The sequence below is a fragment of the Cornus florida genome, unplaced genomic scaffold (assembly GCF_030987335.1).
Source record: "Cornus florida cultivar Cherokee Brave unplaced genomic scaffold, ASM3098733v1 CherokeeBrave_3.0.0_Hap2_Chr10, whole genome shotgun sequence".
Taxonomy (NCBI): domain Eukaryota; kingdom Viridiplantae; phylum Streptophyta; class Magnoliopsida; order Cornales; family Cornaceae; genus Cornus; species Cornus florida.
Window position 1 is genome coordinate 99,622,848 of NW_026775580.1, and position 137,731 is coordinate 99,760,578.

General features: G+C 34.5%; 10 protein-coding genes and 1 pseudogene across 10 annotated transcripts; 5 read left to right on the forward strand and 6 right to left on the reverse strand.

Moving 5' to 3' along the window:
- The first annotated feature begins 5,507 nt into the window (after positions 1–5,507).
- On the forward strand, positions 5,508–24,473 carry LOC132276321 (amine oxidase [copper-containing] zeta, peroxisomal-like). The gene is made up of 12 exons (XM_059777696.1): positions 5,508–5,953; positions 7,399–7,508; positions 7,591–7,896; positions 8,267–8,379; positions 8,483–8,813; positions 8,908–9,123; positions 9,236–9,472; positions 9,780–9,965; positions 11,838–11,978; positions 22,751–23,019; positions 23,607–23,688; positions 24,102–24,473. Exons 1-12 carry the CDS (start codon positions 5,770–5,772, stop codon positions 24,222–24,224), a joined length of 2,298 nt encoding a protein of 765 aa, XP_059633679.1. The 5' UTR covers positions 5,508–5,769; the 3' UTR covers positions 24,225–24,473.
- A 1,553-nt stretch (positions 24,474–26,026) lies between these two features.
- LOC132276323 (cyclin-dependent protein kinase inhibitor SMR8-like) lies at positions 26,027–27,457 on the reverse strand. The gene has a single exon (XM_059777698.1). It carries the CDS (start codon positions 26,531–26,533, stop codon positions 26,198–26,200), a length of 336 nt encoding a protein of 111 aa, XP_059633681.1. The 5' UTR covers positions 26,534–27,457; the 3' UTR covers positions 26,027–26,197.
- A 3,471-nt stretch (positions 27,458–30,928) lies between these two features.
- On the reverse strand, positions 30,929–37,844 carry LOC132276322 (glutamate--glyoxylate aminotransferase 2). The gene is made up of 14 exons (XM_059777697.1): positions 37,590–37,844; positions 36,446–36,648; positions 35,349–35,414; positions 35,088–35,205; positions 34,315–34,396; positions 34,117–34,204; positions 33,769–33,927; positions 33,197–33,370; positions 32,971–33,102; positions 32,462–32,527; positions 32,240–32,304; positions 31,724–31,815; positions 31,491–31,647; positions 30,929–31,205 (listed from the first exon to the last, which is right to left on the reverse strand). The coding sequence occupies exons 2-14, from the start codon at positions 36,560–36,562 to the stop codon at positions 31,076–31,078; spliced, it is 1,446 nt and encodes a 481-aa protein (XP_059633680.1). The 5' UTR covers positions 36,563–36,648; positions 37,590–37,844; the 3' UTR covers positions 30,929–31,075.
- Positions 37,845–39,301: 1,457 nt separating this feature from the next.
- On the reverse strand, positions 39,302–45,993 carry LOC132276325 (uncharacterized). The gene is made up of 10 exons (XM_059777699.1): positions 45,423–45,993; positions 43,582–44,064; positions 43,325–43,482; positions 42,884–42,967; positions 42,733–42,785; positions 41,856–41,937; positions 41,049–41,156; positions 40,759–40,882; positions 40,487–40,572; positions 39,302–39,787 (listed from the first exon to the last, which is right to left on the reverse strand). Exons 1-10 carry the CDS (start codon positions 45,793–45,795, stop codon positions 39,566–39,568), a joined length of 1,773 nt encoding a protein of 590 aa, XP_059633682.1. The 5' UTR covers positions 45,796–45,993; the 3' UTR covers positions 39,302–39,565.
- Positions 45,994–53,162: 7,169 nt separating this feature from the next.
- LOC132279427 (protein POOR HOMOLOGOUS SYNAPSIS 1) lies at positions 53,163–57,298 on the forward strand. Its single transcript, XM_059781403.1, has 8 exons — positions 53,163–53,475; positions 54,154–54,270; positions 55,711–55,776; positions 55,912–56,015; positions 56,152–56,366; positions 56,455–56,507; positions 56,676–56,703; positions 57,042–57,298. The coding sequence occupies exons 1-8, from the start codon at positions 53,218–53,220 to the stop codon at positions 57,098–57,100; spliced, it is 900 nt and encodes a 299-aa protein (XP_059637386.1). The 5' UTR covers positions 53,163–53,217; the 3' UTR covers positions 57,101–57,298.
- A 603-nt stretch (positions 57,299–57,901) lies between these two features.
- Positions 57,902–58,908, forward strand: LOC132278229 (lysM domain receptor-like kinase 4). Its single transcript, XM_059780035.1, has one exon. The coding sequence runs from the start codon at positions 57,902–57,904 to the stop codon at positions 58,562–58,564; it is 663 nt and encodes a 220-aa protein (XP_059636018.1). The 3' UTR covers positions 58,565–58,908.
- A 4,002-nt stretch (positions 58,909–62,910) lies between these two features.
- LOC132278230 (lysM domain receptor-like kinase 3) lies at positions 62,911–67,947 on the forward strand. Its single transcript, XM_059780036.1, has 10 exons — positions 62,911–63,577; positions 64,095–64,301; positions 64,428–64,567; positions 64,681–64,770; positions 64,869–64,974; positions 65,564–65,715; positions 66,202–66,299; positions 66,471–66,609; positions 67,034–67,132; positions 67,783–67,947. Exons 1-10 carry the CDS (start codon positions 62,911–62,913, stop codon positions 67,945–67,947), a joined length of 1,863 nt encoding a protein of 620 aa, XP_059636019.1.
- Positions 67,948–70,798: 2,851 nt separating this feature from the next.
- LOC132278231 (L-tryptophan--pyruvate aminotransferase 1-like) lies at positions 70,799–75,869 on the reverse strand (annotated as a pseudogene).
- Positions 75,870–82,373: 6,504 nt separating this feature from the next.
- Positions 82,374–85,207, forward strand: LOC132278232 (L-tryptophan--pyruvate aminotransferase 1-like). The gene is made up of 5 exons (XM_059780037.1): positions 82,374–82,495; positions 83,172–83,475; positions 84,210–84,496; positions 84,605–84,906; positions 85,002–85,207. Exons 1-5 carry the CDS (start codon positions 82,374–82,376, stop codon positions 85,205–85,207), a joined length of 1,221 nt encoding a protein of 406 aa, XP_059636020.1.
- Positions 85,208–89,365: 4,158 nt separating this feature from the next.
- On the reverse strand, positions 89,366–92,236 carry LOC132278233 (L-tryptophan--pyruvate aminotransferase 1-like). The gene is made up of 5 exons (XM_059780038.1): positions 92,115–92,236; positions 91,207–91,510; positions 90,062–90,342; positions 89,678–89,979; positions 89,366–89,571 (listed from the first exon to the last, which is right to left on the reverse strand). Exons 1-5 carry the CDS (start codon positions 92,234–92,236, stop codon positions 89,366–89,368), a joined length of 1,215 nt encoding a protein of 404 aa, XP_059636021.1.
- A 25,685-nt stretch (positions 92,237–117,921) lies between these two features.
- Positions 117,922–122,766, reverse strand: LOC132276328 (protein neprosin-like). Its single transcript, XM_059777710.1, has 7 exons — positions 121,984–122,766; positions 121,763–121,849; positions 121,428–121,640; positions 120,753–120,917; positions 120,337–120,390; positions 120,099–120,245; positions 117,922–118,542 (listed from the first exon to the last, which is right to left on the reverse strand). The coding sequence occupies exons 1-7, from the start codon at positions 122,359–122,361 to the stop codon at positions 118,165–118,167; spliced, it is 1,422 nt and encodes a 473-aa protein (XP_059633693.1). The 5' UTR covers positions 122,362–122,766; the 3' UTR covers positions 117,922–118,164.
- Between the last annotated feature and the right edge of the window lie 14,965 nt (positions 122,767–137,731).

Sequence of the window (137,731 nt, forward strand, 5' to 3'; positions counted from 1 at the left end):
TCACCCATCACACAAATTTAAAACCCAACTCCACGACCACTCGATGACGGCAGACGGCTCAGCCGGTGGAGGGCTCAACCGTGAGAGAAACTGTGTCATGGAATCAGAGGGCAAGAATCGAGATTGGGGGTTTGAGAGATACTGTGTGTGTGAGATAGAGAGAAAATTGGGTTTAATTTACGGATTCGGGGTTTGAGGGTGTGGAAGAAGAAAAGGGCGATGGGGCAGTTTAGTTTGTGTGTGTATGTGTGTGTGAGACGGAGATGAGATGAGATGAAAGCAGTTGAAAGAGAGAGATGAGATGAGAGGGTAGTTTGGTCATTTTAAGGGAGGATTAAAAAATATGTTAGGGCATATTAGATATTTCATGTCACTTAAGGCTGTGTTTGGCTCCGTTTTTTTTAAAATAGGGTGTCATTGTTCAAGTTTGCAAATTTGGAGATGTCTTTGTCTAAAAAATGACTAAATTGTATATAACTGTTAATATGACAAACTTTAAAAGGTGTTGTAATTAACTCTATGTTTTTTTTTTTTTTTTTTCACGCTGGATACTAACTGCCCTTGCAAAGAGTGAAAAAACATCGATGCAAATAAAATGGACCCTGGTATCAAATATAGGTCAGGGACCAAGATGCGGTTACAATTTAGCCACAAATACACAAGTTAAGGTTTGAGATCTGGACCTTTGGACCATTCACAACTGATAAAGACTCTACGTATTAAAAGAACGAAAATGTATCATTCAAAGATGGTCTTTGTGACTGTTTTTTAACTATTAAAATTTATTTTTTATTTTGAGAAATTGCATTTAAATATATTTGATGATCATTAAAAGTAAATTTAGTTCTAGTTTTAAAAGTAAATTTGAAGCTTTCAAAATTGCGTTTTGAATAAAAGTTGAATATTTTAATTAACTCTTTTTCATTAAATAATTTTATCTTTTATAAAATTAGCAATAATAGAAGTATTTTAAAAAATATTGTTATCAATTATAATGTGTCACCAAAGACCTAAATGCTTTTTTTTATTAGTAATAGAAGTATTTTTAAAAATATTGTTATCAAATAATTTTAAAAATAATTTAATTGTGAAAAATATTTATTATAATGTGTCATCAAACACAATGGAGAATATAAGTGTCATAAGCTAATCCGAACTCAACCCGAGTTTAGTTTGTTTCGTACGATTTTGGACAACTATTCTTATAATTAAGGTTAATTAAGGGTTGAACTTGACTTGAGGTTCCAATAACCCAAATCCAACTTATCCGATCTAATTTTATTTTTTATTTAAAAATATTATATATACACACTCAATTATTTCAATTGTGAAAAGATTGAGATTGTTCATCTTTAAATATTTACATTAATTATGCCTAATGGTAGATGATATGCATTGGAAGCACATAAAGAATGAGAAGGTAATTTACAAGTTTCATTAAGTCATTATGGTAGATGATGTGATATGATAAAGTAATGTGATAATTTGAATCCTATCTGTGAGTTGTAAGTCCAAATTCAACCCAAACTAAAATAAGAATGATCTGGTGTCCGATTGGTTAACTCAAGTTGAAGGCCAAACTGGAGTTGGGTTAGAGTTGAATATTTAACATATATCGGGTTAGCCGGAATTATACCTCTAACCTATCCAAATCGTACCCCTAATTTTTGAGGTCTGAAGGGTTCAACATAATTAATCTCGCTTCAATGCAATAATATATTTTTTCAATTATTTAATATATTAAAAAAATTTATTATTAACTAATACTTTATCTCTTACCTTTTGCTTGAAATAAAATAACTAATTGTCATTGGTATTGTGGAGGGAAAAATTCGTCCAGTCATGAGATGACACGCGTTCGACCACGGCCCACAGCCCACAGACCACAGGAATAAACCGAATGCTGAAGATTGGGCCGAACACAACACCCATGCCCAAGGTCGGTTTAGCCGTACAACCCAAACTTCAAGACAAGCCCAAGTCCAATCCGAAAATATAGAAAATGGGCCCAAACTTCTACTCAAAGAAATAGAACCTAATGAAGGGATATATAGATATAAAAAGGAACATCTGGTAACAATTGAGCGAGGTAAGAGAGAGGGAAATCCAACTTCGTTCCACTAGCCAACTTAATGGAATATATCAGTGCATTAAAAAAAGGAAAAATTATAAGTCCTACTTTTCCATATTAATAAATTTCTCAAATTTCTAATTTTATCATTTATAATTTGTAATTTTATATTTTAATTTATTTAATATTACTTTTCTCTATTAGTTTCATTTATTTTCAATAGTTAAGACATCTCCAACCATTGTGTATATATTTTTTTGGCAAAAGTGCAAAAAAAACCCTGAACTATTCAGTTTTTTGCAAATACCCCCCTAAAGTACCAAAGTGTGCAAATACCCTCCTGAGACTCACCAGACGGCATATGTTGATTTGAAATGACCGAAATAACCTTACTTATTACATTATATAAAATAAAAAAAACCTAATTATAAAATACCAATTATACCCCACTAACTTAAGTTTATGTTAGAGAGAGAGAAAGAAGTACAGAAAGTTAGAGAGAGATGGAGGCACAAACGGGGGAACTGGGTCTACCGTGATAACAGATCCACAATGGACTGTGAGAGGATCGACAACCAGAGAGGATTCCGACGACGACGAAGCAACAAGGAACAAAAGATATGTTCTCGGAGTGACTGAACGATAAGGACGGTTTGTTGTGGATGCTGCTAGAGTTAAATTACTATTCAGGAAACGACGGCGATTCGATGAGGATGGTATGCCGGTGGTGGTCTCGCTGGATGATAAGATGGTTCGTCGTCGTCTTGGAACAAATTGTGGGTACTGAGTTGGATAGAGAGCGAGGAGTGAATGAGTCAACGACTTAACCGGGACCATTAACAGACCCTTCCAATGCCGCCGGTGATGAGGTTAAAGTAGAGGAAAAGATTGAGGCGGCGATGAAAGACGAAGGCGACGAAGTGGGACGACGGCGAGAGAGAATTCCGGCGAGCAATGGCTGGTTTTCTACAGATATATATATATATATATATATATATATATATATATATATATATATATATATCACCATTACCACCACTTCTACCACCTTCATCACCATCCATTTTGACCCATGACAAAGCCAATCACACCCATCACTGAATGAACAGTGATGCATTGCATTATATGTCTGAATTTTGATAATTAAATTTCATTCATACACACACACAAATTTGAATTTTTAAACCTTAAGCCCTAACAAAACAAAACCAATCTCACACCTTTAATCAACAACAATCTCATGAAATTTTACAGATTATTCAGCTATATTTCCATTGCATTTCTTTGTTTTGTCTCTGTTTCCATCGCCAAAGACGATGTGAAGTGCTTGCAAGGTGTGAAGAACTCTCTCACTGACCCTCATGGCAAGCTCAATTCGTGGATTTTCACCAACAATTCAATCCGCTTTCTGTGTGAATTCGTCGGAGTTTCATGCTGGAACGATTTTGAAAATCATTCTTCAGCCTCGGGTTTCGCGGTATGCATCTCATCGGCGAAATTCCGGAGTCTCTACACTACTGTCATAACTTCCAATCTCTCGATCTCTTTGGTAACGATCTCACCGCCGGTTCAAATTATCAAATTTGGAAAGAAGTTTCTGTTGCAAATAATGATCTTTCCAGCACAATTCCGATGAATTTTAAAGATTTTGATACGAGGGATTTTGCTAGGACTAGTGGACTTTGTGGGAATCCAATTGGGGAGAGCGGTGGTTTGAGTAATAAGAATCTTGCAATTAGAATTGCAGTGGGTGTTTTTGGTGCCGGGGTGTGGATGTTGTTAGGGTTTGGGTTGGGGCAGTGGTGCTTTAAGAAGTTGGATTGGAGGAGCCAAGAGTGGTTACTATTGGATTGAAAGAAGGGATGAGGATATAGTTGGATTGAGAAATTGAGGGCTCACAAGCTTGTTCAGGTTTCGTTGTTCCAGAAACCGCTTGTGAAACTTAAGCTGGCGGATTTAATGGCTGCCACCAACAATTTCAGATTGTCCTCTCTGTCTTCGTCGTCTAGAGAGTTTTCATGATAATCTCTTCCTCCTCCTCCGCCACCGCCACCGCCACCACTTAAATTCATCAATGCTCGTGTCTTCGAATCCTTCCCGGACTCCTTCATCGGAAGCTTCCATTGCTTGCTTCTTCGGACGTGCGAATCGTACTGTTGATCACCGATGTCCCCTAATCGGAGATGCTCGGCCTTCGCTGTCATTTCATATCAACGTTCTCTTATGAAGTCACCATCAAATTAGTTCCGCTGTTAATCTGACCCTCCGGTGGCTATAGAAGATCCTCCATCCGATTCTTACACTGTCCGGGGAATGATATTGATATATATATATATGTGTGTGTGTGTGTGTGTGTTTAAGTGAAAAAAAGAAAATATAACGATGAGGTCAAGGAATGGCTTTTTTGGTACTCTTCTTAACATCATCCAATGGGGGTATAATTGGTATTTTATAATTAGGCTTTTTTTTTTATATATATATATAATATAATAAGTAGGGTTATTTTGGTCATTTTAAATCAACATACGCCCGAAAAGTTGATATGGTGAGTCTCAGGGGGGTATTTGCACACTTTGGTACTTAGGGGGGTATTTGTCAAAAACTGAATAGTTCAGGGGGGTTTTTTGCACTTTTGCCTATTTTTTTTTGTATAAATTTGATGTGTCATAATAAATTTACACATAAATTTTGGATTATTTATCTTTAGGTCCAGCAGTTGTGTTTATACCCTTTGTGTAAAAACATATCCCCCAATAACAACCAACCATTGTCATGCGTGGACTCCACATAATTTTTACAAAACCAACCTAATATATGATTGATTTGTTAATGGAATGAGAAAGAGGGAGGAAAAATGAAATATGCTAATGTGGCTATGTAAAAAGGTTGTGTAAAATACACAATAATTTTATACATTACTGATGTGGCAGTGTATCTTAACATATTGTTGGAGAAAAAAAAAATTACACATTATACGTGATAGTGTATATTTTACACAAAAAAATTGCTTTAACAGATTGCTGGATGCTCTAAGAAAATCTTAAGTTTGAACAATTAAACAATATTTGGACAAAAATTATAATTGCAAAAAATTATTTCTAAGTGAAGAAGAGAATACTTGGAAGATTGAGTGTTTTAAAACTAATGTGGAAAAAGTTTTCAAAATAGAACTTTAATTGTCTCATTGTAAACGTTTAAGGAAAAAAATACCAATAGAGAGATAATACCAGCTTGAAAACACAAAGTGGGCCTTTGATCAACTAAGGCCCACTTTATGTAGGGTTGATCCAACACCGCCGAACAGGAACATTATAGTGGGCTTTTGTGTCTTCCAATTGTCATCTAACCATTCACAACTGTCCGAATTAGTTGGATGGAATTAATAGATGGTCTGTTGCAGAGGATAATATCCATGTCACTCCTTTCGATCTACTCTATATACACTGTTTTAGTCCAGTTTCCAAACCCAATTTCAGACAGCCGACACTCCCGTCAACAACGGCCTTTTAGTTCAGCTCCGTTCTCGCTACTTTTTCTCTCTGGTTTCTCGGGAAATTTTACCGAGAAAGTGAGGGAAAGGTAGTTTGGGTATTGAATTGAGGAAATGAGAAGTTTGATTGGAGAGATCGTTTTATATCAGAGGAGTATATCGTCAAAAGGTACTAGGGCTATTTCAGTGAACTCGCGAGCCCACTGCAATGGCCACAACTGTGGAAAAAGCAATGCCTCTGTCCCGTAAAGCTGCTCAAGATTGGACCGTTTCGGTCTCGAATCCCGCCGACGATCAGAATCAGATCCACAGAGCTTCCATGGCCACCTTGATTCGCCCCGTTGATCCTCTTCCTCAGCCTTCTACTACCACTACTTCTACTCCTGCAAAAGGTATATTTTGCTCTGTATATATATATATATATATACCTATACATGATTGATCTTGATAACAGTCGACTCTACAGTCTTCACATGTGGCTGGTTGCTGAGAAAAATGGAGGAAAAGAAGAGAAAGACAGAAATAATTCTTAGTTTTATTGTTTAATTTTTGGTCTAAGTATGAAATGCTCAACCATTGATAAATTTAGCCAATAGTTGTCTGTTTAGGTAGATAATTGGTAGATTATTTAATTTTTCCGTTTCAATTTTGAATGCTTTAGTATGCATGCAATCTGGAACTGAGATATTGTCCTTACAGTTCATAGAGGAGACAGAACATCTGGGAGGAACAAACTAGTAGTATGAAATTAAGATTTAAAAGATTGTAAAGTAATTGTAATGATTTTTCTTTACAATGCAAATGTTAATGTGCATTCTTAAAATCTTATTACGAGGATACTCACACTTATCTTGCATCCTTATAAATGTTAAATTTAGAGGATGATGTTGTAGTCTTACAATCCAATGGTAATACAGGTGCGAGCTTAACGAGAGTATCCTCATTAACATTTTTTCTTATTCTTAACAAAACCTAAAAAAAATACAGAATGTGTAACCTACAAAAGAAGATGAGAATACAACTTAAATAAATAGAGTTTAGAAAATTATTTGAGGGGGAAAAAAATACAGGGGAGAACATGCTGACAGTTGATACATGTGAGTGCTCCAGCCAATGAACGTGCGGAGTGGAACACTACTGACAGCAAGAGAGAGAAAGAAGAAGGGATGCTTGGCACTTGGCATGGTCATTCCTTGGTTGCTCTCTCTATTTCTGTTTTCCTTCCTTTATGAACTCCCTATATATGTAATCTAGATTTTATTTCCCTGATCTTTAGGTTGAATTTTTCTCCTTTTTTACCTTAACTAAGAATTTGAAAAAGTAACAATGATGGTGATTTAACTAAGCTTGCGCCTTTATAACGGTTTGATTGCGAGACTGTGAGGTCAGCCTCTTGAACAACTGTTAGGATGTGATCTCAGTGAGAGCACTCTCATAATTGACATGCTATTAAGAATATATATAAAGACATATTGTAAAAAATATACAATTGATTTATACTTTTTAAAATTTGTTTACATAATACTATTTGGCCTTTCCAATTAAAAAGGTTTTGTTTTTTAATTCATCTTTCTTTCTACTTATATATATATATATGTATATCTAATTTTTGCTTCATACAGCGTGTTATCTTTTGTCCCTATTCATATATTTTTATTTTTGTAAATTCTTATTTCCAATCACATGCAGATGCATAATGTGACTTCCCTGTTCTTTGATATTCCAATATCTGACCTTTATTGTTTACTTCCTACCTGCTTTCCCTTTTAATTATCTAAGATATTGGATTGCTTCAGTTGCAACCATGATTACTGAATCTGTTTCTTTGCATGCACAGGGATCCCAATCATGTTGAGGGTTCAAACCTGCCACCCTTTGGACCCTTTAACCGCTGCTGAAATCTCAGTGGCTGTGGCCACTGTCAGGGCTGCTGGAGCAACTCCTGAGGTTGTTATTTACATTACACTTCTGTTTATCTTGAAATAGGTTTCAATTATGATATAACATGGAATTTGTTCTACATGTTTAGGTGAGAGATAGCATGCGATTCATTGAGGTGGTTTTGTTGGAACCAGAAAAGAATGTGGTTGCATTAGCTGATGCATATTTTTTCCCTCCTTTCCAACCATCATTATTACCCCGAACGAAAGGTGGACCTGTAATTCCCAGTAAACTTCCTCCAAGGAAAGCTAGACTTGTTGTTTACAATAAAAAGTCAAATGAGACGAGCATATGGGTTGTTGAACTATCAGAAGTTCATGCTGCAACTCGTGGTGGTCATCACAGGGGCAAAGTCGTTTCATCCAAAGTTGTGCCAGACGTACAGCCTCCCATGGTATGTAGTTTCATTTTCTGAACATTACTTGAAGTTCTTCATTTTTTGATTGATCAATTTTAATATTCTAACAATACCTTAACTGAAAACAGTAACACCTCATTAAGTGAAAGGTAACTCTACTGTTTACATTACTTAACTAGTTAGTTGTACTTAGTTGTGAGTTTTTACAACAAATTTAGAAGAAATAGTGCTATAATGAAAATTAATTTTATTTGCTTTTGACCTATCTATAGATTTTGAAATTGGTTCACTCATGAAGACATGAACATGCACATGCATGTACACGCACTAATCCACCCTAAAAAATCCCTTACTGGAGCCTGTTTGGTAATCAGAAAGCTGTTAACACTATGTCTTCTTCTCACAGGATGCGGTGGAATATGCTGAATGTGAAGCTGTTGTAAAGGACTTCCCCCCATTCCGGGAGGCAATGAAGAAGAGGGGTATTGAGGATATGGATCTTGTGATGGTAGATCCCTGGTTAGTTACTGGATCATATTTCTTTTACAATATCCTATGGCAATCTATTCTTTATGAATGTTTTGCACTTCTTTATGCTTTGGGATGGGAACTCTTTTTACAGGTGTGTTGGCTATCACAGTGAAGCTGATGCACCTAATCGCAGACTCGCTAAACCGCTTATCTTCTGTAGAATCGAGACTGACTTCCCTATGGAAAATGGTTATGCTCGTCCGGTTGAAGGAATTTATGTACTAGTCGATATGCAAAATATGGTTGTGGTTGAGTTTGAAGATCGTAAACTTGTTCCTCTACCACCAGCCGATCCCTTAAGAAATTATTCTTCTGGTGAAACACGGGGAGGTGTTGATCGAAGTGATGTGAAACCTTTACATATTATTCAGCCTGAAGGTCCAAGCTTTCGTGTTGATGGGCACTTTGTTCAATGGCAAAAGGTGCTTGATTATTTTTGTAATTAGATTTGCTGATTTTTCACTATTTTTAACATTTATATTAATTATTTTTTCATTCTCAATTGCTATTTGGCAGTGGAATTTTCGTATTGGTTTTACTCCCAGGGAGGGTTTGGTTATTTATTCTGTTGCATATGTTGATGGTAGCCGAGGTCGCAGACCTGTGGCCCACAGGTTAAGCTTTGTTGAGATGGTGAACCCTTATGGAGATCCAAATGATCCACACTACAGGAAGAATGCCTTTGATGCAGGGGAAGATGGGCTTGGCAAAAATGCTCATTCTCTTAAAAAGGTCGGAGAACTTTGTATTTTGCTTAGTTTGTTCTTTTATGTATTTGTTTTTTGTAGGATTTTGTTTGGGTTCAAATGAAAAGATTCTGCTTGCCATAACTTAAGCATTGCAGGGTTGTGATTGTTTGGGCTATATCAAGTACTTTGATGCACACTTTACGAATTTCACTGGAGGTGTAGAAACGATTGAAAATTGTGTTTGCTTGCATGAGGAGGATCATGGAATCTTATGGAAGCATCAAGACTGGAGGACAGGTTTAGCCGAAGTACGGAGGTCAAGACGATTAACCGTGTCCTTTATATGTACTGTGGCTAATTATGAGTATGGATTCTTCTGGCATTTTTATCAGGCAAGTAAGTGACTACCTTGTTTTCATCTGTGAATGAGTATGCTTTTATTGCTTCAACTGGAAGGATTACTCTGTCTGTAATCCCGCAGGTTTCCCCCCTCATATTTGACAAGCTTAATAGGCACTTCCTTGAGGCTTAGTTGTCATCTTAACAAGTAAATTGGCTTATTATATTCCCATGGGCACATTTGCGGTTTTTATTTTTCGAATTTGCTATGTTTTGATGCTCCTGCTGTATTTAGACTTTCTGCTGTGATTTTATTATCTTCAATAGTAGTTATACTATAACTACTATTTCCTGTTACAGGATGGAAAAATTGAAGCTGAGGTTAAACTCACAGGAATTCTCAGCTTAGGAGCTCTGCAACCTGGGGAAGTCCGGAAATATGGTACAACTATTGCACCTGGATTATATGCACCCGTCAATCAACACTTCTTTGTTGCTCGTATGGACATGGCAGTTGATTGTAAGCCCGGTGAAGCACATAATCAGGTTAACTTTCTGAGTTATATAGATATTTCTTTTGCTGTTCAGTCTTTCAGTTGCTAATGGTTGGTCTTAACATTTATAGCATGCTTATTATTATTATTTTTATTTTTTTATATGGTATTATAATCACCTTTTGCTGTCATTTCCTGGAAACATTGATTTACATTTTATAGTAGTGTCTGCTGCTGCTTCTTTATCATCGTCATCATATTTTATTTTTTTTCTTTCTTTTTCCATGGATGAGAAACCCATCTCTTATTTGATCTGTTCTTTTTTGTTTTTAATTCTTTTCTTTGTAAACATATTCTGTTATAGTGAGTATTTTCTTGACTGGATCTTTAATGCACGGCAAAAGAATATGCCTTGCCTTGTGTTTTATTTGGTCACTGGTGTTATTAATACTTCAACATGGTCTAACAGAGCTAAATAATGAGCTGGTGGTGGGTATGCTTGCGGAGTATTAAATACTATTATTCTATAATCAATTGTTTAAAGAACCCCTGGACACTTATACCTGGAACATGGAGGATGGGTTCACTATTAACCTCATCGTATTATCCTTTATTCTATTTAACAGATAGTTGGATACTGAGAAGTTCAGTGGCAATCTTGCAAGTTATTCCAGAATCTCCATCCCTCTATTAGTCAATGTAACATCAGGAACCTCATGGTTGTTCCCTTGTGATTAATGAGACAGGCAACCAGCTGATTTTTCTCTTTTTTGAATAACATAGTTGCTAGTTGATCTTGCTGCTTAGTTTTGTAGGATCGGTCACAGATCACATTTAAGTGTGCCACCATCTTTTGTAACTAAAAACCTGTAATTTATCCCACCATTTCCTCATCTCTTTTTTGTTATCTATAAGACGTGGTTTTGTAATATTCTTCTGGCATATAATCAAGGTCAAACCATAGTGTTGTCACAAATTCAGTGACTATGACATGTTATAGAATGTTTGTGGATCATGTCTGCCACATCCTCTAAATTATATGTTAAATTAACCTCAATATCTCATGTAGGTTTTGACTTTTGATAGGATTCTGTCATCAACTATGCTGCAATTTCTAGATGTTCTCTGGAATTAGTTTGGAGTTTGTCTTAGAGGTCTTGTTAACTCATTCTTGCACCAGAACTTGTTCTGTCTGGATGTATGGTTACGTCCTTTTAATGGACTTGTCATGATCAAACTGGTATGGAGTCACACTTGGGTGACTTGTGCCTCTTGTGCTGGGTGCCTTCAAGTGTTCTATGGTTCATTTGAGATTGATGGCTCAAATATGGCCGAGGCTGTTGCTTATCCAAGAGATAAAGGTGGTTGAAGCTTTCTTGGGTGACTTGTGATGATCAAACTGGTATGGAGTCACACTTGGGTGACTTGTGCCTCTTGTGCTGGGTGCCTTCAAGTGTTCTATGGTTCATTTGAGATTGATGGCTCAAATATGGCCGAGGCTGTTGCTTATCCAAGAGATAAAGGTGGTTGAAGCTTTCTTGCAAACTTGGTTATAAGGAAAAACAGCATGATGCAATGGGGTTTATCCAGTCAAACTTTTGCAGTTCTTGGAGGGTTGTCCCATGCTATTTATGAGATTTGGAGCTCCTCAGTCTATATGAGCTTGTTGTGTAGTAGGCTTCCAGATTCACGTCTCTCGATGAAAAAGAAAAAAAATAAAAAAAAGGAGTGGTGAAATATTTGGTGCTGATTTTCTGCATTACTGAATCTAGGCTTTTTTCTTTATTGATACAATAGCAACAGTGGCCTTTTTTGGAATACCTTTTTACCTTTGCATAATATACTTATTTCTTTACACGGATAGTCATCACTCAAATATGATGTTGATGTTCCTAAATATGTGAGCATTGCTTCTTGTTTTTAGGTTGTTGAGGTGAATGTTAAAGTCGAAGAACCAGGAGAAAACAATGTTCACAACAATGCATTCTATGCTGAAGAGAAGTTGCTCAGATCCGAACTAGAAGCAATACGTGATTGTAATCCTGTATCTGCCCGACATTGGATTGTAAGATTCCTTGAAGTTATTGAAGTTTATCCACTTTTTCTTTTTTTGTCCCCATAATCTCTCTCTCACTCGGTGTGTATGAGTTCTTGTGTTGATGTTTGGTTGTTAATTAAACTCTCTTATTACATTATTGGCTTGAATTTTTAGTAAAGTCGTTATCCAATATTGGTTCTGCTTATGTAGGATGTTTGGAGGCTAACACTAGATCAATACCTAATATTTATAGGATATGCTTACCTACCCACCGGTGAGTAGGTGCTCCCAGGACCAATCACAAATGCACAAATATCATTTAATTACAAATAAGGAAAGTAATAAGTAAGAAAAATGAACTCGGATCAACCCGCATTCTTTCAGGTAAATCAGGTTCTGTTTCACCCATGCACATCCTCTCTGTCCATATTTATATTAAGGCTTATTAGTACTATTTTACATAAAATATTGGCCACTCAACTCATACCCTCACGGTTTCGAACCCGAGCTTTTACCAAGGGAAGAAGTCACTAGTTTCACATTGACAAAACTAAATATTTTATTATTATTGTTATTATGATTATTTTTTACTAGATGGTTATCCCCACCCTTTTGGTGGGACTATTCTCTTGTGGACATGTGGTCACCATAAATTAAGTATATAATGTCACTATTTCATATGGAGGACACCAAATGACCCGGGCTTGGTATGATCTGTATTGCAAAGGATGGGTTGGGTATGGATAGATAGGATGGAGCAAGTTCACGCTGGATGGGCCCAGATCCATAAAGTTATTGCAGAAGCCTATATTAAAATGAGAGAAGTTGAGTCCAGGCAAAAGGGAGCAGATAAGGCCCAGGCTAGAGGAGGTTATAACCGTCTATAAATAAGGGAAATCGAGAGGGAAAAGGGGTTAGAAAGATTGGGAGTGAAAAATTTCTCTTTGTGTAATTGGGGGAAATTCTTTGTACTTTCAATTGGCGCCGTCTGTGGGAAGAACAGGAAGGATTGATTGATGTTGTTCCAGATCGATTCGATTCAAAGCACTCTGCGAGGAAGACGATTAATCTGCGAAAGCTGAATCAACATTGGCAATAATACGATTTGTCTCGATGAGTCCAGGCTCCGGTTGATTTCGCGAAGTTGGCGTCCGATCCAAGCAGATCAGATCTGTACTTGATCCAGCGAACTGCACAATTGCAATCTGTTGTGATTACTGAATCCGTCCAGTAGCGGACTGAATTCAGCAAGTGTGAGTTCAGATCTGGTGTATGCGCATTAGCGGAACTCCGATCTGGTCAAGAAATCTGCAGTTGATGACTTTGCTCCGATCTGGAATGATGATTGGAGAGGCGAACTCAAATCCTTTGGAGAACGGCCGGTAGACGAAGCTGGATGAGATGATGAACATGAACGACGCTTTGAGGAAAGAAAATGCAGAGCTACGAGCTGGAATGGAGCGTCGTGAGGCTCTTGCAATTCCGAGGCCACCTCCTGAGGGAGAGGGAGCTTTACCGTCCCAAGCTGATCGTCAAGGTGATCCAGAAGGTGTCAATCGTGTTGATCCACGTCGTGATGAAGTTATAATCGGTGATCTGCTTCCGAATGTCCGTCGAGTAGATGATCGAGAAGGATTTATTCATCTGGAACCACATCGCGAACGGATTATGAGGGAGGAAGCACCGGCATATGAACATAGGGTTGCGTCACCATGGCGAAGTGAGTTTGCGGAGGACAAGTCGTTTGATCTGCCTTACCGACCTTCACTAGCAACATTTGATTACCACAGTTTAGAAAGGAGATCTGCTGATCGGGGGTTTCCGTCACGGTTTTCAAGGGAAAACGAAGCGTTGCACTCATCAGCAAGAACGGTTGCATCTCGGTTCACTGATGAAATTCTGAACGCGCCGAATCCGAAGAAGTTCTCCATGCCGGTTTTCATTTTGTTTGACGGAACAACCGATCCGGTCGATCACATCTACCATATTCAGTTGAAAATGGCTCTGAATACTAACAATGATCCTTTGATGTGCAAATGCTTCCCTACGAGCTTGGCTAAACCAGCTCTCAATTGGTTCAAGAATCTGGCTCAGGGCTCAGTCGCCAGTTTCCAGGACTTATGTGATAAGTTCATAAAGCCAGTACTACGGGAATAAACGTCCGGCTAAGGATGTATCAAGCCTTTTCACAATGAAGCAGCATGAGGATGAATGGCTCCAAGCTTTTCTCACCCGGTTCAACCTTGTTAAAAGTATGGTAATGGAGTGTCATCCGTCCACAGCAGTCCAAGCATTTAAACTCGCAATGAATCGGGGGACGCCGTTCCACACCAGCTTGGTGGTTAATACGCCAAAGACCATGGACGAGCTGAACGAGAGAGGTGACGGTTTTGTTCGTCTTGAGGAGGAAGAGGCAGCTAATTCGAGGAAGACGTCAATTATTTCGACGGAAGAGAAGTCCAAAGCCAAGATCTGGCAAAAACAAGCTCAGCCGCAACGTCACACCTCATGGAAGGCGGAGAAAAGGCCCAGGGAGGAGGAATCAGTAACTCCACTCGAGTCACCTTAGCAAGGCTATACCAAGAGAACAAAGATAAGTTTCGTCCTCCTTTGCCAATCAGGCAACCTCTTGAACAGAGGGATCAAACTAAACATTGTGCTTTCCATAGTGATTTTGGACATCAGACTAACGAATGTAGGAACCTAAGGAGGCAGGTAGAGATGCTAATCGCAAAGGGGGAATTTGCAAGCTATGTTCAAGGTCCGGCGCAAGAGCAGAACCGCCTGACTGAGCAGATCAAGCGGAACCAGAGGCCAAACCCACACAACTCCCAGCCTGTTCGGATTATAAATGCAATTCATGGCCGCCCTGAACAAACGACGGAGTCAGAAGAATTGCTCAGAACACGGTTACGCCAGGCCCAGTTGAAAAGGAGGATTGGCAGTGTGCATGCTTTGCACCTGCAGAACGCGTCCACATCGATAAAGTTTGATAGAACGGACCTGCTACGTGTTCAGATTCCTCATGAAGATCCATTAGTAGTCAGTCTGACGGTTGCAGAATGCCTTGTGCGAAGAGTTCTGATTGATCCAGGCAGTAGTGCGAATGTCATGCCCAGTATGACGTTCGACCGACTTGAGATCGAACCCGAAAAACTCAAACCCACAGGAAATCCGTTGCTCGGATTTGATGGGAAGCGAGTGGAACCCATTGGAATGGTGGAATTGACAGTACAAGCTGCTGAGCGAGTTTTGACTGAAAGTTTTGTGGTCGTGGAAATTCATCCATCCTACAACCTCTTGATGGACAGAGGATGGATTCACTGGGTTCAGGGCGTTCCATCAACCTTGCATCAAGTGATGCGATGCTTGGGTCCAGATGGGACCAAGGTGATAGACATACATGGGGACCAGGTTGCAGCTAAAGAATGTTATTCAGTGACTTTGAAATCTGCTGGAAAAGGGAAAAATCCCATCCGTTCTGCCAGTCCAAAATAGCAATTACAGAAACCTCCTCCCAACAAAGAGGGAGAGGAGGAGCCACCAGTTCTGACCACAGAACCCCTTCATGAAGTGAAGATTGACCATGAGAAGTCGGACCGAACAACGAGAGTGGGAACCAGACTTACTGAAGAGGAAAAACTAGAGTTGACTGATTTCTTGACTCGGAATGCAGATGTATTCGCATGGAGCCATTCAGATATGCCAGGGATAAATCTTCTGTATCCTGCCATTCCCTCAATGTAGACCCGAATGCAAAGCCAGTAAAGCAGAAACAGAGAAGATTTGCTCCAGAACGAAATCAGATTATAGCTGAGGAGATTGATCGGCTGCTTGAAGCCGGATTCATCCGAGAAGTTCAGTACCCGGCCTGGCTCTCCAATGTTGTTGTAGTGCAAAAAAAGAATGGGAAATGGCGAGTGTGTATCGACTTCACTAATCTGAATAAAGCTTGCCCAAAGGATAGTTTCCCATTGCTAAGGATTGATCAAATGGTAGATGCCACCACAGGATACGAGCGATTAACCTTCCTGGATGCTTATTCCGGATATAATCAAATTCCCATAGATCCAGTTGACGAAGAGAAAACTTCATTTGTTACTGAACGAGGGACTTATTGCTACAAAGTCATGCCGTTCGGATTAAAAAACGCTGGAGCTACTTATCAGAGGCTGATCAACAAGATTTTTAAGGGCCAAATGGGAAGCACTGTCGAGGCTTATATTGATGATATGGTGGTCAAGAGTAAGAAGAAGAGCGATCATTTAGCGCACCTGCAGGATGTGTTCGATGTGTTGCGCCAGTATGGGATGAAGCTTAATCCGGCCAAATGTTCATTCGGCGTAAGCTCCGGTCAATTTCTGGGATATGTGGTCAATCATAGAGGAATTGAGGCCAGCCCAGCGCAGGTAGAAGCCCTGATCAGAAATGCAGAGCCAAAGACAATTAAGGAGGTGCAAGCACTCACAGGTCGAATAGCTGCACTGAGCCGATTTATTTCCAAGCTTTCGGACAGCTGTAAACCTTTCTTTGATACAATTCGAGGGCACGGAAGGCAAACCTGGGGGGATGAACAACGACAGGCGCTAACCAGCCTGAAAGAATACATGCGCAACCCTCCAGTTCTGTCTGCTCCCGAGCCGAATGAGAAGCTCTTTCTGGATCTTGGGGTATCCAGTATAGCGACTAGTGCCGTTCTGATCCGTTGCAAAGAAGGAAAGCAATTCCCGGTGTTCTATGTTAGCAAAACAATGTCTGAGCCGGAAAGAAGGTATTCAAGGGCCGAACGAATGATCTTGTCGCTGGTCAATGCAAAAAGGAAGCTTAGACATTATTTCGAATCTCATCCGATCGTCGTTTTAACAACTTTCCCTTTGAGAATGATCCTGCACAAACCGGACCTATCGGGGAGAATGACCAAGTGGGCCATTGAATTGAGTTCATTTGATATTGCGTACGAGCCCAGGACGGCAATCAAAGGTCAAGCGGTGGCGGATTTCCTACTTGAATGTGATGCTGAAGATTTGGTGGAGGATTATAATTGTTTCTTGTGGAAGCTCTTCGTGGATGGCTCTTCGAATCAAATGGGGGCAGGGATTGGAATCCAATTGCGAACACTAGAAGGAACTACGCTGAGCCAAGCGATAAGACTTGAGTTCAACGCAACCAACAATGAGGCAGAATACGAGGCGTTGATAGCTGGGCTGAAGTTGGCTAAAGAACTGAAGATCAAGAATCTGATTGCTTATAGTGATTCACAACTAGTGATTCGGCAAGTCACTGGGGAATATGGGGCCAAGGATAAGACCATGGAAGCATACTGAACTGCGGTTCTGCGTGAGGCGAAAGGCTTTGATCAGATCAGGTTCATCCAATTGCCGAGAAAGTATAACGAAGATGCCGACCGCTTGGCTTGTAGTGCATCCAGTTCTGGAGAGATTTTGGCTAGGGTCATCCCGGTTGACGTGCTGGTCCAACCTTCCATTTTTGATGAGCTGCCAAATCCGAGCGCTCAACATGTTAATGTTATACCATATGAGCCGAGCTGGATTGTTCCGATCATGGCTTTCATACATAATGGTGCACTCCCCAAGCAGAAGGACGAGGCAAGAAAAATTAGGTCCAACTCGGCAAAGTATGCCATTGTGCGTGATCAGTTGTATAGACGCTCCTTCTCAGGTCCATATTTGAAGTGTGCTACCCCAACAGAAGTTAGACAAATTATGCGAACCATTCATGAGGGAGTATGCGGAAATCATTCAGGAGGAAGATCTTTAGCACACAAAGCAATGACACAAGGGTACTTCTGGCCAAACATGGCACGAGATGCAGAAGAATTCTCTAGAAGATGCGATAAATGCTAGAGGTTCGGGTCATTGATACATCAACCACCTGAAGACCTGTACGTAATGGCCACCTCATGGCCTTTCGCGCAGTGGGGGATGGATGTGGTTGGCCCTTTGCTGACTGCAAGATCGCAGAATAAGTACGTTCTGTTAGTAACTGATTACTTCACCAAATGGGTAGAAGCAGAGCTGTACCTTAGTGTCACCCAAACGTAAGTAAGACGCTTCATCTGGATTAATATTATCTGTCGTTTTGGCGTACCAAGGTCAATCGTGATGGACAATGGGACCAACCTCGATAGCAAGCAAGTGAAAGAGCTGCTGGAAGAATATGGAATCAACCAGAAGTTAGCAGCAGTCAGTCATCCCCAGGCTAATGGTCAAGCTGAAATCATAAACAGGATAATATTTGCTTGCATTAAGAAAAAGTTAGAAAATGAAAAAGGAAAATGGTTAGATGAGCTTCCGAACGTCTTGTGAGCTTACAGAACAACCCCAAGACGGCCGACCGGAGAGAGCCCATTCGCTATGGCATACGGCACCGAGGCGGTGATACCAGTTGAGCATTTGGTTCTAACTGTAAGGAGCTTGGCGTGTGATCAAGAACAAAATGATAGAATGCTAAGGTTTAACCTCGATTTGCTGGAGGAAAAAAGGGATACGGCTGCAATAAGGCTTGCCTCTTATCATCAGACGCTTGTGAATAGCCATAACAAGAAGGTAAGGCACAGAGACTTCGCTCTTGGCGTTCTGGTTCTGAAAAGGAAGGTGGGGATAGGCAAAAAGATGTTCTCCCCATGGGAAGGTCCATACAGAATAGCAGAGGTCATAGAGAAGGGGGCGTACGTCCTAGAAACTATGGCAGGAAGGATGGTCAATAAGCCATAGAATGCTACGTCCCTGAAAAGGTACTACCAGTAAAAGTAAAGTTTAATTTCAAACAATATGCGCGCTTTAAATTGCATACTTGCAAGTGTACGAAATTCCCAAGCTTTATAAGAAGTCTTTTCTTTGCTCAAGAATTAATTGACATCCTTCCCATTCAGCAAAGTTAGTGGCAGCTGGCAATTTAAGCCGAACGCCAAATACTTGCTCAAAAACAAAAATAAAGCCAAGTGGCAAGTGGCGTTTAAGCCGAGTGTCAGGCATTCAGCAAAGTTAGTGGTAGCTGGCAATTTAAGTCGAACGCCAAATACTTGCTCAAAAACAAAAATAAAGCTAAGTGGCAAGTGGCGTTCAAGCCGAGCGCCAGACATTCAGCAAAGTTAGTGGCAGCTAGCACTTTAAGCCGAACGCCAAACACTTGCTCAAAAACAAAAATAAAGCCAAGTGGCAAGTGGCGTTCACGCCGAGCGCTAGACATTTAGCAAAGTTAGTGGCAGCTGGCACTTTAAGCCGAACACCAAACACTTGCTCAGTGGCAGTTAGCACTTCGAGCCGAACGCCAAACACTTGCTTAAAAATAAAAATAAAGCCAAGTGGCAATAGGCGTTCAAGCCGAGCGCCTGGCAGTCAACAAAGATAGTGGAAGCTGGCACTGCGAGCCGAACGCCGAACACTTACTCAAAATAAAGTAAAGCCGCTCAAAATAAAATAAAGCCAGAATGGTGACAAAGCCGAACACCAAACACTTGTGAAAATACACAGCAAAGCTGAAAATGGAAAACTTGAAGGATGGAAGTCATGCTGAGCAAAAGCATTGTCATTCATTACAAAAAGGTCCTAAGGTACATAGCTTGATACATGAAGATATTAAAAATAAAAAAAAATAAAAAAAAAACTGCTACAGGACGTCAGTTCTGATGATCTTTTCCAGGCTGTGACCTGTCGTTCTCCCCACCATCATCCTCTGGACCATTGAGGTCTTTTCCATTCTCAGCTGCCCTATCATCCTTATTCAGGGGATGAAAGGGTGAAGCGAGCAAGGAGAACTTTCATACCCCCTTCGACTTTGCCAATCATGTTCAGCAAGGAAGACCGTTCGTTTAAGAGTTTCTCCTGTGAGTTCGCATGAGACAACCATTCAGCAATGAATGAGCGCTGAAGGTCTCCCTTCTCAGCTTTGAGAGAGTCCCTTTTTGTCAGAGCAACACTCTTCTCAGTTTTCAAGACATCAACCTCATCCTGAAGAGAATCCCGTTCGGTCTTCAGGGTATCCCATTCAACTCTGAGGGAATCCCTCTCCTTTGCCAGACCCTCCTTCTCTGCCTTTAAGTCAGCAACCCCCTTCTCTGACTCGCTCAGCTTAGACTCCAGCTAAGCAACTTTGGCCTTAAGGAGATTCTCTGCTTCAACAGACCTTTTAAGGCCCATAGAGAGGGATTTAAGCTTTTTGTTCAGAGTTTCAATGGTTTTTTGGAAAGTGAACATCCCGAATAGAGTCTGCATGAAGGAAGGGAAATTCAGGTCAGACTAACTACTAAAGAGTTATAGCAGAAAAGAAACGCATTTCAATAAAAAAAAGAGTCACCTCCATAGCAGCAGCTGGGAACCGCTGGAACATCTCACCAAAGGATAGCTTGTTCTGAATCTCAAGGTCCTTGGGGGTCCAGAAACCCTTGTAGAAAGCAAAAGAGGTGAGGGGGTCCTTATATATTGAGTCAGTGGGGCCAATGGTCGATCCATCTTCACAGCTGAGCAAAGGTCGCCATGGAAGAACGGATGGAGTCGGACCAGAGGTTCTGGCCGATTCGCCTTCTGGAATGAAGAACCAGGCAGGGGGCAATGGTTCAGTAACCCTGAAGGAAGCCATCCTGATCCTCCGGGCTGGTGGGATATCACTCCAGTCATGACCGCCCTCAAGCATTGGCCTTTTTCCTAAACTTTTTTCTGACAGACCAGCATTAGCTGGCCCTCCATTGTCTTGAGAATTTTCAGCATCCTGAGTGCTCTCTGAGGAAGTATCAGACGAGATGTTGGAAGGCATAATGATGGGAGCAGCAGGACGGATCTCAGCAGTATGGTCCACAATAGGGTTCTCAGCATGAGTGAGCTCAGAAGGCTCAACAGCAGAACGATTTGTGACTCGAGTCACAGTTAGAACAATCACAACTTGCTCTGGGGCAGAGACAGCAAGGGAAGACGATGTGGAAGCAGGTGTAGATGATGATGTGGAAGCAGGTGTAGATGATGATGTGGGAGCAGAACGCCTCCTCCTGCTGAAAGATGGGATCTGAATGTTCTCCATTGTGGACCCTAAAAGAGAGATGTCAGAGAGATTGTCAGATGTAAGCAAATCAGTAGCTGAAGGGACATTGTTCAGCACTCTTTCTTGCAAGATGTCTAGCCTAGCCCTGCAGACGCTATAAACCAATTCATCATGGGGAATTTGAAGGCATCTACAAAGAAAAGTGCAAAAACGGGGAAGACAACTTTCACAGTGGCATTCAGTAGGATGTGTTTTCAGCTTTTTGTAGCCAGAGACAGAGCATGTTCCAAAGGAATAAGGGATAGAGAAGGATTGGCCGAGTGGAGTCTGCCAATTCCCACTAACCACAATTAAGTTTCGTTTCCAACCTTTTTCAAATGAGTTCTTATCAGTGCAGATCGACCGTTTGTCAATAGGGAAGAAGTGATAGTACAAATCATTTTGTGAAATCTTATTAATCAGATAGCAGAGGAGAAGGTTAATAATGTCAAGATTGAGACCCCTGTCACGATTCAAGGACTGAAATTACCCTATGAAAGTTAGGGTTAACTTGCAGGGGGCAGAGCCCCAATTTGTTGAAAGCATAACAAAAGAATGGGTGTAGGGGGAACCTAATGACGTTCAAGTGAACGGCGGAGAATAAAACTTCCCCAGGAAGGAGACCCTCACCAGATCTCCTGTCTAAGTTTATTGGATAGACTCTGAGAGAAACATCGTGAGGAATGCAATTCTTGGATCGAATGGCGTTCAGATTAGGGGGAGCCATAGAGAAGGGGAGGAGTCCTGGGCAGTAAATGTGTCTTTTTTAAAGAGAGATTTAAAAAAAAAAAACTGACCTTGAAAGTTTGTGATGAACGCAGCAACGGCACAGTAGCTAAAAATCGAAAAAGGATCGCCGAAATGTGCAGGAAGGCAGCGGAGAGTAGAAGCGAGATATAAGAAGAAGGGTGAAGGTTGAAAGAACGGAATTTTTAAAGAGGAGAAGTAAAGGCGACATGGAACTCAAAAGGTCAAGGCAAAAAGTGGCGCTGCAGATCTCGAAGCTTGGGTTTTTGTGCCAGCCGTTCGATTCCTCGTGTCATTGCTCCGAGCCGTCAGACCAAGATCGTGTCTTTTCAATAATCTCACCCTCATTAATGAGGGGAGAGATTATTGGGGCAGATGAGGACACCAAAATGACTCGGGTTTGGTATGATCCGTATTGCAAAGGACGGGTCGGGTATGGATAGACAGGATGGAGCAAGTTCACACTGGATGGGCCCAGATCCATAAAGTTATTGCAGAAGCCCATATTAAAATGAGAGAAGTTGAGTCCAGGCAAAAGGGAGCAGATAAGGCCCAGGCCAGAGGAGGTTGTAACCGTCTATAAATAAGGGAAATGGAGGGGGAAAAAGGGGTTTAGAAAGATTGGGAGTGAAAAATTTCTCTCTGTGTAATTGGGGGAAATTCTTTGTACTTTCACATATATATAGGACAAACAAATAATTTTAATGATAAAGTATAAAAGTAGTTGGATATATAGGAAAGTAGTAGCTTTAGTTTGGAACTCAGGTGCTGTAATGTTCACTTGTAGTGATCCATTGTTTGTGCTATGAAAGTCAATTTTCAATTTCCTGCTTGATTGGTATTTACATATTTGCAACTGGAATGAAGGTGTTCGTGAATTTCTCAGTTGATAATTTGCTTCATATGGTGCTTACTGAGTGCTTTTCACCCCTAGTATTTATGGTTCAAAATGGATAAAATTCCTTCCTTCAAACAACATGTTAATTGCATGGTTTGCTCGTGCCTTTTTCGTATTTCAGATCAGAAACACAAGAAATGTCAACCGGACTGGGAAGTTAACTGGTTACAAGCTAGTACCCGGATCAAATTGTTTACCATTAGCTGGTGCCGAGGCAAAATTTTTGAGGAGAGCTGCTTTTCTGAAGCATAATCTTTGGGTCACACCTTATGCACGTGATGAGCTGTATCCTGGAGGAGAGTTTCCTAATCAAAATCCACGTGTTGGAGAGGGATTGCCTACTTGGGTTAAGCAGAACCGATCATTGGAAGAAACCGACGTAGTTCTTTGGTCAGTCTATTCTTTCCTGTACATAATAAACCTATGGTACTTTTTCCTATGTTTGCACCATTTTTGGTCATTATTATCTCTTAATAACAACTGGCTTCATTAAATACATTCAGCTACCAAGAAAAACATTAGAATGTATTTTAGTTCCTAGGTGATAAAATCATGTCTTCCATCTTTAAAGTGATGTAATAATAGAACTCCACACCCATGACAATTGCTGCTAGTTACCAACAGGCTAGTGGCCAAGCGGTATCAAACTCCTACTTCTCAAAGAGAGGTTAGGAGTTCGAGTCTCAGTGGAGGCATGTGTGTGTGAGTACCAACTAGGAAAAAAAATAAAATAAAATAAAAATTGCTGCTAGTTCATCAATTCCTTACAAGTTGGAACAAGAAGCAATACATTTTTACCTCTACATGTAGCGCACACAATTTTATTTTTTTGTAAAAAATTAACTAAAAGAAATAAATAAAAGATCAAAAAATGAAACAAGAAAGGAAGCTTTTATGTTACTGAGTTGTACAAAATTATAGGGTTCATATGAAGTAAATTTTCTATGAATTCTAATTTTGTTGTCAAATGATTACAGGTATGTATTTGGAGTGACACACATTCCTCGACTGGAAGACTGGCCTGTCATGCCAGTGAAACGCCTTGGTTTCATGCTCATGGTATTCCACTATCATCATTTTAACATAAATTCTTGGGCATACTTGATCATTTTCTTCATGATTGGTCGCATCTTTCATCATTATAATACTTATTATATAGCACTTATGGACAACCTAACGAGCATCAACTATTTAGACCTGACAGTCCCATGTTGATCCCTGACTTGATCCCTATTAATGGATTCTGGGAGAGGAGACTGCATATAGGCCTTTACATTTGAAATTATTATATGCATGAAGTTGTTGTCTTCAAACTTCAATTTACTTTCTTTTCTCACACTTGGCAGTCTTTTAACTTCTACGGCTCTACACCATACCAAACTGTCCTCAACATCTATGCTAATGCAGATAGTATTTAAAGTAACTGAAAAGAATCAGTGAGTCCTGTTTTACTTTTTCTGTTTGTGGTGCAGCCGCATGGATTTTTTAATTGCTCACCAGCCGTGGACGTCCCTCCGAGCTCATGTGACTCCGATATGAAGGAGAATGAAGTGGCGACAAAATCAATCCAGAATGGGCTGCTTGCAAAGCTTTAGAATTAAGTGCAGGTTTCAGTCAGGCCATGGCCGTGTCTCACTGAGCTATTGTGTTGTAGCTTTAAAAGAAATTCTGGTCTTGAATTTGTGGTTGTGTTTTAGAAAGTTCAAATAGTCAATCCACTATGTCAGTTCAAGCACACTACTACTTGGAACAATGTATTGCAATGACTGTTTTGTAACAATAATTTGATGGGTCTATTGGTAATTTGGACTCTTTAATTCGATGGCCGTGTAATTTCTCATCAATTTCATTTGCCTTTACTTCTGATTCTAATTAAGCAACCATTTTTGGTCTAATTATTTACGGAGTAACAGTGAATTTCTAATGAAATTGAGAATACCTGCAAGTACTACATTATTTGTTGCCAACTTGCCATCAAGTACATAGTACATTTTTAGCGGATATTATGGGAAATTGAGAATAAATAAATAATTATTACAGTGGCCTATGAAAATTCCTGGGTTCGGATCGATATAAAACATAATGAGCGGAAACACAAAATTTAATAAAGATGTTTGAATTCTGGAACACAATTCAATCTCAAAAAAATAAAGAATAAAAAAAAATATAAAGTTTGAGGAAAAATTGCGAAGCACATGTGCCCTTCAGACTCCAATAATTGAAACAAAAGTAAAAGACTTGGTATAAAATGACAACATGACCCACTACATGCCAAGTACCACTTGCAGATTTGTTAGAGACGTGTAGTAACATAATTGCCTCTCAAAAGGTTCCGATCCCAAGAGAGCTTTGTTTACAGTCCAAAAGGAACCTAGATTAGTTGAACATACCCATGTCATTCTTTTTTTAAATGCTTTGTTTGATCATCCACATTCCAACTCATAAACAAATGGGGTTTTCCAAACCTTTTTTTGGATAGACATTCTATCCACCAATCAAATTTAAACTATAGTCTAAGCATATATATATATATATAGTATGAGTGACTTTGTTACAAAAATGGTCTAAAAAGTGGGGCTTGAAAGCATATGACATGGTTCCAATCACCTCACATAGGATTCTAATCATCCCTCCAACCATATGTGTTTTGTCATGTTTAGCCATTACTCATCACAATAGGCATTACAAAGAAAGAACCTTCCCACCATTATAAGGTGTACCATGTGTGAGTGGAGAGTCATTGTGTGTGGGACACAAAAAAAGGCTGAATAGGGGGATAATGACAGAGCATAAAGAGTACAAAGGAGAGAGGGGGCTTGACTATTGAGGTTTATGAGGGGGATGTGTCATCAGTCAATCTGCTTCGAATCATCCGTGCACCATCTCATCTCATCTCATCTCATGCCATGGATATCATTTTTAACCCATTTACTCTCTTTAATTTCCTACTTTTTCCTATTCAACTACATTCCGCTTGCATGTATGTGATGTAAGATAGACAAAGTAAAAGTAGAAATTAAAAGCCCACGTATCATAACACTTGCTTAGGTCAAATAAGGTTCTTTTTTATATACTATTCTCTAATATATATATATATATATGTATATAGTGAGAATGTTTTGGAAGTAAGAAAAATATATACTTTTCTGTCAAAAAAAAAAAAAAAAATAGTTTTATGCATAGTTCCTGAAATATTACATTCACATTTGGAGACAGTTCTCCAAATATAACACACTCTTTGGATAACACTCTTCTGGACGGAGAGAATATATTTCATTTTTTGCCATTTAAAAAAAGAAAAAAAAAAGAAAAAAAAAAAAAAAACTGAAACAAGTCCGTAATCTTGCCTCAATGAAGCTAGAGAGATGTTAAAAGAAAATCAACAAACCAATTAAGCTAAATTGCTATTTTATTTAATGATTCATAAAAGCCATGTACATAAATTTCTGGCTAACTACAAAGAGCTAGTCTAAAAGGAGATGCTGCTGATACACAACAGAAAGAGAGAAGGGGGGAGACCTAGAGAGAGAGATCTAGAGAGAGAGAGAGGGACTGCCAACAGTATGGATCAGGCCCTCTCAACATGCCGTAAGATGAACACCGTTTCTAGGTCTGGTGGAGTAAAGAACTCCTTCACCCCAGTACTGTAATGACACCTCGAGGAAGGTTTTCGCTTCCTGGGCGCCGGCGGACACGGCAGTCTGGCCGGAATCCTGGATTCTACGGCCGTCGGTGTGGTGGAACACTCTTCGTCTTCCTTAACGTCCCGTTCTCTGTCCACTACTGGCTTCGTAAAAATTGGCTTCAATGGAGTCCGTAATGGAATTCCAGCTATAACCCATTTCTTTCCACCCTCTGAATGATCTACACAACCATCCATCTGAGACTTTTCTGGAAACCCCATATTAAATTAGATGATCAGACTGTTTTTAATGAAGTTATATATAAAAATGGAAGGAAGAAAGGAAAAAGGAAAAATAAAAGATGGGTTTTGTAAAGAAATGAGAATAAAGACGTAGAATCTAAAGAAACCAGTAGGAAAATGTTGGGAGTGAGAGTGAGAAAAGGTTGAAGGGAAGTGAAAAGGGTGTTTGTTTGTGGGAATGAAACCTCTTTTAAGAAGCTTGGAGGCGAGGAGACATCAGACGCCGTGACAAAGTAATAAAAGGACTTTAAATGAAGGAAAGAAGTGTAATCTTCAATTTTAATACATGCTCTCCTTTCTTTCGTTATACTGCAGTACCACCGAGTGTGTGTGTGTGTGTGTGTGTGTGTGTGAGAGAGAGAGAGAGAGAGAGAGAGAGAAAGAACCCGAGGAAGGGGTGACCTAAGCAAATGAGCTTAATAAAGAAAGAATGGGTACAGTACATAACAAGATAGATAGGATGCCCGTGAAATCTGCTGACCGCGGGCAGAGTGAAGAAGGAAAAGGATTGACTTGGATTTTGGCGCCAATGGTTTTTAGCTTTCTTTTCAGCCGTCAAAGCATATATTTTAATTTCCATTTTTGCCCTCCTTGACTTGAGCACCAAGTGCAATCTTGGAGACAGTGGATAATTTAAATGTTAGGTTAATTACATCCACACCTTTTAAGAATTGCCGCAACCAGATCAGATGAAAGATAACTATGTTTTTTTTAACAATAACACCCGATTTTGCATCCAAACAAAATCTAAAAAGGAGTAAAATATCGGCATTACCCTTTAATATTTTATTCATTTTTAATCTAAAATATCAGAATCATTAAATTACCGAAATGCCCCTTTTTTAGGAAAAATAAAACTTAACTCACCTACCAACTTTCTCTCTCTAACATCAGTATCCTCCAACCCACCATCGCCCCAACCGCCACCGCCCCAAGCTCCACCCACAACCACCACCTCCAACACCGCTCACCCGGTTCTTTATTTTTCTCTTTCTCCACTCACTACGGGGTGGAAACCCAGTTGCGGATTCTCAACTGTCGGATCCCAATTTCTCCTTGGTTAACATTACGTCGTTTCTCACTGCCGATTTCACTCCATCCGATCCAGAAGAGCCCAACAAGGGTAACAACCCAGTTCTGTGTGTGTCTATATATATATATATATTTATTCACAAGAAGGAGCTTAGAGGATTTGCGGCGGCGAGAGGTGATGCACAAGAGGAGTAAGGACGGTTGTTTGCTTAGATCCGACGAATATTCCGATCACCACCCATAGTCTTGTCTGAGCTCGAAGATTGATTTTGGCTTGGAGAGTTCACTGTTCACAAACGCTGCATCATCATGCTCGCCGAATCCGTGGAATCCATCGAACATATTTTCTTATTCCCAATCGATCAAGACTCTCAAAATCCGGCCTGCCGACAATTGGGTTTTCATGGCCATCTTCATCCCTCACTCTCCGGAGTTGACTAACCATCACCGCCCCTGGGTATATATAGAAGTAGGGGATGATATATATAGTACACGTATATAATATATATCTCATAGGTAGTTCGGAAAATTAAAATTAGTGAGAAGGTTAAATTGGTAATTTTAACATTATAATGGTTCAATTGACTTGGTCATTTTATCAGAGTGTTGCCTCCGTCAAACTCGGAAAATTTGAAGGGATGTTATTGTTTAAAAATAATAGTTATCTTTCATCAATTGTTAGTAGGACAAATTTCAGGAAGTGTGAATGTAATTAATTTTTAAATGTCAGATACTTTTAGGTTATTTGTTTCCAATCTAATTTAAAATATTCAAAAACTCTTTAAAAATATATATAGGTGATGAAAATATTTAAAAATTGCAAAATACTACTCACCTATATATTTTCGTCAACAAAATTCACACGTGACTATTTTAATCTCACATATACTTAAGATATTTTTGTCAAAATAATCAATCTATATGTGGTGTGTTACACAAGTATTGCATATACTACTTTAATACTAAAATTTCAAATTTCAATTAATGGAGGAAGGTATTTTGTGACTTTTTATAAATTGAGAGTGTTTTTAATAAAATTAATTAATACTAATAGTAGAGAGAAGTATTTTTGTAACTTTTTTATAATACAGATTGGTTTAGTGTAATATGTCTAAACTCTTCAAAGAAAAGTTAACTCATAATAGTATTTATATTATTTTCAAGATTATTGATAGACTGGTGTTAAAAATGTTTAGAAAGTGTTGAAGAATTGTCCAGAATGTGTCAGTTAAGTATCCAAAACAATAAAATTAATTTTTACTTATGCATACATATACGAAATGTTGGACACATATTCAATGAGTGTTCAAGAAATATCGGTTTCCGGCATGAATATGACACTGATAGGATTCCTGCATAGAAATGTCATGCCTTTTAGCAAATAGGACAATGTTATAGAACAATATTATACCAATTTGTAAACTTTGAATACAACTCACAGACTGTGTGGTAGTTAGTACTAGAGCCTTTTTGAGTATTGAGTTATGACACAATAAAACCATATTTTAAAAGGTTTGTCGGGTCTATTTCATTACTCATTAAAAATAAATTATTATTATTATAATTCGTTGTATTATTTGATACGCGATCTTTTTTCAAGTCTGATAAGTAATTCGTATTAGTTAATTAATACTAATTTTGTTCGAATCTATTACATCACAAAACTACTAACTATAATTATTAATTCCTTCGTTCCATAAAAGGTGTCGTTTTTGGAGAACTGTGAAACTCACAAATTGATCTGACAATTTCTTAAAAGCGACACTTCTTTTTTTGAATAGTATATTGTTCCGGACTACATAAAACCAGGGCCAAGAAGAAGCTACGGGACAGTTCACAAGAATCAGAGGCGTTATTGGTTGTTTGACTTAATCTTCTACCTCCAGAGCCTCGGTAAAGGTCATCAACACTCACCACCTTTACATCACTGGCCCAATTAAATAAAGAAAAAATTGCAATTTTAATGGTTAGAGCAAAAAAACGGGTTGCTCCATAATGAACGCTTCTGGATTTCTCTGAGATCCTACTACCATCACATCTATTGGGTCAAAGTACTGGACAGGCACGAGAGCCAAGTCAGATCACCTTTAAAACAAACAATATTTACTTTTTTTCTTTTTTTCTTTTTTTTAATTATCATTTTCATCTTTGATTTTCATTTCATTTTATTTTATTTATTGGTTTCCTTGTGGAAAAAGAGACTGGGAGAGAATCAATCAATATAATTATTCTGAACCACACCATTTTGAGGTTTTTTTTTTATTTTTTTTATTTTTTAAATTATCATTTTCATCTTTGATTTTCATTTTATTTTATTTTATTTTATTTATTGGTTTCCTTGTGGAAAAAAAGACTGGGAGAGAATCAATCAATGTAATTATTCTGAACCACACCATTTTGAGGTGGGACTAACTAATTAATATTTTCATACCTGCAATTACCTAACCTAATCCTTTTCATATCTAAATAGGGTTCAAATATAAGGACTTTTGTACTACATTAATTGAAGATTGTGTTCAGTCCTCGTAATTCTCCTCTCTTTTTCTTTATTTTTTAATCAAAATACTTGACAGAAAATCCCCACATTTTATTGGACCAAAATTTGAAGTGTACAAATTTTGTTTTAAAAATTCTAAGCATAATATTTGTAATTTACCTAATTCACGTTTGACATGTCAAAACATTGACGGACAACAAATTGTTATATTTGAGTTCAAAGAGTGAATTTGCAAATCTCTTGCAATATATTATCTTTCCAAGTTCAAACACATTACTATAAAACATCAAAGCCCCCGATTGAAAGTACACTTCTGCAATAGCAATATTGATGGAGGCAATATGACCTCCACTGGTCATACCATCATATATACATATATATATATATATATATATATATATATATATAGATAGACATTTTTTATTATGCATAAACAAAGATCAGAGAATTTGAAGGTTGTTTCTTAGATGCTGCATTTATCAATAAAATAGTCTAAGAGAGAGGAGTTTGTGCCTTTTCAACATATAATATGCTCACATTCACAAGAACCCACAATATTCTGTCTGTCACTAAAGACAGTACAATGTACAAGCTACACTTAAAATCAAAACAGAAGTTGGCGAATTTTTTTTTTTTTTAAGGATTTCACACTCCACTTGATTTTTTTTAGTATAAGAAATGACTTATTTACCCTTTAAAAGTAGATATTGATGGTGCAATTTTTTTATTTTTTATTTTTATTTTTTTGTCAAAAAAAAAGTAAAATGTTTAAGAACAAAAATAGCGTGTGAAAATCATTTCCCATAATTAAAAATTTGTAAGCAGTAATGTGATAACATAAGAAGGAAAAAGAAGTGCAGGTACGATTGATTGTCAATAAGAAACTGGAAAACCAAATGTATGGGGGAGAGAGAGAATGTCAGAGCATACATACATTACACAGCATGCACTTGGTTAAGAGGATTATACAGATAATGCAATTAAAGCATCCCTCACATTCTGGAATAGCCTCTGTAGTCTTCATATTGCTCCATAAACTCATCATTGAACTCCTTGAAACTCGCCATGATTGCCGGCATGTCTTCCTCCGCCGGTAAAATGGTAGTCCTCAAGTGGAAGACCCTGTACAGAAAGGGAAACCCATTAGGTATTGAAGCTGTAATCGAACTAAAACATAGAAACTACACTTTCCCACCACAAAAGATTAGGCATGCGTTACCGTTCAGAAACACACAGTTTGGTACTTGTAACTATTGAGCAGAGAAGACAAGTTTATGTATGACTTCCATATTATGAAAAAAGAGTAACAAAAAATTAACTATAGCGTCTATTGAGGTTGAAGCACTGTGAGAAACTCAACAAGAAAATGGTATCTCAAATCTTGAACAGAAACAGATCAGTATTTACCCTTCTTTTTGTCCAAATCCTGAACCTGGCACTGTGGAAATGCCCGTGGCTTCCAATAGTTTCAGACAATAGAAAACATCGGGAACTTTTCCAGCTCTTTTTGCAGTTTCTATCGCTCTTGGTGGCAAGCGTATTTGAGGGAAAGAATACATGGCGCCTGAAATCATTTCTCAAATATGAGAATAAATTTCATAAAATGCAAAAAACAAAATAATTCATTTAAGATGGTTTACCTTCAGTGAAATTGCAAACCACATTTCTACAACTATTGAATCCATCAGTCATTATTTGTGCTCTCTTCCTCAGTGACTCCAGAATACCTTTGCTGCATTCATGAGTAACAGAAAATCATTATTCACTACTCAAAAAGAACCATCTCAGGCTACTAACTACAATTCAGCACCCTAAAGTTCAAATTATTTAACAAAAGTAAGTTCCCAACCTTACAACAGAAAAAGAAAAAGGCCAAAAAACAACTCTTAAATAAATGAGCACGCATTCTATAGATTTGTTTTTTCAAAAAGATCCATGTCTTTTTGTTTGTCTTGTTCAGTTTCTCGGTTTGCAATTGTCTTTCTTACACCAAAAAAACAAAAATTGGCCAAACTTTTCTAATTTATTAGGATCTCTTTAAAATTGGTAGCATAAAATGTATTTACATAGAAAAATCATGGAAAAACACATTCAGGAAACATAAAGGTTTCTTCGATGATGAACAACTTTTATGAGGTTGTTAACTGCGGACGTACCTCTCTCTAACAAACCTCTCATATGAGATATCTCCAGGTTTAGGTGGATTGACCATTAGTCCCATCTGTATAAAACAACAGAATAAGTACTTCTCACACTCTGATATAACTGGAACTATCCAACAAACAAAATATTTCAACATATAATACTCAACAGCTAATGACGTAATGATAACACGTTTAAATACTCATCTAATTCTGAACAATCTGATTTCAACTTACAAATATCTGTCCGGGGACGTTTGGACTGAGCGATACTGATGCAACCTTATAGATTTCATCAACAGTCTGCAACATCAAACGTGGAAAAAAATCTGTTAATGTGTGTGTTTTGTTCAAATTGAAAAGCTCTATGAAAATACATCCATATTCCCATGGAATGAAGATAAATAGTATTTCATTGTTTGTCTACATAAATAGCATGAAACAGCTTTCAGTTTTCACACTGCGACTGAGAAACCTGAATTGTTTCATCACATCACGTCATCTTAATATAAACATATTTTTTTATAAAAAAAGTCATACTATGATCTACAATTTACATAAAATTTCCATTTCAAGCGTAATTCTATGTTGCATTAAACTGAAGATCTTACTTGAGTTGATAACCTGAAGAACACCAGTTAATTATCATGAAGTACTTTGAAAAAATTGGAAATTATGAATACGAGCCTTTCGCACAATTGAAGGGGGACATGAAAGAGCATTAAACAGATTGCAAGAAGGCAAACCTTAGGAGGGATGTTAGTCATCTCAAAATATCCGCCTCGCTGTCCACATTCACCCCAGTATCCTTTGGACACAGTGTGAAAAGAAACAAGCTGGACCTCCTTGCTAATGGGTGGGCCCATGTCCATTAAAACCTTCAGTGTTGGACAAAAATAGAATATCAGGTTATGTTAAGCTTCAGAAGGAAATTCAGGGACACTTCTAATTTAACAGCATGAGAATATATACCTTTCTAGAGCTAAGAAAGGGACGCTCATCCTGGTAAATGTTCTGCTGATAAACTTCATCCCCAAGCAAGACTAAGTTTTCTTGGAAACAGAATTGTAAAATTTCTTTCAAATTAGCTTCACTAAGACACTGTCCAGTAGGGTTTCCAGGGTTTATAATCACCATTGCTCGTACCTACTCATACATGATATGTAAAAGTTCTGGTGGAATTAAAAAACTAACAGAAACAACAGTCCAGATTCAGTAATAAACGCATATAAAAAAAACCAAGATATAACAAAATACAACTCAAGTAAACAAATTCTAGATTTTATAGCTTTACAAGATAAATGTACGAAAATTTGTGGGTACAATGATAAATTGTGCCATGGAATCAAACAAGAAAACATATTTTCTCTAGGATCCAATGATAAGTAAGAGGCAACGAAAGCCACCTTTTCACAGACACAGTTAAGTCAAACTAAGGCTGCTACCTTCTATTCATCCATTCATCTAGTTTCTTAGATTGATCATAATTCCATGTTAGATTTTCATGTTTTTCATCATACAAGAAAAAGCGATGGCATACATACAGTTATTCCTCTAGAGCGAGCATTTGCAACTGACTGACGGAGGTTCTTAATATCAAGACCCCAATTTGCCGTCTCTTCAAGGTAATATGGAACAAGAGAACCACCAAACAAAGCTATTGCAGCTGAGTAAAGCGGATATTGTGGAACTGGAACCAAAACCTGGCAACCCATAAGTTGGAGGCAGCATTAGGAAGACAATATACCAAAGTAACCCAATCACATGGAGTGGGGATGTGGGGACGAGGATCGGGATTAAAAAAAATAAAATAAAATAAAATAAAGAAGAAGAAAAAGAAAAAAGGAAGACATATCATTTTGTCCCAAATTCCTTTCAGGAAGATTAATTACCCCATCCCCTTCACCGCGGATAATAGTGTTCAAGATCTGCATTACTCCTTTGCTGGCACCATCCGTGAGAAATATAAGCTCTGGATCACTGTCATTGGTGCAAAAAGCAATAAATTCATCCACTCAATCACCAAAGTTCAAATACTCCATTGTTAATAAGAAGTCAGACTTTTATAACGCAAAATCAAGATTTATCACCTAGGATACCCGTCGCGCCTCCCAATGAACTCAGCCACTTCCTCCCTTATTGCAGGAAGGCCTCGTGAGTCACTATAAGCACCTAATTGAATATCAAGAAGAATGTTATTTCGTATGTAGTTCACTTCCAACCAACTTCTCACTTCTAACCAAATGTAAGGGAAAAGTAAATAACTTTTATCAGCTGTGCTAAATGGAGGAAAATGCCTGGAGCAAAGAATTGCGTGCTCCAGCTAAGTGAAGCTACAATAAGGATATTGGCAAGGACAAGTGTAAGAAGTAGAAGAGATATATGAAAACAGAACATCTACAGAAGGGCAAGAGTAACGCTGATTATTGACAAGATAAGGAAATAGTGTCCACAGAGATGGCACGATGATGTTAGTTGGTGATTAAAAGATAAAAGTGTAAAAGGAGGAAAGAAAGCCATAGAGAGCAAAGACTTAATGCAGAGCTTAAAGAGGGAAACGAAAGAAAGAAGGAGATGATGATGATAATTTTGATGAAAGAGAAGAATTTCAACTAATCACGATGCTAAGTGGACTTTTGTTGCTAATCTCGAAATGTATTATTCAACTCCTCCAACCAAAACACAATAAGAGGAGTAGAAGGTAACAAAAATGAAAGTAATACAAAAAGCATGTATGAAAACAGAAAGAAAGAGAGTTAAAATTATAAGGAGAAGGTTAAATCTTTAAAGCTAGTATTGCATAAATTCATAGCCAATTGTTTTTTGGAACAAAAAAAGTGAAACAACTTTTTGGAGAAGATACCTAGACCACCCGAAGTTATTGAAATATAATGTTTAGCTCTTGCAATCGCATCTGCAGGGAACATGAGTCCTACATTAGGATCATCTAGAAGAAATGGAGCTTGGCATAGAGCAACCACCTGCAATACAGTATTTTTTTGGTTTAAGAGAAGCAATATAGATAAGCATTACATGAACAATGACAAATTTGACTTAATAATATGATAAAATATTCCATCAAAAGAGGAACCGTAGACTTAGAAATATTGCAAATTTGACAAACCTGGCGAGGGAAAGTTAGTGGCTTCTGTCCTAGGGCATGAGGGTTGCCAACGTTTGTGAAAATGATCTGCACATTATAAATGGATTAGTGCAATGTATGAACATACAGCAAAGAGGAATAGCATGCAATATGGAGAATATGTTGAATTAATCAATATACTTAAAAAGGAGTATAAATTTACCCATGCCCTTTAGAAATTCTACAAGGACAAAAATACCACAAATGGAAACGACTGGTTTAGTGCCAAATTATGACGAGATTACAAGATCCACAAGATATTACCAATTTACCATAGACACAGCGACATAGCACTAATTTGGGTGGTATATTTTTTTTTTCTTCTTTTTTCTTTTTGTTGCAATTCTTGGTCGCTATATTAAAATTATATGGAAATGCATGTCAAGTTTATTTTAGACTCTAATTTGGAAGTGCATGAAATGGTCTAAGAAAAAATTGTGCATGAGGCCTAATGCAGATATTTTATTATGACTCGAAGTGAGAAATTAAAGCCGGTGTATACATTTCATCTTAGAAGAGAAGTCAGTAGTCACTCACCCATGATGTGCCATAATTTTTCTTGGGATGCCTTGGTTCTTTACAAACTTACAAGCATATAGAAAAAAAAATAAAAAATTTGAAGGAGAGTATCATGACAAAGAATCATATCCTAACAAAGTAAAAGCTAGTTTTGCCTAGATAATATCATGACAATGAATCACATTCTAACCAAGTAAAAGCTAGTTTTGCCTAGATACACTTTGGGTATTGGACAACTCACTAAAAAGCAACCAAGACCATTTCATGAACTTTCATGGGATAATGAAAAGTAAATAACCTCAGATATATAACTGTCAAGTTTTGCCAAGGCATGAAATTCAAATAAATAAGGTCTAAAGCAGTTCCTAGAGGGGAAAAATAGAACAAAAATTATAGCAAGAAGCTCCGCTGCTACAAATCCTTGAGAAGCTATTAAGATTGTGTTCGCTACATAAGAGAAGAAAAAATGGAACATAAAAACCGGTGGTCCTGACCCAGGAAAAATACAGACGTCACACATGTCAGATATACACCAGTAAACAAAAAAAAAAAACATGTACCTTCTTCCCTTCCTTCTGAAGCTCAGAAGCTCGAAGGTACAACTCGCCTCTGACAGCATATTGAACCTTCTTAACATTTTCATTCAATGTCTCGTAGTCAAGAGCCTTAGGTGACATGATGGGATTGATACTGTCCAACCGATACCACCAAATGCTGTATGAGTGGCAGGAGGCAAAACTTCAACCTACACTCAGTTCACAACCTGAGAATTTTCCCACAGATCAGATAAAATCACTAAAAGGTGAAGATAGAAAATATCAAAAGCATAACAAAATCAGAGTAACTGTTGCATAATCATTTGGATTCATATTGAAGTACAGAATGTTATAGCCCTACAAGGTTACATCACAAAATCATTTAACTGAAATTGAAATATGAATTTGCCTAATCTATTATTCTATAATCCAACTTTTAAAATCCCATATCTTACAACGGCTTATATCATCAACCATAGTCGGACACGATTCGAACCATAATTTTTCAAAGAGAATGATTTTGATATGAACTATTGCGAGCTTATAATGTTAAGATGCCAGCATAAAAAAGTAATTATAATCACCGAAAGCTGATTGCTTAATTAGAATCAACTAGAATTAGATCCAACTAGAATTAGATCAAAACATAGTAAAAATAAATGATAATAGCAATACTTCTGCGGAATTGAAGAAATTTGTGAAAGCCAAAATAAAAGCAAACAAAAGAACATAACAACAGCAGATATCAATCAATGCATGCGACGCCAGAAACATCTAAATCCTAATTCCGACTCCGAACCCCAAACAGATAATTGTGACAAATATTAAGCAAGAAATTACCAAACAGAGTGCTCTTTTGCGATAATTCACTGAAACAATAAAAACCTATTTAACAACTAAACATCTATTGTACTAAAACCTTGAAAGAACCAACGAGGTAAATGATCGATTGTCTCCGCTCAGAGAATGATACTCAAAATGGAATCATTCTACAACCCATTTGAGATTTTACACAAATTCACAAGATCATAACAAGAACAGAAAATTTTCAAGACAAAAAATCTATGGCAAATGGTACAAAGACATTAACACCATTTAGCAGCTTCCAATTTCCCAAAAAAAAAAATAGAGTCTGATTGAGATGGGTAATCTACAATTGAAATGATACCTTTGAAGGTCGCCTAAAATTCCATGAGGAAGGTTTTGCTTTGGTGGTTCCGAATGCGAAGTGAATATAAGAGCTGGAAGATTTGTGTACGTATCTCACAAAACTAAAGAGCCTTTTTTGTCTTGGCAATTGAGGAATATTATAATATATGGCATTACATGAAAATTCAATGGCAACACCACAACCACTGAAAAGTAGTAGATGGATTATTGGACTTTACCCTATTAAGGGTTTGAGATAAAGCTCATGCAGGAAGTGTGGTGTAGCTTCAAGCTATGAGCTCTTGGAAGATAGTATTGAACTTTTGAGGCTCTCCTCTACCTTAGTTCCTTTCATAGGGTCACTATTATTTTTGTTGCTCTCTGGTCGCGAAGAGAGAGGGTAGTCAAGAAGAAGGGTAATGCGGTCATTTGAGTCATAATTAGCTCAAATTTTCTCTGATTATCACGAATAGGGCAGCCAAATGAAAAGGGTAATCTAGTCATTTATGCTATTATTAACACATTTGTCCATGGTTGTGACACGTGTCACGAAGACCGAAGGTCATACTCTTACTTTATTTGTAACTTTAAGAATAATTTTATGAAAAAAAAAAAAAAAATTATATAAAAAAACACATGCTTGACTTTGTTTTCTAAAAACTCAATTAGAAAATGGCTTGTTTTCACATAACTGTCTTTTATTATTTTTTAAAAATTATTTTCTATTCTTTGAATTCTTGAGAACTATTTTCTGAATTATAAACCAAAGAGACCCAAATCTCTAATCATTTTGTTAGTCATGAAGAGGGCTGCCAAAGCAAAAGGGTAATCCCATCATTTATGCCATAATCAACCCAATTACTAGTAATAATTTATCTTTCCTGGTCATGTAGGATAATAATCTACAAGAAAAAAGGTGGGCTGGGGGCTGAATCTAGACCACTTTTATTTTTTCTACCCATCTTTAACAAAATGTGGCCTGCATAGCTAAGCCAACATTTTCAAGCATGTAAATTTGGTTTACAAAATATATATATATATATATATGGAATAGTTTGATTGTGACTGCGTGTTTTAAATAGTACCAAATCCATATAAACTCTTTAATCTTCCTTAATATTATGTAAATCACTAGGGTTGATAGATATACACCTTATCTGCTAACAAGAGAGAACCCATTATTTAAAATTGAGTCTACGTATGTGAATTGTGGGGGAGAATTGACCTCCACCACATATTTATTAATTCTTTCATGTGAATAACTGAAAGAATTAATAAATATCATATTAAGTAATGCTTTTCATTATTCTTAGTAAAGCTTAGAATACTGTGAGTAGGATCGCAACTGAAAGGAACTGTGCTTCAACTCTTTTTTCTAGGTTCAAATTGGATTTGACTTGAGTTTGTATAACATCAAAAAAGATGAACTCGAGCCTGGGTTCAATTGTTCATGACCGGGTTCGACTCAACCGAGTCAACAGACTCAACATACATGATAGTGTGCAAAGTCGGAGAAAATTTCACTACTACAATCCCTCGTCCGCGTCTTCAATACACCTGATTTGACCCAGGTTCACACCTTTGAACCGTGAAGTCTTTGAGCATAAAAGGGTTATAATAGTCAACACAAGATACTGGTTTATTCTTTGTATTTGTTATACACACGCATCCACTGAAATAGAATCAACAGTAAAATTCCTAAAATTCCTAGGATTTTATTGATGCAAAAGCTCTAGAATTTACATATCAGGAGACATATACCATTTGCTACTATGTAATCAAAATTCTTCTGATGTAGGGGGTTACATTTATCACAGTGTTGTGTACAAGTAATGAAAAAAGAAAGAAAAAAATCGCAAACAGCTTAATTTCCAGAAAAAACTGCAAAGATCCTACTCCCCCTTTGTTTACCAATTCATGTAAATAAAAAAATTTACCCCTCTACAAAATGAAGGCACAAAAGGGAGCAAGCACCATCCAAAACCGAGAATGTTTTCACTTCACTTTGTGAGACATCTTTATGTAATTAAGGAGCCTTGTTAAGGCTTTACCACTGTCAATGGCCTCTCTCGCTCTATCCATGGCTGAGGATATATCTCGGGCACCATCACATCCCAGCAAGTGATCAACCATTCCAGCATTTAAGACTACTCGATCATAAGCTGGGCCTTTTTCGCCATGTAGAGCTGCTAACCCCAGCTCTATATTCCTTGAAACCTGATTTAAGGTATAATTTGAGAAAGAAACACATGGTGGATCAAAAACAAAGAAGCCTCCATCTTCTCGGGAGTAAACTGAACCAATCATATAACCAAAAAGAAAAATACGAGGGAAAAGTTTTCTAATTTATGTAGATCCTAAAACTAGATTAAAATTGTAAGAATCCAGTGTCTGCAACTCCATTTTTTTTTTCCTCTCTCCCATACCCAAGGAAATAATTATTTATAAATTTAAAAAAGAAAGAAAAAGAACTAGAATCTCAAAAAGATTTACTCAAAAGCAGATATTTAAAATGAATATGATTTTTAGTTCGGTGCTAGCATTTTATTATGGTCCGGATCGTAACTATGCCTAATGATTTGAAAGTTGTAACAAGTTACTCCGCAAAATACTCTCATTTGAACTTCAGAAATCATTTGATCATACAATTTGACAAATTCCTGACAAGATTCAGTTTCTGGAATTATCTAGTGGAATTTCAAACCAATTTTTTTGTTGCAAGTACATCTATTCAGTTGATAACCAATTTTGAAATAGTTGGCGATAACACAGCAGCAGAGGAATATTACTTTGAGCAGTTTGCTCCTGGGCATGCTGTGGGTTTCATATTTGCATCAAAAGCAAGCTAGGGGTTATTGGTAAGTTAAGCAAATATGAGAAAAGAAAACAATTTCCTTGTGGAATTAATTCCCTTACCGATCTATCAGTTCTTGGAGTATCAGTGGGTTCAAAGCCATAGTCCTTCGCATTAACCTCAAAGTTGAAACTTTCCCGTGACACACCTGCAACATAAAAAGTTAAGACATTTTAATTTTAATGCAATGATCCATGAAGCTCAGTCATCTGGTGTGATGCATCTAGTGGAAATAGGACCATAAGCTATATCTAGAGTAATTACAGAAACAGATCCCGATTCATAAACAGTTCAAAGGGGAATAAAGAAAAATAAGATCAGAAAAATTACAAACCATCTGCTTCACAAGCAGGCAATGCATTCAGTGAACGGAACCCTGAACAGTAATTCACAGGGAGTCCTTTTGATGCGCTTGTTGACCGCAATCTTGTCGTCATTGAAAGGGCACCTTCCTCACCCTACACTATCAGCACCAGTTAGATTATTATATATACATATATTTAAAAAGGAATTTCATGAAATGATATTCTGAATTCTAATCAACCATATTCTTCTCAGCAGAAAGGAATTATCAATCATGATATCTTGATACTGATCAGTAACAAAATGCTAGAAGTGAAGTACCTTTACCACCAAACCTGATTGAACACCTCTTCTTCTCATTAGCATTAACAGTGGTTCCTCGAAACCTTCATGATAAAATCCAGCAACAATTGCTTCCCTCCCGCTAGCCTATTTTTCATAATGTTTATGCAATGCAATTTTTGAGATGTAAAGAGATAGAGAATAAGGTTACAAATAAAGTTACAATGTTATACAGGAGTGTTCATAAGAATACAAAAATACAATGTACAAAGATGAATAAAATATGCCCTAAAGAGGGCTGACAGCTAAAAGAGGGAAAAGACAGCACTACCCTCAAAAATAAAATAATTCTCTAACATAAGTAATACTCTAACAACTATGAGTTAAGTTGGAGTGTTGATTGACTCTTAGGACAGCAATTAAAAAAGAACTTATACTCATCAAAGCTAGAAGGAGTCATGCACATTTACATTTGAACATATTTTGGTGGTAAACCAAATTATTTCTTTTGAAGTAGCTTTACTAATTGGATAATAAGTTTACAACAAAGAGCTGAGGAGCATCACTCCCCAATGGTATAACCTCCCTAAACTAGGAGGGGAGGGGTTCGAGCCCGGGTGTGGGCAAAAGTGTGTGTGAGTACTTACCTATCCCAATAAAAAAAATTTATAAAAATAAATAAAAATAAAAAAACCTGAGGAGCATCACTAGATTCACTAAATGTTGTTCTTATGTAGAGCTACATTTCTCTGCATCTGTTCATCAAGTTTCATTTGAATTAGTGTTTTTTCAAAAGTAGAAGGAAAAAGATGCTCAGAACACTAATTCAGAAACAATGCAACTTACCCTCACAAACTGCTGAACCTTCTCCGTTGTTGCCAGTGGTGGACGTTTCTTTATATGTTCCCTCAATCCAATTAATGAATATCTGGAAAACCCACAAAACTAGTGTTACCAGATTTATTAAATTCTAAATTCTGAGAAGTGCATATGACAGATTACACCCTGTGTGCATCACACAGGAGGAATAGCACTGGTGATGCTGATTTTGTATTCACGGCCAACTGTATCCTAAGACAAGGGGTAGAACAAGACATCTGCCTTTACAAAGGAGAAAAGGAGGGTAAATACTGATCCATTCTAAACTAAAGTTGAAGATGGAATCAAACATTGCCATCTTCAACCGAAGCAGACTCTAGGATAGAATACATATTGAGGATTATATACTATGGAACCCATCAAGAAAATAGATAAAAATAATAAATAAAATGTACTTTTTGTTGCAGGAAAGAAAGAAAGAAAGAAAGTAAAAAAGAAAAAGAATAAAAAGGAGATCATCTTTCCTTAATTCATATTTATTCAACTTGGGGTGGATTTGTGAAAAAAATGCTAATCCAAACCTCAATCAAATGGTTCAAAATGTTGAAGTTATCAAGTTAAACATAACAACATTCAGACTTCATAAATATAGGAATCCGCATCTGATAAGATCCTAGCTCCCATTTCAGAAGTCAAATATCAATTCTTTGAAACCAGTAAACATCAATATATATAAGCTTTTTTCAATATACAGCTATTGGTTAAATTATTGTTTCTGTAAATAATTCTATTCCTGAACTTCCCTGAGTTATTAAAGAAGCGCTTGAAGTAAAAAGATGTCTATACATATATGAAAAGAAAATACAAATGGTGGAAAGATAAATATCAGCTTAGATTTGCTTACAGAGATGGTTGAACTTCACGTTGACTTACATAAGCAAAACCAACTTCCTCATCCTGAAGTAACAGTTTGGAAAAGTCAAACACTACAAGAAAATAATTGAGAAGAAGTGTAACGATGGCACTAAAAAAGACAACTGGATAACCACAAAGACCTCAAGAAGTTTTTTCGCCTGCAATGGTGATAAGTGTGTATTTGCTCCCATGAACTTCAGCATTTGTTCTTCAGTTATTCCACCCTGAAAACAGAAGCCATTTCAATTTGTAAAACTCACAGGTATGATTGAAATTATTTTCTTTTTCAATGCCTCAAACACAACAAATAGGATTAGATAATATATAACGGTGCAGATATTTACAAGGATGTATTTTGCATACAAACAAATCTTCCTCTGGATGCAACAATTGCAAGGGTAGAAAGAAAATTAAGTTGATGCTTTCATAAGGCTGATGCCACTTTCAAAAGAAAATTTTCCTTTGGATGAACAAATGCATTACTGGCAATATCAGCATGCTGATTCAAAATAACATTTTGGGATAAACATTATAAGAAAATGATGCGCAGGTTACAATGGAAAAGTAAGCTGACTAATAACCTTTGGCGGCATCCATTCCACCCCATGAAGCAAGCAAGATTCACCATAACAGGACCTGACTGCAGCAACAAACAGAGTGCTCCTGAAGTAACGTGTGTTTCCATCATAAGGTTCACCATAATGAGTCAATGACTTGACATCAGCAACTGGTGGGGGACCTGATGATCAATAGATATATAAGTAGACTGGGGATAAAACAATCAACACTGATTTGAAATACTCAAACTATCAATTGATTAATGGATTGAGGTTATTACCAAGTTCATCATCAAATGCAAGGCAATAGGCTTTTAGTTCCCGGTCTGTTTCCCTGTTCATACGCTGGCCTATAAAAAATGCTGAAAGCAGAGACTCACTTAAATCATCTGATTGCATGTCCACCAATTTCACAGGGAGAACATCTCTTAAAACACCTTGAACCTCCTGATATCCAAGATGACCCCCTGCCAAAACTTCCCTAAGGGCACCTACCAATCTCATTTCAGTAGTGCCATTTCCAACAAATTGGGGCCCTATGGAACTTCCAACTCCCATTATTGAGCCTTCTGGGTCAGCTATGAAGATTATATCTGGGGGAAGGGCTCGAACTAAAAGTGGCCAATATGTGTTCATTGCAAGCCTTTCCCCTTCACTCCATTGGGTTGCTTCTGGAAAGGCATTTGCACGAATTGTCATGGCAGCAAAAAAAGCCCCAAGTTGCGCTTTTGAAACTGCTTCCTCATCTTTGAGTTCTCCTTTGGCTGACAGGAAACAAAATTTAGTTAAAAACAAAAAAAAACAGCCCTTGCTAACTAATTGCTGTCACGAGGTGACTGAATTTAATAAGCTACAGCTATATACGGAATCCTACATTTTTTTTTTCACTTTTCAGCGATCAGCAGTATCACAGTTAAAAATAATGATACAAGTTCAGGCAGCCAAGCATGTGACGTGAGCTCAACTTTGACTACAACCAATTCGTGCATAATAATGCCAAAAGTTAAATGTATATCTAGTCCACCCGTTTCATAATCCTGCGCTGGTGGGGTCCAATTTGCTTAATCACATTTTTAGCAGCATCAAATGTTCATCGATTGCAAAGAAGTAGATATATAAACAAAATAAAAATCTAAAAAACATTAAAAGGTTAATAAACTAGTTTGTGATCTAGATGGGATTCCACGATATGATTGGCATGCATAGAAATTACTTTGGTGCCAGCATGGTGGGTGAATTTAAGAAAGCCATACTTTTTCTATCTATACTTTCTATAAAGACCACACCTAAGGACATATGCAGAACCACATTGGAAGGTGACTTATCTAAAGTGATGAACTTATGGTACAATACTTAAGCACGACCGTCAGGTTTCCATAGTGCAGTAAGGCAGAAAGTAGAAAGAGTATCAAGTCAAAGAGTCTTTATTGGGTAGCATTTCATGTTTTATGTTTCCTACTTTGAAAATATACTTTATTACTTTGTGATTATTATTGTTTTCCTTCAAATTGATTTGCTTTTCAAAATTTTCTACAACAGTTACTTTTAGAAGTGCATACGAACGGGCTGTAGGTAACCAATACAATTTGACGTTTTGGAATTTCAGGGAATTAGTAACAACAAATATGACAAAACTTCCTTAAAGAAAATGGTATAAATATAACAACCATTTCAATAATAAAAGAAGCATTCAGAGGAAGATCTTTGAGTATAGCATTTGAAGTTTTCAAGATTGGGAATAAACTTCCTTTGAAATATTTGGTATACTTTTGGAATTCCATGTCATGATTCGGGAATTGTTCCTACTTCCTTGGACATTCGTCAATTATTAGGTGTATGATTTAAGCTATTTGGATCAACTTGCTAAAAATATAGAAAATTTCAGAGATTTTAATTTAATGAACAGATTAGCCCAATTAAGAAACTAACCCATTATTATAAACATCAGCGATTTTTAACCCGAATTTTGCATTCTATCCAAAATTGTTCTCATGAAATGAGTCAAACAGCGCACAAACCCATAATAAATAGACACACAAAAAATACATACATAATAAATATCTGAAGTAAGATGTAAAGAGCGAAGAAAAATGGAAAAAAGGAATAGAAGTAAAGGATGAACCTGATCTCAAAATTGTTTCAAAAACCTTAAAAGCCTGTTCTTCTGAGAGAGGCCTCGTCTGAGTAGGGCCAGTACAGACTCTAGCCTGAGCTTCTAACACCGTCTGATTAGGTTTCGTATAGTTGGAGCTCCGATAAGATGACGATATCGCCGGATTTCGAAAATCAGATTCCGGAAGCCCTAGCTGATCAATCGTCGCCGAATCCAAAACTGCTTTCACAGTCAACCGACCTTTTCGTCGAATCCAACGGCCTCCATCATTCGCAGAGAACTGAAGCGAGGCTCGGATCTTGGATGGCGTGAAGGCTCGAGGTTTGACGGTGATCGGAGAGAAGGCGGAGATCGTAGGGTCGGGATTGAGCAGAGCTTTCATACCTGGTTATTCGTCTGCGTTGGAGAGTGAACCAAAGAAATGAAAGCGTTAGTGCGAGCTCCTTTTCAGTCTTTAGCTTTTGTAATTAACAAGATTTGAATGATAATTTATCAAATCAACCAACAGAATATGCGGGAATTGGAACATCAATAAAGGGGAAACCATTTTTTAATAACCTGTAAAATTTGAATTGAAATATTCACTACGAGTTCGTATTACTATTAATATTATTTGTCTGAATTCGGAAGGGAAAAATAAAGTCGGACAAGATTATATATATATATATATATATATATAGTATACAGTATACACCCTCATAAAAGAGTCGTGAGCTTCACAACTCAAATGTATACCGATTTGAAATCAGACAAAAATTGATGGTGTGATGAACATGCAACTGTCAAACTGATCAAATTGAAGAAAACTGTTTTTCAATATTCAAATTACCAAACTGAAGTGCAATTGATTTATAGTAAATAATCAAAATTTAAAAAGTAAAAAGTGTTTTACGATGATCAATATATAGTAGCAATTTTCTAATTTTATAATCTAATTTTATAGTATTAAAAAGTCAAATTTTAATACTCTAGTCACGAACTCCCAGCGCCATCTGAACTTCTCGCCTGGAAGTTCAGTTTACCTTCCCATCTAATGTCAATCCAATGTATTTAGTCGTTGATGGGAAAACCAACTGAACAGTCCCATTGCATAATGGCGTTAAACACTAGACTATTAAAAACTTGTTAAGTTCATTAAATATGTATGTAGTGTTTGGGATTTTTTTGAAATTAAAATAGAACACAAATTTTAAATTAAATGTACTTCAATTTTAATTCCAACACACTGATTCAATATTTCAAACCAAAAGGCTTACTAATGAAAACTTTTAAATATACCTCACAAAATTAGGTGATGAATTTGAAGACAATTTCATTTTCTTTTGGGACTTCAGAAGGAAAACAGAAACTATGGCCATACTTGGAATGAATTTATGAAAACTGTTCTCAAGAACAGATCTCAAGAACAATTTTCAAAGAACAATTTTTAGTTTTTTCAGATTTCAAGCCTACTTAGTTAAGAAAATTTATAAAACAGTTTCCGAAAAACAAAAAGTTATAAAACTGCTTGGTTGTATGAGTTTTTGAAACTAATTTTCTGAACTAAGAAAATAAATAAAAATATTGTACATCACTCTTTTATTTCTTTAAATGAAGATATTAACTATTAATCTATATATATATATATATATATATATATATATATATATATATATATTAAATAAGTGTTGGATGTGAATTCATTTTAGCAAGTATACTTAATAAAAGTTGCACAAATACAATGTATCAAATTTAATTAAAATTTGACTAAATTGAAACACAATAAAAGAGTTACATTAATTATGTCATATGCACTTTTAGTTGTACAAACATTAATTTTAGTCATATATAACCAAAACAAAATATTAGAGAATTACACAAATAGGTAATCAAAGCAAAACATTGAAGAATTATTAAAAAAAAAAAAAAAAAAAAACTTCATCTAGCATTGCCTCTGAATGATGCCTACATTTGATTTGTCAGATAAGTTCTAAGGGCTCCCATTTGTGCTGCACCATCAAACAAGCAGCATTGTCATTCAATAATTCCTGAACATACTCATGACCTGTTAACCCCGAAGTTCTTTTTGATACCTTGGATTTAAAGGAATCTTCATACTCTTGCATCAAATTCAAATATATATAATCGACAAGGTCATCAAAATCTTCATCTGAATCACTAAACGATGAAGATGACGTGTCACTCCAATCTATGTCCATCTTAATTTTCCAAGAACCTAGACAAAACAAAGTTGATGTGCTATAATTAAACTAAAAAATTGAAGAACAATTTTTTTTAACTACCAAAACAGAAAACTGTTTTTTGTAAACCCTTTTTCAGCAATAAAAGGAAATTTTATAACGTTCATTTATTTATTAGATGTTAACTAGTGTTACCATTCATTTTAACAACAAAATCACCATCTTATGACATTTTTACTTATACAATATTAGTGATATATGTGATACCCCTTGATTCTAGAGCCACGGGTGATCAAGTCCGGGCACAGATCCGAAGGATACCAGATAATCAATACATAAACAAGCAGGAATAAAACTGAATTAAGAATAAAATAATGATATGATGAAAAGAATTCTAATTGTAAAACCTCCTCCAAAAATAAAAGTTTTAATATAAACTAACTTTCCAATCCGTACAACTCGGGAATCCAACTAGTGGACCCCTAATAATCTCAACTGATAAAACTTTACAGAATAAAATCCAAAACTAAAACCAGAAAGAAAAATCCTATTTAGTCGGAAGAGTGAGTGACTGTATCTGCATCACCACGATCAAACCCCAAGCCTGGTACTCACGAACACCTGAAAAATAAAGGTGGGTCAGGCCCACATGCAAGTTCCATCCTACTACAATCCGTACATAAACCCGATACGCAGATACATCCTAGATAGCTCAACAATAGTTACAATAGTCCATAGATATATAAATACACACTATAGGATGCTCACTAGCCTATAACATAGTTCAGCCTGGGTAGAAGGTGACCTATAAAACACGCTTTTCAGCGGCCAAGTACCTAGACCTACCAGGGAACATTTGCTATATCTAGCTACTCAACCTTTGCGATATACGCACCCTAACCGTGATCAGGAGACTCAAGCTCGTATCACAGTACCATAAATATATATATAAATTCCTTCCTAATGCCGAAAGATAAAACAAGCATCCATTATGTCGTTCAACTGTTTTAGTTGACAGGACATGTATTCATGTAGGAGTTAACTATTTTAGTTAATCCATTCCGTATGTAAGAAGGGGTAGGACTAAGCTTTTTGATCTAATCCATCCCTGATATGTCACCGTCCCATACCGGTACATATAATGCAAATGATCCATAAACGATGCACATTCATTAGAACATCAAATAAATCCAGAAACCAGCATAATAGAAAACAGATATTATTAAGATCCTATTATGCATCCAGTCTATGATTATAATCCTTAATCCTCCAAATAAATTGTTAAAGTATTGATAAACAATTTATATTATCCACATCCATACAATTGATAAAACAGAAGTTAAACAGTTCATCAATTAACATCCATAACCTGTTATAATGATCAGCCAGAAATATGAACTAAATACATTATACTAGATATCCCAAACCATCCTCTCATACTATATTATTTAAATTGCCAAAACAAAGACAAGTAATGAAATCCTCCACAATCCTTAACAGCATGAAAGTTAGCATTTACACCACATGACGTCCCTTTGATCCTCCACTCCAAAACCTGTGCCTGATATAATATGACACTCTGAATTCCAAACTGCTCATTATATGAAACCCCAACTGTATTCCCATACTAGTCCATTTAGTTCGCTAAACCAAAACTAGCAACTAAAATTCCTACCACTCCTCACAGCATTCCATTTAATATCTAAGTTAATACTGTCTATGCCCATATCCTACACCGAACTTTCTGGCCTCCATTAAAGTATATAAATAATTTATATAACATCCCAAAAGTAATTCGATACCAGTCAGTTTAAGTTATTAAAACAAACTTATTAACTTAAACATTCATCCTTCCTTGACAGTATGTCTATTCCACGTTTCTGTTTCCTGATGCCCCTTAAGATTAGCACCCTAGCATAAACCAACTATTTAAGGGTCTTAATAGGTTAATTTTAACATATTTGAAACCCCCTTTAATTTTCAGTATTTGCGTTTAACCCCAGAACTCCGAAAAAATTACAGAAAACACCCCATAGGGGGTTTTTTCCCATGGGAGCCGGCTCCCCTTTATTGGAGCCGGCTCCTAGGCTTCTAGAGCCGGCTCCCCCTCATGGAGAGCCGGCTCTCTCTTCATGGGAGCCGGCTCCTACCATTTAGGAGCCGGCTCTCACCCCTGAGAGCCCCTCTCTGCTTCACTGCTTCGTCTTTGCTTCCGGTAGAAGTTCCAACTGTCTGTCCTAAGTTTCTTAAGGATTTTAAGAGTTCAATTTAAGCCCTAATACTCCTAGAAACTCCTTTGATTTCCCTAAGAATAGTTTGGCAAAAATCTAATTTGAAGACAAAAACAGTTTATGCAAACAACCAATTCAGTTATTCTTCGCTTCCGGCGAAGTCCAGTGTCATATCCCAAACTTTTGTAGCATTCTTTGGATTCTATTTAAGTTCTTATAGTCCTAGAACCTCTCATACTCCAGTGTAAATCAAACGACAGAAATTAAACTCACAACAGAATAGTTTAAGCAACAACGGGTTTAAACTTTAAAAACACAGAACAGATTTCAAAAATCATCTAGCAATGCATAAAATCCGTTTTTAATAGTTTAATTAAGTTCCTGGAGTCTATACAAGATGCACAGAACACAAGTTTATGGGGAAAGAGATAGTCTGAAACTTGCCTTTAGGTTTCGGTTTGAAACCTTTCAACACCGTTGCTAACTTCTCCGACGAACTGTAAACTACCGGCAACTCTCCTACTGCTCCAGTTCTATCTCAGCATCAACCTCTTCCTTCCTCTATGGTACACCTTTAGTCCATAGCTGAAAGCTTAATTGATTCTCTCTGTGTCCCTCTGTGTTTTTCCCTTCAAACCTCTCTGTTTCTCTCTTCTCTAGTTTCCCTCTGTTTACTTCTCCAGATTATTATGTGAAAAGGGTGTCTTGCAGACAAATATTTTTCTATATATATAGACTCATGCAAAAAAAAAACCCTAATCCTAATTCCAGCCCAAGTATAAGTCGGCCAACCAAAATACTTAACACCAAAACCCTAAACGTAAATATAGCTACAACCATATAACTTAAATCAAATAAGTTACACAAACCATTTAAAAACACGTAATAATAAAAAAATACAAATTAATCAAATAAATAAAATAAATCCCAATTGCACGTAATTAAGTTAAAATAAATAAATAACATAAAACAAATACACAATACCAATTTTAAACAAGTAAAACAATTAACCACTTAGCCAGATAATCATATTTAAATGCACACAAAACAAATAATCAATTTATCAATTTAAAATGCACATAAATAATTAATTAAATTTCCATTATATCTTTTTTAAAATTAGGGGTATTACAATATATAATTAAATTTTTTAAGTAATTAAATTTTTAATTACACATATATATATATTGACTAACACTAAATTAATTACTTAAAAATTTTAATTAAAGACATTTATGGACTAATAGAGAATATGAATTTAAATCTATTCATGAGGAAGTAGAAAAATCTCCATAACTCAATAATAATAATAATAATAATAAAGGAAAAAAAATAATAATAATAACAAAAAGCTCCATAATATCTTCTTTTACTAAGAAAAAAAATTTAGATATCAAACTTGTGTATATAATTCAGAAGCACCTGTTTTAATATATTCAATAATTTTAAGCAACATTAAATAATACATGACATTAAATATGTACATAAATGGATCCGCAAATACTGTAATTAAAAGGCCTAGCATTAAAAAAGATAAATCAGCAATCGCTGATATCCTAAACCTAACCCTAATCCCAACTCGATGCGTTAGCGAAAGCAAAGTTGGGTTTTCAGGAGACAGTATGATCATCGAAGAGTTGAAGCCGACAACAAATCTAGGGCTTGGAAGATCATATTCAGAAGCAAATTGGGTCTTGAAGATTTTCTTGGCTTGAGATGAAATTTAGAAACAGATTTGATCTTTAAGATGTTTTTGGCTTATTCGCAGATCACTACCTTTCTAGCGTTCTTCGCCACACAGATCACTACGGAAAAGATGATTGCTACGATAACAGAGTAATTTCAGGGTGGTTGCTTTGACTGAATCTTCTCTATCTGCAGAAATTGAAAAATTTGGCGACATGGCAGAAGGGGAAGAGTTCAGCTATAAATAGAGAGAGAAAAAGGGGGAAAGGAGAGAGATATAAACGAGGAAGAGGAACGCCTTTTTTTATTTAGTGAATCTGTTCTCCGTGTTTTCAATAAATGAGTTTGGTTTTGTGAGAATTCTGAGAACAACTTTTTTTTGTTCTCTAAAAACCATAACTCTGTTAACTCTGTTTTTGAAAAACTGTTAAAACTGTTCTTGAAAAGCAGTTCCAAGCAGTGTGTAAATTGATTTTCTGAATTTTGGAAACTCGCAGAACAAAAAAACTGTTCTGGAAAAACAGTTCAAGCAGAGCCTATTATTTCCTTTCTTTAGATAGGGAGCAACAAAATGGTCCAATTATTTAGTTGGAGCATTCATCCTCATCACTAAGTTAAAAAATAAATAAAGATTTTTTTATGACTAATTCCTCCCTTGTTTCGATATAAAATATTTTTTTTAAATTTTTTTTAAGTAAAATATTTTTATTTTATTTTTATTTTTCAATGCTTGGCAAAATTTCTAAGTTGATGTCTAGTCCATGGAGTTGTACGTGTAAAATAATTTCCAAAATTTGATGGTGAGAGATTTTTGTTAAGTTTTAATAATATATTTTACTTAAATTTTTGAAGAAATTTTTTTTTTCTCCTTTAAAGATTATAATGTTATATTAGAAAATTAGAAGTGTCGGGACTCGAAACTGAACTTCCAAAACAACCAGGAGCAATCCAATCAAATGGGGAATGTGTATAAATGTGTGGGTATACAGCACTACCTAATAATTTAAATTTTTAGATGATTGGGTAAGCGTTACAGTTGATATTAGAGCCAAACTTAGCCATTGATCTAGTATCACACCAAGCACTCGCCCCGGAAGCGTCCGAGTGTGTCATCCGAATAGACAAGGTGACCCAACCACAACAATAGCGTTGTAAGTGAATGAGTATATGGGCAAGTGCTCACCCCATTGCACCTTGGCTATCAAAGTGTTGGTAAATTTTTGACAACCAAACACAAAATATGTGTATATGTGTGTGTGTATGTGTGTGTATATATATATATATATATATTTAAAAAAAGTTACATTCAAACAAACGGAGATTTTAAGAAATTTGTTTTAATTTTATAATGTATTAATGTTTAATAAACTTGGTGCATTACTTTATAAATGATGTTATTGCCTGCTGACCAATTATGTCCGATTAATACGTCTACAGATGTTAGAATAATATTACTATGACTTGAATTTACACATTTTTCAGCTGAGAAATCCTCAATTTCTGTAGAATTATCTCTTTTATTGCTTACAAGATTTACAGTATTTTAATTAACTAAAAAAATCGCCATCTTAACATATACTGTGGATAAATATAAAATAAAGTGCATAACACGTGAGTGGGGAGGGTGTCGTCCCTCACTCTCTCTAACTGCTTATAAATAAGGCAGTGAAAAAAAACTTCCCAAATCCAGGTGCATTGAGTTTGAAAATGGCGGGAGCTCTGGTACCAATATCGAGCGGCGAACGGCGGGAATGGGAGGTGCAATACTCTCGCTTCTTCAACCCTCCTTCTCTCTCCTCCTCCTCCTCTACTTGTTCCTCTCTCTCTCTTCTCTCCAATGGCAAACGAAATCGCTCGAGAGGCACCTGGATCTCTTCATCCTCTTCCACCGCCTCTCTCAAACTACTCGCCGATCGGTCCACTTCCAATCTCATCCTCATCGTCACTTTCCGAGAAAAAATATGTGTGAGTCAACGAAGTTTCTCTACAATACTATTACTATTCGAATATCCAAATCCTGTGATGTATTATCTGTACATAAATTGGATTTATATAGCACGATTTTCGCATTTCCGTATTTTGTGTTTGCATAACTGTATATGTGAATTGCATCTTATTCAGGCTCGATCTCGTGATTTCTTCAATGTTTGATGGTTGCGTGTTGATTTCCGTGTGTTATTGAATTATATTCTCAGAAGTAACTTTTGATTAGGTTTAATTTAAGGACTGTGACTTCACGATTATCTTAGTTCTTGTTTATGATTCATTTAAGGACCGATTTCTTCATGATCATCAGCTGTTGTTCAGATTGAAATTATTCAGCATAATCTTCAAATTTCTTTTTCCGTGTTTGTATATACGAATTGCGTTTTATTCAGGCTAGATCTTATGCTTTTTTAAAAATTGATGGTTGTGTGTTGATTTCCGTATGTTATTGAATCATCTTCCCAACGTTTACTTTTGATTATCTTTAGTTTAAGGACCGAGACTTCGTGATTTCGTTTCGTTCTTGTTGAGTTGAGGCATTTGTTCAATTGATAATTGAGATTTGAGATGCTACTTACTGTGTGCATTGCTGGAAGTGCATGTTTACTTCTGAAATTATTAGTATGCATTTGTCATATACATTTTAATATGTTGCAGGAAAGGCACTACATTTCCAAGCTGCATTTCTCCTGGCCTCAGGTGTGCTGTTTATATGGATTTCCAGCCAGAGGTAGCAGAGCTATTTTTGTCACCTATAATGATGGTGTAGGCCAGGCAAGCTGTTCAACACTCCTATGGATGCCAAAATAATTAGATTGGTTTTTGATGAGCCCTCTTATACCCTATGTTTTTTCTTGAATTGATGGAGAACTAATCCAATAAAAGATTTTTTAAGAAAAAAAATATAAGGGCTAGAGAAATTTATTTCCTTAATGCCGATTTAATTCCTTAAGCAACTGTAATATACCATTATGATAAATGGAACCTTAATAGAAGTGTCATGAATTTTTTCCCCAGGGACTCTCTTCTGCCAAAAAAGTCTAAGCTAACGTGGAAATGATTTACATTGATATAAAGTTATGTAATACACTTCAGGGAGTGAGTTTGAGATCTTTAAAGGATCCTTATTGTTCCCGCTATATATGTCGTCTCACAGAGTCATGGATGTCCTTCAAAGTGGGGTCAGGGTATTAACTTGCTAGCATAAGTGAGTCTGTATCAACATCAAAACAGTCCTTGTAATAGTTGGAAACTTATAACTCTTGTGTCTATGCTTTAGTCTTCATATCAGGAGATCTACCTGCCTTGGATCTGCTTGATATCTATGTGGAGCTAGCTGCTCATATTTATTTGATGAATAATCTTTGAAACTGCTTCCTATCAGTACTTGGACAGTAAATTGTAAATCATTAGATATGCAGTGTCTGCTATTTGTAGTGTGATTTATTTTTATAGCCCTATCCAGTGAGTTTTGGTTTTGAGATTTTTTAATTTTGCAGTAAATGCATCAAATACTAAACACAGATTAGCAGATGAAAATAAATTTGGACTGCACAAAAGTAATTCACACAACATAGAATATATATCTTTCTCCAAAAATGTGATCGAATGTTATACACTTTCTGTTTGGGCCAAAATTCAGAAGTGAGGGAAGAATCAATCTTTTTATTGACATAAAGTTATTCCTCACAGTTAAAATCTCGTGTTAGTTGTACAGAAGATTGTGGACTTGCACCTTATCTGCTATTGTAATATGCAAGTGCTCTTCATTTTGATGTCATTATTGAAATTGAAGTTGTTTCTATAGGAGCTTGATATGCATTGTTGAGCTCATTCTCTAACAGCTTAAGTTTGTAGAGCATTTGGTAGTCTAACATAGTGTTAAAGTTTTGGTTCTAGGGGATCTTTGGTTCAAGTCTCCATTTCTGCACACTTCAGTGTACAAGTTTGCACTCATTCTGATATTGATTTAGCATGTTTGCCTCACCACATGCAAGATGTGAGGGAGAGTGTTGGAGGTTTGGAGCTTGATCAGCATTTTTAGGCCCATTCTCTAATAGCTTAAGCTTTTGGAGCAATTGGCAGTCAACATTTTCAATAATGTCCAGTTCCTTTTTTTTTTTTTTTTTCTTTCTGTAAATCATGAAGTTTGATTATACATATATATTTTCATCCATTGCTGCAACCTCAGTAAATCCTTTTGCTTGTTTGCAGATCCAGAAGTTTGCTATACGGTTTTTGTCAATACACGAATCAGAAAAATTTGTGAATTCTTTGAAGGTGAAAACATGACAATCTAGATCTCTATAATGGGTTGAATGATATCATCTGAAAACTAATTTTTCCATTGGCTACCCTTGGCAAATTGTCCCTTTTCTTTTGTAACAATGATGCTTTGTTTTGTTCCTTTCCCAGGAGATCTTGGAGGATGAAAGGGTTGGTGGGCTTCCATCTGGTGGCATTGAATATGAAATTTCATCTCAATCTGAGTTTGTCCCTTCTAATGAACCCGCACATAGGTGAAAATGGAGACATTCTATTATTTAACTGCAGTTCTCTCCTTAGCAGCATATATAAAGAACCAGAATGATTATGAATTAAATTACGAATAAAAAACCAAAAGGAAATTCTAACTGAGACATATGGTGTTTGCAGATCTAGGGAGGATTGGAATTTTAAGAATTCTCTTGACACTTCTACCCATGAGATGCCACCAGGCTTGAACTGTGGAGTTGCCCAAGACTCAAATTCCCAGGAAACCAAACCTAATAGGGATGCTGAGCGCATTTTTTCTGCCTTGCCTCCCAGCTTCATGTCATTATTGAGCAACTGTCACACTGAGAGCAACTGTCACACTGAGCTCAAACAAGGTAGATTTATTGGCCCAGTTATGACTTGGTCTTGTCTTCTCGGTTCTGCTCCATTGATTGACTCTTTTCCTGATAAATATTTATGCAGTTGCAGCACAACCAACTATAACTGGGGAAGTTGATCTCAAATACCAAATCATGGTACCGTGTCAAATCCTCTGATCTTGTTTTATTGATCAAAATTTTATAAGTGGTTATATGGTGCTTGTTTCTATTGACGTTGTTTCAAACTGCGTTTAGTTAATAGTAGAACACTAGAAACTATTTTCTTAAGGATCTTATTTATTTATTTTATCTTTTTATTTTCAGAAATATATGGAAGATTCCTCTTTCCTAGGTAAGCATAGTCCTAATGCCCTTAATATGCAGCTTTAGAAGTTTTAAAGCTGGTGTCCCTTTTACTTGCTTATGTTGTTCCTTATATGCAAAAGAGATAAATGTATGTACTGTCATTTAATCTTATTGGCCTCTTAAGTTATTCCTTATTGTTAGGATGCATTTTCCAATTCACGGACTCATAGACAGAAGCATACATGCACATAAGATGCTGATAGACCAAATTTTCAGATCTGCTAATATCTGATTATTGATCAAACCTTTCAGCTTTCTGTAAAGCATTTTATCAGTTTTATCATTCAAGCTGCTGATTTTTCAAAAATTTCCTGTCATTACCAGATATGCTGAGCAACGTAGAAAAAGTTATCAGTGATATTGGAGGTGATTTGACACTCTAATTGTGGGTCACTTGGCATCCGTGAGCTCGTGATCTTATTGACAAGTAACACCAGCTATGTTCATTATAGAATGATACCCCTTTTTTCCCCCTATTTTTTGTAATTGCTGTTGTAGGATTCATGACAAGAGTTTTGATTCCAAAATGCATTATATAAACATAAACTCTGTTCTCCACAAGACTTGGTGTGTATGATATTTCTTTGCCAGTTGCTCCTCCCTTGCCTTTTGTTATTGGTTATATTTTGGTCAGATGAATTCAATTGGAAACAAGTAGAGAAAAGGAAAAGATTATAATCAAGCCTGACCAGACTAGGGGTTGCCCAAGGCCTAGACTCGCCTGATTTCCTGTTGTGTAACCAATTTATGTTTTGTCCACGCGGGATGCTAAAAAAAACTGGTAACAACCTAACCTAGCCTTGGACAGTATTCTAGGTTATATCTGTCACCATACAAGTATATCATAAAACTTAATCTGATTGCATTTTCATTGCATCAAAACTTCATCTGGCCTAGTTAATTGGTGTCCAGGACAAGAGATAGAATCTCAATTACTAAATTGTAAACATCGAAACAACTCTATATTTGGATGGGACCTTGCTAAATTTCAAATGCTGCGCCATAGGGAGAAACTTTGTTTACTACAAAATGATACTAAAAAACAAGCACTTCTCAACTTACTTGACGGAAGTTTCCACAGGAATGAAAGTTAATCTACACCCATAACCTAAAAGCCCATCCTTTCTTTCCTGAATTCCTTGATTTCATTTCTTCACCTTTCTTTTCTTCACATGAGAAACTCCATGTCCAAATCCATGTCTCCAAACAATCTCCTTTCCCTTCTCTTCCTCCTCCTCCCTACTTGGACAACTCTTTTCGTCACAACTTTTGCCTATGATGTCTCTATTAATTCAACTCTTATGTTCCCTTTTAATTGCTCTGTAATTGTCAAGACATGTAACTCTTTACTCTACCACAACAATGGTCTTCAAGAAGAACAAATTGCCTCCTATTACTCTGTCAACACTTCACAAATCAAGCCCATTAGCCATGGCAACAAACAAGACTACTTAGTATCAGTACCTTGTTCTTGCAAAGACGTCAATGGCACCGTCGCCTACTTCTACGATACACTCTATAAAGTGCAGCCAAACGACACGTTTTTCAATGTTTCGAATCAGATTTACAGTGGGCAAGCTTGGAATGATGGAGGAGAACAACATTTTGTTGCAGGAGAAGAATTTCCAATGCATCTACTGTGTGGTTGCGTGGGAAGTGAGTCGCAAATTGTGGTGACATACACAGTTCAGCAAGGTGACACATTAGTAGGTATTTCTACTCAGCTTTCTGCTAAAATAAGTGATATAGAGAACATGAACAGAAATCTGATTCAGAATCCAGGTTTTATAGATGTTGGGTGGGTGTTGTTTGTGCCAATGGAGAATAATGGAACTACAGTCCCATAGAGAGAGCTCAGCAATGTTTTTCTGAGAATTATACTCGTCTCACTTCAACAAATGAATAATCTTCTTTTTTTTTTTTTTTTTTTTTGAAACGTAATAAAGCCAAATGTTAAATGTTTGAACTTAGTAGAAGTTCTTGCTGATGAACTTTTGGACTACCAACAAATTGTTTTTTTTTTTTTTTTTTGGTTTGTTTGTTTTGTTTCTGTAAATGTACTTGTTGCAAATTGTCTCAGATTGTATTACCATTTGACAAGGTTGATAGATACCCTTCGATTAGAACAAAAATACTGATGATAAACTTGACAAAAACTTCACAAGGTTGATCTAAATGGTTAATTATGGAAGTTGCCAATCATATAATTAAGAGATATATGTTGTCTTATCAAACTTGTAAATTTATTTTATATAGAATAATGCCACATATTTTTTAATACTAGTAACTTTTTTGTGACATAATATATATATATAAATAATTATTATTCTCATGCTCAACTTTAGATCATAAACTGTTTAAATAAAAATAAAAATAATAATGATTAAGGAATGGGTCATTCCAGTCCTCACTCCTCACTTGAATGGAGTTTTCGGCCAACGTAGTACTACTCAATAACAATATAATCTTTTAAGGTCCATTGAAACGAGTTGGTTGTCTTTTTCTCTTTTAGTAATAAAGGAATTATATGGGAAGGGAAATGATTTTCCTTTGGATGTAATTTTTTTTTTATATAGTACTATATTTTTCATATGTGGATAATCAAAGCAAAATTGAGTGAGTGGGCTTAAATTGTTCATTTTAAAATTTCATGATCGGATTTGAATGGAATAGGATTTTAATTAAAGAATGTTACAGTATTTAAATTTTACCGTTTGTTTCCTACATCACAACGGAACCCTATATAGTACCCCGTACTACAGTAAGAAAATAAAGTAAAAGTTCCAAAAGAGAGATTTTTACTCACTCACTCACTCTCTGAGAGGCAGTTGCTTCAGAGTTCTCCAACAAAATTATCGAGTGACATTTTTTTTATTTGCTTCTGCCACTCTGAAAGCCCGCACAAATCCCATGTAAAACGTTATTAAAGTACAGTTAATTTTATGAAATAATTAAATATATTATTATGGGCTAAAACAACACATTACATGCTTACCTGACACATTATATTTTATGTAATACTAAATAAAACTCACACAATCACTTATGCTTATACCAAAAAGTAAAATAAAACTCGTACAGTTGCTTCGGAGTTCTCCAACAAAATTATCGACATAATATATATATATATATATATATATATATATATATATATATATAAATAATAATTATTCTCATGCTCCACCTAGATTATAAACTGTTTAAATAAAAAAACAATAATAATGATTAAGGAATGGGAGGGTCCTCACTTGAATGGATTTTTCAACCAGCATATTACTACTCAATAACAATATAACTTCCTAAGGTCTATTAAAGGGAGTTGGTTGTCTTCCCTCTCCTAGTAATAAAGGAATTATATGGAAAGGGAAATGATTTTCCTTTGGATTCTATTTTTATTTATTTAGTATTATATTTTTTATATGGGGATATTCAAAGCAAAATTGAGTCTAAGCGATCTTAAATTGTTCATTTTAAAATTTGTAGTCAAATGATCGGATTTGAATGGAATAGGATTTTATTTAAAGAATGTTATTTAAATTTTACCATTTGTTTCCTACATCACAACGGAACTCTTATGTAATACTACCGTAAGAAAATAAAATAAAAGTTCCAAAAGATAGATTTTCACTCACTCTCACGCACACAGTTGCTTCAGAGTTCTCCTCCAACAAAATTATGGAGTGACATTTTTATTATTTGCTTCTGCCACTCCGAAATTCCTCACAAATCCCGTGTGATGAGTATAAAACTTTATTAATTAATAAAAAGTAAAGTTAATTTTATGAAATAATTAAATATATTATTTTGTGCTGAAACAACACATTCTTACGAGACACATTATATTTTATGTAATACTAAATAAAACGCACACAATCACTTATGCTTATACCAAAAGGCTAAATAAAACTCATACAGGCATAACAAATAAATGGAAGTTTTATTTAATTTTTTAGTTAGCCGTTTCAAGAACATATAATAAATTTTTTAGGCCACCTTTTTTATAACCCTGTTTTTCTCCGGTACTCATGTGCAACATTTTTTAAAAAACAGAGCTTTATAATTTATAACTTTAAGACATTGAGGATAAATTAGGTATAATAAAAAAAATAGTGTATTAATTTTTAAATTGGAACAATTATTTTGAAACAAATAAATTTTTTTATGAGAACCAAATCATTAAAATTATTATTATTATTAAATAGTTAAACTCACTTATTTAATTATTGAATTTCACTTTAAATATATACTTAATCACTTTTTCATCTGAATTCAATATGAATTACTGTTATTAAAACCATATAATATAAATATGAGAAATGCTAGGAGGGGATATAGCTCCATTGAAAATTGAAACCACTTGAAACCACAGTAGTAACAATATCATTCCTCCAACTTTTAACTAAAAAAAAAAAATCATTCCTCAAACATTTGATAGAGCCATGCTATATACGCCAAGGGAGTGCACCAGATTGAGCAGCCGAAGATCACTGGATCCACTGAAATGGGACCCATGTGTGCCGAATTGAGATGCTCGGCCCATGAATTACACTCTCTCCGATATGAGCTCAAATCATCTGTTGTGCGATTCCCATGCTGTTTCTTACAGTGAGCGGTAAGTGACATTGGTTTGGTCATGTTTTATTCCACCTAATAGACACTAAGACTGTGTTTGGCAATTGCACCACTAACATTTCACCACTATTTATAAATAACATTACAAAAGTCTAAAAGTAATATTACATAGTATAAAAAGTAATATCACCACCATTTCCTAAGTAATGTCACATACAAACCTAACTGAATTCACCACCATTTATAAGTAACATTTTATCATCATTTATAAGTATCTTCACCCTTAAATTAAGGTATGCACATAAATGGTGATATTACTTTTAAACTCCTGTGATGTTACATTTTAGATCATGTGCCACCATTTATAAGTATCTTTATCCTTAAATTAAGGTATGCACATAAATGGTGATATACTTTTAAACTCCTGTTATATTACTTTTTAGATCCTGTAATGTTACTTATAAATGGTGGTGAGATGTTACTTATAAATGGTGGTGTAATTGCTAAACACGATCTCAATTGTCAAATAGTGGTGAATGACGTGGCCAAACAAAAACCACATAAAAACTTACAGCAGGGACAATATGGAAATCTACAGCAGAGGATTTGCGGCCCCAATTTGACATAGGTTTCCACTTCAAAGGATCCATCGACCTTAAGACGCTTAACCGAGAATTTGGTGTACTCTTTCGGTTTAAAAATCATTTTTCTATTTAACATGAGTCCCACTTCAACGACAGCCCGTGAATACAGTCACTCCCTTGATTTAGAAATCAATTTCCTGTTTGACATATAACAGAAGAGAATGGTTTCAATGACTACGACGACGACAAGCAAGCAAAACACACTCTTTTGTAGTTTAAAATTGGTGAAACATGAAAAGCCATTTAAAAAGGGCTCAAGCAGACAACCATGAGTTTCAAGCACAAAAGACAGACCCTTCTCGACGAAATTCTCCGTCCTCCAATGCTTACAAGATTGATGACTTGACAGCTTATACGAGTCTCACCAGATGTGGCCACACAATGCCTTTGTTAAAGCTATCACTGGCATAAGATGCACTCATACAATCGCAAAAATTTTCAAGATTGCCCTTTGACACCTCTTACAGTAAAATCTGTGACGACCACGACGACAACAACAACGACAACGACAAAAACAAAATAAATAAATAAATAATATCTAATGCATATTTCAACCTAGCCCAGCCTTGAACAGGTATGAATTCATCTGGCCTAATTGATTCTGTTATTGGTGTGACCAACTTTTGGTATCCCGGGCAAAAAATAAATCTCAATTACTAAATTGTAGACATCGAAAGACACTATTTTTGGATTACGACCTTGCTAAATTGCAAATGCTGCACTCAGGGAGAAACTTTGTTTACTACAAAATGATATTAAAAAGCAAGGACTTCTCAACTTTCTTTATTATAAAGAACTTGACGGCAGTTTCCATATGAATGAAGTCAAATCTAGACCAATAATCTAAATGTCCATCCTGTAAACCAACAAACATGCAAGCCACAAAGAGAACAACGAGAAAGACGGTCTTTTTGAATTCCTTGATTTCATTTCTTCTCCTTTCTTTTCTTCACATCACAAACTTCATGCCCAAATCTATGGCTCCAAACCATCTCCTTTCCCTTCTCTTCCTCCTCCTCCCTACTTCGACGACTCTTTTCATAACAACTTTTGGCCAGGATGTATCCGTTAATTCAACTCATATGTTCCCTTTTAAATGCTCTAACAATATCAAGACATGTAGCTCTATACTCTACCACAGCAACGGTCTTCAAGAAGAACAAATCGCCTACTATTACTCTGTCAGCACTTCACAAATCACGCCCATTAGCCATGGCAACAAAAAAGACTACCTAGTAACAGTACCTTGTTCTTGCAAACAAGTCAATGGCACTCTTGCCTACTTCTATGATACATTCTATAAAGTGCAGCCAAACGACATATTTTATAATGTTTCGCGTCAGATTTATAGTGGGCAAGCTTGGATGGTTGGAGGGGAAGAAAGTAGTTTTGTTGCAGGAGACGAATTTCCAATGCATCTACTGTGTGGTTGTGTGGAAAGCGACACACACATTGTGGTGACATACGCAGTTCAGCAAGGTGACACATTAGCAGATATTTCTACTCTGCTATCTGCTAAAATTAGTGATATAGAAAGCATGAACAGAAATCTGACTCAAAATCCAAGTTTTATAGATGTTGGTTGGGTGTTTTTTGTGCCAGCCGAGAAGAATGGAGTTATAGCCCCAGAAGCCCCAAAGAAAGGTTAGTAATGTTTTTCTGAGAATCTACAGTTGCACTTCAATTAATGATTCCTTTGTTTCTTGAAACCTAATAAACCCAAATGCTAATATTTAACTAAGTAGATGTTTATGCTGATGAATTGTTTGGACTTTCCACAAATAGTTTTTTTTTGTTTTTTTTTTTTTTTTTTTTTTTTTTTTTGTTTCTCTAAATGTACTTGATAGTTTATTGCAAATTATCTCTTTCCCTCTACCACAGTTCTATGACAAGATTTTTGCATTTACAATGCCACATTTTTCTTTCTTATATATATATATATATATTGTTATTCACTTTCAAAATATCTGGTTTCATATTGTGGCATTTGATTCTATATCTGTCATGCCTGCCATATTTAGTGATCGACACTTAATACTCCTTCAATGATATCCAAGGATACTGACCTGCTCCTCACTGTCAAAAAACTTGCAAGACGACATATTTTTTCAGCATAGAAGTTTACTAGCTTCCTTACCTTGTTTTTTCTGTATTGCAACAGGAATGGACCACAAGTGGACAATCATCATTGGCGTATTATCAGCTCTTACATTACTTTCAATGTGCACATTTGTAATCATCCTTCTTAGGAGAAAAAGAACTAGGAAACACAACCAGGAAGATCAAAGGGCTGCTGTGTCCAACAGCATGAGTGCCAACAAATCTTTCTCCTTGCAGAAACAATTCGTGCATAAGGAAAATATGGAAGGTCAAATAAACTCAACTGCTCTGTTTCTTGTGTGCCTAATAATAATTATAATCAGTACACTACTTGTGTGTGTGTGTGAGACAGAGAGGAGAAGTAAACTCATTCAAAACGAATTCACGTGTACAGATGTCACACTCTTTGAATCAGAAAGACCAGTAATATATAGTCTCGAAGAAATTGAAGAGTCCACAAGCAACTTCAGCGAAACTAGAAAAATTGGAGAGGGTGGATATGGTAGTGTATATTTTGGAGTAATAAGGGACCAGGTATGGTGTGACATGTCTCTTGTAGTTCTCTGTTTATCTCATCGATCGTGCTAGGCATCACCTTGTGTCCCACACTATTTGAAGTTGACATCACAAATCTAACTGGTATTCAGGAGGTTGCAATAAAGAAGATGAGATCAAACATGTCCAAGGAGTTCTTTGCGGAGCTCAAGGTCTTGTGCAAGATACATCACATCAATGTGGTAAGAAATCATCTCTAGAAAGTGAAAATAAAAATAAAAAAAATCACATGATGTTGAGGCTATGCACAAGCTTTTCACTTACTGGATATAATTTATAGATGGAACTACTGGGGTATGCCAGCGGGGACGACCACCTCTACTTAGTTTATGAGTTCATTCAGAATGGATCTCTCAGTGATCATCTTCATGACCCTTTACTAAAAGGTATTTAAATTATAGGTGTAATTATTATCATTGTCACAACATGCATGTTTAAAGGTTAAAGGAAAGAGAACAGAAGACTCGGAAAGACAATGTGCTTCACACAATCTAAAAGACTGTCATGTCAAATTAGAGTGGGTCAGTACGTTCTCCATTCTTCTTCATAAAGAGCTAAAGTCTAATAGAAATATCAAAGAATGGACTGAGATTCACTCCTCATCAAATCGAGGTCTCATACTTTGACTTCAGATTAAACTTGGGTCACTCAGGGAAGTTATTTGTGGAAAATGTATAATGACAAACATAGCAGACAAGTTACTGAAGATAAGATTATGATTGCAAAATTGGAATAAATTTGTAAAATTAGATTCTAGTACAGAGAAGTTTACATATATCTCAAATAACCATAAAGTCCTATTCAATAAAAAAATCATGATGTAAAGGAGCAACCTTATCTCAATTTTTTTCCAAACCTCCTATTCTTGATGTCTTCAAGAGAAGATTTGACTTGCTTTTGTACTTCAATGCTTGGAAATTAAGTCAAAACTAAACAGAAAGAGAAAGGCCCTTACATTAATAGGTATTTAACCAGGTCATCAACCACTCTCTTGGACTGCAAGAGCACAAATTGCACTGGATGCCGCAAAGGGTATTGAATACATTCACGATCACACAAAAGCCCGGTATGTGCACCGTGATATAAAGACAAGTAACATCCTGCTAGATGAAGGGCTCAGAGCAAAGGTACCATTATCACAACTCATTTCAAATTCAGGATAGTACTCTTTATATGTCATGCAGTTTAATTTATTTATTATTGAATCCTGGTTCATAAATTAGAACAATATCTAGTATTCTCTCTGTCATATAAATGGATGGAACGTTACAAATCAACCATCTATGATTCAACAGCATAAGGCTTTCTACGTTTTATCATATTTGTTCCACTAAATCCTTATAGAGCATAAGTTATGTCATTGCACTAAAGACATAAGATTCCGGGTTCCTACACTAAAGGTGAAAACAAGTTTTCCCAATCTTAGCTGTTATTCTTTAATTCAAGAGAAAATTATTTGAAAAGCTAAATAAACGCACAACTTGCTTCAATTGTTATGCTCAGAGTTCTGCAGCCGAAATTTTACTCTTTCTACTAAGAATGAAGTTAAATCTGTCCACTTTCTCTTAGGTTTTATTTTATTGCACTATCTTAAAAAAAATCCATTTCTATAGGTTGCAGATTTCGGATTGGCAAAGCTTGTTGGGCGAACCAATGAAGACGATTACATAGCAACTCGCCTTGTTGGAACACCAGGATACCTTCCCCCTGAGTAAGTTTTATGTTGTTGTGATATACAGTCATTCACTAACTGTAGGTGCATGAGGGAGTGAAGTGGGGATAGTACCACGAATGTCAACTAAATATGTTTCACATTTGGTGACACTATTCTTCACTAGACTGATTAAATGTGATTTTGACATTCTAGACATTTTTTTAACAGGTCTGTCAAGGAGCTGCAGGTGACAACTAAAACAGATGTTTTTGCATTTGGAGTAGTTCTAGCAGAGCTCATAACTGGTCAACGTGCACTCATCCGTGACAAAGGGGAGCCCAACAAAATGAAGGCACTCATCACAGTTGTAAGTCATTTAGTACAAAATAAAAAGGCAACTATGTTGAGTCAAGGTTAAAAACAGAATTTTGAAGCATGATTAATTATTCAAAATTGCATTCCCTTTAACAAAGAGTACTTTAGCTGAATCACGCTCCAGTATAACTTGCCAACCTACTAGATTTTGGCTAAATCATATAAAAAATATCTAAACATATGGACACAGTTACATATTTTGTGTTTATATATGTTGATATGATTATTTTATTTTTGTATGCAAATATGCATGCTATTAATCAGAGATTTTTTTTTTTTACTGATTTATGCATAAAAATAGAAGAATTATTCTCTTACGCATCTTTCTCATTTGTGTTCACTGAATGCACGGATGCCAGTCAAAATAAATCTTCATTATACTAAGCCAGCTCAGTTTTATTACATCACATGCTCAGGTAAATAAGTTATTCCAAGAAGAAGATCCAGAGACTGCATTGGAATCCATTATAGATGGCAATCTTAAGGGAAACTTTCCAATGGAGGGTGTGTACAAGGTTAGAATCATTATGTATTATTACTGTCTATATGCATATCAATAATTATTCTATCTTTTATGTATGCATAGAGGGGATATAAAATTAAACCTGAGTCAGGGTGCATAATAGGGGTCAATCTGTGCTACATCTATCAAATTTTGAACCAGGTCTCAGTACTTGATCCACATTGTGTGATAAGGCATGACACTTTTGGCTGCTATGTTCTCTAATTGAGACCACATATATGAAACAGAGGCAAACAAACGACATTTTTCTCAAGAATTCATTTTAACAGTGTTAAATAAAGTTACTTGTATATCCATAAACATCATGAAAACTGCATATATCACAATATAAAGATTATGACTTATAAAATTCAATAGATTTTCAGGGGAAAAAAAAGCCATAGACCACTGAATGCATATCAGTATGCTTTTGAAACCAATAAATGAGCTTGGAACCACGACAAGGAAAAATAGTCAAATGACATGCGTGTACAATAACATAAATGAACTGTGTTTCGAATGGCATTAGTAAAAGCGTGGTATGTAAACAAACTTTGTTCCTGTGGCACAAGTGCAACAAAAGGAGAACTGGTACTACCCATCATAACATTCTGTGAATGAGGCTGACACGTTCATCCATCTCTTCCAATCTCATTGTTGCAGATGGCAGAAATTGCCGAGTGGTGTCTAAGTGAAGATGCAGTCAATAGACCAGAGATGCAAGAGATAGTTGTGGCATTATCTCAAATCATGATTTCCTCAATAGAGTGGGAAGCATCATTAGGAGGGAACAGCCAGGTATTCAGCGGGGTTTTCAGCGGAAGATGAAAACTTTAGCAAATGTTTTGATTGATGACTCTAATTTCTATGCCATGTTTGATAACATGATGGTCTATTGCTAATGTAGAATTTCATTTTAAAGACTATCAATGGCTCTAGAAAATTGAAAGAGATAAAAAGATGTAATTAGTATTTTATGCTCTTGATAAGACAAAGATAGTTTGAATTTCAATTTATGCTTTTGACGAGAAAAAAATATGTAAGGCTTGTAAGCAATGTAAAGATGGATAGTATCAACAAGATTACCTACTCAAAACATGCTCATGAATCAATAGTAATGTTGTAAACTAGCAGAACTACATTGTGAAACACACACATTCTGGGCTATAGCCGTCATTTTATTTTGGTTATATCGTAGTTCTTTATGTGCCAAAAAATTACGCATGGACGCAGGGCTCTAATAAAGAATTGTAATAGAATAAAACCATGGACTAAATGGGTGGGTAGTTTACCTTTTTTTTTTTTTTTCAGAAAAGGTAAATGTTGATGTATTATGTATATATAGATATATATGTATGTAGATATATATGTGAATATAAATAATTACATGACTATCAAAGATTCTTGAACCAGCATGTAAAAAAAATAAAAATAATGTAATCATCATCAAATGAAATAATTGGAATCCCCAATTAAATTGGAATCTTGCCCTTACCACTCCAGTGTCCCCTACCAAGCCCATGTTGATTCCACCTATGATCAATGGCCTCGATTTTGTCACCAAACACAAGCAAAAACGGAGGCAAAGAACCCAACTCACAGATCCTCCTTGTCCTCTGCAATTCCATTCTCCAAAGGCAAATGTTGTTAGTAACCGCTATTCTTTACCATCTTGTTTGGGGCTTCTATAGCTCTGAGTTTGGGCTTTTTTAGTTCCTGTTGAGCCTTTTGGGCTTGTTGTGTATCTGTTTCACTGTAAATGTTTCTTTCCAAGGGACCTCCAACTGTAAACCTATAATCTATCTATATATTTGCTTCATCATTCGAAAAAAAAAAAAAAAAAAAAACATTTACGTGAACATTCATTGGCTTGGAGGGGCAAATTAATTTGAAGGAATAAAAAATCAGTGGGTTTTCTTAAATTATTAAGATTGAGAAATTATTGTTTGGAGGGTTAACAATAGTTCTTATTTTTTCTTAAATTATTAAGATTGAGAAATTATTGTTTGGAGGGTTAACAATAGTTCTTATTTCTCAATGCATATGTTATGTAATTATTTTACTTAACAAAGTGAAACTTAAATTTTTAAAATTGATCATTTTATTATTTAATACTCTTAACTTTGTGATTTTCAGTTATTCTTTTATACACTTCAAACTGAATTATTTTATCACCTTTAATAATTTGGTTCTCAAATATCTAATTAGTATTAAATTACTTTTTAATTTTTTAGTAAATCAATTCATTAAAAAAAATAATAATAATGCTTTGTTTGGGTAGGAAGGAAAAAAATTGAATGAAAGGGAGAGAAGAAATGATGATTGAGACATCGTAGGGAAAAGATTAAGTGTTTTCCTCTTTTTGTTGGGTTGGATGGAAAAGAATGGAAAAAACTCACAATTTAATTAGATTTGTAGGATAAAAAACGAAGGACAATGATTCTCTAAGTTAAAAGCCCTCCACATTATATTAAGTTGAATCACTTAAACACTGACACATGGCATTTTAAGTAAATCTATGGCTAATATTACACCACATTAACTCATTTAATAAAACTTCAAACCCTGTGTCGTTTTAGGGCTAAAGGAAGAAACGTTGTTAATAAAAACTCCCTACTGAATGTTGAATCATATAATATGTTTATGTAGATACAATGTATGTACTCTACAGGTTTGATGAAAAAATATATATATATAAAAAATAAAAAATAAAATCATGAAAAATTGGAAGATTACAACAACTAAGAATATCAAAACAATTAAAAACATTAAATCTAATTGATTAGATTACAAGAAAGAAAGGAAGAGAATATTTGAAGTATTACAGCAGATGATGATGAAATTTGAAAATCAAATCTCATGAGTTGATGTTGTCCTTCGACTCAAATCTGAGCATTATGGTTTTCCCTGTTAGGATTTTTACGAAGATCTTCATTTTCTTTTGAGGATTCGATGAATTAAACACTTTTTACTAATGGTTTTTTGCCTTTAGCCCTAAAATGATATAGTATTTTAAGTCTTATTAAATTGGCTGATGTGATGTAATTTTAGTCATAGATTTACTTAAATTGACATGTGTCAATTAATGTGGAAGTGATTCTAACTTATTATAATGTAGAAGACTTTTAACTTAGAGGATCCTTGTCTTAAAATGAAAGATAATCTTTTAAGTTATTTTTATTTTATACCCATCACTTACTTTGTTTATAGTATTTATTAAATATTTATAAATGATGATGTAATAATTTAAAACTTATATAATGGGATCACTTGTCTTCACTCATATCTTCCGCATATTTGGGCGGATGAAAATTTGGGAAGGATTCATCTTTCCTATTATCCTTTATTTTCTTATATCTTCTCTTACCAAATGAAGGAAATTTGTTCTTTCCTTCCTATTTTTCTTCCACTCCTAAGACCCTTCCTACCGAACATAGCATAAAAGAACAGTACAAGAGAAGAGCCTTAACCGAGATAACAGACAGAAAGCCCAGAAGCCCAAGAGCACCAGGCCCAAGGGACCAACACGACAACAAATAACCAACACTTTTGTCTTTGGATCAACCCATTTGATTTTTAAAATTGACAATCAAACCATTTATGGTTTATGAACATGACTAGCTACTTTTATGAACTCTTGCATGTTTTTCTTCATCACCATTCTTATCTTTTACCCGTTTTATCCTACAGGAGGTCGGCCGTTCAGATTCTTCATCAACCCATCAAATAAGATATCCATTAATCTCCTGAATAGTCGCAACCTCTCTAGCTTGTTAAATTTTTCATCCTTGCTCACCATACTAACCTTAACATGCTTTGAATCAACCCCAAATCGCTTTCCGCCAACTTCTATCTATGTAGCTGTCCATTTGATCGGCATGTTTGATGTATATACTTATCGCACTAAATTATTTTATAATCTTTAATAATTTTGGCCTCATATTAGAGGAGTGTTACGTTGCTCTCTTGATTGTCCCCATACTTTGTATTTTTTAGGAAATGAATTTATTCCTTGGCAAAGAGAATCTCCATGATGAACATATCCATAATTAACAATATGTAAAGAAATACTGCCACGGAGGTCGATTTTGAATATAAATCTCCTAACTAAATAAAAATAACTTTTCTTTGTTTAAGTTTTACAAGAACGTAAGAAATGAACACCCATGAATTTACCGAATAAGGTTTCAAAACTTTACTATTATTCACAACAATACAAGAAAAAGGCATCTACCCGTAGAAACATACAACAAAGAAGAAAAACATACAACAAAGCAGAAATAATACAAGAGTCTCCCAATGCAGAAATACTTTTTTGATCCATGAGATGAAAAAAAGTACTCCCGGCAAGAGTAAATCAAACAACTTGAAAATCAAAGAAATCTCAATAATACAAAACAAGCTAAACTCATTTAAAAATCTTTGAAAGCAGAAGATTTGGTTACTGGCAAGAAGATATGTTCAGCCAGATCGAGATAATTGGATCGATTCTTGGAAAAGGACCAGGTTACAGCACCTTACTTCCTTATATTGTTGATGTGGATTATGATGAAGGGCTTCTGTTATGGCACATTGCAACTGAACTCTGCTGCTACAATGACGACCATATTGCTGAAGGAATTGTCGGTAGCAATAATACTGGTGCTGGTAACAATACTGGCGAAGGCAAAGAAGTATCGTGGTTTTTCCAAGCTTATGTCAGATTACAAGTTAAATCTTCTAGTTATGCAGTGGCAGGTATTGAGAAATCAAGATTCCGGGATACCTGTGCTGAGACTAGGAAGCTCTTTAAGAGAACTACTAAATTAGAATAGGAACACAGGGTCGAGATAAGGAACATAGTTAAACCGGCTGTTGTCAAGGGAGATGGTAGCAAATCTGTGTTATTTGATGCATGCATTTTGGAGGCTTTCAAGCATAAATATGGTCATACAGTACACCAAACCCAATGGGACCGAACCTAATGTCACCGAGTCAAGCTGCAGACCACCCTTAGTATATTTAAATTATTAAGATGGTATATTTCAATTTGAAATTTATAGTATATTTAACTTCTTATCATGTAGATATGAACCACATATTAACATACATGATACACCATCTAGGCATCAAGGAAGCAGCAACATAAACTGGACTCATTATCCTATGTTTCTATATTTCTATAACTAACCTAAATGTTGCATGACTAGGTAAAATTCTACATCATCATCAACTCCTGAATAGCCACCAACCTCTCTATAAAGAGGTTTAATTCTTCTTCCTTGCTCACGTACCATACTAACCCTAGCATGTTTCGAATCAGTCCCAAATCGCTTTCGCTTCTTGTTAGAATCTGGTACCCTCGGAGAAACTCTGTGCAGTCCTCTATATTCCGATTGCACTTCATCCATGCAAAGGCTGCAAGAAGAAACAGAAAAACCGAAATATTAATTAAATTATATGATATTTTGCACCAACCATCATATTATCTAAATTTTTTACTATATGGTTAATTAATAACACTACATAAAATCTCTATATTCTGTGTAGTGTACTTTGTTTTGTACATTGCTGTTGTTCGTCACAACAGGTGTAAATGTTTCTTGATAGGCAAATGTTTAAAAATTGATCAAAATTTAGAGAATTACCCAATGCGTGATCCGGCATGTCCAGTTCACTTGGAGACCGTAAACAGCATAATATCATGAGCAGCTGCACTGGTAATGGGAGTAAATTGTGGCCAGTAGTAGGCAAGGTCATGGACAACCTTCCCTTCATCTCCTTCTCTCTTGACAATGGCTTGTCTATTAGCTCCCCACTTGTACAGCCCTGACCGCAAGAAGTCTGTCACTTCTAGATTCGACTTTAAACAATAAACCAAGAAAAATAAATTAAATTAGAAATTAGGAACAGAGAGTGTTAACTAATGTAGTATTGATTGGTTCACTCGTATTCAATTGAAAATGATAAAAATTACATGTTACTTGAAATACTAGTTGCATGGGCGCCATAATTACATGTGCTATATATGTACCTGCCATAACAATTTTGTGTTCTTGCAATGCAAAACCAGGATTTTCAGAATTTTTAATATCCATGTTACTATGTTTTTGTAATGTCTAGAAGTCCTCAAAATTAGACGAACCTTCATGTGTTTGCAGTATTTCTTGTTCGTCCTTTTCAAACAGAATATGTGTCTGTTTTTCTAAAGTATCACCTAGAGACATGACCATGATGGACAAAAACATGAAACTTTACGTTCTTTATTTTATTTTAAGAGACTTGAGATTCTAATCACTGTCCATCAGTTAACACGTTTAGTTCAAAATAAGAAATCAACGAATTACGATTGAGGCTCACCGAGTAGTAAGGAACCGCACAGACCACACTGATGGGTTCGGGTGTATCAGAAGGGGAGAGTGCATACAATGCAGCCTGATAGAGTTGGGTGGAACCCGTCCCCACAACCACATGATAATCTTCAGTCACTGCATTGCCAACCACACGATGCAATTGCTTGATCGATTCCTCCAATTCTGGCTCCATAAACCAGCATAAGTTCTTCATATTAGCAAAATAGCTCAGTGAGTGATAGCCTTAGATCACCACTGTGCACTTGTCACCCATCCGCAGCCAATAAGCCTCAAACATGGTTGGATCACCAGTGTCACACACCAAAAAAAAAAAAAAAAGCAATTTCACATTTGCAGGTAATATTAATCACCGTACCTTTTACAAGTGAGACATGAAACACATGCATATCCACAAATTATGATGCATTTTGTTTTTAAATCATACCATCAATGACTAAAGTTCATATAAATAGAACTCAATAATTAAAAGTTTTGGGACTAATTAAGCTTCTGTATACACCTTTAACTAGAAAATTTCCTTAGGGACCCCTCCATTCTAATTCTAACCATGCAAGAATCTTATATTCATTAGAATCTGTCCCTTTAAAACTTATATAGCAAGAGTTATTTCCAAACATATTAATCAACTGTGATTGCAACACTTGTATGTTGAAACCAATTAAATATATGAAATAAGTGGATAAACATTTCAACCCAACATTTTTTTTTCTTCTTGGGGAAGCAAGTTTGCATGTTATCTAATTTAAACACCACCATTTTCAACTGATCAAAATGGTGGTTATCTAATTTAAACATTACCAAAAAAAAAAAAAAAAATGCATTAATTAAGAGACTTACTGATCAAGGTTAGTGAGAGAATGGGATGAGAGGGTTGTGCCATTCTCTCTTGCTTCCGAGTGATCAAGACCAGCAGATGACAAAGAAATTTTCACCACATGAGCGTTCTCTGTTCCACACATTTTCTCTCTCTTCTCTCTCTCTCGGTATTTTTGTTAAGGAAACCTAAACTTCTTGGTCGTTTTCTGAGACACACATTTCTGGTTATGGATTAGCGCTATATAAAATACCAGAAGATTGGAGGATCGTGACTCTATGATAGGAGGGCCGTGACTCTTTCTTTTTTCTTTTTTCTTTTTTCTTTTTTTCTTTCAAATATCTACATTAGATATCTCGAGGGTATTAGTAGATGATGAAAGAGCAAAGGGATTCCTAGATTTTAGGAAGATCTTCGTGATAAAAATGATAATAAATGAGTTTTTTTTTTAAAAAAAAAAAAAATTATATTAAGGCTTTTCAATCTCATCCATTATATTAGATTTATATTACATCTAAGAGATGAGGTTGAATGGTCATGGAGTCGCGACGGTTCAATGTCCAGTAACTAGTGATTTGAAATTTATAATTTGAAAATTTATCAATTAATTAAAGAAAGATGCATGATAATTAGAAAAATCCTGAAGATGAGAAGAGAAAATCAGTAGGCTAAGAAGGGAAATAAATGTTAGAGACAGAGAATTTATTTTTTAAATAAGTCGTCAAAATCCTAAAAATGAGGAGAGAAAATCAGTAGGATTTTTTTTGTATGACTGCAACAAAGTATACAATACTCCAAAAGTATTTTACACACGGTATTCCCACTCGACACAAAGTCATTATTTATTTATTTTATTTTTTTCTTGAAAACTTTTCATTTCTTTAGTATCAAGGCAAATTGAGAGCTTTTTATGATTGTTCATTAGGCGGGGGGAATACTCCCGGGCATTGTAAACTTTATACTAGAAAATAAATATTATAGACAAAGTTTCATTGATGTTACCAAAGAACATCTAGTTTAATGGTATAACATCTCCATTTTAAGGAGGGGGAGGGTCGGAGTATGCTTGGGTGTGTCCACCCGAAAGGTGCCGGGTGGTTCAATCGTAACGAGAGCAGGGGCGGAACCAGGTTGGGGGGCCAAATTTGTACTATGTAACTAAAGTTTGAATATTTTATAAATCAATTGTAATATGATTTTTTTATAATTACTAGTCATAGTGTATATACTTTGAGAAAATTCAAAATTGAAAAAAATACAACTTAATAATAGGCGAAAAATTGATATTAGAAAAGCAAATATAGAGAAAAAACGACAAGTTACAATTAAAAAGATAAGATGAACATAAATATTATAACTTTCCCATGAAATTATAGTAGACTGAACATGTCGCTTTGTCCCATCACGTTTCTTAACTTGTTCCATCTCTCAGAAACTATAAGTTTACCATATTCAAGCACGGTATCTGAGTCTGCATTGTCATAGTATTGACAGTTATCTGCAATGACACCTAGAACCTTTGCAGCTTGAAGTTGGAATTCCTTGGACACACCAATTGTGTTGAGCTCTATGAACTTTGTCATCTTTTTGCCACATCTTTATCCTTCACAGGAGCCCATCTTTAAAAAATAACAAGATTAGATTAACATCACAACATGTATAAATGTTTCTTGGTAGGCACACCTATGCTTCTATATAAATTACAAGAAGATGGGAGGGTCGTGAGTCGACTCTGACTCTTTCTTTTTTATTTTTCAAATAATATCTAAATTAGATATTTTTAGGGTATTAAATGATGAAACAATAAAGGGTATTAAATGGGTCGAGCCTTTTTTTTTTTTTTTTTTGTTAAATGGTAAGCTTTATAAAGAGAAAAAAAGAATGTACTGGTGGGAGCACTTGGAGCAAACAAACAATCAGCTCACAAGGCAACATAGCAAACATAACAACCAACAAGTGTGAGTAATGTTTAGTTGCTCTCTTGGAAACTAAGATTGCCCCTGAGAATATGTAGGAAGTTCATAAGGCCATTGCTCCATCCTGGTCAATTTCTTGTAACTATGGTTCCTCTGTAATGGGCAGGGTTTGGATTTTGTGGAACCCTGCCACAGTCTCATTGGTTTCAGTCTCTGAAAGTAGTCAAGTTATACGCTGTGCCATTGAACTCATGGATGTAAAAATCAAGTGTATGGCCTCCTTTGTCTATGCCTTCAACACTGCTGTGGAGAGGAGATCATTGTGGAGGAGCATCAATATGCAGAGGGACATGACTAAGCCTTGGATTATTATGGGGGATTTCAATGTGCTGTTGAATGTCAATGAATCATTTGGAAATGCAATGAGGTGGACTACTGGTATGCAAGAGTTCAAGGAATGCCTCCACAGAAATGAATTAGAGGACCTCAAGTTCACTGGTACTTTCTTCACTTGGTCTAATGGCAGCTTTGGATGTGCTAACATATCAAGGAAGCTTGATAGGGTTCTTGTCAATCATGCTTGGATTAATCAATTTACTCAAAGTGAATGTTGTTTTTTTCCTCATGGCATCTCTGATCACTTGCCAATGGTGGTAAGGCTTGGTAGCATCTCCCTTAGGAGGAACATCCCATTTAGATTTTTAAATTTCTAGACTCTCAATGCAAAGTTTATGGATATTGTGGCCCAAGGATGGAAAATGGAAGTTACTGGCACTAACATGTATTGTGTTGTTAAGAAGCTGAGGGCACTAAAGCAACCACTAAAACAATTGAACACTAATGATTTTAGAGCCATCTCTTCTAAGGTGGAGGCCTGTAGGGAGGAGCTTTATCACTGCTAAAAATGTCTCGACCTTAACCCTGTGGATGACCAATTAAAAGTGAATGAAAAAGAGTTGGCAGCCAAATTCTCTGAGCTTTGTCTTGCAGAGGAACTGTTCTACAAGTAAAAAGCATAAATTCATTGGCTCAAGGAAGGGGATCAGAATACAGCTTACTTTTTGAAATGTTTTTCCTCTAAGGCTAACATGAGGAAGGTGCAGTCACTTGAGGATCCACTTGGGAATATTTTGCAAGGAAAGGAGCTACAGAGTGCACTGATTAATCATTTTCAGTCCTTACTTGGCCAATGCTACTTGGACTATCCAGGTATGAGCTTCTTTTCCAACCTCATTTCCAAGATAGTGCCCACACATCTCTTAATTGATCTTATCTCTATTCCCACTGACCTAGAAATCCAAAGCTGTATATTATCCTTTCACCCTTTCAAGAGTCCAGGGCCTGATGGGTTCAATGCATGCTTCTTTAAGCATGCTTAGTCTATTATTAGGCATGATATCACTGCTGCTGTCAAGGATTTTTTTGTAATTGGAAGGTTAATTACTTACTGAAATCAATTGTGCATATATAGCTCTTGTGTCCAAAAAACCAAATCCTTCCACTGCAAATGATTTCATGCCAATATATGCCACAATCCGAACCACTAATCTCGAGATCTCAAGCTCGTATCAGGACATTTATACAAATATATAGTATAACCATATCCGAATAATGACACACCAAACATATAAAATATCGTAGCTAAATTCTGACAATAGCATGACGATCATGTAAAATATCATAGTCATATACTGGCAATGGCATAATAAAATATCATCGCCATATCATGACAATGGCATGACACAGAGTGACTCTAAACTTGTTAACCAGTTCACCCACACAATACATATCACACAGCTATATCCTGACAATGGAATACAATAAAATGGATCTAACTTATTAGCTAGTCCACCTATACTAATCAATGTAACATATACATATCGTGACAATGGCTCCAATAGAAAAATCAATCAAACCAGATAATAAAAGCGAGTTTTTGCTTATTAATCAACCCACATGTTTTCCATAATGCACAAAACTCATATATGAATGATTATTATCATTTAAAACTTATAAGTTAATTAAATAAGTTCGTCCTTGTGCATTGTATAAATCATTAATATGGCAATCATTATTTAAGAATAGAAAGATGTGATTAACATCATCTATTACAATATCTAATAGTACTCTAATATGATTAGTATTATAAACACAACTATAATCTCATTATGATTAATCATCATAAGTAACATAATTAATATCATAAATCCCTTTAAATCCGATTATGTTAAATATCATTTATCATATAATTAATTCCCTTCATTCGTGTTGATCAGAGAACATTCATTTTTACTCATCTGGATTATCGATGTAGGACATTACTTTAGATTTTATTTATTGTTTAGACTTTATTAGTATTTTAGTTTTGGAATTTATTTAGGGGTCCTGTATTTATGGATTCCTGAGTTGTATTTGTTGGGATTTATATGCTTTGATAAAGCAAATTCCTATTTGGATTAAAGTGATATATGTTTCTGACGTATCTGAAATATTTATGCTTTATACAATTGGTGAATTTAATGTATTATGTTTCGATTCATCATGGAATTGATAGTTTCCACTTGATTACAAGAGATATTTATATATGTATGTAATGACGATCAATACATGAATATAAATAGTAATCATAAATTGTTTATAATCGGTAATTATGGATAGACTCATAATTAATTAAGACTTGAACTGGATCCGCGTTAGGTTGAGATATATTGCGAAAGCCGTCGTATGCAATTGCTCCTTATCATTGTCATATCATTTGACTCTTAAGTATGAGAGAAATATAGACTCTTTTATTAATTAGTAATTACTTTGATTTATTCGGCGAAATTTTCGGAATCCTTAGACCGGCACTTTAGATAATTATGCAATTAATAGTTAGAGGATTATATTTTCAATATTTGCATCATTGCTACTTGTATTTATTTTGTATTGATTATGATTGATCACAAAGTAAATTCGAAGGCCTTCGTGTATTTTTAGACAAAATGATTTATTATATATTTATTTATTTAAATTATTATTTTTGTCAAACAAATGTTTTATTATGATCGAGTCAGAAATAATCAAAGGTACCAAAATAAATATATTAATTAAGTAGTCGGATTAATGGTTTTATTTATCCGATAACTAATTATGCATAGAGGGGTCAAAGTGCAACATTGACTTAGAGGTTATTTATTATTTAATTGAAGTTCAATTAATTTCTTTTAGTGGAGTAGAAATTAATTAATGAATTAATTTAATTGGGTCCATGGACTGGATAAATTATTAATTCATTGTAGCCAAGAAAATAATAAGCCCAATATGATTCTCACTCATAGCCCAACTTGATATTGGAATCTTATTAGATTTGAGATATGTGAATTAGAGATGGAGAATGATTTATGGTTTCCTTTTCTGATTTTTATGTTGCCTATATATACATGGGTTTATGTATATTTTAGGAGTGACTTTGGAAAAGAAAAAGGAATATTTTTTTCTCTCTCTAGATTTTAGGGTTTGCTTTCTCATTTAATGGAGGCTCCCACAAGTTTAGTTTTCCAAGGTTATCATGGAGGCTTATGTGTGATTCCTAAAGGCAAAACTATTACCTAGAAGATAGAGATCCAAGGAGAAGGCATCTAGCAAAGTGATCTACAATAAGTGACATTCACTTTAGAGGAGAGATTTAAGGTTTATTCAAATTTTGTTGTAAGTATTCAATCCATTAATTGAATGATACATCATATTTTATTTTTGCATAAAACTTGTTTCTATATGATGAATAAAGATCTTTGAATCAAAATCTCCCGAATTTTTTTTAAAACTTGCATGTTTCCCAATAGTATTATGGAGAATTTTATTAATGGATATCTATGAAGATTATTAGCTGAAGAGTTATTATTTATTGATCATTATTTAGTCTTCCTTTCAGGATATATTTATTTATTTTTATTTATCCCCTTGTATTCTATATTCGTTTATTACTAATTGTTTTGATATCATCTGATTTTTAGGTGCGAAAATGATCAATCCGTATTTAAAAATTGAGGAGTATCACAACAACAATGGACTTCCTTTGGGGTTTAAAAGGATATAATGATTATTAAGTGGTGACAAAGGCATTTTGGTCGTATAAAAATTAATAAGTTGGCACATGCGTGTTTCTTTATTATGGCAACTAAACTGAATGCGGTAATTTGATAGATTTTTGAAAACTAACAAAGTTTTTAGATATTTTTTATTTTTTTTAGTATAGGGGTTTATTTTGGGATAATAACCTAGGTTTTATTTTTATTTTTTTGATGATTTTAACGCATAAACAAATAAATAAAACTCAAAAGTGATTTCATAAATAAATTTGAAAGACAAAATTTTAAAAATAATTACTCCGTCTCTAACATTTAAATAAATTTAAAAAATAATTGCTATGTCTCTAACATTTATTGTCTTTCTTATTCTACTATTTTTTTTTTTAATTATTATTTTGGTAAATAAGGTAAGTGGTCGTTGCCTACTGACTTTTCCATGTTTTCAGAATTTTTAAGACTTTTACGTGAGGATTTACTCCATCCTGACAATTGATGTGGACCAATAATAAATGTACACATCTTCTTTCATTATTATACCAGAGATGATGTATGTACCCCACCATTTGATTTTGTAGGTGAGTATATAATCGCACCACATTTGATTTGGTAATTAAAAATGACATATTCATTTATTATTGGTCCACATTAGAGGTGAGGACAGTGCATATCATAGTGAAGACTGAAGTGTTGTCCACTTCTAATTAACATCTCTCTTTAATTAATTCATCATTTTAAAAAATAATATTGTCTCTAACATTAATTGTACTTAATATTCTTATCCTACTGATTTCGAATTTTTTGTAAATAAGGTAAGTGGTAGGTATTTTTATTTATTTATTACCAAGGCAAGCAAGAGCAATATATCAAATTATTAATAGCATCAAACAAGGTAAGTGTTGTATACTACTGATTTTCTCTCTTCATTTTAAGGATTTTCTTGAATTTTTCCAATTACCATGGAGCTCTCTTTCATTAATTGATAAATTTAAAAATAAATATAAAAAATTAATAAGTATTGTCGTCCACTTCTAATTAACATCTCTCTTTAATTAATTCATAATTTTAAAAAATAATATTGTCTCTAATATTAATTGTACTTAATATTCTTATCCTACTGATTTCGAATTTTTTGTAAATAAGGTAAGTGGTAGGTATTTTTATTTATTTATTACCAAGGCAAGCAAGAGCAATATATTAAATTATTAATAGCATCAAACAAGGTATTCTACGCGAAAAGAAAGATTTGCTTTATCTAAATGTTAAAACCTTCCATGGTAATTGGAAAAATTCAAGAAAATCCTTAAAATGAAGAGAGAAAATCAGTAGTATACAGCAATCTATTAAATTATTAATAGCATCAAACAAGGTATTCTACGCGAAAAGAAAGATTTGCTCTATCTAAATGTTAAAACCTTCCATGTAAAATCAAGTGTTGTATACTACTGATTTTCTCTCTTCATTTTATTTTCTTGAATTTTTCCAATTACCATGGAGCTCTCTTTCATTAAAAAATAAATATAAAAAATTAATAAGTAACCGAACTTATGAACCGTCACAAATCTACCGCTATTCCAACCCCATCCTCCTATGAAGTGAAGATTCTCATCTAAATTCTAATGAATCAGATTGAAGTGAAGATTCTCATCTAAATTCTAATGAATCAGATTGAAAGGTCTTAGAAAATTTCTCAAATAATATTTTATCCCCAACATTTACTGACTTTCTCTAATTAACATATAACCATAATCTAGCTCTACTTTTTTATGCCTCCACATCACATAGTAAGATAATAAACCCCGTACAAGTTAAAATGGAGTGGATATATAAATAATAATAAGAAATGAAAAAAAAGTTGAGTGCAAACAAAAGCTTGACCCATTTAATACCCGTTGTTGTTTCATCATTTAATACCCTAAAAATATGCATGTAGATATTATAGACAAATAAAAAAGAAAGAATCCCGAGTTACGATCCTCCCATCTTCTGGTATTTATATAGAAGCATAGGTGTGCAGAAATGTGACACAGAAAACCAAGAGGTTTGCTTTTCCTTAACAAAAATACCTAGAGAGAGAGAGAGAGAGAGAGAGAAGAGAGAGAAAATGTTTGGCACAGAGAAGGCTCGTGTGGTGAAAAGCTCCTCGTCATCTCCTGGTCTTGTTCAATCGGAACCAAGAGAAAATGGCACAACCCTCTCATCTCATTCTGTCATTAACCTTGACCAGTGAGTTCATCTCTCAGTGTATATCTATCCATTTTTTTGGTATGAATTCAATTAGATAACCAACATATGTTTATCGTTTAAACTTGAAACCCTGTTTGAATGTTAGTTCTACTGTTGGTACCAAAATCAAATTTGTTAGTGCTGCATGGAATTACAATTGCAGAATATCTAGTTTGTAATTTGAAAGAATTTTTTTCAATTCTATTGTTCAAGACACAAATTTCATAATTAGCCCGACATAGCATAAGTTCTATTTATATAAACTAAAGTCATTGATGGTATGATTAAAAAAAAAAATTGATTTTCAAAGTGAATAATAATGCCTAATTGTCCTACATAATTATTTATAATCTTCAGATAGGTTTTTGGTATGACCCACTTTAAAACATCTTAAAGTAGTAATTAATTTTGTGAGACTGCGAACAAATAAGCCTAATTATTACTTCATTAAAAATATGCATCATAACTTGTAGATATCTGTAGAATCTCCCATTTATAAAAGCCGGAAGACAACGGATCAAATTTCATTTTGAACCAATGAAAAAAGAAAGAAAAATCTATTTGTTATGATACACGGCAGCAAATTAATTCATTTTACTTTATTTAATTTAACTCCTGGTATGGTGATTAATTAAAAGTGCTAATGTTAATTTATTATTATTTTTTTTTGTGACAGTGGTGATCCAACCATGTATGAGACTTATTGGCAGCGGATGGGTGACAAGTGTACGGTGGTGATCACGGGCAGTCAGTCACTGAGCTATTTTGTCAATATGAAGAACTTATGTTGGTTTTTGCAGCCAGAATTAGAGGAATCGATCAAGCGATTGCATCGTGTGGTTGGAAATGCAGTGACAAAAGATTATCATGTGGTGGTTGGGACGGGTTCCACCCAGCTCTTTCAGGCTGCATTGTACGCAATCAGCCCTTCTGATGCACCAGAACCCGCCAGTGTGGTTTGTGCCGTTCCTTACTACTCGGTGAGCCTAAATTGCTAACACTTCATAAGATTGAGGAAGTTCATTTAATTGTGTTATACATGTTGACTTTTGGATTTGAACAAAAACAAGTTTAAAAAATAAATGGTCATTTATGTCATTAAGTCACTTAAAACAAGGACATGGCGTTTCATGTATCTCTAGGTGACGCTATGTTAATAATTTTGTCCATTTGTGTCTAAATCACACACAAAATCTTTCTAAGTGTTATCACTCTCTCGTTTTCTGTGTGACTGGGTATTGTTAGACCAAATTCTTCTCCAACTCATAAATTCATTTTTATCAATTTTCGTGTGTTTATGCATACAAACATTACTGTATTGTGGCCTTCTGGACATTACAAAAACATAGCCACATACAGACATCGTATACATTCATAGCCACATACAGGCATCGTATACAGACATCGTATACATTCATAGCCACATACAGACATCGTATACATTCGTAGCCAGATACATTGTCAAGATCGATTGCATATGCCTGCATTTATTAAAATTTGAAAAATCCTGGTCTTACATTGCGAAAACCCATTATTATGGCAGGTACATAGTCACACCTAATTTGGATTCGACAATCAAATTACACTTCGAAACAAACACCAATGCCCTTCACACACACGCAAGGCCTCCAATTATGTTCTCTGCTTCCATTTCTTAGCATTTATTATTATTTTTTTTTGGGTAAATCAATGTATTTGTTTTGGTTGTATGCAGTTATATGCCGACGTGACGGACTTCTTGCGGTCAGGGCTATACAAGTGGGAAGGTGATGCGCATGGCTTCGATAAGGATGGTGCCTACATTGAGTTAGTCACTTCCCCGAACAACCCGGATGGCACCACTAGAGAAGCCATTGTCGAGCCAGGAGGAGGTGAAGGGAAGCTTATCCATGACCTTGCTTACTATTGGCCAAATTTTACTCCCATTACCAAACCAGCTGATCATGATATTATGCTGTTTACCGCCTCCAAATGTTCCGGCCATGCAGGATCACGCATTGGGTAATTTTTTAAATTTTCATCAATAAATATTTATACATTTTGTGACAAACACCGACATTATGGTTTACTTAATCTTATACCAATTTAAATTGAAAAAAAAAAAAAAAGTTGGGCTCTTGTTAAGGATGAAGATGTGGCAAAAAAGATGTCAAAGTTCATAGAGCTCAACACAATTGGTGTGTCCAAAGAATCCCAACTTCGAGCTGCAAAGGTTCTCGGTGTTATTGCAGATGGTTGCCAATACTGTGACTCTCTTGACTCAGATGATGTGTTTAAATATGGTAAACTTATAATGTCTGAGAGATGGAAGAAGTTAAGAGATGTGGTGGGACAAAGTGACCTGTTCAGTCTGCCTGTGTACCCAAAAGAATACTGTAATTTCATGGGGAAGTTCACAACATCGAATCCCGGTAATGATGCTTATAGATTATGACTTTGATCTAAAGTTTTATATATGGTGCAAATATAACTAGTTAATATCTTGGTTTTCTGTTTCTTCTTGCAGCCTTTGCATGGATGAAGTGCAATAGGCTTGTAGAGGACTGTGCAGAGTTTCTCCGAGGACACAAGATTCTAACAAGAAGCGGGGTGCGATTTGGGGTTGATTCAAAGCATGTTAGGGTTAGTATGGTGAGCAACGATGAAGAATTTGACCTCTTTATAGAGAGGTTGCAGGCTATTCAGGAGATTAGTAATGGGTATCATATTTGATGGGTTGACGAAGAATCTGAACGGCCGACCTCTTGTAGGATCAAACAGATTTAAAACAAGAATAATGATGACGAAAAAATTATGTAAGGATTCATAAAAGTAGCTAGTCATGTTCTTAAAATGGTTTGACTGTCCAAAGACAAAATATGGGTTGTTTGTTATTGTATTGGTCTCTTGGGCCTGGTGCTCTTGGGTTTCTGGACTTTCTGTCTGTTATCTGTGCTGAGGCTCTTCTCTTGTCCTGTTCCTTTATTATTATTATTTTTTTAATGAATTGATTTATCGAAAAATTAAAAAGTAATTTAATACTAATTTATGTAATTGAGAACCAAATTATTAAAGGTGATAAAATAATTCAGTTTGAAGTGTATAAAAGAATAACTGAAAATCACGCTTAAATAAAGTTAAGAGTCTTAAATCATTTTAACTTTATTTAAGTAAAATAATAACATAACATATGCATTAAGAAATAAGAACTATTTTAACCCTCCAAACAATAATTTCTCAATCTTAATAATTTAAGAAAACCCACTGATTTTTAATTCCTTCAAATTAATTTGCCCTCCTAACAATTTGTACACGAAAATTTGGAGGATGGAATTGCAGAGGACAAGGAGGATATGTGAGTCTTTGCCTCCGTTTTTGCTTGTGTTTGGTGATAAAATCGAGGCCATTGATCATAGGTGAAATCAACGTGGGCTTGGTAGGTGACACTGGAGTGGTAGGGGCAAGATTGGAAGCAGATAGCCTTACTCATTTAACTGGCCAAACCCAATGTCACCGGTGACGAACCATGTTGCAGACCACCATTGATTTCCATTTATAGTTACATTTTAAAGTATATTACTATATTTAAATCATTAAGATGCTTTTTAAAATATAGTTGATTTCAATTTATAGGATATTACCATTTTTTGTTTTTGTTTTTGCAGGTAACTCGCCCACTCTCAGCCCTAATCCTTCCGCTCTTCTTCAAAGATGGGGGTACTCTTTTATACTACCTATGTCCCATAAAAAATATTTTGTTTGGGAAATCGTGATTCAAGAAAACAAATAATTATTAAAATATTTGGGACGGCCCTAACTAATTACAAACGAGCCACGCAATCAAAAAATTAAATAAAGTTGACACATTTTATTGCGTGTGATCCGCCGATATCAAATGTTCTTGAATCATCTAATAATTTTTGGGGAGTAATGTTATTTTGCCCTACTTGAAAACACCGACATACCTACATGGCTGGTCACGTGTTCAAATGACTATCCAAATTAAACTAAAATATAAAACTCTGGCGGCCTAAAAATCCATTAAGGCAAGCATATATATATAGAGAGAGAGAGAGAGAGAGAGAGAGAGAGATAGGTTTGGTAATATTGCTGATGGGTCTTTTGGGTTCTGATTTGATTTTCAAGGTCACATTCATGATACAGACAAAACATTGATGGTGGTGGTGGTTTGCCAATGGGGTAGGTGGTGGCGACGGTGGTGTTCAGTGACTTGATGGGTGGTCGCTTAGTAATGGTGGTTACAGCCGATGGGTGGAACCGGTAAGACCGGAGAGGTATTGCGCAGTCGCCGGTGACGATCCAGAACTGATGATGAAACCCACGATGCCGAGTCAGATAAACCCACGATGCCGAGCCAGAACTGAGAAATTGGTTATTGATAGAGAGATTTGAGAACATCAAGATGAACGTCTTCACCGACGTCTCCAGCAACCAAGACCAATCCACCACAATCGCCGACGCGTCGGACATGAACGCGAATTACTGCCCGTCGAAATCGCTATTGACGTTGGTGAATCCAGTGATCGAGGAGAGTCTGGCCGGACGGTGAATCTGGTGAATCGCACCGGTGAAGACCATCGTCGATTGAAAGAGATAGATAAGAGAGTAAAGCTGAGACGAAGAAGGGGAAGGGTACCTGTACGCCAGTTGGACCAATCTAGTATTGACACGCACTATCGGTTTTTTTGGGGGTGAATGGTAGTCGTCAAAATTAGCATTATTCAATTTCTCAGTGAGAGCTTATATCCAGCGATGACAAATTTTCCATTCCTACTGGGATCCTTTTAGCTAAACGGGGATGCGAATCGGGGCAAATTTTGAATCCCTGTCGGGGCCGGGGATTGGATAAACTCGTCCCGCCCCGATTAAGTGTGAAGTTATTAATATAAATAAATTATAATTATTATATACGTGAAAATAAGAAAAAATGCGTTTTTCTTTAATAAAAAAAATTATGAGGCCGAGGCCGGGGCGGGGACGGGGATATGGTGTCGGGGGCGGGGCCGGGTATGAAAATTCTGACAAAATTTTAAGCGAGGATGGGGAATGAAAAATATATCGGGGATGGGGATGGGGAATGGAATCCCCACTCCACCCCGCTCCCTTGCCATCTCTACTTATATCATTTAGACAATGAGAAAGTATATAATACTCCAAAAATATTTTACACATGTTATGTCTTGGGTATTGTAAACTTTAAAGATGAAATACCCATATGTGTAAACTTTAAAGATGAAATATAGTTGGCTGTTGATAATGTTATCGTGATTCACATGTGAGTCACGATTCTCCAAACAGGACATTTATTTTGGGATGGAGAAAGTAAATAAGTAAGGTAAGAACTCGGCAATACACATTTTATTTTATTTATTTATTTATTTACCCACTATATTTTTGTCCCACTGGAGCTCCAGCACTCAACCTCCAAACAAAGAGGAAAGAAATAATTATTAGATTATTTGGAACGATCCCAACTAATTACAAACGGGTCACGCAATCAAAAAAATTAAATAAAGTTGACACATTTGATTGCGTGTGATTGGCCCATGGCAAATGTTCTCGAATTATCTAATAATTTCTCAGTGAGAGCTTATACTCCGTATCATTTAGACCATGAGAAAGTATATAATACTTCAGTAATATTTTACACATGGTATCCCCATTCAATACAAAGTCATGTCCTGGGTATTGTAAACTTTATCTTAGGCAATAAATGTTATAGACAAGGTACCTTTGATGTTACTAAAGGTCATCTAGTCAATGGTTTAACATCCCATTGATCTTTAAAGAGGAGGGGGAGGGTTCGAGCCTACCGGGGTGTGTTCACCCGAAAGGTGTCGGGGTTTGAACAGAGAGTGTTCCGAGTTTGAATGAAAAAGAATGTTGGAGAGGCATTATCCCACTTCTATCCGAATAAAAAAATAATTACATATTATATGAGTTGAGATCACGAAACCAAACCCGTTACAAATGTTACAAATATTCCAAATAGAGTAAACATCTTCTTTACTAAAGAGTTACCGATTCTTTAAATTCAAAAGCATTTTGGTCAACAAAGAGGCTACATTAGCGATTTCAGAGATAAATGAATCGATTAAAACTACGCCATCAAATGATAAATGAATCGATTAAAACATTCTGTCATCAAATGTTTCAAGCCTTTTTTTTTTCTTTCGAGAGATGTCCCCAAATGGTGCAAGTGCAACTACCAATAGTTTCTCTCCCTATCATTTTGTTCCGCTTTTATCTGTGACTAAGTTGATTGAAAATACCCTAGTTGCAACATTTTATTTTATATTTATTTTTTATTTAAATTGTACTACTATAAAATATGTGACATGTGGCGGTAATCCATAAATGGATTTGGGCCACTTGAGCCTCTTGCTAAAAGAGAAGAGTCTACCCCAACAAGGCTAAGCACAAACCAATCCGAAGACGTACATAAGCCCAACAAGCCCATTTTTGGAATTCAAATAGCCAAATTGAAGAGGAACAAAAACTTTGACAAAAAAAAATTGTTTGGTCGGCACTCGGCATGTTTGATGTATCGAGTGTATACAATGTGAACCGATACTATAACAGAATTATTTCATCATATTAATTTTGGCCTTAAATACATAAATTAATTAAATACTCCATGATGAAGTAACATTGTGCAAACACCGTACGATAGAAATTTAACAGTAATTTAAAAGTCATTTTATAGATTTAATTTTATAGATTTAGCATAACTGTTGATAATAACTAGAACAACTGTTGATAAAACTAGAACAACATATGAAAACCTACATTTTCTATAAATATAATATCTTAACCTAACCGGCAAAGGTAATTTCATCATCATCTCTCTCAGATTTCAATATCAACTCATCAAATATGATACTCATTACTGGTCTCTTGAATAGCCAGCAACCTCTCTATAAAGAGGTTAAATTCTTCATCCTTGCTTACCATACTAACCCTAACATGCTTTGAATCAGCCCCAAATCGCTCTCCGCTTCTGGTTATAATCTTCTGTCCTCGAAGTAGCTCTGCACAGTCCTCTATATTCCTATTGCACTTCATCCATGCAAAGGCTATAAGAAAGGAAAAGAAAAAGCCAGTTATTTTGCACCATCGTATATTTTATCTAAATATTTTAAAACTAATTAAAATCCCAATCGGAAAGAATGGGGATATTACCGGGATATGATTCAGTGAACTTCCCCATGAAATTACAGTATTCTTTCGCGTACTCAGGCAGACTGAACATGTCGCTTTGTCCCACCACGTCCCTTAACTTGTTCCATCTCTCAGACATTATAAGTTTACCATATTCAAACACATTATCTGAGTCCGGAGTGTCACAGGATTGGCAGCTATCTGCAATGACACCTAGGACCTTTGCAGCTCGAAGTTGGGATTCCTTTGACACACCAATTGTGTTGAGCTCTATGAACTTTGTCATCTTTTTTGCCACATCTTTATCCTTCACGAGAGCCCATCTTTACAAAATAACAAGATAGATTATATCACATCATGTATAAATGTTTCTTGGTAGGCAAACATTTAAAATTAGAAAATTACCCAATGCGTGATCCGGCATGTCCGGTAGATTTGGAGACAGTAAAGAGCATAATATCATGATCAGCTGGTTTGGTAATGGGAGTAAATTGGGGCCAATAGTAGGCAAGGTCATGGACAAGCTTGCCGCCTCCTCTCTTGACAATGGCGTCTCTAGTATTGCCGTCAGGGTTGTTTGGGGAAGTGATCAACTCAATGTAAGCACCATCCTTATCGAAGGCATGTGCATCACCTCCCCACTTGTAAAGCCCTGAGCGCAAAAAGTCCGTCACAGCTGCATAGGACTGTAAACAACCAAACCAAAACAAATAAATAATTATAAAATTAGAAAGAAAGAGAAAATTATTCAATTAAACTCTTCTCAAAATACTTTCATGCACTTGTGTTGTGTGACGTTAGTGTTTCAAAGAGTAATTAATGTATTATTGAATATTGAACTCTGTATCTAAATTGGCATGCTGACACACTTTTAATTGTTCTGACTCACGGTTCTTTAAAAGTGTAATTAATGTAGTACATGAATCCAAAGTCCAAACTGACATGCGGTAATCATTTTGACTAGCAACTAATATTCGACAAAATTACATGTGATTATGTACTATACGTCATAATTAATAATTTCATGTCCACTCGGCCATAATATTTGTGCAGCATCATAATTACATGTGCTGCATACTTGTGTAATTGCAATGCGAGCCCAGGATTTTTCAAATTTTAATAAACGTGGGCATATGCAATCTAGCTTGAACATTCAGTCTGGCTATTAATGCATACATGTCCATGTTACTATGTGTTTTTTAATGTCCAGACGGCCACAATATAGTGTTTGTATATACAGATACACGAATCAGCATGTGTTTGTTGCCTTTCTTATTCTTCCTATACAAACAGATCGAATTCTAAATTTATTTTCTTACGCATGCTTGTTCCTTATAACATGTTATAACATGTAAAGTGCACTACAATGTGCATAACTAACAAAGTATATATCACCTAGAGACACGATCTGTTACACAACATGAAACATTACGTCCTTGTTTTAAGAGACTCTTGTTAAATCCAAATTAAAAAGTCAAGGAACTATATATGATAATGTATAAATCAACTTCTTCAATTACATGCATGAAGCATTAGCGATTGAGGCTCACCGAGTAGTAAGGAATGGCACAGACCACACTGATGGGTTCCAGTGCATCAGAAGGGGAGAGTGCATACAATGCAGCTTGAAAGAGTTGGGTTGAACCCGTTCCGACCACCACATGATGATCTTTGGTCACTGCATTGCCCACTACATGATGCACTCGCTTGATCGATTCCTCCAATTCTGGCTCCAAAAACCAGCATAAGTTCTTCATATTGGAAAAATAGCTCAATGACTGAGAGCCGGGGATCACCACAGTGCACTTGTCACCCATTCGCTGCCAGTAGGCCTCAAACATGGTTGGATCACCACTGTCACAAAATAATAATAATAAAATAACAATAGCACTATTAATTAATCACATACCAGGAGTTAAATTAAATAAAGTAAAATTAATTAATTTGATGCAGTATACCATAAAAAGAATGTCATTGAAAGCAAAACTCTTAAAAATTAGAATTTTATTTCTTTTTTCATTGGTTCAAAATGAAATTTGATTTGTACCTGCATTGTTGGAAGCCTAGAAGAACTATGTTTTACCTTTTATAAATGAGAGATGATACACATCTATATATCTCTCCACAAATGACTAAAGTTCGTATAAATAGAACAAACAAATTTGGTTTTGGGACCGATCGTATGTATACGCCTTTAAATAGAAAAAATCCATAGGGACCCGCATGAATCTAACCATGCAAGGATCTTTGTTTCATATAAAACTAATAAAGCAAGTGTAATTTCCAAATTACACATATATCAATTTACTGTGATTGCAACATTTGTATGTTGAAACCAAATGTATGACATGAGTGAACAATTTTTTTACACAAGTAAGTAATTTCTATGTTATCTAATTTAAATACCACCATTTTCAACTGATCAAAATGGTGAAGATGGATTGAGAGATGGACTTACTGGTCAAGGTTAATGACAGAATGGGATGAGAGGGTTGTGCCATTCTCTCTTGTTTCCGAGTGATCAAGACCAGCAGATGACGAGGAGCTTTTCACCACACGAGCCTTCTCTGTGCCACACATTCTCTCTCTCTCTCTCTCTCTAGGTATTCTTATTCTTGTTAAGGAAAAGTGATGGTTTTGTGAGACACATTTCTGGTCATGTATGCTACTGTATAAATACCAAATGATTGGAGGGTCATGACCCTAAAATAGGAGGGTCGTGACCCTTTCTTTTTTATTTTTCAAAATATCGAATATAGATATTTTGAGGGTATTAAATGATGAAAGTACAAACGGTTATTTATTATCATTATTTTAATCAGAAGGGTTTATTATAATATTATTTGTGGATGTATAAAAATAAGGTGGAGAAGGATTAACGGTTATTTATTAATTAGAAAAAGGTCAAAGACTTACTGCAGATTAGGAATCTCGGTGATAAGGATGGGAAATAAATGTATGGGATAAAATGTTATTTGAGAAATCCTCTGAATTGTTACGACTTTTCAATTCCATTTATTAGATGAGATTTATATTTCATTATATGGAGTCGCGATGGTTCAATGAATGGTTATTATTTTTAAAATTTCATAATTAATTAAAGAAAGATACACACAATCTAGAAAAAGTGGTTATTATTTTAAATTTTTTATAATTAATTAAAGAGAGATGCACACAATCTAGAAAAAGTGGTTATTATTTTTAAAATTTCATAATTAATTAAAGAGAGATGCACACAATCTAGAAAAAGTGGTTATTATTTTTAAAATTTCATAATTAATTAAAGAGAGATGCACACAATCTAGAAAAAGTCGTGAAAATCCAGAAAATGAGGAGAGAAATCGGCGAGATAGGAAAAACAATAAATGTTAAAGACAATTATATTTATGAAATTTTAATTAATTTTTTTCCAAACTCAAATGACAGTGATTTCATAAATGATAAACATCAAATGAAATATAAATCTCTAATAAATTTTTGGGTTTAATTAAAGTCAGATGCACATAATCTAGAAAAAGTCATGAAAATTCAGAAAATAATGTTTTATCATTTATGAAATCACTCGTCATTTGAGTTTGGAAAAAATTTAATTAAAATTTGAATTTAAAATTTGTGAATAGTTTATTTATAATTTAAAAATGAGATAATATCACTTACCTTTCTTGAGGTTAGGTGTAACGGGTGGGCACTTGCCCATTTATCCAAAAGTTCGAACTGTTAGGTAAGGCCGCATACCCACTCATTTATACCCAATCTCTTTCCCATCCGATTCCGATGCGGGACAAAATGACCCTTGTTACATTCTCCCCCACCCAAACTCGCAACGCCCTCGTTGCAGTTGGGCCACCCTGCCTACCTGGGTGGACTCACCCGGACGCCTTCCGGGCCGGGCTCTTGGCGTGGCACGGGATCAAGAATTGGGTTTGGTTCTGATACCAACTGTAACGGGTGGGCGCTTGCCCATTTACCCAAAAGCTCGAACTGTTAGGTAAGGCTGCATACCCACCCATTTATACCCAATCTTTTTCCCATTCGATTCCGATGTGGGACAAAATGACCCTTGTTACATTAGGCCTAATTATAATCAGTATTCCTGACGTTTCAAAATTTACAAAAACCTCCCTTTAATGTGACCGGAGTTAGATTCTAGTGAAATGTTTGTTAAATGACTAAAATACTCTTATTTTATAAAATTAAAAATACAAAATTACAAAATTACCCACCAAACTCTATACCTACACCATCTTTCTTCCCTCTCACCACAATCAGCGTTTATCAATTCATTTGAAAGAATTTAGGTGCAAGGTCCACTTGAACTGTTGAACACATAGAACCTTTGGCATAACTTTTCAGAGAAATGATTTTATCCTTATATGGAATTAAATTTTCAGAACTCTACCACCCCAGATGGAGAATATCAAACTTTTCAACTGTATAACTCACAATATATATATATACACACACACATAATACATAACTGAATCATTCATAAACCCTCATCTGATCTTCTCTTTTCTCTTTATTCAACACTTATCTCCTTTATACTAATTTGAAACTTCTAATATGACTGATTTAGTCAGGTCAGACTCATCACCAACTGGGTTCAGATCTCACCATTCGCAATAGGTGATCTACCAAAGACCGATTCTAGTACCAACTCGTTCTTGCCACCACCACCAAACTCACATTCTTCATGGCTATCTAAATCCAACCAAAACTTAGATCCAAAAGAGCCCGAATCAGAAACGAAGCATGAAGGGAGAGAGAGCAAACACGGTTTATACACAGGGGTCCGAATGTGGACATGGGGCAAATGGAAATTTGAGATCCGTGAGCCCCGAAAGAAGTCACGGATTTGGCTTGGAACTTTTGCCACCCCTAAAATCGAGGCCCGAACTCACCGAGTTGCTTCTCCGGCCCACCGAGTGATCTCCACGTGATGTCCAATGTGGCATCAACGGACCACGTCAACCCTCCGCCACCACCGTCATCGACATCGTCGTCATTTATGTCGGAACTTTCGACACTGAATGAACTGAGCGAGATAGTTGAGCTAACGAGTCTGGGAACGGGTTACGACTCAGCAGAGTTGAGGAACGATTTCGTGTTTGTTGACTCGTTAGATGGATGGGTAAATTAGCCGTGGTTGCACAGTGCGATAGTTGGGTTACAACTCGTTCTCGCGTGGCGATGAAAAGATGACTGAAACACACCGGTGATGAACTGTTGGGCGGTGAGCAGGCGATGGCGATGCAAGGATTGTTGACGGCGATTACGAGTTGTCAGCGAGGACTGGATTTACCGGCGGGCCGCGGAGCTACTCTAAAATTGTTCCTTGGTTGATGTTCGTTCTAGGTTTTTTTATTTTATTTTTTTTTAAGGGTAAATGTTAGGAGTTAGTTGGTGACAAGACTGGAACTCATGCATTACAAGAACCAACAGGAGACATTTTACCAGTTAGGTGAGAAGACTTCGGCAGTTGATGGGTTTGTTGAGGAGGATAAATCTGAGGCTAGATTGAGGTGGGGGGTGAAGGAGGAGGGTATATAAGTAATTTTAAATAAAAAATAAGGATGTATATGCCTTTGTAATTTTTCTTAGGATAAATGTGATATTTCATGCTAAAAAATAAGTGATGTCATTAAAAAAAACTAGCATTGACTATTATCGGAAGGGGAAAAATGTTACAACCAAGCTAACTTTGAGGGAGATTTTTGAAAATTTTGAAACTTTAAAGGTATTACTTGTAATTAGGCCTAATCTCGAAAGTGATAAGTGATAGGAGAAAGTGTTACAACCTGGCTAACTTTGAGGGAAATTTTTATAATTTTTGAAACATTAAGAGTAGTGTCGATAATTAGGCTTAATCTCCAAAGAGGTAAGTGATATTATCCCTTTAAAAATAGTATCTTATTTATCTTGAGTAAAAAACTTTTTCACACCAATTATGCTGACAGTGGGAGACAAAGTTGTAATACCCCGTAATTTTAAAATGTATTTAAATTAATTTTGTGTTAGGTTAATTAATTTTATTTATTTGTGCATACTACATTATTATATTATGTTCATTTAATTGTGCATGTAAAGTGATTGTGTATGTTAAAATAGTAAATTTATTCATTTAATTATGCATGTATTATTAATAATAATTTTATTTGTTGGTTATGCTTATATTAATCATTATTAGTTAATTAAAGTATTATATTTGTGTTATATAGTATTATGATGATATAATGTATTATTTTGTAATAATAATAATTATATTAGTTTAATAATAATAATAATAATAATAATATAATAATAATAATAATTATTATAAAAGTTTATTAATAATAATATTAGTAATAATAATAATAATATTTATAATAAGAATAATAGTATTAAACCAAAGTCATGATGAAATTAGAGATTAGGATAGGATTGCATCAATGGTTATGGTTGGAATTAAAGCCATATAGGTAGGAATATGAGAAATGGGTGAGAAGTTATTATAAATTAGATATTTGTAATATTTATATTATATATTTTGTCTATAAATTAACTAGCTTGCCTTAGAAAAAAATAAAAGGGAGTTAGAAGCAAAGTATAAATTCTAGAGAGCTATTTTATAAGAGTGAAAGGAAAGGAGAAAGAGAAAGAAGCTTGGACCGGTGTAGGCAATTTTTCCCGACTACGCGCAGACCGGCGGATTTATTTTAAATCCAAAAAGGCAAGTTATTATCTACTTTTCCCCTTTGAATTAATAAATTAATTGTTTAGTTTAGTTTTATGCATAGAGCCAAGGTTTAGAGGTTAATAAATTATTAATTTTATTTTATTCAAATTAATGGAATTTTAATTATATAGGATGGTATATATTTATTTAATGTCCTATGAAATTAATAATGGCTAAAAATAATTAAATAAGACTTTAGGGATTTTTCTAGAATTTTCTAGATTTTTCCGGGCATTTTCTGCAATTTCCGGCGACCTTCCGGCGAGTTTTCCGGTCGCCGGCAGTGGGGGAGACGACCGGAGTGATCCGGTGCAACGCGGCGCACCATAGGAGGGTGTACGCGCGCATCCTGGCCATTAGTGGAGTCTGATTGATCCGGTGCATCGCGGTCCATGATACCGCGGTACACCCGGATCTGTGGGCGTTGGATGGAGGGAAGATAGGGTGAGATGATCCGGTGTGACGCGAGTACGGAGTCCGGATGCAGCCAACCAACCAGGAAGTGACACGTCAGCAAGGCACCCTTAGTACGCGCGTGGCAGCGCGTGCGCGCGCGTGGGACTCTCCAAACGCGCGTGGGAGCGCGTGTGCGCGCGTGGCTGACGCCAGACGCGCGTGGGAGAGTGGGAAAGCTTGGCGGCGCGTGTGGGGAGCTCTGGGAGGCGCGTGGGGGCGCGTGAAGGGCCTCTGCGGCTGCTGGAAAAGTCCAGAATACCCCTAGGGACTGTTTTGTCATTACCAGGACCTTCACTATACATTTTGGGGCCTCGGGTTGGCATTTTTGGAATTAACGGGACATTATATTATTATTTTATTTCTCGTTAATTATTATAATTGTCCGATTAATATTTCTAAATATTAATTGTATCAGTTAAAGTGCGAATCGCTAGTAAACATATGTAATTGATTTAACGACTATTAATGGTATTATTTTATTAAACTGTAATAACCGCTAATGTTAAATTAATTAGTGCTTGGTTTTCTTCATATAAATAACCCATTATATATTATGGAATATTTATACTGTTAATCGTATATAAACCATGATTATTATGCTGTGTGCATTTCAGGGAATAAATGGACTGTTTATTATGTCGCATTTATATTATATGGATGTGTTGCCATATAGAACCATGTGAGCTGACTAATAAGTTTAGACTCATTTATACCTTATGCATTCGTTGCGATAGACAGATGTGTGGCTGTCGGGGTATGTGGTTTAATATTATTGGCATGTGTTGCCTAATTGACATACTCGGTATATTTATTAATATTATTGGCATGTGTTGCCTAATTGACATACTCGGTATATTTATTAATATTATTGGCATGTGTTGCCTAATTGACATACTCGGTATATTTATTAATATTATTGGCATGTGTTGCCTAATTGACATACTCGGTATATTTCTTAATATTGTTGGCAAGTGTTGCCTAATTTATATGCTCAGTATATTCATCAGTACTTTGCGAGGTGTTATCACTGTGTAGTTCGTTATAGTCTGTGTTGTCAGTACCGTGCACCATGTATAATAGCTGATTTCCCGGGTAGGGAAAGGCGACACTTAACCACCTAGTGTGAGTCTAAGTGATCACCGTCTATTCTGGTTGAGGTCATGTTATACATCGGATAGTTCCCGTAGGATGTATACAGATATAGTACTCATCCGATTCATAATGATTAATTTATTTGATTCTCTGATTTGGGTCATAGTAGAGAGGACTTGCTCGTGGGGTTGACCCACCATTGTTGTTATTTCAGGATACGGTCAGTATCCGTTTCAAGGCTGAGGTTAGCAGTGTGGGACCATCATCCGAACTCATCTACTCCTACGATCCAGTGCAGGGTAGAAGTTTTATGTAGTATTTCAGTTTCAGTTTTTATTTACTTTTGACGTTGAACTCTCAGGGTTATATTTAGGGATCCCTGACGTAGGATTTCCAAGTTGTAATGAAGTACTGTATTAAATAAAGGATGGATGGATGTTGTATTATTTAATGTTTCTTTCCTGTCTAAATTCTTTTATTTCCATCATTTTGTATTCCATGCTTGTATATTGCCAATTGTTTTTGATATCCCTCGTTTTTCGTGTATAAGCCTGATCAACTTATGCGTGGAAAATGTGGGGGTGTTACAGTTGGTATCAGAGCATTCCAGGTTCGAGTGTCTTAGGGATCTGTGATTACTATACTTCCGCGTTGTGTATTCTGATAATTAGAGCCTAAGTATTAGGGTTCTTTGTATTCTTTTAGTCGGTCCATTATAATGTACTGACGTTAGATTTTTCTGAATTTAAAAGAAGGATGTCTCGGCATGGGACAAGGAATGCGAACCGTCATCGCAGTATTTCCCCAACTCAAAATGAGAATCAGGAATTTTCTCCTCAAGTTGCTGACATCATTGCACGAGCTGTGGCAGCAGGAGTAGCATCTGCTCTACGAAACCAGCAACCTCCTCCGATAGTACCTGTTCCTGAACCAGTGGCACAGCCAATGTCATGGGACAAAGTTCGTCACTCGTTCATCCGGGGAAATCCACCAACGTTTGCGGGGTCCACAGATGTCCTGTTAGCATATCAGTGGAAACAGGAGAGCGAGCGTCATCTTCGGATGGTAATCTGTACCGAAGTGCAGAAACAGATGCTGGCTACGTTTATGCTGATAGGCAATGCATTACAGTGGTGGGAGTCTATTACTACTGTCGATGAGAGGACCAGATTGACGTATGCTGAATTTCAGACTCGCTTTGACGACAAGTATTTTCCTATGTCAGTAAGATCAGCGATGAAGACCGAATTTCTGGATCTGCAACAGGAAGATATGACTGTGGCTGAGTATGAACAGAAGTTCATTAATTTGTCATTATTTGCACCAGAGGAGGTCAATACGGAAGAAAAGAAGCGAGACCGCTTTGTGAAGGGGTTGATATGGCCGATTAAAGTGGTGATCTTAGGTAGTCCGGCATATACTACTTATATCCAGGTGGTTAATGCCGCCTTACAGCACTGCCAGATGAGGAGTGATTACCGGAAGTCCAAGGGAGATAAGCGGACTAACCGAGACTACCAGACAGTGGAGAAAGGAAGCAGCAGTGGTGCCAAGTCCAATGATCGGGGCAGATTTCAAGGACATCAACCTTGGAAGAAAAACAAAGGAAACCCAGATGTGCAGAGGGATGGAGTCCCTAATCAGGGTAGACAAGGTGGGATACCTCAGACCGGACAGGAACAGTGGTCGGGAAATCAACAGAGAAGGCAGGCAGGTCCTTTTACGGGACGTTGTTATCACTGTAGAGAGATTGGGCATCCGGCCAAGATGTGTCCCAAAGCTAAGCAGGGACAGTATGGGCAGCCGAGACCTAATCAGCCATTACCTCTACCGGCCCCACCGATGCCACGTGGGCAAGTTCAGAATTTTCCGGCACTTCCAGCACCACCATTTCCTCCGGGACAACCTCCACAGCAGTTGCATCATGGCAGAGTTTATAACTTCATGCCACATAATGCGCAGGCTCCTCAGGCTATTGAGGGTATGTTTTCTATACATGGTAGAACTGCTCGTATACTGTTTGACACTGGTGCATCACATTCTTTTGTGTCTAGATCTTTTGTTATCTTATCTGGTATGACGACTCAGTTATGTGACCAACCTCTTAATATTTATACACCATTGGGAGTTGGCGCAATTTTACGAGAGTATAGCGGTGATATCCGTATAGATATGGGCCGGCTTCGATTTCTTGCAAATTTGTTAGTGTTAGATATGCATTCGTATGATGTTATACTTGGGATGGACTGGTTATCTCAGTACCATGCTCAGGTTAACTGTTACGAAAAGTCTATTGTATTTTCCATACCAGGACAGGAGATGTATCTTCTTGTTGTACCACAACCTGATAGAGGGCCTAGCACTTATTTATTCGTTCTTGAGGAGGACTCACAGGAAGCGACTGCGGTATCTCTTGACAGCATCCCGGTAGTACAGGAATTCCAGGATGTATTCCAGGAAATTCCAGGCTTGCCACCGAGTCGAGAGATAGATTTCGTTATTGATTTAGCTCCAGGCACTACGCCTATTGCTAAGGCGCCGTACCGAATGGCACCAGTGGAGATGCGAGAGTTGAAAGATCAAATTCAACAGTTGCTCAGCCAGGGATTTATTCGCAGGAGTACTTCACCATGGGGAGCACCAGTACTGTTTGTAAAGAAGAAGGATGGATCTCTTCGTCTTTGTATTGATTACAGAGAACTGAACAAGGTCACTATTCGCAACAAGTACCCGTTGCCCAGAATTGATGACCTGTTTGATCAGTTGAAGGGAGCTACTTACTTTTCAAAGATCGATTTGAGGTCTGGTTATCATCAGCTACGAGTCAGAGAACAAGATGTTCCAAAGACAGCATTTCTCACGAGGTACGGATCTTATGAGTTTCGTGTTATGCCTTTCGGTTTGACGAACGCTCCAGCTGTCTTTATGGACTTGATGAATAGAGTATTCAGAGAATACTTAGATCAGTTTGTCATTGTTTTCATTGATGATATTCTGGTTTACTCTAAGTCGGAGAAGGACCATGCCAGACATTTACGCACAGTATTGCAGACACTTCGAGAACATCAGATGTTTGCGAAGTTTGAGAAGTGTGAATTTTGGCAGAAAGAGGTCAAATTTCTGGGACATGTAGTGTCAGAAGAAGGATTAGCAGTAGATCCAGCCAAGGTTGCGGCCGTTATGGAGTGGGGACAGCCTACCTCACCGACAGAGATTCGCAGTTTTCTGGGATTAGCGGGGTATTATCGCCGGTTCATCCAGGGATTTTCCAAAATTGCGGGTCCACTTACTCATCTAACTAAGAAGAATGTACCATTTGTATGGGATGATTCTTGTAAGACTGCTTTTGCTGAATTAAAGAGTAAGTTAACTTCTGCACCTGTCTTAGCCACACCTCAGAGTGGAATCGAGTATTTAGTATTTACCGACGCTTCTCTGAAGGGTTTGGGTTGTGTGTTGATGCAAGAAGAGCGACCAGTTTCTTATGGGTCTAGGAAGCTTAAGCCTCATGAGCTTAATTACCCGACTCACGATCTAGAGCTCGCAGCAGTGGTTTTTGCCTTGCGTATTTGGAGACATTATCTTTTGGGGGAGACTTTTCGATTGTTTAGCGATCATAAAAGTCTACAGTATTTGTTCACACAGAGAGAACTGAATATGAGACAGCGCAGATGGTTGGAGTTCGTGAAAGACTATCATTTCTCTATTCAGTATCATCCAGGGAAAGCGAATGTTGTAGCAGACGCACTCAGCCGCCGACCCTATGTCAGCCTTTCAGCTTTGTTTACAACAGAGTGGGATGCTTTGAAGACTGTTGATGAGTTAGCAGACGCTTTTATGGCATGTGTGGTAGTAACTCCTTCTATCATTCATCAGGTCATTCAAGCGCAACTCTCAGATCAACAGTGTATTGATCGGGTTTCGGAGTTAGCCTCCGGAGATGTTCCTTTTTATTCTATAGGGACTGATGGAGGATTGAGGTACAAGGGACGTTTAATTGTGCCTTCAGCTGATAATTTGAGAAATGTTGTGATGAGAGAGACACACACTTCTCAGTTCTCTGTACATCCAGGGGGAGACAAGATGTATCAGGACATGAAACGCCAGTTTTGGTGGGCCGGCATGAAAAGAGATATAGCTATCTTTGTCTCTAAATGTAGCACCTGTCAGATGATTAAGATTGATCATCAGAGACCGCCAGGATCGTTACAGCCACTTCCCATACCAGAGTGGAAATGGGAGAGTATTTCCATGGACTTCATAGAGGGATTACCTACTTCACAGCATAATCACAACTCTATTTGGGTCATTGTTGATAGATTGACCAAGTCCGCTCACTTTCTGCCTGTTCGTTCAAACTTTACGTCAGAACAGTATGCTAAGCTGTATATTGCAGAAATGGTGAAACTTCATGGTGTACCATTGTCCATCGTATCAGATAGAGATCCGAAGTTTGTATCAGGATTTTGGAGGAGCTTTCAGCAGGCTTTGGGTACAGAACTATATCTTAGCACTGCTTATCATCCTCAAACAGATGGACAGACTGAGCGAGTTAATCAGATTTTAGAAGACATGTTGCGGGCATGTGTTCTTGATTTTAAGGGCAATTGGGAGGAATATTTGCCGCTTTCAGAGTTTGCTTATAACAATAGTTATCAGAAAACTATTGGTATGGCACCATTTGAGGCTTTGTACGGCAGACCGTGTAGGTCTCCTGTCTGTTGGCTTGGAGTTGGTGAGAACAGCTTTTTGGGTCCTGAATTTATTAAGGACACGTCAGAAAAGATCGCTATCATTAGGGATCGGATGCGTACAGCTCAAAGCAGACAGAAAAGTTATGCTGACCGTCGAACTCGTGCTTTGGAGTTTAAGGTTGGTGATCAGGTTTTGCTTAAGGTTTCTCCTATGAAGGGAGTAATGCGGTTTGGGTCAAAGGGTAAGTTATCGCCTCGTTTTGTGGGTCCTTTTATGATTACAGATCGGATTGGGGCAGTAGCTTATCGTCTGGCTCTACCAGATAATCTTCATAGGGTACATAATGTTTTTCATGTATCTACGCTGCGAAAATTTCTACGGGACGAAGATCGATACCAACACATTGATGTGGGTGAGATTGAGTTGCAACCCGATGCAACCTATTTGGAACAACCTTACTGTATTCTTGATCGTAGGAATCAGATACTGCGCACGAAGACTATTCCATTAGTACGTGTACAGTGGAGTCATCATAATGCTACAGAGTCTACTTGGGAACGGGAAGATATTATCCGTGCCAAGTATCCAGGACTTTTTAATACAGGTATGTAGTGAATTTCGGGGACGAAATTCCTTTATTAGGGGGGGAGAATGTAATACCCCGTAATTTTAAAATGTATTTAAATTAATTTTGTGTTAGGTTAATTAATTTTATTTATTTGTGCATACTACATTATTATATTATGTTCATTTAATTGTGCATGTAAAGTGATTGTGTATGTTAAAATAGTAAATTTATTCATTTAATTATGCATGTATTATTAATAATAATTTTATTTGTTGGTTATGCTTATATTAATCATTATTAGTTAATTAAAGTATTATATTTGTGTTATATAGTATTATGATGATATAATGTATTATTTTGTAATAATAATAATTATATTAGTTTAATAATAATAATAATAATAATAATATAATAATAATAATAATTATTATAAAAGTTTATTAATAATAATATTAGTAATAATAATAATAATATTTATAATAAGAATAATAGTATTAAACCAAAGTCATGATGAAATTAGAGATTAGGATAGGATTGCATCAATGGTTATGGTTGGAATTAAAGCCATATAGGTAGGAATATGAGAAATGGGTGAGAAGTTATTATAAATTAGATATTTGTAATATTTATATTATATATTTTGTCTATAAATTAACTAGCTTGCCTTAGAAAAAAATAAAAGGGAGTTAGAAGCAAAGTATAAATTCTAGAGAGCTATTTTATAAGAGTGAAAGGAAAGGAGAAAGAGAAAGAAGCTTGGACCGGTGTAGGCAATTTTTCCCGACTACGCGCAGACCGGCGGATTTATTTTAAATCCAAAAAGGCAAGTTATTATCTACTTTTCCCCTTTGAATTAATAAATTAATTGTTTAGTTTAGTTTTATGCATAGAGCCAAGGTTTAGAGGTTAATAAATTATTAATTTTATTTTATTCAAATTAATGGAATTTTAATTATATAGGATGGTATATATTTATTTAATGTCCTATGAAATTAATAATGGCTAAAAATAATTAAATAAGACTTTAGGGATTTTTCTAGAATTTTCTAGATTTTTCCGGGCATTTTCTGCAATTTCCGGCGACCTTCCGGCGAGTTTTCCGGTCGCCGGCAGTGGGGGAGACGACCGGAGTGATCCGGTGCAACGCGGCGCACCATAGGAGGGTGTACGCGCGCATCCTGGCCATTAGTGGAGTCTGATTGATCCGGTGCATCGCGGTCCATGATACCGCGGTACACCCGGATCTGTGGGCGTTGGATGGAGGGAAGATAGGGTGAGATGATCCGGTGTGACGCGAGTACGGAGTCCGGATGCAGCCAACCAACCAGGAAGTGACACGTCAGCAAGGCACCCTTAGTACGCGCGTGGCAGCGCGTGCGCGCGCGTGGGACTCTCCAAACGCGCGTGGGAGCGCGTGTGCGCGCGTGGCTGACGCCAGACGCGCGTGGGAGAGTGGGAAAGCTTGGCGGCGCGTGTGGGGAGCTCTGGGAGGCGCGTGGGGGCGCGTGAAGGGCCTCTGCGGCTGCTGGAAAAGTCCAGAATACCCCTAGGGACTGTTTTGTCATTACCAGGACCTTCACTATACATTTTGGGGCCTCGGGTTGGCATTTTTGGAATTAACGGGACATTATATTATTATTTTATTTCTCGTTAATTATTATAATTGTCCGATTAATATTTCTAAATATTAATTGTATCAGTTAAAGTGCGAATCGCTAGTAAACATATGTAATTGATTTAACGACTATTAATGGTATTATTTTATTAAACTGTAATAACCGCTAATGTTAAATTAATTAGTGCTTGGTTTTCTTCATATAAATAACCCATTATATATTATGGAATATTTATACTGTTAATCGTATATAAACCATGATTATTATGCTGTGTGCATTTCAGGGAATAAATGGACTGTTTATTATGTCGCATTTATATTATATGGATGTGTTGCCATATAGAACCATGTGAGCTGACTAATAAGTTTAGACTCATTTATACCTTATGCATTCGTTGCGATAGACAGATGTGTGGCTGTCGGGGTATGTGGTTTAATATTATTGGCATGTGTTGCCTAATTGACATACTCGGTATATTTATTAATATTATTGGCATGTGTTGCCTAATTGACATACTCGGTATATTTATTAATATTATTGGCATGTGTTGCCTAATTGACATACTCGGTATATTTATTAATATTATTGGCATGTGTTGCCTAATTGACATACTCGGTATATTTCTTAATATTGTTGGCAAGTGTTGCCTAATTTATATGCTCAGTATATTCATCAGTACTTTGCGAGGTGTTATCACTGTGTAGTTCGTTATAGTCTGTGTTGTCAGTACCGTGCACCATGTATAATAGCTGATTTCCCGGGTAGGGAAAGGCGACACTTAACCACCTAGTGTGAGTCTAAGTGATCACCGTCTATTCTGGTTGAGGTCATGTTATACATCGGATAGTTCCCGTAGGATGTATACAGATATAGTACTCATCCGATTCATAATGATTAATTTATTTGATTCTCTGATTTGGGTCATAGTAGAGAGGACTTGCTCGTGGGGTTGACCCACCATTGTTGTTATTTCAGGATACGGTCAGTATCCGTTTCAAGGCTGAGGTTAGCAGTGTGGGACCATCATCCGAACTCATCTACTCCTACGATCCAGTGCAGGGTAGAAGTTTTATGTAGTATTTCAGTTTCAGTTTTTATTTACTTTTGACGTTGAACTCTCAGGGTTATATTTAGGGATCCCTGACGTAGGATTTCCAAGTTGTAATGAAGTACTGTATTAAATAAAGGATGGATGGATGTTGTATTATTTAATGTTTCTTTCCTGTCTAAATTCTTTTATTTCCATCATTTTGTATTCCATGCTTGTATATTGCCAATTGTTTTTGATATCCCTCGTTTTTCGTGTATAAGCCTGATCAACTTATGCGTGGAAAATGTGGGGGTGTTACAAAAGTATTCGTATTACCATTGATATTTATCATTTATGAAATATTGAAATCACTATTGCTATTTGAATTTGACAAAAATTTAATTAAAATTTTGAATTTGAAATATGAGAATAGATTTATTTATAATTTAAAAATAATTTCTTACTTATCAAACTTTTGACTAAAATAAAAGAAAGAGAATAACACAAGACAAGGCTACAGGCCTTGGTCTAAAAGATTACTCATCATATTAGTAAAAAATATATACAATTAAATCAATACAAACTCCTATATTTTAAAATAAAAAAATTGCTCGTTTATTTTGATTTTTATATCGTTGTAATTTGCATAGTCTATTCATAATTAAAGTTTTTCGTAATTTATTAAGAAAAATAAACAAAAGAAGGTAATATTGCTATTTTCACAATTTGCCGTGTTTATATAAGTCAATCAACAAGTCTTATTTATTTTGTGATTTCATATAGAGTTATACTATCATGAGGCTATGTCATAATTTTTCTCACTAGTTCGTTATTTTTTTTTATGTGTATAAATATTAAGACGATAATCTAACAATTTGAAATATAATTATATAATTAAAATTTCATATTAAATTTTATTTAGTAAACCACATGAATTAGTCAATATTTTCTGAATTTTTTTTATAAAAAATAAAAAATAAAAATTTGCACGATGGTCTCATATTGCTATATTAACATTAACAATGTAATATATAATTTGCGAATTTTTTTTTTTCAAAGTATACTTAAAGGATAAATAATTCCGTCTGCCTTTTGGATGTTTGGATTTAAAGATTTGATGGAGCTGATTTGAATGAATGGTGATTAAAGATTATTCGACAATAAAGTTAAAGACCAGAACAAATTAAAATGTCTTGATAAATGCACCGAGGGAGCTCTTGCTGTCAATAATGTCAATTTTAGTCGCTCACGCTAAGTAATGCCTCTTCTCAAATGAAATAGGCTTGGATTCATTCTAATTAAATTAGGGACGAGTAGGAAAAGAGTTGGAAACCTAACTCTCTTCCAATTAGTAACAAATATATATATATATTTAGACAAAATCAAAATAAACAAACCCTTCTACCCTATGGGATAGAAGTAATGAACAAATATAATAACAAAAACGAAAAAATTTGTACAAAAGAAAATTCCTACTATGATTGTTAAGTATTTATTTGAAATTATATATATATATGTATATTAAAATAAAGAAAATAACCTTGACATTAAAATAAAGAAAATAACCTTGACATGAGTACGGATGGCAATTTGCTTCGTCCCCGTGGGTACCTGCCCTACCCCATGCCCATTTTTGACAGTTTTGGAGAACAGTTTAGTTTATTTTGGCGGAAATGGTTTGATGTAATGAAAACCTACGTGAGGTCGGTACAGGGACGGGGGAGGTCGCCCCACCCCACCCTGTTTAGATGGCTAGATTACTTAAATTTCATTATTTCATTAGTATATATATTTCGCATTAGTACCCTTATTTCGTTAGTATATATATTGAGACAGTTTGTTTTACAACAAAATCTGAAAATCTGGAACCATTTAGAATGTTTTTAATGTTGAATTTTATGTTAAACTATTTATTGTCTATTTTTTTTTATGAATCTTTTCAATAATTATATAATTTTAGTTGATAAAAAAAAAAAAAGGATAAGAATTTTATGGTCTTAAACTGGGCGAGGCGGATACCCACGAGGATAAAGATGTTAAACGGTGGCGGTTTTTACAGTTTTGAGCAGGAATGGAAGTAAAATTTTTAAACTATTGCGGGACGCTAGGACCCGGGAGGATACACCCGCCCAAACCTTATTAACAGGAATAATTCATGATCTCTACCGTCAATTTATAAAATTGAAAAGTAGAAGTAAAAAATATGTTTAATAAAATATTTTTATTTTTTTATTTTAAAAAAATACTTTCTAATTTTATAAAAAGAAAAGAAAGTGAGAAATCTCCACTTTCTTTACTTTCTACCATGTTCGTAGGAATTCTTTTTTGTACTACTATAGTATTATTTAAATATATATATATATATATATTCTTAACAGGGGTCATCCGCCGTATCACCCATCTCCTCCGCCCACCTCCTCCCCACCATTGATCAGCCATTGAAAACTGAAACCCGTTTTGAAAGAGCAAGTTGCGTATGAAATTCCTCCTCAAAGAAGTTAAAATTGACGGAATTCTCTGCCAAATCAGAGACCCTGGTGGTCTCAAATGCCGCCGCCACCGATGGAGTTCAAGTTGCATCCGATGATAGGAGTGAGAAGACATAAACACTTTCTCTCTCTACTGGTTTAACCTAAGCCCACTTAGCTGAAAGCAGATGAATGGCGGTGGCGAGCAGTGTCTCCAAGCTGAGGCCGGACTGAACTTATCGGCGGATTAAACGGCGATGAGGATGTGACGATATGAGCAAGGAATCCGGCAATTAGGCATCGGAGAGGGAGACCCAAATTCCCATCTACAAGAAATTCACACTGCAAAAGTTTTATTCCCGGTCATTTTGTCCATGAATTCATGCATCGGAGAGGGAGACCCAAATTTGAGGCTCTGGTTTCCATGGATTCCGGTATCGGCACACAGTATATAGAGAGAGATTGCCGAGGCTGAGGTCCACGATTCTGGCATTGGAAGAGAGATGATTCGCTAACAGGAAGTAATGGATTTTGTTTTGATTGTTGGATGGATTTTTGGTTGGGTGAATATCAGCCTCGTCAATCTCTCTCTGTACTTTTTCTGTAGACCAATGGAGATACGGAGGTTGTAATCATTTGTGTTTGTGTGTATATTGATATCGGACTCGGGAAACCCATGCGACTTTGTTACCCATCTCTTACACTCAAGACCAGGAAAGCAAAATTAAAATTAAAATTATTAAACTTATTTTTTATATTTTGCTTTCAAAATATTTTTACTAAATTGAAAGTAAAAATAAAATTATTCAACATCATTTCCCATTCTATTTTAGTTTAAGAAATCAAAAATATAATTTTAAAGGTATTAAAAAAAACTAGCATTGACTATTATCGGAAGGGGAAAAATGTTACAACCAAGCTAACTTTGAGGGAGATTTTTGAAAATTTTGAAACTTTAAAGGTATTACTTGTAATTAGGCCTAATCTCGAAAGTAAGTGATGTCATTAAAAAATAAGTGATGTCTTTGAAAATAAGTGATGTCATTAAAAAAAACTAGCATTGACTATTATCGGAAGGGGAAAAATGTTACAACCAAGCTAACTTTGAGGGAGATTTTTGAAAATTTTGAAACTTTAAAGGTATTACTTGTAATTAGGCCTAATCTCGAAAGTGATAAGTGATATTATTCTTTTAAAAATAGTATCTTATTTACCGTAAGTAAAAAAATTTCTCATACCAATTATGGTGAGTAGGAGACAAAGTATTTCTATTACCACTGATATTTATCATTTTATTTCAAGCTAAAAAATGATTGATGTCATTAAAAATCGGCATTGACTATTATCAGAAAGGAGAAAGTGTTACAACCTGGCTAACTTTGAGGGAAATTTTTATAATTTTTGAAACATTAAGAGTAGTGTCGATAATTAGGCTTAATCTCCAAAGAGGTAAGTGATATTATCCCTTTAAAAATAGTATCTTATTTATCTTGAGTAAAAAACTTTTTCACACCAATTATGCTGACAGTGGGAGACAAAGTATTCGTATTACCATTGATATTTATCATTTATGAAATATTGAAATCACTATTGCTATTTGAATTTGACAAAAATTTAATTAAAATTTTGAATTTGAAATATGAGAATAGATTTATTTATAATTTAAAAATAATTTCTTACTTATCAATGAGTAAAAAACTTGCTCACATGACAGTGGGATATAATATAAGTCTAAAATTAAAAAAAGTAAATACTAAAAAAAAATAAAAATAAAATAAAATTACCAATCACCAATTGTTATGACAGTTGAATATGATATAAGGCTAAGAAAAGGTAATTATATATATATATATACCAATTATATTTTAACAGTTATCATGCGCGGAAAATCTTCTTACTCAATTTCTGAATTAAAGACAATCCATTCCTACATTCCCTTGAAACTCATGACACATTGAATTCAACTTGAGTATACACTAGCCGACAAACATTTTATTTTTTAATTTTTAATTTTTTGTTTAGGATGTAAAAGATATACCATTGAATCAAAAACTCTCTGTTATTATTACAATTGAGGTACAAGCTAGGGCTAGTGTTTTTACAAGAAATCTCTAGCCAACCGGTCTTCGTCATCTGCCTTTAGGTACTTGACAGAAGGTCTTGTAATTGCTATTTAGAGTTGGCACCCGACCCGAAGGTGTCCAAGTGTACACATCTGGGTAGACATGGTGGTCCGACTACAATGAGGGCTTTGCGAGTTCATGGTGAAAAAAGGCTTATGTGTCACCATGTACGGACGGACCTACCAACCCATTGGACCCTAGGTTATTTACATTACTACCCTATGATTTTTGTTAAAAAATTAAAATGTCCCCAAGAGTAGTGCCCTCGACTCATCAAGGTCCTTTATTTATATTACTACATTACTTTCTATTATTTTTGTAAAAGGCTTTAAAATGTCTCGACCTAGTGCCCTTTACTCATCAAGGCCCTTTGTAATTTATATTACTACATTACTTCCTATGATTGTTGTAAAAGATTTTAAAATGTCTCCCCTGTATATTCTTGCCTTCAATGATTTTATTTTATTTTATTTTATTATTATTTTCTTTTAAGATCAAGAAAATAGTAAAGTAATCATGTCTCTCGTTTTTTCACTCATAGTAATACCTCATCCATCAATCCCCCCTTCTATTGTAAATGTAATAAATAAAAATATTATCAATTAAAATTACATTTTTTATATTTATCATTATTTAAATATTAATTATCTTCATTTTTTTTTATTTCTTCAATGGCCCCCCACTCATAAGAATTTATATGTCCATCACGGTGTATCACCAAGATTTTCTTAACATGGCCTAATAAAGTTTGATTTAGTAACTGTAGGAGGGTACTTTTTTAACACAACTAAATAATAAATAAATGGTGATATATGTGAACACGAATGTGAGGGATCCAAGAAGGAGGATGGAGAAGGAGGAGAAAGTAAACTGGCTAACAAGTACATTGATGGAGATAGGGCATGCGCTACCATGCTCACATTAATACCCTTTTTGATACTCTCCCTTTAATGCTTGTCTCGCGGCCTCTATTTATAGCCTTAAAACACCCTGGATAATACCTAGTGGTCCTTGTCAAGAATCATGGCTACTGAAGTAGTCATGATGACCCTTTGGCTCTAAGAGGTCACTTTCTCTTATCGCGCCCTGGAACCTGCTGACTATTTCCATCCATTGCATTAAATGCATTTTTGTCATCTTTATACCTGGCAATAGCCAAATTGATTATGATTATGTCAGAGCATTAAATGTGATACTAAATCTCTGCTTTACAACGTGCAACGTGCATCCACCGTCTCACGAACCAGGCTCGTCTAAGGAGCATGTTCTAGTTTCTCATCTACCAAACCAAATCCTTTATATCTATAAATCCCAATGAGGAAAAGCTCCAAATATCAAGAAGACTCTATCAATATCTCGAGTTGCTTGATTATGAGTTTTTACAACTTGCTTTTAATTCATAGTACTGCGTGATTTGGTACTCTGGTCACCGAGGACTCTTGACGTCCCTGGGGGTGTAGGATAGTGTCATTGTTTGCTCAACTTGATGATGGCAGCATTCAAGGCATTGGGTGTCCTAGCACAGTGCTAGGGCTTGATTGCACATTGGTGAGAACCACTCAAGGCCTTGAGTGACCTAGCGCAATGCTAGGGCTTGATTGCTTGTTGGTGAGAACCACTCGAGGCCTTGAGTGACCTAACGCAGCGCTAGGGTTTGATTGCTAGTTAGTGAGAACCATTCGAGGCTTTGAGTGACCTAGTGCAGTGCTATGGCTCGTTTGCTTGTTGGTGAGAACCATTCGAGACTTTAAGTGACCTAGCGCAACGCTAAGGTTTGATTGCTTTGTTGGTGTGAACCATTCGAGACTTTGAGGAGCCTAGCGCAATGTCAGGGTTTGATTGCTCGTTGGTGAAAACTATTTGAAGCTTTAAATGACCTAATGCAGTGTTAGGGTTTGTTTGCTTGATGGCGAGGCCTTTCAAGACTTTTAATGATTTAATATGTTACTAATAAGGAGTGATACGGCAATTGTTTACCTTTCACTAATTTTGACACCTGACCTAGTTATGAGCCACACCTATAGTAACTTCCAACAAAATAATTTAGAAAGGAAAAAACCCAAGACAAGTACAAACATATTTTTGTTATACGTTACCAATTCCTCTCTAAAAGGATAGTTCAAGTGCTTTATCTATGTAATGATAAGAGTAGAGGGATTGTTTTGCAAATTGTCATAATAATGCAAATACGCACATCAATAATTTCATAAAATAGGTATCAGGCACTCGATCATTTTTTTGTCCCCTATTGTTAAGTTGCATGTGTCTTGTAATGGAGTATTTTATTATAAATTGAAATGTTAGAAGATGAAAAAATATCCTTTTAGGCAGATTTATGGTTGCAAAAGCCGTGGTCTAGAGCCTTTAATTTGGAAGTGCCTCAAATTTAGTATCATAATCTAATATAGTAATATATGTCTGAAATATTACTATTTTTTATAATTGAACATAACTACCCTTTTAATCAATTAAAAGACATCCATTTTAAGTCATAATTTTCATAAATAAAAGACAATACACCATCATATATCATATAAATTTATGGCAATAAATAACTTTAAAAAAAAAATATTATGACAATAAATACGTACTTAAAATATTAATTGTAATACAATAATTTGTATGATAAAAATAATTTGTTTCTATCCCTTTCCTTCAAATTTATAAAATATTTTTATATATTTAAACAAAAAACTAATTTATTTTATTATTATATTAATTAGTTTTGGACTCACATGGATGTATGATAGTTAAGCCCAATTCAAACAACCAAATTTTTAACTCATGGATGCAATCAATCAACTGTCAAATTTTTAATTCAACCTAGTTCAAACAACAAAATAATGGCAGTGATAATTGGAGTACTTTAATTTATAATTTTGTATCTCAAAATGTAAGATGGTCGTATTTACTTTGATATGAAGGTGAATTTTGATTTTTTTGACTAAGTTCTTGTAAAAGTCTCTGGCAGATTTTCCACCAAAAAGAAGATACTAGCTCAGGAGAAAAGAAATGGCTGTGAAACTTGGTTACAATTTTTTACTAGAATGATGACAATGTGATTGGCTATGCTCACTTGGCTTGTTGAATATTTTTAAAATTTTTAATATAAATTGGATTGTGCTTTTTATAAAGCACCAAGACCGATTTTTGCTTTGTGTGTTTTCAACCTTAATGAGTATATTTTATGTGCTTATCGTCTGATTTTAATGTAAATTTCGTACTCATATAAATTTTTTGCCCGTGTGAAACTTTATGTATAAACTATAAAGGGCATCACATTTAAAAATTCGGATACAGTCTTTCAAAATTTTTGGAATCTCAGGGCCAGTCATTCAAATAGAGCTTAATAAAATATTTAAAATTATTCTAAATCAACTTTTGTGACTCACGTGAGACACTTTCAGATTTTGATTTAAAATGTATTTTCAATGTGCGAGAAACATCTGAGAAGATCCACTTTCTTACACTTAATGCTAGGGCTAAAGAATTTTTATTTTTTATTTTTTTAGCGGAATATAAATATAATAATTGATGGAATTTTATGTTTTTATAAACACATACATACATCAATATCTTCAGCAGATCAGCTTCAATTTCGTGGGTTCTTTATTTTTGTTTCTTTGACCTCAAGCAAAATTGAAAACAAAAACTTAGACGAAGAAGGTATCAACCGACCGTGGCATGTAGCTGCACATTTGGTCAGCGTGTTTAATGTTCCAAAAAGCATTAGACATTTGTTAGAGCAATTAGTTAGCAATAGAAAGTGAATGAGTTAATTTTAATCAAATTAATAATATCACTTGCACTAAATTTGGTTCAAACACAAGCTGGCCATGTTTGGTGGTAACTGGTAACACTTCCATTTTCAGTTTTTTACTCTTTTTTTCTTTCGTTTTTTCCATTGTGGCTGTTTAGAAAATAAATTAGCCTTAATTAGACACATGATTTCAATTGTACCTAAAACACACAAATGATTTAACTCTTTGTGGGTTTAAAAGAAAAAAAAAAAAAGCTACTCTTTTTTGCATGACATTCATGTGTTGCCTATAATCAATGACGGAATTAATTATCTTCATGCAAATTCTGGCTCAAAACAGATAAATTATATATAAATATAATAATATCTATCATGGTAAGTTTAGCGGAAACAAATGAACTACTAATAATTATTACGTTTTTCATTATTAATTTATTTATTAATTAATTTCGGTTGTTGGTGTTGAGGAAATGGAATTAGCCCTATACACGTGATTTGGGGATGCACCTAAAAATTAAACACACACAAATGATTTGACCATTTGATTGTCACGTGATTTGGGGATGCACCTAAAGATTTGATTGTCACGTGATTTGCATGACTCCTAATCATAATGCATGTGCTCCATGTGATATCATGGCTTAATTAAGGTAGTATAATTCTATTCTTCTGCGAGGTCAACGGGTAAGCATCAAGTGTGGAAACCCACAGATCCAACTATAATGAACAAATTCATGACAAACCCTACCTTTTATTACCTTATTTTATTCATAGCAGTGAGACAATATGTACCATTGATATATATATATATATATATATATATTGTTGCTGTTAAAAAATTTATTACACTGCCTGCAAAATGGTTATCTAATCATCTCAATTCGACTTAGGTTCAATTGACTGCTCAAAATGGCTAAATTATTAGACTCTGTAATTCCTTCTTTTGACAATTGCAGCAAAATAAAATGGCTATGTTAAGACTTTCCCACGCAATTCTAAAATTTTACAATATCCCACCCACAAAGCTCCCAACTATTGGATGTGGTGGTGGGGCGTAAATGTTTGATGAATTGACAAACAAAAGAGTTTGAATTTGACTCATAATACTACAATTCTCCAGGCCGTTTTATTAAAATTTTGGGCCTCCGGATACATTGGTCTCGTTCATTACTGGCCCAATATTAGCTGGGTCATGGCTTAGATTTTGAGGGCGTTTAATGGATTATAAGACAGCTTGGAGTAGGGGATGTTGTTGACAGGAGTCGTAGTCATGTAAATATGGGCTCATGTCCAGGCCCAATAGGCCGTGGAGGCTGTGCTTCTACCATCTAGTTGGTCGATGTTTACAGGTGTGTATGGGGTCCATATGATTGACTATCCGTTCTGAGCACCCTGCTGTAGCTTTTAATGAGTTTGCATTCTCATGTCCATTAGAGTTGAAATCTTTGTAGGCTCTTTTAGATTCACAGAAAGGAAGAGACAGTGTAAAGGGAAAACATTGAAAGCATGCACTCCATTTGAATATACACAATGATTTGAACATTGAATTTGAAAGATATCCATATATGTCACACTCTCTGCACCATCCATTTACGGATTCATAAATGCTATGATAAAGATATTATGAATTGGACCATAGGAAGGAGTCGTAGTCATGCAAGTACGGGCTCATGCCTTGGACCAATGGGCCATGGAGGTTGTGTTTCTAGGGCACATATTGATTCAGGCCAGAAAGTCTGAATTCAGCTGCAAGTTCCTCCTCATATTTATTCCTGAATAGAGATAGATGGTCAATATTTACAAATTAATGAGCTTGCATTCTAATGTGAAGTAGAGTTGAAATCTTTGTAGGTTCTTTTTTATTCCTATAATTTTTTAGGTGTCACACCCTCCACCTTAATCCAATCTGTATTGTATGGGAGACACCTGGTTGTAGTCAGAACAAGCCCGGACTCCGATATTAAAGAGATTTGGGTTGTTTGGCAGTCCCATGTGGTGGAATGGTACGGAGCAAATCAAGTCTGACTCTGACCATGAGAAATGAAATACTGGTATAGCTGTTAGAGTTACGACTTGTGACCAAAATTGAGATTCAAAATCAACCCATTACTGCAAGTGCTAGTGTTGGGGCTTGTCATAGTATTCTCCAACTGCCAGATCGTGATCAATCATAACCCATCATCATCAAAGTAAGTTGGAAAAAAAAAAAAAAAAAATCAAAGTATCATCTATGCATACCCCATTGATTATGATCGTACCTACCATAGCAGTAGGACCCATTTCTCAGTTTTAATGCCCTTGCAGACGTGTCAACAGATCACGTTGCCACGTGTTGAAAGTGACAGGGTTGGTGGATTCCATTAAGAGGGAGAGAGAACGGTTCCTAGCATCCATCAAACATTTCAATTACATACAATTTAACTCAATAATTAAAAACATATATGAAAACATAACATATGTGGTACATTTACAAATGATAATATTGTATGTAACCATTCCATTTGAATTTGTAGATGTTTAAAGAGAAAAATATCACAACCAAAATTCAAAAATATGTAGATGTTCAAAAATTTATGCTGATGTCTCCTAAGTTTAGTACTTTATAATTAAAACGTTGATAACATTGAAATGCAGAATATATATATATATATATATATATATATATGTCAATTTCAAACTCATGAATTTCTCAATTAAAATAAGTTAATAACCGATGTGGGTCCTCATTGTTCAATTTCATCCATTTCCCACAAAATCCTTGTGGATCAAGTAAAGATATATTTGACTGCTTACGGACGTTTTACTTAAGCCACCATCTTGCCTTCCAAGTCAAAACTCTCTCTCTCTCTATATATATATATATACACGCACATATATATATACACACACGACGTAGCATACTCGTCTCCTTTATATATGATAACAAGTTGCCGACTTGCCGTCCCCTTCTGTGTGCGTGTGTGTGTATATATATATAGTGTATGTCTGTGTCTCCGTATACGTGCTTTACTCCTTACAATATATGCATAGCTATTTAAAAGCTCAACAACCTAGAAGTGTAGTCTTCTTTTAAGTATTTAACAAAATCTCAGTTTGATGTATAAATTACTCCCTCCATCTTACTAAAAATGTCATGTTTGGAGAATCGTGACTCCTATAAAAAATGTCATAGTTGGGGAATCGTGCTCACAACTTCCGTCCCACAAAAAATATCATGTTTGGGGAACCGTGACTCACCAAACATGACATTTTTTGTGGGATGAAGGAAGTACTATATAATTATTCATAGGTTATTATAAAAAAAAAATTAGGTATCTACACTACAGTTTGTATAATATAATAATATGATAGCCTTTGCCCTTTGGACCAATTTAAGATGCATATATAAGCAATAACGTAGACTATAAGATAAACTTAGTTGGCATCATACGAATACGCGCACTTTTTGAGACAAATTCATGTGAAAGATTTGAATACATTATTATTATTATATCAATTGTCCATAAATTCGGGGGTTCATGTGAGTGATAATTTCTTCTTTAAAACTTTCAAAAGTGGGATATATATATGTTATGATTAATTTTATTATATCATATGATCATTGTTCGACAAAGTGTTACCTAATCGAATTTCATAATTCTTTTTCCCTTGAAAATTAAGTAATAATCAAATATAAACATCATTACCTTTCCCGGAGGGAAAAGAAGAAAAGAAACGAAAATCAATACTTCTACAAAAGATGGATGGAATTAAATCACAAACCATAGTATATTCACTATTTCTTTTTCGAAATTTACATTACAATTAATTAATGGATCGCCTGTTAGAAAAATGGATTAAGAAAGGAAAAAAATATATAAGAATAACCCAAACCCAATAAGAAAGATTTTGAAAGGAACCCAAATCACCCAAAGAAGAGAAAAGAAAGGAAAAATGGGAGGAGAGAGGAAAATTTCCAAGCCATGTACAATTTAATCCCTGTGTTTTAGGGACACCTTGCATTTCTTCCAGGCCCTCCATAATAGAAATAATTCCCCCAAACAGTGTTAATTCCTCCCTGTATGTCATAGCAATTCGGGTGATCCGCCAAAACCCGAAGATTCGATAGTGGAATTAAGCTATTATCCCAATCCACAACCTCCAAATTTCGAAAATAGGAAGCTTTTCCAAAACCCTCTCCAGCAAAATGCCCACTTCCCATTTGGGTCGATGTGTGAGACCCAGATGGCCTACTATTAACAACTTCTCCACCAAATTGTACCATGGTTGCATGATCTCGCAAGTGCGTGAACAAAAATGATGGCCAGTAACCCACGAGAACTCCTGATCCGAATTCCAGCCACCAATTTCCGTGTTTCGGATCCTTCAAAACAAACATTTTTAAATTTTATTTTTAATTACATATTAGATCACACATTAATTACAATGCATGTGCTTAGTAGCAAGAACTTATAGGGACTAGTAAACAAAAAATTAAATTTAAGCAAGTGCAACGACTATTTCCTTCTCGAATTTCTAAATCATAAATGAATTTCTGACCCAAGGAATGGTAAGTGAAATTTGCAGAGATATTATTTACAACTACGTCTAAATACGGTCTGTTTTTTAAATTTTTTGTGTTCACGATTATGGTTATGACATTTTTTTCCCGGGAAAAGAATAGAGAATCTTATAAAGTAGAAAACATAAGAAAACTATACTGATTCTAAGAAGAATTTGGCAATGCACGCGTGCAATCTACTAAACTGGGTGCAGGGACGGACCCAACAGGGGACTAGGGGGGGCAGATGCCCCCCCTGAATTTTTAATATTTTCATTTTATACCTTAATGTTTTTAAAATTTATGAAAATGCCTCCCCTAAAATTACAATTCGCCCCCATTGGATTCTTTTTTTTTTTAGCATTTTATACTTCAAATTTTGATAATTTATGAAGAAGCCCCACTATAATTATAATTTGCCCCACTGATTTTTTTTTTCATTTTATACTTAAATTTTTTTAAAATTTATGAAAAAAACCCTACTAAAATTACAAAAATAAACCCATCATATAATTTTGTACCCACAAATTAAAAATTCGCCCCCCCTCACCAAATTTTCTGGTCCATCACTGACCGGGTGCATTTTAGCTGAATGGTGTATAGTGTAAGTTTGGCTGAATTTGTTTTTCAGACATTTGTTGTGTAAGACCACACTGGCACTTACGGAACATCTACATCGAGGAGGGCCCACCAAGTACATCTTATTTCAAGGTTTCTTGAGGTCTTTTCCCATGCATCAAATATTCCATTTTGGAGAACTATTATGATCCTATGGTTCTCCATACATACATACATACATACATACATACATATATTATGTAAGTAATGTAAAAATAACATGTAATGTGACAATGGCCTCCACAAATTTTATAGCTATAAAAGACATCAATTGGTTTACACATTTCTATTTAAACTAAATTGATTAACTAATTAAGATAGGAGTTACTATTTTGAGTCCACAAACCATTAAATTCAAATTCTTGAGTTAGTACCCAATTGTGTGTGTGTGTGTGTGTATATACATACAGATGGAAATTGATATTTTTGCAACCAAAATAGTGTACTTCTAATATTTTGCTTTGCTTGAGAGCTAAGTGTGGAGAAAAGTGGTATTGGAAAGTATTTTGGAGAGACTACCATTTTTCTTCCCCAATAATGCAACCTGAACTTTACCAACTGTGAAACACAATCCCTATTTCAGAAGTTGGTTCATGTTTTCCCGGGAGTTACTTCTCAAAGGTATGAAACAGAAGGAGTTTTCTTTCTTTTTCTTTTCCCATTGAAGCATAAGATGCTTCATCTCATTTCCCATAAGTGAAAAAAAGAACTTTAACACACTTCAATTTTCTCAACAACCAAACAAAATTTGAAGTGCTTACCTTCCAAATCAACAAGCTGATATCGAATTGTCCACCACCGTACGATGAGGTTGGAGAGATTGCAGCCCCAATCGCAATCTTGTTGTTAGTCTGAACGAAACCCGAGCATAGCAAATTGTAGCATCCAGTTGCTTGATATGCATCCGACTGTAAAATTAATCCATGATCAGTTATTTTTTCGAAATCAACTTATAAATCATATTGTCCTTAAAAAACCCAAGGCCAGTGTAAAACTTACTGTCCAGTAAGTAAAGAACCTAGGATAGTTGTCTCCATACAGCTCTGGGCTCACCTGTAAAACATAATTGAATTAGCATCTATGACTACATTACATGGATTCAATGAATTTGAGAGGTAGTTGAAACGTAATAATCACTTTGAATAACACAATACACATTTATGGCAGTTCATACTCAAATCCATCTCTTTCTGATTTTACCAATAGGTTGAATTGAACTGCTCTCAATCTGCTTATAATAGTAACTGGATTTAAGGTTTGATGCAGAAGTTGTGACATTTATTATTGCAGTTCAGTTACAAATTTCAATAACGAGCATTAGCTTAGATAGTATGATCTCTTCTTTGAGCCCTGTTAGTCGTTTGTTTGAATTTCGGGAAAATTAAAAATAAAAAATCAGAAAGCTAAGAACATGCCTGCCAACCGGCTTCAATGGTGTTAAGATCGTCGCCAAATGAACCAGAGATCACCCACATTTGTGATAAGCTGAATTCATATTGGTTCGCGACACGGGGTGCCCACACATTGATACTGGCTTTAGCTCCATAATACTGATCTCCAGCTACATACCCAACTGCATGCTGTTACCCAAAAATATAGAAAGAAATATCTGTTAGCCTATTTATTCATTTAACTTCAACATTCAATGGTTTTAATTGGATTTTTTTTTTTGTAATTTCTAAATAGAACAGTGACATTGAGCACAGACTAATTCCTACTATATTGTTTTCAATTAATATAAGTTTGTTAAAGTTCTAGTATTTAGAAAGTTTTTTTACAATATGTTAGTCATCGACAAGACCTTTCCCTTGGAAATTAGTGAAAGTATTAGTACAGAAAACCATGAGAGTCTGTAATTTCTGGAAATAGAAATCTGTCACATACATTCAATGACTGAACTAATGACAATCAGAAGTTGATCATCAATAAATGTGACAGATTTAAATTTCACTGAAACAAAAACAAGAACATAAAAAAGATATCCAATTTTTATTTTCCTAGTTTCTCTAGAGGTTTGATTTTTTTTTTCAATATGACCAAGTTTGAGTCTTCCCATTTAATTTGCAGTTTTGTTTGAAGCACCAACTGACCTCATGGCCATTGCTAGAAGAATCACGCCGGAGAGGTCTTCGCAGTTTTCTTCCGAATCTTCGGATGGAACTGGCTCGGAGAATATCTTGCTCACTTGTTCTTCTAACTGGAATTGTTCCTTCTGGACATGATTCACCAGACAGACTCCATAACTGGAAATTTTCCGATACCATGCCTCTCGGATTATGGCCTTTTGGCCTCTCCGGTGGATCCTACAAATTCACCAAAAATCTCCAAATTTTCATTACCTTTGATTTACTTGCCAAACTCCAAAAGAAGAAGCTCAAAACACCCCTAAAACAATTCAAACTAATGTGTAGTGAAATTTAGCTACCAATGGCTTTTGTCCTCTCAATTGTGGATGATCAAAAGCTGGTTGTCGATGAGATACCACACAATCTATCAGATCACCATCAGGACTCTGTACCAAAAAGCAATAAGTTAAAAATATAACACCCCAACAAGCAGACAACAAAAACAGAACAAAAACAGGGGAAAGAGAATAATTTGAAGTGTTCATAACAAAAACATGTCATTCAAAGGAAAAGAAAGTGCCTGAATTGTCTTGACAGCAGGTTTATTGATCTTGTTGAGATGGGTTCTGATCATTTTCAACTTCGTCGACTCTTCGCCTGGCCGGAAAGTCTGGTTGGCTCGATGGTAGTCGCCGGATTCAGAAGATAGGACCGGACAAACAAAGGAAGTAAAAAGAAGAAAGCAAACAAAAATAGGAATGATTGGTGAGGTTCGGCAACAGCTAGAAGCCATGTTTGAGTGATTTGTATGCGTTGTTTGTTCTACTAAAACTGTTTGTGTTTGTTGTGTACATTGGTGTTGTCTTCTTCTGTGATCAAAAAAATAACACCAATTATTCTTAGTTTTTGTCCATGGAAGCACACCTCCCACTGAATCCATCCAACACAAAGTAACCATTCTAAGAAACCCAATTCACTCTCTCACCATTTCCAAAGCTCCAAACCCCGGAATAACTAAAAACCACACTTCTCTCTCTAGACTTTCTCTCTCTCTAAGCTTCTAATACCTTCTTGGGTTATGTTCTTCTCCTACAACTTCCAGGCATGAGCTAATAAAAAAACACACAAATGGGGTTGCGCCTTTAGAGTTTAACCCATGTGGGTGTGAGAAATAAATACTGGGTTGTGATCAAAACATGCAAATTTTAAAACTTTTGGAAGAATAAATTGAGTAGAGAGAGAGAGAGAGAGAGAATATGTGGGTTTGTGTTTCCAGTCTTCGATACAAGGACTGAAGCTTTAGTTTCTTTTTTTGTGGGTTAGAAATATAAAAGAAAGCAGTCTGTATATTGTCCTTGATGTGTGCTATATGTATACAAAGGGGTTTATATAAGAGGAGAATTTATGTGTGATAAACAAGTAAACCTTATATATATATATATGGTAACTATATATATAGTTTATATATAAGAAGTTATGTGTGATGAACAAATAAATTATATTTATATATGGTAATTATATATATAGTAATCCTATACAAGATTAGAATCTTATACATGATAATCCTATATAAAGTTAGACTATATATATGATTTATACAGGAGAGTTTATGTATGATGAATAAGTAAATCATGTATGTATATGATAACTATATATATATATATATAATAATTTTATACAAAATTAAAATCGTGTATATATATATATATATGTGTGTGTGTGTGATAATCTTATTTAAAGTTAGAATTTATTATAAACATTGTGTGTGAAATTTATAGGGCATATAACAGAATGTAATGGGTTTACTAGTGATTTCTGTTATTCTTTACTTTGGGTGTGAAGACAGATGGGAATTACACTTGATTCTGGTTTTCCAAAGTTCTTTGCTTTGGGTGTTCCCTTTCTCACTTCCCTAGATGTTCTTTGTGTCAGCTGACCATTTTCTTTATTTCCTTTTTCTTTTCTTTTCTTTTATTTTTCACATACAAACCAATTTGGTTAATAAAATTGCTCCACAAAACAAAGGTATCCCACTTTGATAGTATTTCTAAAAATGTTCTGTTTACATTATAATAATAATTTTGAATTTGGATAATCTGACAAATGAGTGATATGCTGCGGTCAATACTACAGTAAGTATTGAGTGGGATGGATGGAGAGTTGTCCATCTAGTGGGCCATCACTTAGATTAGTCAAATGGAAACAATAGATCTAAGATGATAAAGGCAGTTTAATAAGAAGGGTATGTGATGGAATTTTAGTAATGTTTTAAGTTGCACGGTACTCCGTAATAGTAAGGTAGGGCCTCTTAAAGGGTGTCGTTATCTGTGAGCAAAGCCAAGTTTGTTAATGGTGTTGGAGCTGCTGTGCTGGCATGCGCACCTGGTTATGTGGACTTTGCCATTTCGTGCTTATGCAAACATTAGTGCATGTGCATGCGCGCGTTATAGATTGCTAGTCAGGGTTTGGAAATTTTGAATCTGCATTTTAAAATCGAAATTAAAAGTCTTCCGGTCCCAATTTTAGTGGCGATTCACCTTAAAATAATTTTTTTTTTTAATTTTAATTTCAAGACACCTATTCAATGTTTTAAAATATAACTTAACATAATCCAGAGGTTTGATGATAATTTTGTGCTGAAGTGTAAATTATTATATAAAAAGTTAGCCTGAACTTAACATAAGTTGTCCTCGTAAAACCAATTTCTAATGAAGTTTTATTGAAATAGTTGGAATTAAACAATTAGAATTAAGGTTATGATTTAATCTGAGCTCATTAGTGTGTTAGGGGGTCATTTTCTGTTGTAATAAGAAAATCACAGTTGAAAATATAGCATAAAAATTTTCTCAAAAAAAAAATATATATATATATATATATTAAATGTAAAATCCAAGAGTAAGAAAATTGAACTTTTTTCAGTTGGCGTGAGCAACCATTCATCATTTTTTCTTGTTTTACTTTTTTCTCATGGGAGAAAAGTATGGTACGAGGAAGAGAGTGGAGGTAGGAGAGGAGAGGAGTGTTTGGTTGTTGAGAAACTGATTTTGTCCTTCAAGCTCTATATATGCAGTCTGACATTAAATTGAAATATTATATTAACATACTCTGGCGTGAGCCTTTATGATGAGGACCTTTCATCTGATCCATTTTTGGTAGAGCTACACAGTGAAACAGTTCAAATCATGCTCCATTCTGATGTTTGAATTGATTTTACAGGGCAACCATTCCGTCCCGATTCCAGAATTAGGGGAATCAACTATGATCAGTTCATTACAATTTGAGTTGAATTGTATATGATTTTATCTAATCGGCTAGTACCCCTTTCATTAAGAATAGTTTATTTGCTTAAACTTCATTAAGAAAAAGACTAATTATATTCCTTGCGACAGTTGGTATAATCGATTACTCAAAAGGCTTGCGTGGCATTTTCATATAATGGAGTCCATGCAGGAATGGTCAGTGATGTGAGTTGCGCTACACGGAATGGATGTGAAAGTTAATATTAAAAATAATTTAGAAGGGGTGAATTGGTTTTACTTACTCTCTTATCTAATTTTTATTTATTTTAATTGTATTGAAATAAAACTAAAATAAAACCCACAAAGTAAAAAATAAAGTATTTGAGACATGACACTAGGGTTTTTGTGCATGAAAACCCTAGTAAGAAGAAATCCGACCAACCGAGATGAAAATCATAGAGACTTTCACAGTCCCAAGCGAAACGATTCACTATGTTTGAAACAAAGTACAATCGACTCTGACTCAAGTTCATACCCTGTCGTTCTGCCAAAAAATCAGTTACTGACAATCATTGACCTTGCGACTCTTTTGTCCAACAGCTCTCGACTTCAGGCTTACTCATGCAATAGTGTGTTCTCTCAAGTATATAAAAATATACAGAACAATCAAGGTGATTTTCTGCAAAAAAAATATATATATACTTTCAAATAATTATTTCAATTAGAAAATTATTGACTTCAAGCCCTAAAAATTTAGGAGAGAAAAAGAGTTTATATCAGAAAGTGCAACCTGTTTGACTAAAATTGCAATTTGTTGTACTTTTTTAGACTTAGAATTTCTCAATAAAAACATGTTTTCCTTAAGTCCTAACTAAACTTGAAATATAAAATGTACTCTATTAACATACTTTTTCTAAATAATATTCTCATCGGATCGAAGTTTGCACGCACATTGTAACCCTTGTAGTTCCGCTTTTGACATCGAAACTCAAAGTAAAACAAAAAATTACAAGTCGATTGTACACATTTTGACACCTAAATCTGCCAATTACAAAATTTACATCTCAGAGGTTAGCCCAACTTTTGCAATGAATAACAGTGACTCTAAAAAAAATATTTGTATACCCAAAAAAAAAGTACTACAAATACACAAAAAGATACTAAAGGTTGTGTAATCTAATAATATTTCTTCAACCTCCCATAGGAAAAGGTGAGGTTCGAGTCCCTACAAGGACAATTGCCCCTGATAATCAATTTTGACCAATCTTTTTTGGAAAAATCTCAAAATACCTGTAAGGGTATTTTAGATATTTCATTCTTTATTTTTCTTTATAAAAATTCCATTTTTTTTTTGTAAATAACCCCAAAATAGCCAAAAAAAAATCCCAAAAATTTTGATATCAGTGTTTTTTATTTTTATTTTGTCTTGGGGGTCTTTTAGGCATTTCAATATTCAAATTGAAGAATTATACTTATTTGCTCAATTTAAAAAAGGATAAAGTTTAGCTACTCACCGGTGAGTAGCTTCACCCTACTCACTCTTGTGTTCCAATAATAATTTACCACATCAGTTTTAATAAAAAAAATAATCCAAGTTTATTCAATAGTTGATCCAAAAAAATACAGGAGGATCTGAATTATTTTATTATTAAAACTGATGTTGTAAATTATTATTGGAATACACAAGGGGTGAGTAGGGTGAAGCTATTCACCGGTGAGTAGCTAAGCATTATCCTTTAAAAAATATAGGGGTTTTTTTTTTACATCGCAAAGTATTTATACATTCTGTATATATATATATATATATATATATATATATATATATATATATATATATTCACTTTACCCTTTAATGTATTTCTTAATGTGTTATTATTGCCATCTTGTTTGATAATAAGATTGTGTATGTGTAGTAAATTAGATACAATATTAGTATGTTATTTTTAATTATTAGAGCACCAGTCCGAGGGCTACCTTTCCCAACATTCTTCAGTTCTCCTTTAGGGCTCTGCCAATGATGCTTCCCACTTACCTTGTCCCTTTTCTTCTTCCAATTTTACAGTTTCTCACTCTTTGCTTCTGAGACATTCATGGTTAGCAACAAACACAAAATTTGACTAGTAAGCCTCTCTTCTTTCAAAGTGAAAGTTCAAAGTCGGAACTACCATAAGAGAGTGTATGTGAAAGTGGCAAAAGAAAAAAATTAGGAAAAAAAAATATATATATATATATAGTGTTAATTAGTTTAGCTTTTGCACTAAAGTAGTGTTGTGACAGGGTGTTCTACGATCTGATCTAAAATTTAAGTTATTATGTGAAGTTGACACTTAACTCATATATATACACTAAGAAAAGGCAATGCACGTGGTGAATGTTTTCTAACTTATAAAATTTTTGTTTTCATATATATTTTTTTAATTATTGATTTGAAGCTTGTTTATTTTGTTTAAATATATTCTTGTCTAATAAGATTTTATTTTATTAAAAAACCCATAATAAATAGATAATATGATAGAGTTTTATAGAAAAGAAAATAAAAAATAAAAAGAAGCTAATTTGTGGCAGATTTTACAGAAATTTTTTATTTTCCTTAAATATATTCTTGTTTAATTATATTTTCTTTTATTAAAAAATTCATAATAAATAGATAAATAAGTAATATGTGTTATAGTTTTATAGAAACTTTTTTAAAAACTCTTTTTATATGAATTAATAAATATTTTTCATATTAATAATTCTTGTATTTTTCATATTAATAATTCTTGTCTAATTATATTTCCTTTCATTAAAAAATTCATAATAAATAGATAAATAGTTAATTTGTGTTAGAGTTTATAGAAACTCTTTTAAAACCTCTTTTAATATCAATTAATAAATAATTTTTTATATTAATAATACTTGTCTAATTAGATTTTCTTTTATTAAAAAACTCATAATAAATAGATAAATAGGTAATTTAAGTAAGAGTTTTATAGAAACACCTTAAATGTATCTTTGTCTAATGTGAAAGAGTTTTATTGAAAATAAAATAGGTAATTTGTGATAGGTTTTTATATAAATTATTTTATTTTCTTTAAATATATCCTTGTCTAATTAACTTTCATTTTATTAAAAAACTCATAATAAAAGCTAATTTGTGGTAGAGTTTTTAAAAACTTATTTTATTATATATATAAATATATATATATATATATATATATATATATATACTAATAAATATTTTTTATATTAATAACTCTTGTCGAATTAGATTTTCTTTTATTAAAAAATTAATAATAATAAATAGATAAATATGTTAAAATGAACTTTATTAGCTAAATTTTAGAGTTTTATAGAGTTTTTTTTTTATATTATAAAAACTCTCTTCATATCAATTAATAAATATTTTTTAGATAAATAAATAAATACTGAAACACTAATGAAACTCTTTCCACATTTAATAATAGCATAGATAAAAACTCTTTTTATATCAATTAATAAATATTATACAATTTTCATATCAATTAATAAATATTTTTTTATATTAATAATTATTGTCTAATTTGATTTTCTTTTACAAAAAAACTAATAATAGATAGATAAATAGGAAATTTGTATTAGAGTATTTTTATAGAAATTCTTTTAAAACCTCTTTTTATATCAATTAATAAATAATTTTTTATTTTAATAATACTTGTTTAATTAGATTTCCTTTTCTTAAAAAACTCATAATAAATAGATAAATAGGTAATTTTTGTTAGACTTTTATAGAAACTCTTTAAATATATCTTTGTTTAATGTGATATAGTTTAATTGAAAATAAAATAGATAATTTGTGATAGAGTTTTATATTTATATTAATAATACTTGTCAAATTAGATTTCATTTTATTAAAAAAACTCATAATAAAGAGATAAATAGGTAATTTGTGTTAGAATTTTATATAAACTCTTTTAATATATCTTTGTCTAATATCATAAAGTTTTATTGAAAATAAAATAGGTAATTTGTGATAGAGTTTAATAGAAATTATTTTATTTTCCTTAAAAATATCCTTGTCTAATTAGATTTCATTTTATTAAGAAACTCATAATAAAAGTTAATTTGTGTTAAAGTTTTAGAAAATTTATTTTATTTTATAAATCAACTAATAAATATTTTTATAATAATAATTCTTGTCTATTTGGATTTTTTTAATTAAAAATTCATAATATTAAATAGATAAATAGGTTAATTTGAATTTTATTAGGCAGATTTTAGAGTTTAATAGAGGCTTTTTTTTTTGTTTTTTTGAAAAAACTCTTTTCATATCAATTAATAAATATTTTTTTTTATATAAATAAATAAATACTGAAACTCTTTGCACATTTAATAACACTATAAATAAAAACTCTTTTTATATCAATTAATAAATATTTTTTTTATATAAATAAATAAATACTGAAACTCTTTGGCAGAGTTTCTATATTTTACTCTATAATTCTATAATTCCCAATTTCTATACCTCTTCCTTCTTCCTCCATGCCACTATTTATATACTTCTTGGATTAATAGAATGATGACATGTGTCATCTCCTGATAATGATATAATCATAACTGAGATGGGCCGTTATATTGTGATAATTATCCATAAAAAATAACTATTCTTTTTATATCAATTAATAAATATTTTATTGTGATTGATTTTAATATGCAATTTTCAGAGTTTTATAGAAACTATTTTTATATAAATTAATAAATATTTTTTTATGTATATAAATAAATGTTATAGAGTTTTATATAAATCATTTTATTTTCTTTAAATATATCATTGTCTAATTAGATTTCATTTTATTAAGAAAGTAATAATAAAAGCTAATTTGTGGTTGAGTTTTAAAAAAATTATTTTATTTTATATATCTATTAATAAATGTTTTTTATATTAAAAATTCTTGTCTAATTAGATTTTCTTTTATTAAAAAAATTGTAATAATAAATAGATAAATAGGTTAATTTGAATTTTATTAGGTAAATTTTAGAGTTTTATAGAGTTATTTTATTTTACTTTATAAAAACTCTTTTCATATCAATTAATAAATATATTTTTTATATAAATAAAAAAATACTGAAGCCCTGCTGAAACTCTTTGCACATCTAATAATAGTATAGATAAAAACACTTTTTATATCAATTAATAAATGTTTTTTTATACAAATAAATAAATATTGAAACTTTTTGGTATAACTTCTGTATTTCTCTTTGTAATTTTGAATTTTTAGAATTCTCAATTTCTGTACCACTTACTCCTTCTTCCTGCATACCTTTATTTATATAATTCTTGGATTAATTGGATGATGACATGTATCCTCTCCTAACAATGACATAATCATAACTGGGCTGGGCCGGGCCGGGCCGGTTATATTTTGATAATTATCCCTAAAATATAACTATTTTTTTATATCAATTAATAAATATTTTATTGTGATTGAATTTATTAGGTAATTTTTAGAGTTTTATATAAACTATTTTTATAAAAACCATTTTATATCAATTAATAAATATTTTATTGTGATTAATTTTATTAGGTAATTTTTAGAGTTTTATAAAAACTATTTTTATATCTATTAATAAAATTTTATTATGTAAATAAATAAATACTGAAATACAAATAGATAAGTAGGTAATATGTGTTAGAATTTTATAAAAAATATTTTAGAAACTCTTTTATTTTATGAATTAATAAGTATCTTTATATTTTAATAATTATTGACTAATTAGATTACCTTTTATTAAAAACTCATAATAAAAGTTAATTTGTGGTAGAGTTTTAGAAAAATTATTTTACTTTCTATATCAATTAAAAAATATTTTTTATATTAATAATTATTGTCTAATTAGATTTTTTTTATTAAAAAACTCATAACAAATAAATAGATAATTTGTGTTAGAGTTTAATAGAAACTATTTTAAAAACCTTTTTTATATCAATTAATAAATATTTTTTATATTAATAATTATTGTCTAATTAGATTTCCTTTTATAAAAAATACAAATAGATAAATAGGTAATATGTGTTAGAGTTTTATAAAAAAAAAACTTTAAGAAACCCTTTTTATGAATTATTAAATATTTTTATATATTAATAATTCTTGCCTAATTAGATTACCTTTTATTAAAAAACCTCATAATAAAAGGTAATTTGTGGTAGAGTTTTAGAAAAATAATTTTACTTTTGATATCAATTAAAAAATATTTTTTATATTAATAGTTATTATCTAATTAGATTTTCTTTTATTAAAAAACACATAATAAATAAATAAATAGATAATTTGTGTTAGAGTTTAATATAAACTCTTTTAAAACTCTTTTTATATCAATTAATAAATATTTTATATAATAATTATTGTCTAATTAGATTTCTTTTTATTAAAAAACACATAATAAATAGATAAATAGTTAATTTGTGTTAGAGTTTTTATTGAAATTCTTTTAAAACCTTTTTTTATATCAATTAACAAATAATTTTTTATATTAATAATACTTGTCTGATTAAAATTTTTTTTTATTAAAAAACTCATTATAAATAGATAAATAGATAATTTGTGTAAGAGTTTTATAAAAACTCTTTAAATATATCTTGTCTAATGTGATATAGTTTTATTGAAAATAAAATAAGTAAGTTGTAAAAAAGTTTTATATTTATATTAATAATACTTGTCTAATTAAATTTCTTTTTATTAAAAAACTCATAATAAATAGATAAATAGACAAAATATATCTTTATCTAATGTGATAAAGTTTTATTGAAAATAAAATAGGTAATTTGTGATAGAGTTTTATAGAAATTATTTTATTTTCTTTAAATATATAGTTGTCTAATTAGATTTCATTTTACTAAGAAACTCATAAGAAATACTATTTTGTGGTAATGTTTTTTTTTTTTTTTTAATATATATAAATAAATAAATACTGAAATACAAATAAATAAATAAGTAATATGTGTTAGAGTTTTATAAAAAATATTTTAAAAACTCTTTTATATGAATTAATAAATATTTTTATATATTAATAATTCTTGTTTAATTAGATTACCTTTTATTAAAAAAAAAAAATCATAATAAAAGGTAATTTGTGGTAGAGTTTTAGAAAAATTATTTTATTTTATTATCAATTAAAAAATATTTTTTATATTAATAAGTATTGTCTAATTAGATTCTCTTGTATTAAAAAAACTCATAATAGATGGGTAATTTGTGTTAGAGTTTAATAGAAACTCTTTTAAAAACTCTTTTTATATCAATTAATAAATATTTTTTATATTAATAACTCTTGTCTAATTAGATTTACTTTTAATAAAAAAAACTCATAATAAATATATAAATAGGTAATTTGTGTTAGTTTTTATGGAAATTCTTTTAAAACTTCCTTTCTATATGAATTAATAAATATTTTTTTATATTAATAATACTTGTTTAATTAGATTTTGTTTTATTAAAAAAATTATAATAAATAGATAAATAAGTAATTTGTGTTAGAGTTTTATAGAAACTCTTTAAATATATCTTTGTCTAATGTGATGTTTTATTGAAAATAAAATAGGTAATTTGTGATAGAGTTTTATATTTATATTAATAATAGTTGTCTAATTAGATTTCATTTTATTAAAAAAAACTCATAATAAATAGATAAATATGTAATTTGTATTAGAGTTTTATAAAACCTCTTTAAATATATTTTTGTCTAATGTGATAGAATTTTATTGAAAATAAAATTAGTAATTTGTGATAGAGTTTTATAGAAATTATTTTATTTTCTTTAAATATATCATTGTCTAATTAGATTTCATTTTCCTAAGAAACTTATAATAAAAGCTAATTTGTGGTTGAGTTTTTGAAAAATTATTTTATTTTATATATCAATTAATAAATATTTTATATATTAATTATTTTGTTTAATTATATTTTCTTTTGTTGAAAAATTCATAATAATAAATAGATAAATAGGTTAATTTGAATTTTATTAGGTAGATTTTAGAGTTTTTTTTATTATTTTATAAAAACTCTTTTTATATCAATTAATAAATATTTTTTTATCTAAATAAATAAATAAATACTGAAACTCTTTGGCAGAGTTTCTGTATATTTCTAAAATTCTCAATTTCTGTACCACTTCTTCTTTTTCTCTATATCTCTATTTATATGCTTCTTGGATTAATAGGATAATGACACCTGATAATGACATAATCATAACTAGTCAGACCGGTTATATTGTGATAATTATCAATAAAAAAATAACTATTCTTTGTATATCAATTAATAAATATTTTATTGTCATTGATTTTATTAGATAATAAATATTGAAATACGAAACACCACTTTGCACATTTAATATAAATATAGATATAGATATACAGTTTTTTTCCACATTCAATATGGAACAAGATTCATTCTTATCGGTTTCTTCCATAATTATGAAAGTAGTAGTAATTAAACTACGCTAAAATTCCCCAAAAGGCTGCTAAAGCCATGGTTGCTTTCCGGAGGGGGACAACGTATAGAGATTTGCGAAAGAAAAAGCTAGGGCTTTATAATTACAAGACCATATCATTATTCAAACAACCTAAAAAAGATAGTATAAAATCTAGCAGTCATCAAGTAAACCACCCCATGCGTGTGTACATACTGTATTTATATACCAATAAATAAATAATTAAATTAGATTATGTGCCAGATAGAGATTCTGGGTACTTGCTGGAAAAATAATTCAGACTAAATTCATTCAAAAGCTAAATTTCATAGAAAAATAAAGTAAAATAATCAATCAAAATTTATTTAATAACAGTGGGTCCAATCATTTAATTATCGATTAAAATGCTCTAAACAACCCGTCTCTCTCTCTCTCTCTATATATTATTTGGGGGGTATATATAGGATGAAAAAAAAAGGGGCTAAGCTAGATGAGTACCATATATGATTCTCTTTTGAGGTAAAGTGGTAGAAGTGACCTTGTTTGAAATAAGCATGTGATTTTGTTTTCATAAAACATTCAATGTTTCACTTTTGGTTATATTGAGAGAAAAAAAGCTGGTGAACTTACTGTAATATGTCTAAAAGTAGATGACATAAAGAAAACACAATGTAGGGCATGTTTTTATATGGTACTCTGAAACATGAAGTTTAAGCACAGGTCACTGTTGCTGTGTTTTGAGTCTCACTTCATTCATGGATGGTGATGGTCCCCTCCAACCCAATAATTATCGAAGCAATGTGCCTACTCCATTTTGGACCATCCAGTGTGTGAACATTTGATGTGTGTATATGTGTATATACTACATGTTACAAGGGTCTGACCTTACTGTATATGTTTATGTATATTAGGGTAAATTACTCTGATCATTCAGCGTTTATTACTTCGACCTCTTCTAAACTCATTCACCGGTTGCCGGAGAGTGATTTTGAATGTGAAAAGACAATAATTATAATAAAATTGTATAAAGAAATATTAAATCTTTCATTTTATACAATTTATCAACAAGTCTGTCAGAAAGAAAATATTAGGGTGTCGTTTAAGATACTTGCGTACGAAATTTCAAAAGAGATCAAAATAATAAACTATAAACGATTTATTCGTATATAATTTATCTAAATCTAATGAGAGGTCGGTGTAATTTAACCTATATTTTACATGGGACCTATATTTTTCATGCCATCCATGTCCATTCGGTATAATAAATTATAAGATTTGGCCTCAGACCAATTATTTCCTGGTACCCATTTGTTATTAGACTTTAACCCCAGGGATAATGAGTGTGTCTCCAAGTTGAGCATATTAGAGTTTCAAGTATTGAGAATAAATGAAAAATAAAAAAGTGATGCCACATTTGCGTAATTAATGGACATTTAAATATATATTTTTTAAAAAATTTGGGTACAAAAAAAAGTACAAGCACAGTTCAGAATGAGAGCCAAAAGTCCTCTTTTTGACATGTCAATGGTGTATGGGTTTGCATTGACTCCATAAGAGATGAGTTGAAAGAAATGTAAGGTCACTTTAACTTCAAAGGATTTTCTGTCAAAATAATATCTGTACTTATTTTTAGTAAAGCTATTCAAACCAACATTGTAAGTCTGATTTGTGAACAGAGCATATACATTTGGTCACATAATGTTCTATTTGCTTTCCCATTGAAAAGACGTTAAGTTTTTTCTTTTTCTTTTGAATATCCGTTTTTTTTTTAAAGGGTGTAAAGTCAATGAAAAAAATTTGGGAATAATATAGAGAATTAGTATTGAAATTTGACCATATAAATAGAGAATTAGTATTGAAATTTGACCATATAAATAGAGAATTTGGATTGAAATTTAAAAGAAATATAGTGCATTAAACAATCTAAACTTATGTTATCTAAAAGTTGAAGTTTTGAAAACAAACATGAAGTTGTCTTATAAGTTATTATTGATTGAATAATGTTACGAAGATGTCACCGATTTCTGACTCAGTTATTGATTGAATTGAATAGTAATTGAATAGTGTTACGTAGATGGCACCGATTTCAGACTTAGTAATATGATCTCTACCTTATTAAAAAAGAGTTGGACAGTCTGAGTGGGACAAAATGAGTGAGAGGCGTTGCTTATTTATTTATTTATTTAAAAATAAATAAATAAATAAAAATTTGTAATGAAGATCACTTGATGGAGCCCTAGTAGTGTTCATTTGACAACATGAAGATGGAAATAGTGTAGGCCAGGCCCATTAGTAGGTCCAGTCTAGCCCCAAGCCTAAACCCATTAAAAAGAATCCACTTCTTAAATCTCAGTTGACCAAAATGCCTCCATCCCACTGTTTAGAGACAAATTGACCAAGACCCATTTCTCCTAATGGGTTGAGAGCCCCACATGAATAACGAAAGTTTTTTTTTTTTTTTTAGTTAAAATGAATAACGAAAGTTGAGCCTTTTAAGACTCATCAAATAATTCCTTACAACCCTTGAAAATGATGAGAAATAGAGGTTGAGAACAAATAGATATATATATATATATATATAGAGCATGACTTTGTCGATATACACACATATATATGTACAACCCACATTTAGTGGGTTAAATTCAAAAGCAGTCCAAAAAATGGAAGAAGTGTGCATTTGTGATGATGAGACGGGTAATTCATTGACTTAATGTTAGAGGTAGTCACTAATTTAGTCAATCTTTTTAACCGGATTGAATTCAAAGTCTAATCGCTTCGCTAACTTTACCATAATTATCTGATCCCACATAAAGCTAAAGGAACGTTCACCTTAAAAGAATGTTTGAATTGTATGAAGAATATGTATAAACTTTAATTAATCATGAAGCTACACATGATTTGATTGCTATAAAAGAAGTAAAAAGAGTATTAATTATTATATTTAAAGTATTGAAGTGGAAATACTGAATGTTATGTATTTGTTTGGTTTAATTTTTTAAAAATAATTGTGCGTTGTCTGATAACTGAAAATTAAAAAGCGATCAATTTTTATTAAAAAAAAAAAAAAAAATTATGTTTTCATATAATTGAAATCTGTTGTCAGAGTAACTCAACAAACTGGTCCTAAATCTCTATAATTCTAAATACTTCTCCAATTCCATGGGCTTCGTGACAACCAAACAATCAACACATAAAGTGAGAAACAAAAGTAAATGAAGAAGCTGTTTTTTGATCAGATGTTTCTATATTTCATTCCTCGTTAGAGTAATATCAGAGCATCTAAATTAATTTGGAATATTAGTTAAAAAGCAAACAGACAATTCCACTTAGAACCACATGAAAAGAAGAGAATAGAATCATGAGAAAGAATGGTACTAATTAATTTAGAAGAACTTGGGTCATGGTTCCAGAACCAATGGACAAAATTTCTTGAAGTAACACAAAATGAAAATGGTCCCATTGAGAATATATAACTAGACTCTCTCTCTCTCTCTCTCTACTTTCATTCTATAAAATATACTATGGTTTATTTGTAATTATCCTATATATGTAATATTAAATTTCAAAAAGGCTCTATTGATAGGGAGAAAGAAAGAGATTAAAGGCTTTGGACCATAGAATGGTGATGTTAAGCAATGATTGTGTCCAAAGAGGCATGACCAGCTTTCTTTATTAGCTATATATATATATATATATATATATAATACTATATGAGTTGAAGTAATTAAATCCCAAAAGGGCCATGCAAGGGGGCATAGCAATTGTGACATGTCTCTCATCACATACCCACCACGTCCAAAGTGGAGATTTTCCAAACCCATGATTTTGGAAGGTGGAGAATTGTTGGAAAGAATGAATATTGTTCTCTCTCTCATTACCCACATGCTGGGGATATCATCTTCATGGGCCATCCTCATTACATCATCATGTGCATCATCATGATGTTCCTCATACCATGCACACATTAAGAACCCAATGTTCTTCTCATAATTGCTTGCCATGGTGAACCAACTCACCATTTTGATGTTGTCTGTGTGCATACATGTAATTCATCATATTGTTGATCATGTCTTAAAAGCCCTTTTAGAGAAAGTGCTTAGTTAGGTTATTAGTCATCCCTTCTTATTAATACTTCTATGACCCCATTGGTGCAATTTGCAGTTACGATATCTGGAAAGAGTTCATGAAAAGTTATTTCAGTGACCTTCATTTCATTTAAAAAGCTTTTCTCACCACCACTTAGTCCATCCTTGATAAGTAGCTTAAACATTAAGTGAAATTATCTATGTATCACACATAAAGAACAAACTTAGCACGGTTTTCAATTAGGCATGCATGGAACACGATTAGAAAATCAAGATTTTCTGAGATCTGGTCGGCATCATCAACATTTTTCTGAGAATGAATTTTATGAAGAAAAGAGGAGAGAAGATTTTGAATACTAGAAATTGACTTTGGACAAATTGACAAAAGTGGTGTGCGCACTCGGATAGACCAGTGGAAATGACTCGGAGACACATGTTATGTTGTCAATGATTAAGACAGTGGTATCCCAAATGGATGGACTTCAAGCAATGCTTTCACCAAGAGGGGCAATTTTGTCAGTTACGGAGGTCTAGGTGCGTGCCACTTCAGTTCATACCTGGATGGACTATGGGCAGGTTT

Coding starts and splice junctions, on each gene's coding strand:
- LOC132276321 (XM_059777696.1), top strand. CDS start 5,770: ATGGCCACAACTGTGGAAAAAGCAATGCCTCTGTCCCGTAAAGCTGCT. Junction 8,814..8,907: donor ACTTTGTTCAATGGCAAAAG/GTGCTTGATTAT, acceptor GCTATTTGGCAG/TGGAATTTTCGTATTGGTTT. Junction 9,473..9,779: donor TCTTCTGGCATTTTTATCAG/GCAAGTAAGTGA, acceptor TTCCTGTTACAG/GATGGAAAAATTGAAGCTGA.
- LOC132276323 (XM_059777698.1), bottom strand. CDS start 26,533: ATGGGGTTTCCAGAAAAGTCTCAGATGGATGGTTGTGTAGATCATTCA.
- LOC132276322 (XM_059777697.1), bottom strand. CDS start 36,562: ATGTCACCTAAGGCTCTTGACTACGAGACATTGAATGAAAATGTTAAG. Junction 34,397..35,087: donor AATAACTTCGGGTGGTCTAG/GTATCTTCTCCA, acceptor ATATTCAATTAG/GTGCTTATAGTGACTCACGA. Junction 33,928..34,116: donor TCCGCGGTGAAGGGGATGGG/GTAATTAATCTT, acceptor ATGGGTTGCCAG/GTTTTGGTTCCAGTTCCACA.
- LOC132276325 (XM_059777699.1), bottom strand. CDS start 45,795: ATGAAAGCTCTGCTCAATCCCGACCCTACGATCTCCGCCTTCTCTCCG. Junction 42,968..43,324: donor TGGAATGGATGCCGCCAAAG/GTTATTAGTCAG, acceptor TTCTGTTTTCAG/GGTGGAATAACTGAAGAACA. Junction 41,938..42,732: donor CGTGAAGTTCAACCATCTCT/GTAAGCAAATCT, acceptor TGGGTTTTCCAG/ATATTCATTAATTGGATTGA.
- LOC132279427 (XM_059781403.1), top strand. CDS start 53,218: ATGGCGGGAGCTCTGGTACCAATATCGAGCGGCGAACGGCGGGAATGG. Junction 54,271..55,710: donor ATAATGATGGTGTAGGCCAG/GCAAGCTGTTCA, acceptor GCTTGTTTGCAG/ATCCAGAAGTTTGCTATACG. Junction 56,508..56,675: donor ATCTCAAATACCAAATCATG/GTACCGTGTCAA, acceptor TTTTATTTTCAG/AAATATATGGAAGATTCCTC.
- LOC132278229 (XM_059780035.1), top strand. CDS start 57,902: ATGTCCAAATCCATGTCTCCAAACAATCTCCTTTCCCTTCTCTTCCTC.
- LOC132278230 (XM_059780036.1), top strand. CDS start 62,911: ATGGCTCCAAACCATCTCCTTTCCCTTCTCTTCCTCCTCCTCCCTACT. Junction 64,568..64,680: donor TTGGAGTAATAAGGGACCAG/GTATGGTGTGAC, acceptor ACTGGTATTCAG/GAGGTTGCAATAAAGAAGAT. Junction 66,610..67,033: donor TGAAGGCACTCATCACAGTT/GTAAGTCATTTA, acceptor TCACATGCTCAG/GTAAATAAGTTATTCCAAGA.
- LOC132278232 (XM_059780037.1), top strand. CDS start 82,374: ATGTTTGGCACAGAGAAGGCTCGTGTGGTGAAAAGCTCCTCGTCATCT. Junction 82,496..83,171: donor TCTGTCATTAACCTTGACCA/GTGAGTTCATCT, acceptor TTTTTGTGACAG/TGGTGATCCAACCATGTATG. Junction 84,907..85,001: donor GTTCACAACATCGAATCCCG/GTAATGATGCTT, acceptor TTCTTCTTGCAG/CCTTTGCATGGATGAAGTGC.
- LOC132278233 (XM_059780038.1), bottom strand. CDS start 92,236: ATGTGTGGCACAGAGAAGGCTCGTGTGGTGAAAAGCTCCTCGTCATCT. Junction 90,343..91,206: donor GTGCCATTCCTTACTACTCG/GTGAGCCTCAAT, acceptor GGTTGTTTACAG/TCCTATGCAGCTGTGACGGA. Junction 89,572..89,677: donor GTTCACTGAATCATATCCCG/GTAATATCCCCA, acceptor CCTTTCTTATAG/CCTTTGCATGGATGAAGTGC.
- LOC132276328 (XM_059777710.1), bottom strand. CDS start 122,361: ATGGTTACTTTGTGTTGGATGGATTCAGTGGGAGGTGTGCTTCCATGG. Junction 121,641..121,762: donor TGAGAGGACAAAAGCCATTG/GTAGCTAAATTT, acceptor GTGAATTTGTAG/GATCCACCGGAGAGGCCAAA. Junction 120,391..120,752: donor CCATTGAAGCCGGTTGGCAG/GCATGTTCTTAG, acceptor TATGTTTTACAG/GTGAGCCCAGAGCTGTATGG.